The sequence below is a fragment of the Cyrtonyx montezumae genome, unplaced genomic scaffold (genome assembly GCF_038088225.1).
Source record: "Cyrtonyx montezumae isolate F1298 unplaced genomic scaffold, pur_monq_1.0 scaffold_51, whole genome shotgun sequence".
Lineage (NCBI taxonomy): Eukaryota > Metazoa > Chordata > Aves > Galliformes > Odontophoridae > Cyrtonyx > Cyrtonyx montezumae.
The window spans coordinates 1,087,901-1,211,039 of NW_027072058.1; the positions used below are offsets into that span (position 1 = coordinate 1,087,901).

A 123,139-nucleotide genomic window follows, 5' to 3' on the forward strand; every position below is an offset into this window, starting at 1 on the left:
TTGGTTTTAAAGCTGTTTGTTGTGCAATAGGTATCTCCTGCGAGAAAGTGCTCTTTGCTTCCACAGCACTGAACCCTGAGCATGTAGGACTGGAACACAGAGGAAGGATTTTAGAGCTGTGAGGAAGGGTACGAGCAGCACCTGCCCTGCCCCAAACATTCCCTTTAGGGCCTGCTTCATCTGACTTTGAGATGATGCTCATAACAGGGCTTGGATTCCTGCTCTGTTCCAGCAGCTCAGCTGCAAAGCAGCAGGTGTGAAGAGAGAACTCTTGGTGCAGCTGAGTCCTGGCTGAGCTCATCTTCTCTGCTGCACAATGAGAGGCAGCAGCTCGGGGCAGAGCCAGCAGCTCGGGGCAGAGCCAGCAGCTCGGGGCAGAGCCAGCAGCTCGGGGCAGAGCCAGCAGCACGCAGCGTTTCCACCGTTGTCAGCACAACCTCACATTTTCCATGAATGCAGTGCTGCATTTCCCAACCACCGCGTGTGTGAGCATCGCAGCCTTAACCAAATCACAGCACAGAAAACCTCCACTGAGGACAAAAGGAGGGTCCCCTCTGCTCAGGTTTGTCCCTGCAGGTGGTGGCACATGGGGGTTGCCCTCCTGCCTGGGGCACCTCCTGCCCTTGCCGGCCACCAGCTCCCCCTCCTCACCTTTCTCCACTGTTCAGGTGCTCCCTTCAGCAATTCTTAACATCATTTATTAAACCATTGTTTTGTATTCCATCCTTCAACCACGAAGCTGTGCCACTGTCCAGTGACGGTGCAGCTGCTGAGAGCTCCAACAGAATTTGGCAATGTCAGCTCGAGGTGCCAGGTCCACCACCTCCAAGAGGACACTTGTGTGTGAAATACACCGTGTCCTCTGGGACATCGCTGCCATCATTTTAGTCAAATTATTCATAGTGTTTATTCAGCAGAGGATTGTTATCAAGAGAACAGCAGTGGAGGTCCCTGTGCACAGAAAGTGGAGTTGCCCTTTGTTATGGCAACGGAAGTGTTGAGGATGACGTAAAGGAAACTCCTATCAGATCTGGGTCACATCACTACAGCTCCGTTTGTGAACTCCACACATCCGTTTGTGAGCAGAGCTCCCAGGGAATGCAGCTCAACATGTTATTACCCAGGAATTTGGGGAGGTGGGGGTGGTTTTCGTGGTTGTACTGTCTTAACCTGGAGCAGCTGTGCGGATAGATTTGGGAGCTGCACTTGTGCTGTCATATGGAGCACACGAGCAGCTGTGCTGGCCCGGACCTTGGTTTTGTGCCACACCTCTCATAGCAAAAGTGCTGCTAGAAATGAACCCACGCTCAGAGCTGTGTGTTAGTGCCTCCGTGGGCTGTTTTCTTTTGAAGTGTACTTCCACATGGAACAACTGTGCCACCTCATGGCTGTGCTCCAGCAGTCCTGGCAGTGCAGAGCCCCCTGCACATAGCAGACCTTTCCCTTTCATATTACACAGTGCGCTCAACCACACCCATCAGTTTAAAGATTTGCTGCCTGCTGGAAGTGAGCTGGCACACAGCTCAATCCAGCTGCACGCTGCTCCCTGCAACTGCTGGAGGGCAGAGCCATCCAGCCTTCCAACTGCATTTTTCTACCGTCTGAAATTCGGTTTCGGGTGCAGAACAACCAGTTCTGGGGGTTGGCAGAAGGTTTAAATTAGATCTTAAGCACATTTGGAACATTAAGACCTGCAGACTTTTAAAATCAGTATTTTATTTTACTTGAATGTGCAAATAAATATATATATAAAAAAAAAACCAAAACCCTACATTCAAAGAGCTGGCAAAGCAATTATGAGCCCAAAAGCAAAGATCCTTCAAAAAAAATGGAAGAACAAACTCTTGATCCAAGGCTGTGCTCGCAGATACACAACAGCTGAGCTGAAACCCTCAGACATCAGCAAGCTGCTCTCAGCCCTTGCTGCCCATTTATCCCAACACTCCACATCTTCTGCTGCCACTGCTTCTCTGACAGCACAGCGACGAAGGGCACACGCTGTCGTAATCTGTTCAAGATTATAAATTAAAGTTTACAAAATAAGAATGCTTAAAAAGACCTCAAGTACACTTAAAAACGGGGAGATGGAACAGGATGGCACGCGGGTGTGACACCCCCACACGCTGTGGGACACCTGGAATCAAATGCATTTTAAGCCACGAGTTGCAACCTATTGTCTAGTAAACATTTTTCTGAATCGTAAAACCTTAAAATTTGGCACAGTTATCATCTCCACTGGAAGACAGCAGAGAGGCAAACAGGACTGAGGTGCACTCTGCAGAGCTGACTGGAAGAAAAAGGGATGCTGTGCTTTGCACTGGGCTCGCTCCCCTCCCCACCTCGCTCTCCCATATCGATGTGGACAGTGTCCTCTGCCTGGTACTGCAGGAGCAGGGGAGGACCCTCCAGCTCAGTGCAGTACCCAGAACTCAGCAGAGGCTCAGGCAATGAGGACATGAGTTCTTGAGAAGCTCTCCACTGGCAGGGGTTGTGCAAGTGGCCACAAATGCCAAAGACTGGCCTCCTTCATTCCCTCCCACAGACTAATTTGCAAACAAGACAAAGAATCAGTACAGTTTTGTACTAAATGTACCCCAAAGGCCAATTTTTCTATGGTCAAGGGAGAAAATTGCAAAACCCAACACTGTGCAGTGGAAATAACCCAGTACAAACTCTACAGGCTGCAATTTAGGTCTGGCAGAAATGATAACCTAAAATCAAAGCCACAAAAAAAAACGTCTCCAGGTTGGGGGGTTATTCCCTCAAAAGCCATGAAAAGCTGGAGGGGGAGCTGAGGGAGGCTGGACCTGCCTCAAGACACAAGGTCTGTCGTACACTCCAGGACAGTGTGCTTGCCTTCAGCCCCCAAAAACAACAGCAAAGTCACAGTGGGGCTGCAGGACAGGCACGGCTGAACTTCCTTGGCTTGCCACCTCGTTTAGTCAGACAGCTGATGCAGTGTTCTGGTTACTTGTTTGTTCTGCTTCCATTTCAAAAAAGCTTGGGTAGAAGTACGGGTGGTTTGGTGGAAAAGCTCCAGTGGTTGTGGCTGGATCTAATCCTTCCCATTACAGACTCCCGTGTGTCACTGCAAATACAGCATCTGTGCTGACCTAGCAGAAACAGCAGAATATCTGGGACAAAACTTCAGATGCAGAGTACACCCAGTGCTGCAGGAGCTCCACCTACTGCTGCTATTTCAGTGGTACAACCCAGTGTAACCAGAGTCTGAGCACACACCGAGGAAAGCAGAGTCCGCAGTCCCCAGAGGCTGCCAGTCAGCATGCAAATACCAGAAATAATCAGAGCACACCTCGCAAGGGATGTTCTTCTCCACGCACACACTCCAAGCAGCTTCAGATCTGAGATGGCAGTCTGCAGCAGGTCAGCAGTTCTCAAAGCAATGAGGTGTGCTCTGCAGGCAGGGCCGTGGCCTCGGCTCGGTGCCACCCAGTACCACACACTGCAGCTCAGCTCCTGCCCCTCAGTTCACACTCGGTCGGTGAGCAGGAGTCAGACTGATCAATGTGCCATTCACCCTTGTCTCAGTTTTGACATATTCACAGCGGAGCACCAGTAACAAACACTGCATTTGTTGCCTTATTAGCACACGCAGATCACGGAGCAGCCCGCAGCAAGGCCGGCCACCAGTGCCGTGCTGGCACTTGGAGGTTACACTGAAGAGTTCTGCAGGCTCCAAGATGGCACGAATTCAGGAAGATAGGGCACGCTGAACTTTTCAAAGTAGAAGCAGCTGCCAGCATTTGCCAAGCACCAGCCAACTCCTCCTGTCCCACAAAGCCAGCAGTGGCAGATTGCCAGGAGCCTGGCCCACTCGTTCTGTGCTCTTGTGCTGGCTGGTCAGCAGTGGCCTAAGGCTAGGAAACTACTAAAAAGTGTGTGGCAATGCCAAGAGCCCTCTTCCTTAAAGCTGTTAGGTCTCTTCATGACGACTGGAGGATTACACTGCAAGGAGACAAGTCTATGCCATATGGAAAATACATTATAATCCAAAGTAAAATGCTGTTTGGATAAATACCATTAATACATACATTGCATTCCCACCACTATTCTCAGAGTAAATGTGTTTCACCAGCAAGTCCCAGGCACAGATCTCCTCATGGTGAAGCTGGACGGCGACTGTACTGAACTCTGTATCTGTTCACAGGGACTCCATGGACGTTCACTGTCTCACAAGTTGTCTTACAGGGCACCATCTCCTCATCTTCATCTCCCATTAGCCAATCTTGAACGACATCTACTGCCTCCATGGTCACATTCTCTTCTAGCCACCTGTTGTGCCACTCTTCAAACTGCTGGTGGTGCTTTAACAGCACCATTGGCTGCACCTGAAAGCAGGATGATAGAAAAATCACTGAGAGAGCCTTCACCTCTTCGTATGTCCAAGACAGGCGTGCTCTGCAACACAACACCAACAAAAGCCACCCAGTTGCCTTTAAAGATCTCCATTTCTTAACATCAGCCACTCCCCTTTGAAATCTGCAAAGACTGCTAAGCCAAACTAAAGCACAGAACATTTCCTCGTTTCACCCAACACAGAAGAATAACTTCTGGGTGTAGTCTGAAGGAACTCAGCCACAAGTCTTCTTACCAGTACCTGTCCTTTGGCTGAAATCTTCTCTCTCTGCTATCGCTAAGCTTCCAAGAGAGGAAAAGCAGACACACCTGCTTGGCTCTGCAGAGTGCTCCCCGCCTGTACATGTAATCCTCAGAGTTCATGATGAACATCATTTTGTGTGTGTTGAGTTTGAACCGACAGTCCACGTTGCAGGCGCTCTCTACCCCAATCAGTCTCTTCCAGGAGCTCTTCACTTCACTCCGCAGAGCTCTCACTTGCTTACACTGCCACTTGCGAAACTTTTTTAGGTTTCTAGAACAAAACAAAGATTATGAAGCATTTGTCACATGTTTTACCCACTCTCTTAAGCTAGCAGAGTCCACAGCACAAGTATGAAATGTTTGCTTCCACGTTTAGTTTTCAGACTCTCAACTAATAGTTACTGAGATGGAAACAAATTAGACCTCAGATTCCCTCCAGAAAGGACAGCTTAGGCAGTCCCACTCCATCATGAACACACCTCAGTGCAGTGGTCATTAATTTTTTCTTCTGCGTTCTTGTTCAGCACACTGAACTCCTCTGGACCTCAGAGATGAGTGCATTTCTGTAGTGCAGCACATCCCCCACAGTCACTGCCACACGGTCAGAGGAATTGGGACCAGCTGCCCCAGGTATGACTCAGGAGAGGGAGGGAGCTCACCTTTGCAGAAAAACTGGTTTCAGTAAGAAGCCATCATTCTGGTTGTTCGGAGCTCCTTCTACCCCAACGTACTGCTCCATGTAGTTAGCAAGGTGCTGCAAGAGAGACTAATTTCAAGTCAAGATTTCTCTCAAAACAAACACTGCAGCAAAAGACTAGTTTATTTCCAGCTGGTCTTCAAGAAGCTGCTGGAACCCCACCCAATCCCAAGATAATTTGTTGGAATTGTTTTGTTAACATACACTCCTGTCAACAACCATACCTCCCAGATAAGCTTATCCTCCTGGCATAATCTCACATCTGAGATCACGAAAACTGAAAAGCATTCTTGATATCTACTTTTTCCATGGTGCAGCAGACTCCATGATCACCTTACTATTACCTGGACCTCCACTGGATCTTCTGTTTGGGTTTCTTCTGTATCCAGAAGCTCAATGGTCATGATCACCTGTCCTTTCCGCTGTAGAAACATCACCTGTAATGAAGTGAACAGGAGAACAGGAACAGGAGAGGCATAAGCAACAATAAGGCTTTTCAGTAAGTCAGTATGCCACCTCACTGTGCTGTTTTTGACACCCCTCTCTCTGTATTGCTGTCTCCCAACACTGTGACCTTTCCAACTCATTTCTGTGGAGCTTTCCAACTCATTTCTCCCAGGTGAAGCAGTACAGTCACTTTATGAAGTTTCATGGCAGCACGTTCTCACCTTGAAGCAGTTCTCATCTGCCATGCAACGTTCAGCCTTCCACTGATAGCTGGTCTCCTTTGCTGCCCGGACACACCTAGAGGACAGGTTACCTCCAGCAGCACCTCGCTTCCTTTCATTCAAGTAGAGTTCAACAACCTTCAAGCAGATGTCATCGCTCACTAGATGGTGAAGCTTCCATTAAAAAAGGGTAGAATTCAGTTAGCAAGTCTGGGCCAGAGTTAACATCAGTGTGTTATGAAAGGACGACAAAACTCAGCATAACAACCCACAAAGTACCAAAGTTTTAACTCCAGAGACTTGATACCCTTAATTTTCCCTTTCATTATTTCACAATACAAGGAACAAAAGAGTGCAAGGAGCTAATGTGCCTAACTATAAAAAACAACAAAAAACCCTACAATTAGAAGACAAATATTGTGTAGATTTAATTTAACTTCTATATATTTGCTGAAAGTTCTATGAGTTCTTGCATTACAGGGTGCTGTGCAAAAGCTGTCTGACCTCCACAGAGCACAGTCATCAATCAAACTAATTACCTGGCGGACAATATTCTGCACCAGTTTGTCCATAGTAAAGCCAATATAGGCATGGATAGTGAACATCTCCCTTAGTGTGTCCTCATACTGTGTTGGGTCAATATTCCCATCCAGCAGACTCCTCACCATATCCAGGAACGCAGGGTAGTACTCCTCCAGTTCCACTTCACCTGGGCAGGGGAAAAGAGCAGTCACTTACTACATGCAAGAGGAAGGGTAAAGTCAGTATGTGTACAGGACAGCACTCCATGAGAACCACCACGTTCAGTACTGGGAACACTTTTACAGAGCTCCCTCTAAGGAGTGCTGACAGCCTGTTTTTCCTCAAGCTCTTCTGTGACTGCTTTGAGCGGTTAACTGTTTCATCAGAGAGCCCTTCACATTCTAAATCTAAGTAACACTTTAACACAAGACACTTCAGGAACATCTGACAGCTGTGAGCTTGTGGGATCTTATGAACTATGCATGAAAGCCCTCAAAGGACAAATTACAAACATGCTGTCCTGCCAAATCAGCTGAATCCATGAACTGCAAATAGAGCAGAGGTTTGTACCTCTACGTTCCTTGCCTGCTGGTCTCAGTTACCCAGATATAAACAATCTAGCAGTAACAACCAGAACATAAAGAATGGACTGTGTCAGGAAGTATTCTTACTTGGTTGCTTCAGTCTTAGTTCCATGGCTGGATCGTTGGTCTTTTCTTTCCGCCCCTCACAAAGGAGTTTCTCTCTCTCTTTTTCAGTCCGATATTCTAGAAGCTGCTTCTGTGCCTGGCGATAAATCTTTAGGAGCCTTGAGCACAGAGTCTGATGAAGGCGGAGGAAGAAATACCAATTGTTATTGACAAAGAATAGACTGTAAACATCATCCAGGGTGTTATGGGCCTCAGCAGCTGTAACATCACAGAAGGTTGCTTTTGTCTCCAAAGGACTGCTTGGAGGCCCAGGCACATGCTTTTTCCGCAGCTCTGGAGTATCCAGGTTCTGCCCCTGATGGTTTTCTCTGTCTTCATCCGCTGATTCTTCAGAAATACTGTGCTCAGGGGGCTGAGAGAAAAACAGCTCAGGTATGAAGTGGTGCACTATCTGCCGAATGGTTGCTTGATCCTCCTTTTGGATGGTAGGCTGACGTTTTACATAATAGCTGATAAGAGATGCTGCATCTTCCAAAATCTGCTTATCTTCATAGATAAAGATAAGATGAGGCTCATTTGTGGATGAACTTCTCCCCTCTGAATGCTGCTCCTGATGCTGTAATCAAGAGATAAATAGATAAAGATCCTTCCACTCCATGCTCAAGAGCCATTCCTGCCAGAAGAAATAAGCCAGGATTAACACTATGCTTGGGTCATTTTTGACTTAGAACTCTTCAGAGCACCTCAAGAAGATCCCAGGCACGGAGTGAACCTTCAGACGATGCTATGAACGAAGGATAAACAGAATTAATTACTTGCTAGCATACATACCTCATCATAGACACTCTCAATTTCATTCAGCAAGCTCTTGGAGCGCAAAGCTTTGGTGTCATTTTGTTTGAAGTTGACAGCCTGGTGGTCAAGGGACTTCAGGTAGGCTTTCTCGTACTGCTCACGCCAAATTTTGTTGAAGCCCTGCTGGGCCTCCCGCCACTCCTCCTCCTTTGCTTTCAATCTGCATAAATGTACAATCTACTTCAGTTTGAAAAGACATAAATAAAAGCACCTTCACTGGAGACAAACTATTCTTTACAGCAGTGTCTACAGAAAGCAGTTGTTTAAAAACGCTCGGGAGGAAGTCTAGAAACCCACAAGAGTTTCCAACACCTTAACTCTCTTATTGGAGATCATCTCACAGAACCTTTCAGCACTGCAGAGACTTTTTTAGTTTAAAAAAAATAGATGACTGAAGTACTCAGAAACATCAAAACAGACATCAGCAGTACAGAGAAGCAGGGAGGACTTAAAAGTCGTACTTCAGTCCCAAAGCTACCTAAAAAACATGGTATTTTTTTAAACACAGTCTGAGAACTCTAAATAAGGACAGAAGCATTTTTCAATAAGCTACTGAGATATTTTAGATAATTCTAATGAGCTGCCAAGATATTTGTCAGAAGTAAACAAAATCTACTTTATTTCCTATTTCTGTACTTTAAGGAAGTAAGAAATTACTCACTGGAAAAAACACAGGAAAAATAAAGCACACAAAAACAAGCTTTACAATCCTGTATTGGTTTCCTAAAGATGCCAGGTGAGTGTGGGAGAATGGGAATTACCTCTTCAGAACAACTGGAACTGCAGTAACTGGGTTTTTCTTCAGGCTTTCAATGATTTCTGGTGCTTTATCACCGTAGATGCGGTAGATGGCCCTGCGCTGGATCACTTCTGATGTTCCTCCCAAACAATCATCCAGCCGAAATTTCTCCTGATCCTCTTGAGTCAGCCGAGACAGCTTTTTCTGCACACTCTCCAGAACACGTATTGTGGCTAAATTGGTCTCCAAGACAACATCCAACTGTTAAGAGTCCACAAAGACACTTTTTAAGAATGCTGACAGCAGGAAAACGGAGACGAGCAGTGCTCAGGTCTGCTGCCCACTGGGTGGAGCTAAGAAGCTCCAGCAAGGCTTCTTACAGACATGCTTTCCAGAACTGGACTCGTGCCTAAAACAACTATTAGACTCTAAGCAATTGGGAGACACAAAACTCTAGCTCAAACTAGAGAACACTAATAAATCCTCCAGTATTTGGCCAGTGATTAGTTCATAAGAATCCTCAATGGCTAGAAGTTCTGCTTTCTGAGGAGGGAGAATGGAAGCTGAGTAGCAGGGGTACCTCAAAGCGCTCATCCTCACAGCGGTGCAACTGTTCCTCATAAGGAGTCTTCTTGGAGCTGACAAAAGTTGAGTCTTCAGACCAGGATGGAAATGAAACCCAGGTATCATTTAACACCTGCAAGAGTGCAAAGGTACAACACTGAACAATGCCTTAGGAGCCCAGAGCTGCTACAGGAGGTCTGGCACTTCTCTCTTTTATTCTTGCACAGTTCTTCCTTGATCCTTGAGTTTCTACTATCAGTTTCAGCCTAGCTAACACTTAGTTGTGACTACTCCCAGATAATTAAAGGTCTGCACAGAAATGCATTAGAGTTCAAAAGCAGCTTCGCTATCTTCTCTCAAAACAGAGATCATTACAGTAAAGGAGACAGCAGGGAACAGTGGGAGTAGATGTCTGTTCCCAGTGACAGCAGTGCCCACAACACTGGCTCACAGTGCTCTTTCAGGAGAAACTCTGCTTCTAAAGCTTAGAGTCCGCTGCTAGAGAAATCATTTCCATCCTTTTAATGCTCTTTTCTGCCTATACAAATAAATTTGTGTATGCACACACACCAAAAAGAGATTAAACTGAAAGAAATGACTTGAGATGTGTTCAGATAAATCTAGTGAGCTGAATTTGGACTCTCTTATTTCAATGAATTGGATGAATAAATGATGCAAGACTAAAGATGGATAGTCAGAGTTAGAGAGGAATCCACGTGCAGAAGCTGTACTACTATCTGCCCCATTTCAAATTGCATTAAGTACAGTGTTTATACAGGGATTTAGTGGATGATCCCAAAGTACCTCCTTGCAAATGGCTGTTCTTCCACTGCACTTTGGCTGCTGATAGGTTTTTGGGAGAGCACGGTAACTTGATCCAATGCGTTTGCAGGAAGCATAATCTATTTCCCGACTCATGCCATCCCCAGATCGGTCACTCAGTGGAGAAGCAAAAGAAAGCTCTTTCACACCAAGAAAGGACTTGAACTGTGCAAACAGCTCTGGAAATTTCCTTCAGAAAAACACAAATACACATGATCTGTGTTATTTCATTCTGACGGTCTTAGGGTGCCTAATACCTGTCATAAAAGTGGGAAATCTAAATAAACTCCTCCCCAAAATGCTCCTCAAGAGCTGTGATTTACACAGGTAAACATCTACACGTGTTAAAGATTCCAATTTTATTATTTCTCCTTGTGGATTAGCTTTGCATTGCTGGCACGCTACCTAGAAGGTATTTCTGATGTTGAATTCAAAGCTTCGGTGACAAAGTTCACAGTGCCTACCACAAATTAACAGAGCAAGGCTTAAAAAGGCCAACGCAGCAGAAATGGCAATCAGTAACTTACCCTAAAAATGGCGTAACTAGCTGGAGCAGCTCAGAGCCAGAGACCAACTCCTGGTTGAAGAGAGCAATGCAACGGAGAAAATTTTCATAGACTTCCTGACTCTTCAGCACCCTACGCACCTACAGTTTGGAAAGAAATTATCAGACCACTCGAATGCCACCTTTAATTAGTGCTCATATCTAAGGAGTCTGAACTGCTGGTATGGAGACCAACCTCTACTTGCATTGCAACATAAAAAGAGGTAATTCCCCCAAAGCCTCAGTTTCAAAAAACAATTTAGTAGCTATGTATAGTTACTATGAGGAAATACTGATGCAAAGTACAGAAGAACATATGTGTCAGAGACAAGCATTGAGGAAAAGGTTAATGATCAGTTTCCATTCTTCCAAACCCATCTATTTTCTTTTTCCTCGGTCTGTCTCCCTCTGCCACTTGAAGTCAGGCAATTGCTAAGTGCTAACACACAGATTAAATAAAAAATGAACTAAATAGTAACCACATTGGTGCTTTACAATAAGCCCACAATGTGAGAACAGGCCAAGCACTGACCTTGTCAAAGAATGAAAACTCCTGCAGCGTTCCGTATTTTCCCACTGTTGCTACTGACAGATCTTTGGTACCTCTCAGTTTCATTTTCTTCTGTTAAAAGACCAAACAGTTATACTTAATATGTGGTCATTCAAATGCTACCAAACTCCACTTCGCTGACACAGAACAGCTCTCTGCAAAGACTGATAATTGGTGTTTCCCAAAAAGTAATCCAGCATGGCTATGTCAAGTCCTCCCAGCAATCTCTGTCAAACAACTCCTGGCTAAGGAGAAGAAAACACACTCAGGAAGAATTCCAGAGAAAGGTTCCTCTGCAGAAGTGATGAATTCACCCTTTTGGGGACGAATACTCCACACCTAAGGGCTTGACACTCAGTACTCAACGTGCTACCATATACATTTCAGAATTTTAAAAACTGCTTTCCTTGTAGATTATTATTTATAAAACACTTTTGATTTTTTTTCTTTGTACCTAACCTACATACTTCAAAGTCACCGCTCATTACAACTTTACCCAAGGAATTACATAAACAAAATGAGTAATATGAGGTCACTTGCAGAAAGATACCTTTGCTGGGCCAGAAACGGGTCGCAAGAGCAGTGGTCTGGATCGTTTTTTGCTGTGTTCAAGATTCTTTTCATGCTCAGTTTTCTGGACACTGTTCACTTCACATGGTCCATTTCCTGTGAACTGAAGAAAATAAATAACCATTTCAATGCTCTCTCCTCAGTCTGTACAAATAACAAATCCTGTTTATCTGAACAGAGAGCATGCATTAAAGTGAGCTCTTTTGTGAAACTCCAAGCAATGAGGAGAAGCAAATTTCATCTACTGGCTGTACGTTTTTCTGTAATGCATTCTACATATTAACAGGCAGCATTAAATATTCTGCCCTGCTCTAAGCATACACATACCAAAGACCTTTTAGCCTCTGGAAGAAACTGTCCAAACTCAGAGAGCAGATCCTCCTGTCCTCTGAACAGATTCGCTACTTCAGTAAACACTTCCTCCTCTGACATGCCTCGAAAGGGTCGACCTTTAGTGTTAAGCTGCTCTTTCTGGAAAGATATGCACAGATGTTAAACAGATACAAACACATGACTCACAGCAGCCACAAAAATATGTAACACAAACTTCATATAAGCATCGGGCAGTTCAAGGCTCTTGCAGCGCATCCTATCACATAGGACATTACATCTCAGAGCTCAGGAGGTCCTACAGTTTTCACTCTTCCGTCATTTCACATAAATATCTACGAGGCAGCTGCTGGACAGAGCCTTGGGAACTGTTCAGCAGTGTTTCACGAGCAGCCACACTGCAAACCCACAGTCTATCTCTCATTGAAGGCCTTTTACCTGGTAAGTATGCAGAATTTCCAAAAAGGATCTGTAAATTTCCGGGTGGTCAAGGAAGCGCGTTTTGATCTTATTCACGTAACTAATAGCATTATTGAACTCTACAGAATCAGACTCCAAAGGAATTTGGGATTTATCTTCTTTGTATGGCAGCTGATGCCTAAACTCCTCGGTACAGTCACTGTGGTTGTGTGAATTCTCCTGTGAGTAATGCAACAGCAGCCCACTGCCAGGGAGAGCACTGGGAACAGGCTCTGAGGGCACCTAGTGGCATGAGACACACAAGACAGTACTGAAACACAGGTGCAAGTTCAACTACAACCTAGCATCAGTATTTTCAATGTTTAGCTAAAAAAAATTACCACATAAAGGAATAAGGAAAAAAAAAAGTTTAATTAGCTAATACATTTCCTTACCAATGCTATTAACACCATGGATTAAAAAAAAAAATCAAACCCAAAAGCCATATCTGTCTTGATAAATAATCTGACTCACTCCTGCTTTTGACTGTCCCTGCACAATCAAAACTCGAGAGGTTGTACCAAGAAATGTGTGCTGCAGTTTCTGTTAGCACTGTTCTATTTCAGAGGAACTGTCAGTTTTAAAAAACATATTAAAATGTAAGGCTCCAAGAAGCCAAATTCCCAAGCAACAGAGAGATCTAAAAGATATGTACTGCTACTAATTAGCATTAAACCACAAGTTTATTGGCAGAATTCAGTAATAGCTCTATTTCAGCCTCCACAGTCACACAATAACAACAAAATAGGAGAAACCAATGCGTATCCAGCTATAGAACAGCAGATGCTTTCCACTGCAGGATGGTAGGGATGGCAACACCTGACGTGTTCAGGCAACAGACAAAAAATAAACTTCTCAGTTTCTCACTGGAGGATCAGAAATGAGATTCTTCCAGGATTTTTTTTTAAATGTGTCACTACACATTGTACATTGAGAGTCTGTTCAGTTAAAATCTCAGTTTTCAAATCTGACTGGAGTATCTGGAGTTGCAGTGGCACTTCATGCAGGAACATTCTAGTGCAAGCTGAGCTAACAACTGGTTTGAGAATAAACGTTCAAATTCATATTGCAGCTGTTACCACATCTTAAAAACTACGTCAGATCTTTAGCAACGTGCAATAAATGCATATGTATATAGTCTAAAGTGTGCAAGAGATGTGTGTAGCCATATATTAACAGGATTTACTTGGAGTGCTATGAGCTTTATAACCTACCTGACTATTCAGTGGTGACTGTATACTTAACTTCCCATTCTTTGGTATTTCTATTCTGTATCCCAGAGGGAGGAAAGCATTGAATCCTACAATGAGGTCAGGGTGTTCATGGAACAGCTGTGAAACACGTCGGATGACTCCAGGTGTGTCAATGCTAAAATCAAGAAGAATTTGTTACTTGTACCTACATCAGAAATACAACTTAAGTGCAGAAAACTACAGAGGCAGGTCAGGCATCTGGCTTCTCAAAGACGCCATTCTCAAGAAGAAAGTCCAGGAATTTCAGACCTAGGAATGAGCCCAGGCAGAAGGAAGGACCACTACTCACTGCAGCCCCCCACTGGGATCATTCTCCAATGATAAGAATGTGCAGGTTTCCCAAAACGGGCACCATCACAAGGGCTGAGAGTTCTCAGCAATACACTTAAGATTCTTCATATGCTTTTCCAGATCTCCATTTCAGAGTGGGATGTAAAGACAGACTGTTCTTTTCCTGTGGATTTCTGCTCTGGAAAACAACGAAGTGGATGGCAACAGTGGCACGGATGCCTCCTCCCTCATCTCCAGTGCATAACTGGGCCAGCAGGGACGGCAGAACTATGGGGGGGAAGGCTGGGGAAGCCCCCAAGGCACAGACAGCCCCGGGAAGGCCCAGAGCAGCACGGGGCGGCCCGAGGTGCGGGGACCGGGCTTTACCTCTGGCTTTTGAACTCCTTCATGATCTCCAGGAAGCCGTTGTAGGTGGCGGGGTCGCTGCCGAAGCGGATCTTCACCTGGTCCAGGTAGGAGAGCGCATCCTCCACCTGCGGGTGGGATGGCGGTGAGGCCCAGGCCCGGGGGCGCGGCGGAGGCCCGCAGCAGGGACACCCCCACGGCGCAGATCCCGGGGGAACGCCGCGGTACCGGAGCGGGGGCTGAGGGCACCGGCACTGCGGGACCGGGGGGGAGGGGGGGGGCACAGGGGAGGACGGAGGTCCGGAGGGGCCGCGGTAACGGGGGAGGGGAAAGGGCCCGAAGGTGGCGGAGGAGGGCGGGAGGAACCCCGGGGAGCGGAGGGCAGAGGGGCGCCCCGCAAACCCCCCGGGGGCGGGTTCGGCGCCGGACCGGGGCGGGGCGGCCAGGGCCGCTCCCCGCCGCCCTCCGCGGGGGATGAGGGGACGGGGACGAATCCCGGCGGGCCGCGCTCCGCACTCACATGCACCGGCAGCTTCTCCTGCGCCGCGGCCCGGCCGCCGCCGCCGCCGCCGCCCCAACGCGGGGCGCTGCCCCCCCGGCCGCCGCCCCCCGCCGCCATGTTGGGCCTCGGAGCCGCCGCGCGCCCCCCGTCAGCGCGTGCGGAGCGTCTGCGTCAGCGCGCACGGCGCCGCGGCCCGGCCCGGCACGGAGCGGAACCTTCGCGCGCCGCTTCCGGCCCTGAGAGCGGGAGCGGCGGGGAGCGGCGGTGAGCGCCGGGCGGGACGGGGCCGCTCTGTGACGGGTGGGGGGATCCTCGCCGTGGCCGCCCCTCGGCTGCTGTGGGGCTGCGATGAAGGATCGGAGCGCCCGCTGTGGTACGCTTGGCTCAAGCGGCGGTTTTATTTGGTTTTGGTTATTTGCTTTTCTTACGCGCTCGTTCATGTGGTTCGTGACAGCGCTGGGCTGTGCTGAGGCGCCAGAGCTGTGGGCAGCCCCGGCCAGGGCTGGCAGGTGTACGTTGTGACGCCCAACTTCTGAAGCAGGACGGATGAGCAACGGCTCTTTGTGCTGTTTTGCGTTATGCACCTTTGCTTTCACAGCACCGAGCAAGTCTGGGACGGCTTGCTGGTACGAATCAGGCTCGACAGAGGAACCTCTCGCGGGTGATGTGACCCAGCCTCGTGGTGCCCACAGTGCTGCCTGCAGTGGGAACCAGCCTGAAACATAAGCAAAGGCAGGGAGAAATAAGTCTCCTGGTCCTAACACTGCCCTTTGTGTGCACAGCCTCGGTTGTGGTGGCTGTAGCTCCTAAAGCACTCGTTCTTTCAGCATACTTAAAGAATGGCTGTAGCTTTGTGTCTGAGGAAGAGTATACAGTCATGTGCCTCTCATCCACGTGAAGGTGCTGGGGAGCTGCTCTTCAATACGTGTGTCTTGGATAACAAACTTTGCCAGAAATCAAATTCCAGATGTGCAGATCCATGGCAGCCGAGACAGCACAGGTTCCTTTTCCAAATACTTACACACACCTCACCTCAGCTATACATTAAGAGAGCAGGATTAACAAACTGAGGGATTCTTGGTGCTTTCAGCAATTGGCAGAATGCTGGTGGCTAGGAGGCAATGGCCGAGCTGTCGAAGCTCTTTTCAGACATGAAAGAAGCTCTCTGACAGTAAGAAATGAAGAATGCTCAGCAGAGAGCCCAGGGAGGGTGTGCAGCATCTCAATAACCTCCATGTTCCAGACAAGCATTGAGCCATCCTGGGAACCTGCCACCAGCAGCTGGTAATGAGAACTGAGTGCCATCACTGTGACGCCTGCTGTGAGACACAAAGAGGGAAGTCAGTTCCTGATACCGCAGACAAAAAAGAAACAATTTGAGGTTGTTAATATGCTGTGCTCCCCCGACTGGAAACGCCTTATACTGCCTGAACCCCTTAGTCTGTGCCAAGAGCAAGATTAGGTTCCCTCAGACATATCTAGGTCAGTGTGTGCTTTTGTTGTCCTGGAGACAAAATGACCCACTTTCTCTGTTCCCATTTATTGAAGCAATTGCAAGTGGGACTGGTGCATGACTGAGCACAAAGGCAAATAGGCCTTTATTCTGCCTTTGCGTAAGCTCACGGGCAGAATGGTAGTTCTAGAGAAATACACATTCCCTCCTCCTTGCTCTATTTATTTATAATATTCCTTGGATCTTGTTCATAACAGATGGATGATTAGATGTTTCCTTGGGCCATGGCCATCCCCAGGGCTAGCCCTACCTTTGAGGAGTCCAGTGAGCATTGCATGGACGGGCCCCTAGGTGGCTGGAGAAATCCAAACAGAACGAGGTAGGGACAGATGCTGAACCAGCTGAGGCACTGCTGGCACAGCTTCCCAATTACCTCTGGATAGGAAAGCTTAGAGAAAAGCAGCCTGGCCAATACTTCTGTGTATATTAGACTTGCTCTTCAGCTCTGGTTAGGACAACAATACAGCTTGCCATGATGCACCTGATTTGTGGTTGCAGTGCCTCTGCTCTGGGCTGAGCAGCCCACATCTCTGAGCTGCAGGAGCTCGGGTTGGTGAGCTCAAGGCACTCTAACTGTGGTCTCTGCTGGCCTCAGGTGGAGTGGCTCAGGGGAAATCAGATACAGCTTGTACAAATACTTAATTGCTTGTTTGTTTACTTGTGGTTTTGATTATGCTCTCTGGGATGGCATGTTCTCTATATTTATTCTTTTTGTTCACCAAAGCTTTCCTCCTCTTTCTGAAACCAAAACAGCTCAAGGAAGCGACCTGGCCCTTCTGTAGGTGTGTTTGCTTCCTCTCCCATTCTGCAGGGCTTAAAGATCTGGGTGTGGGTTTCCATGCGGGGCTATCACCAAAGTGCTCCAAGGATGCTGAGGTGTTTTGCTGCTGTGCAGCTTCCTGAGGCCAGGAGGAGTGAACAGAAGGAGCAGGTATCAGCTTGCAGTGTGGCACATTGCCTCTGTTCCTACTGGTTGCTATGGCATTTTCAGTTCTGGTTCTTTGCCTGGGGAATTTGTATTCACTCCTTAGCTGCTAAGAAAACCCCCTTAGTACTGAGGTATTGGGCAGGAAGCAAATTTGGAGCAAGAAATGGTATTGTCTTTCTTGCCTCGTGAATATCTCTTACCTTCCTCTTAAGTCTGCTATTAATACACACAACCTCTGTTACTGTCAGCTCTGAAGGGATAATGGGTTCACAGCTGGCTCATGTGTGCACACCTGTCTGGGGTTCATCTATCTTTAAGATCTTTACATTAAAAATGCATCTTGTGTTGCTAAACATCTTACCTGTGTAGAGTTTTAGGTAGATGGCATTCCAGCTAAGCTGTGTAAGACTGTGGTTTCTAGATGATTTGCAGACTTGTGCCCATGTGAATTTTAAAATAAATTAAGACATTAGGAGGAAAGGGAAGCACATATATGCACGTGTTATCGTGTCAGAGTACAATTCCTTCAATATTCCTTGGAATATTCTCTCCCTGAAGTTATGTAAACACTCCTAGCACAAGCTGATCATGTGGTGGAGCAGTGCAGGAGGGAGTGCTAAAATTAGGATGGGGAATGGCTGTATCTGCAGGTTTCCTTGGCACTGTGCTAAGTGAAAAGCGATCACTGATGAAGTCTGTGCCAGTGTTGGATAAGGAGAGGGGGCCCTTGTGTTGGGAGTGGTGTGTGCACTGCTGGCCAGCAGGAAGCGAGCTCTCAGCGTAGTACCCATGGGATAATGCATTAGATCTCAGCAAGGTTATAGTTGTTATGGGAAGTGCTTGTGTTGCTTTGCATTCAGGCCCATGTGAATTCCAATCTCTATAGCTGATTCTGTGGTTGTATCTCTGCGACAGAATAAAGCTGTAGATAAAGTGCAGTACCTCCACTTACTCCACTTGAAATGAAGCTACAAGCTTTGCTCCTGAGCAGCAGTGTCACCACAGCGTAACAGCTTGCAGACTCCTGCAGAAAGTGCCTGATGAATTTGCAACTTCAGGACGTTTTGGCTTATTTACCTGAAAAATCTGAGCTGACGAAGACACAGACCAGGCTGGGGGGCTGCCAAGAGGAGGAACCATCTTCCCCCAGAGCAGATCTGTGTGTGTCTGCACTGAAGCTTGTGCTGCTCGACCTGCTGTGTTCTCAGCTGAGACTGCTCAGGAAATCTTGGGGAAATTTCAGATGTTTTAACAGGAGCATTGGGAAATGGTTGACTGCACTAAGATGCATCCTAGAGCATCTCTCTGTATTTGGAGAGGACAGCTATTGTTTGTCACCTGGTCTCCTATGAGGGCACAAGATGTGCTCCCTACCAAATGCTATGCACACCTGAGGTCCCTTTGTTGGCTGCCCATGGCTGTTCTGGAAGTACTTCTCTCTGTACTTTAGCATCAGCTGAACGTACCACTGCTTGTTTCATATAAGGCTCAGGCACTCAGCTGTTTGAAGGAGGTTTCTTAACACCCAGAAGCATACCTGTTCCCTTTTACAATTTGCCCTTGCCAAATGGTGTGGGAAAGAGTTGAGTCAAAGGCTTTGGCTTAAATTGTGCACAATAAATACTTTCTGCCTTGTGATTACAAATGGAGTGGGGTACCAACTCCAGAAGACATGCACATGGGAAAAGATAGAAAGCCAAATTTAATAATTCACGAAAAACAGCAAAACAGCAAATGGGATAGAAATCAGAGAGAAGAAAGAAGACTTCCCAAGAGGCTGAGTTCATCTGCTTCTCTTGAAGTCTGATTGAAGAGGCTGCTGTCTATCCCTCTGTATCCCTCTGGCATACAGAGTGATAATTAAAGAAAAATTAGTAATGTGTATTTATGTAATGGGCTCCTTTTGCCCACAATACTTGGCTGGATGACTGAAGATTAATCAAGAAGAGATTAACCAACATCCTAATCTATCATAAATCAAACAGACAGGGAGATGAAGCCTCTTATTGCAAGAAACTAACATTACAGGGAGCCTGCATGAGGGTTTAGCCTACATTGGTCTCGATCTAATCTAAGACATCAGGACTCTGAAGTCGTGTGTTTTTAGACTATTCTTCAAGCCTCTGTGATCAAAACCAGCGATGTAGTGGAGGAAAATGTCAGCTCCATTAAGGGTGCTTAAAATACACCACGCTGGAGAGGTGACAGCAGACACAGTCTGGAGGATGGGGGCAAACCAAGAGTGGAAGGTATCGATGGAGGAATATGTAATACCCCTTCTGTTCTGTCGGCATCAAAACAGTACTTGAGCCCTGGGATGTGTCTCAGCAGCACTGCGATGCATGGTGTGTACCTCACACTGCATGTACCTGTCATCAGTGCTGATGACAGCAGCCCTCGTCCCCAACAGATGCCCTGATTCAGGCAGTTGGTTACAGCTGGACCTGAAGTCCCCAGCTAGCAGTCATTTCTGGGAGGTCGAGATTGCCAGCATCGTGGAGGAGAATTGGGAACTGGGCTAATGGGAGGCAGAACAGCTTCTGCAGGAATGCAGTGCGTTGCTTTCTGGTGAGCAGGGAGTTTCTGCAATTTGCAAATCAAAACCGAACCAAATCAACCAAACAAATCTTTTCCAGGGCCATTCTGGATTTCCTCAGGCTATAAAAACGTTTAAGCCTTCAAACGTATCGGACCTGTTTTCCTGCATTCCACATCTACAGCTTACCTGTACCCTAAAGGTAAGATGAAATCATTATCTCTACTGATTCTTCCTAAAGGATTACAGTTGCAGGCTCTAAAAATCCTCCCTACATTCAGAACATAAAGGAAACAGATAAATGTCACATACTAGAAACCCTCAGTGGTATTTCTTCCATGGAGAATGTGTGAAAAATGCAAATACTGTGCATGTTGTGAAAGAGAGGGCAGACTCAAAGCTGTTCCCAAATGTTGATCTTAACACTATCAGAGTGATACGTTTCTCATTGTTGTCAGAAACCTCACCTCAGAGGTGAAGTGAGTACCAGCTGTGAGTCACAGTGGCAGTGCAGGCTCTGTTTGATGGGAACTTGTTTTCTCACCTCCTTCTGCCTCTGCCCCATGAGACACCGTCCCCCACAGCTCACTCCGATTCTGCCTGCACAGACAATGCCAGGACAGGATTTAGCTCAGCTGGGAGCAGTTCTGTGTGTCACCAAGTGAGGAGCACACTTTTGGCTTCTGTTGAAATCCAAACCCATTTTATTAGCTTTTCCTTACAGAAGAACAAGAACACAGTCCCTCTAGCTCAGCCCACTGTTGGCTTTGCCCTTTTTCACACAAGCTCTTTATGTGGAAGTTTTCTCCTGTGGTCTCTCAGGTCATTTACTGTGAAGAATAATGTATGTTTCCTGCAAAAATATTTATTATTTCTTTTCTACAAAGACTTTTAAGAGCAGTAGAGCTTTCCCTGTCTGTAGAGCTCATCTGCAGTGCTGAAAGCTGTGGGTGCTGGTTTGGCTGTCTGTCTGCAGAAGAAAAGGGAAACCTGTCAATCAACAAGAAATGCTGAGAGCAGCAGATGAAACACTTTGCTTTTTCCATTGGGCAACTAGGGCCTCTCCCAGGATTAAACCTGTTGCTAATTTTAGCTGCATCTCACTAGAGTTAGTATCAGGAGTTATCAGATGAGAACTTCTTTGAAGGCAATGACATCTGCCCTGTGGAAGTCTGAGCCCTGGCACGCAGCTCTCATACCCTGCACTGCATTGGGAGCTGGGAACATTCTGCACAGCATGGGACTCTTCAGACATGGCAGGATTTTTCAAAGCACTTTAAGCACACGCTCTTGTCTGCCTTCTCTTGTCTATTATCCTATCTAGGTCCTGAGCAAAATTTGTGCAAGGCTGAAATGGATGTCATGGGAGAGCAGAATGGTTAAGCCACGTGAAGCATTTTACTGCTTTTGTTTTTTTGTTCTTAATGTAAGACTTGCACAGACCCTCTTTTCTATTGGTATTAAATCTCACATTCCAATGCAACTTAAATTCTCAGCTGTTCTGGTAAGGAGCACTAATTAACATTTTCAGAGTTAGATTTGAGGAGGCATAAGTGAAACCCATCAAAAAATCAAGAGCCCTTTGCAGGTCCCTCATTCAGTCATTCATGTAGGGAGCCCCTTCCTTCCGTGTGCCATGGAAGAAATTAACTGACCCGCTGGGAAATGCCCAGCAATGTTCCCATTCCAGCTGCAGGAAAGCCTTAAGGAAGAAGTGTGAGCAGGTAACTAAGAGCTTCCCAGGAGCGTGGAAGCTGTGTAGAACCCTGTGCCCCTACAGCAGCAGTTAAAATCCACTCCTTCTGAAAGAAGTGTCTTTGCTAGCTGGAATGAAGGAGGCCTGGCTGAAATTGTACCAGTGCTGAGCCATGGAAATTCAAGAAAGGTTCCTTATCTCTCACTATGAAGGGCTTCACTAAATGAAAGTTGTGACCTCTCTTTGTGGCAGTTGTCTGATAGTAGTCACAGTCCAGACTGAGAGCCTTAAAGATATACAGAGCTTTAATTTTAAGGTATCTCAGAATATTTCTCCTTTCTGTTCTTAGTTAGAAGCTATGTTGTTTCTTTCTTTGATTGTTTTAAACACAGAAACTCCATATAAATAAGCTAGAACTGTGTGCAGATATATACATACCTGTCCCAAGTGAATATCCTCCTTCATCTTTTAGTCACAAAAGAAAAGACAGTCACCATGTACAGAATACTCCCCTGAAGAGTCCTTGATACTGACACTGAGAGCAATGGATACTTTACCATACTGCTTCCAATTATAACAAGCTCAAATATACTTGTAGGACATGTCAGAGTGCAACCAGAATCACTTTGTCCTTGGGTCAAGGAGACCTCAGCAAGATCGAGGAATGTGCGAAGACTGCTGAGAGTAAAAGAAACACTTCAGTTCCTCAAGTGCCTTTGGACAATTGGAGTCACTTCACAATTTTTATTTTGTTAAGGGCTTTTATAAAACAGAATTCCCCTCGAATCAGACATCTCATAAACCATTCTGCAGAGTCTCACGCGTGCTACTGATACACCAGGTTTCTGTAGACTAGTATCTGCAAAACCAGACTGTTGTCAGGTAGAAGCTGTTTTCTGCTGGAGGGAAACTCACTAAGTTAAGGCACTTCCAGAACCCAAACCCTTGATTTGTTTGACCTCTGTTACTGGCTTTGATCTGGTTGTATACAATTACTCTTTTCTCTAAACTTAACATCAGAGTTTCAATTCCAGAGTAGGGACACACATCAAAAACAAACAAAAAAAACCCAGTTACTTTTCATGAATCCTTGAATTTCTATTCTCCATTGCAAGGTGACAGCAGCAAGCCTTACTGCTGGGGACGGTGATGCTGCTCAGCTGGAAGCCCAGCACTACACCCCAAGCACTGCAGTGATCCCTGCCATTAGTGATAAAAACCACCTCAGAATGAGTGCTTAAGATGACACTTGTAAAATCAGTTATAGGAACAGCTTCAAACTAGTCTAAAAGCCAGCATTCATTAAGCAGAACATGAACAAGCTGACTGACTGCTCCCTGAGCCATGCAAGGCATTTCACGTTCTCCCTCCCTCGCAGGGCACAGATCAGTAGTTAGGCAAAAAGGGACCTACAAAGGAAACTCTGTTTCTTAAGGTGCTGTTCTCTTATGAGCCCATAAATGTACTTTCAGTCAGCTGGTGTGAAATCTATTTCTTCAGCCTTTCTAATTCACTTTGTAAGAAATGTTTTCTCCAGCATACAGTAAGTGTTCAGGCTGCCCACGAGCACACCAAAGTCACTGCTTCAAGCACAGCTTAGGCCTTTACTTACAAGTATTCCAATCCTGTTATAAAGATGCAAAGTTTTAGGTTTCAGGTCTATTAATTAGGTGCCCTGGCAATTATAAATAAATAGTAATAAATACTTATATACACTCACATACTCTTATATCCCACAGGATTACAAACAAACCAAAACCATGCTTCTTTCCCAAGTAAAGACAATCAGCTTGGAGGTCGGACACACAATTGCTAACAGAGCAGCAACACTACAAAACAGTTTAAAATAGTAACAGTGCCAATAGATGGCACTTAAGAGCATTTTCCAGCTTCAGAGGTCTTGCAAACAAAGTCTTAGTTAAGAAAGTGACCGTTCACTAAGAATCAGAAGGAATTTGGAGGAGAAAAATGTAATTTCAGAGTAGAATTTGGCCAGGACAGCTGACATCCTCACTGCTTATAGAATGTCACGTTATTTGGAGACATGGCAGATGCAGGAGCTAGGAAAAATTAGATCAGGGTCATAAAAGACCATTTAATTTCCTTGAGCATGAAATCCAATTTCCACATTGATTGTGTCTAAACAGTTTGTTGTTCTGGTAGACATCAAAAAGGTCAATGAAAACTCACAGGAACAGCTGTAGGAGCACAAAACATTATTTCCATTCATAAATAAACACAGTGAAAGATGATGCATCACAATTGCTGACAGCTGGGAACTGGCACCCACTTATCCTGGCACAAATCTATAAATCCCTGAAAATATGATCAGAATAGAGAGACAGAGACCAAGAAGCAAGGAGCAGCACAGAGAGCACAACTGAAATTCAGGGACCTGCCTGGCAGTGTCCTCACTTCCACCTCTCCTCTGAAGTCCATGAGTGGACTGGAGAACAAAGGAGGCCACAGGTGGCTTTGAGACACAGCTCTGGAGGAATTTTCTTGTCCTGTTTACCGTTTGGTTGCTTTTTTATTCAGCTTTTTTTGCTTTTCGTTTCCTTGTGCCTTCATTTAGCTCCTCTTTTGACTTCACAGGAGGATGTGGTTGATAGGAAGCCTCATGGGAGGGCCCATGCTGATTATGATGGCTTGTGTGTCCGCTAGAAACAGAGCCAAAGAAAACTGGGCAGATGAAGCCTTCCACTGGAGCAAAAGGTGAGGCGTGAGAATGAGTTGCTGTCATGAAAACCTGCCAGGCAACAGTGGAAAGAGTTAAAGACCACACACACCAGCTATGAAGGACTAACTAGTGAAGAACACCCTGCTTAGCCCAGGTAAGAGTCCCTGTTGCTATGTAACCCAAGGCTGCATCACAAGGATCTTCTACCATGCTGAATATATCATGGAGAATTTAGCCTGTAATTTTCTGAGCAGATCTTTCCTGGTATGTATGGCCAGTGCCTTCCAAAGTGGCTTAGTAAGGTTACCAAACCTAGATGCAAGAATTAGCCCTAGTATCTCATTAATGCTCTGCAGAGCAGGAAGCAGCATTTCAAAGTCAGTGTTTCAATTTAAACTGCTGAACACCCCCTTCTTAATTCTTTACCCTTTCTCTGGTTCCACAGATTTGTTAACAGCAGATCTGCTGTAAACTTACCTTGCAAACTATCATGAACATGGTGAAAAAGAAGATGAGGTTGGCTTCAGAGACAGGGAGCCAGTGAGTTTGTTGCAGAGTGAAAAGGACTGTGCCATACAGACTGGCTTTTGTAGGGCTAGAAGAGAAATAAAGAACTTGTCTCAAAGGTTTGTATATTTTGTGTCCAGTCCTGAATGTTCTTTACATTTCATTTTCAGTCTGACATAGAATGTATGGGCTAGTTACTTACAAAGACATGTGAAGAATTTCATTTGTTTCTGGCCTCCAGACCCCACGCAGCAGTTGCTCAAAGTTTGACATCAAGGCAACACCAGAACCTGTGAAACAGTGAAAGCAAACAGCTACAACTGCCACACCAGAAGAGAGCTCTGTGACTCCTCTAGATCCCCAAAGGATAAGTGCAGTGCAGAGGGAAGGTTCGTGACATTTCCCAAAATTAAAGTTATCCTAAAACAACAGAGCAGGCAAATGCTTTCTAGAGTTCTGCAGTGTTTCCTGATGCAGGAAAAAGGCATTTGCCTCTGTTATATCTACTGATGCACAAATGCTTACTGCAATTACAAAACTAAGGGAAAACTGTCTGGACTGTTTCAACACTAGAAGAACTTCCCAAAGAGACACAGGCAAGGACAGAGACAGCAGAACACAAGAGATGATAAAGAATTACTGAACTCTACACCCATGAGTGACTCCCAAGTCTTCATGTCTCCAGTGACTCAGCTGACAACCATTCTGTGAGTGTGAATAGATGTGTGTTGTAAGGAACGTGATAACTGGGGCCAGCTGAACGCATCTGCTGTCCAGCCTGGTCAGCACTGAGTGACGTGGTGACCTCAGATTCTCTCCTCCCTCCCCACAGTGGTAGGTGCATTGGAGTATGCCAGGTGTCACCTTTGACCCATCCAGTAGCCATCATAATGAACCAGCCGTGGTGGTATTGGTGATGAGCGTGGTGGACCCCGGCCGCAATTTTGCGAACTCTGACCACCTCCTTCATAGCCACAAAGATGAGCTTCACGGGCAGAAAGCTAACACACTTGTAGAAGAGGTTCATGGGGCAGAAGAATATCAGATACCTGGAACAAAACCACACGGACCTTAAGGACCCATCTGTTTATCTTGACCTGGGACTCAACAGAGAAGATAAAGAACACTGTGTAGTTAGCCTAAGTTATGTCAGAGAGAAGGAAATGCTGGTTCTGCCACATAAAAGCAGCCAAAACGTCCCCAGATCTCCAGTGTGTGCCACCCTTCTGCTGCGTGGTGTCAGTGCACCGCACGCTGCTTTTGCAGCTTGGCCACAGTTCAGCTGTGGCTGCTATGAATAGAATCGTCCTGCAGAGGGGTTGGCTCCCACTCACATTACCAACGCACTGAACAGCTGCTCAGAGAAACTGCAGACGGGATCCAGAAATACAAAAGACTCAGCCTGCTCCACAGCACCTCTGCTTTCTGCACAAATCCAAACAAGTCAATCCATGCACGTCCCACGAACAGAATACCTCCCCTCATGTGCTCCGTAGCTGAGAACACTCACCAGACTGCTGTGGCCAGGATGACACTGGAGTTGTTACTGAAGTAGTGGATGGGTGACTCTCCAAGTAGCAGATCAGCGAGGATGTAACTTCCAAAGCAGTGGAGCATGGCACAAAGCCAGGAGGCAAAAGGACTCCTGCGAGACATCTCCACGGCTCCTGTGAGTAAATTCTAAGTGAGAAGACACACTCACCAAAGACCTAGGAAAGACACTCATTTTTCAACGTGCTCCAACAGAAAATAAGTCAAAGAAAAGTGCTTGTAAAATAAAATGCCAAAACAAGCATCCTGCAAAGCCTGAACCAGTATGAGATAGAGCTGAGACACAGTAGTGCTCACAACCTGCAGGCCCCCATAAGGTTTCACAAGATTGCAGTCACTGGAAGTTTAGCTCCTGCATTTGCTGCTCCCTACTGCAATCAGAAAGAATGGTTTTTCCCTTGAAATCGGCGCTTTTTTTTTTTGCAGCCTAAAACCTAAATGCACACACTAGTACCATTCTCTCCACTGCTTCAACCTAGGTGCCTCTAGAGTTCATGATCAATCTGCTCAGCTCTTTGACTCATAAGATCACCTGTAAAAGTAGAACAGCAATTCTTAATCTTTATGTGAATGGAGGGGATTTGAGGATTCTTCACTGCTACTGTGCTGGACCTCAAATGCCCTCCAAGTTCAGAAAATACAACCAGGTATTTAAAACAGAGTTACTCTTCTGTTTTCTGGCACAACCTCCCCCAGCATGGGAGGAGTTAAAGAATACTGAAATGTTTCATCCACGTTACTGACAGCAATCAAGTGAAGTAAAACCAGGAGTAAAACCCTTCCATCCCCACCGACATCCGAACCGGCTGAAGGGGCTCCAGCAAGGCAGCTGCAGCAGCTGTGATATGAAGCTCATCTACAGGAAGCCAAAGGTTAGCTTGAGGAGGAAAGTTAATGACATTTTTCTTTGGCTCCATTAAGCCTCGCCGTGTGCCAAGGAGGAAGGGGGACGTTACCAGCCCGACCATCATGCACCGTGTGGGAGCCGGCGAGGAGCGAGGCGCAGCCTTACGCAGTCCGAGGGGATTAGAGAAAATACCTTCCCGGGGGTTGGCTGTTACCGCTCGGCCCGGGACTTAATGCTGGAAGACAGCTGTAAGGGATCAGGCCTCGAAAACCCAGCACTCCTGTTTACAGGGAGCTGAAATAGAACAGTATGCTGCTGCTTGTACAGCACAGAAATCTGACAACTGGGGGACCCCAAAGCGTGGCAAAGCGGCTGTTTTTCCTCCTCCGTTGGGCAGTTACACTGAAGCTGATAAACGCAGAGCACGGAGGGCGCACCCGCTGCGCACACAGCGGGGAAGCGGCGATCTCCTGCAGAGAAACGCATCTCCGCGGGGCGGAGCGGCAGCGAGGTGTGCTCGGCACGGGGCGCTCAGAACACACCGTGCGGCGCCGCCCGCGCCGCGCACCCCCCGCGCCCCGCCGCGTTGGGCCCGCACTGACCTGGCTCGTACTTGAGGTAGAGGACGGACACGATGAAGTAAGCCGTGTCGAAGAGCGGGAAGACGGGCACCGCGGCGAAGGCGGCGGCCAACTCGCCCAGCTGCAGAGCTCCCGGCAGCTCCATGGCGCCGCGGGACCGCTCCCCGCCGCCGCCGCCGTCCCCGCTCCCGCTCCCCGCCTCCGCACGGCCGCCCCGCCCCGAGGGCTGTCCCGGGGCGCGGTCTCGCTCCCAACGGGCGGTCCCGGACTCGGGCGGCGGTCCCGCGAAGCGCTGCGCTCTCTGCCCGTGCGGTTCCCCGCCGCGCCGGGCGCTGCGCAGCCGCTGTCGGAGCGCGGAACACCGCCCGCTGCCGGGACCGGGACCCGGACCGGGCTCCGCGCTGCGGGAGCGGGGGTGGGAGGGGCGCCTCGGAACCGCGCATGCGCCGCGACCGCGGGAAGAGCGTCCGCCTCTTCCGCTTCCGGCGCCGGGACCGCCGCCATGCTGGGGGACCTGCTGCTCTGCGGGTAGCGGGGCCGGGCCCGGGGCGTGGGGGGGCTGCTGGGGCCCGGCCGCGCCTCACGCGCTGTCTGTGTTTCTCCTCAGGACGCTGCTGGTGAACGCCGGCGCCGTGCTGAACTTCAGGCTGTGAGCGGGGGTCGGGCTGGGGAGGGTGGGAACCCCTGGGCCCGGCGCTGCGCGCGGTAACGGCCGCCGCTCTTCCCGCAGGAGGAGGAGAGACACGGAGGGTTTCGGCGAGGGAGCGAGGGAGCCCAGCACCGGTAACGGCCCGCGGGTGGGGGGGGGGCGGCCACGGGGAGCGGCGGCTGCACCGCGCCGACCTCCGTGCCCTGAAGTGACCCCTCCGTGCCACGTGTCCGTTGTTTCGTGGGAGGGATCAGACGAGCGGATGTAAATTCCCGTTATTTTGTTCCCTGACTTTTTTTTGTACATTTATTTCTCAGGTAGCACTGAAGCGTGACTTACTGCTGCACTGCGTGTTGTTCACAGCTTAGATTTCTCCTCTTGGCTTTTAGGTGACAATATCAGAGAGTTTCTGCTGAGTCTGAGGTATTTCCGAATCTTCATTGCCTTGTGGAACGTCTTCATGATGTTCTGCATGATTGTGTAAGTAGAGCTGTGCCATCCTGCCCTTTGTTTGTCTGAAGCCACACAATGTTGATTTTCTTCTTGTGAGCGTATTTCTTTTCTGATCTCTCTCCCAACTTCTCCCAGTCCACAATTAGTCTCTCATTTTGCTCATCTGCTTTGATCTTCCAAAAAATAGTGTCTGACCTCATTTCTTTTTGCTAGTGTGGGCACTTTTAGTGCATGAGAACCTCTCTGACAGTGTGCATTTTAGGCTTGGGTATGACACGATTCGATTCAGCACTTGTAAATGCAATGCAATGTAAACTTTTGGATGATTTTCATTTGGGGAGCTGTGGGAAATAATGCTGCAGAATAAAATGGGCTCAGCCATGAGAATAATGTGGAAACTGGATTGTAGCTCGGAAAGGCACACTGCAGAATGGCTCTTCTCTTTGTGCTGCTGGAGCTCATAGGATGCATGGCAGAGCAGAAGCAGTGGCAGTGCTGTGCTGCCATTCCGAGCTGTGCTGGTGCTGCCGTGGCTGTTAAGCTGTCGCTCTCTCACCCGCTCCTTTTCTCTTGCAATCCACCAGGTTATTTGGATCTTGAAAGTCATCCACAAACATGTCTGGTAACTTGGAAGAGACTTTTGGCTGCAAACGTAACTTTTCTATCAAGTAAAAGTAAAAAGTGCTTTCAAAATACAGCCCTGGGGTTGTGGTGGGTTCTGCAGTACGAGCCCCTGGACAGCACACAGCCGTCCTGCACAGCAGCTGCGTGATGCTGGGGCTGTGTGGGGCTGTGTGGGGCTGGGCAGGGAGCCTGCAGCCCCCGAGGGCTTCAAAGTAACATTGCCTGGAGCACAGCGGGGACCTGCAGCTGTGTGAAGGACACAGACGTGGTCGGTCGCTCCCAGCTCCCACGTCTCCGCCGCTCTGTTCCTCCTGGAGTCACTCCTCATTGTGAAGTTGAGCCACATATTGGTGTAACTTGGAAGAAAAAGTCATTTTTTTTCCTCACTATTTCATTTTTCTGTGGAGAAGTAGATAAGGGCGTCTCAAAAGGGGTTTTCACTTTCTCACTTTCCCACCCCCTCCAACAAATTCATTTTTAGATGAGATATTCAAAGATGAGGTTTTTTTCCCTAAGCAATACGTAAGGGACTTTGAATAGAAAATGTCTGTAATCCTGAGGGACTCTTTTGGAATCATTTTGGATTCGGTTGAATAAAAAAGTTCTATTTAAGGGTAAAAGTTCATTTGAAGCTGCGTTCATTCTGGTGTGGGAGAAATTGATTCACTATTGGTGTTTTTTGAGTCATTTTAAGCAGTCGTGTAACCGTCTCTGGCTTTTAATTTTTAATGTTGGTGCTGCTGGTCAGTGCCCGTCCCTAGCCGTGAAGACAGAAGGGTGTGTGGAGGAACGACTGCTCCAGGACGGTTTGTACTGCACGGAAGTGCTTAGGACCCTTTAAACGTAACGTGTAATTTCGTTGGTTTTATTTTAACCTTCTGTGATTTATCAGCGATCGGAGCAGCGCCCGCTGCTGCACCGCGGCACTGCGGGAGAGGGAATGGCGGCGCGGGGCGGGCGGTGCCGGATTCGCGCCGGGGGTCGGGGACGGCCCCGCAGTTCCTTTCAGGACCCGTCTCCGTTGTCACGGCCGCGCTGCCGTCCTGCGTGCCGAAAGGGATGCGGCAAACCGGAGCCGGGGCGCGGGGCGGCCGCGCGAAGGGAGGCGGGAGCGCTCCGTCCGCCAACGGACAGCGCGGGGCCTCTGCCGCCGATCCCCGCGGGATTCCACCGTCCGCCGCCGCGCTCCTTCGGCCCCGCGGGTCACCCCGCACCTCCGCGCGCGACACGGCGCCCCACGACGCACGCGCGCCACAAAGGCCACTGCGCACGCGCGCCCCACCCCACCCCCCGTCACTATGCCCGCCGCGCACGCGCTCTCCGCGCCCGCCGGTGCGTGCGGCGGGACGTCAGGGGCGCGCCGTGCGTAACGGCGTCGGGCGTGTCCCATGGTGCCCTGCGCGGGGCTGGCTCCTGCCCACAGTTGAGTTCGGCCCCGAGCGGAGCAGTCGGGCCCGGCCCGGTCGCGCCGCCGCGGTTCCTCCGCGCCCCGCTCCGAGCGCCGTCGCCCCCGCTCCGCGGGGAGCGAACATGCGACTCCGGCTCCCCGAGGAGGCCGCCGCCGGCGAGTGAGGAGCCGCCGCCCCGGCCCGGCCCGGCCCCGCCGCCCGCCCGCCCCGGCCGCAGCCGCCCCGCTTCGCCCAGGCAATGACAGCGGCTCCGGCCCCCTCCCCGCAGCAGATCAGGGACCGGCTGCTGCAGGCCATCGACCCGCAGAGCAACGTGAGTACGGCCCGCGGGGCCCGGGGCTCCCCGACCGGCGGCGCGGGGACGCCGAAGTGCGGCCGCTGCCCCGCTCCCCTCCCCGCTCCGGCCGCTGCCCGCCGAGGGAGCGCCGGGAGCCGCGCGGCCGCCGCCGCCGCCTCTTCTCCCTCCGGGACTGCGGCGCGACGCGCTCCTCCCCGGGCACCGGAAGCCTCCGCTGCGGGCGGTAGCGGGCAGCTCCCGGCGCCGCGCTCACCCCCGGTCCGGCTCTCCCTGCGGCGCCGCTCCGCCCGCTCGCTCCGGGGGAGCTCCGGGGTCTTTCCCCGCTTCCCTTCGGGCCGCGCTCCCCCGCCCCCCACCCCCAACCCCGCGCCGTCTCCCGGCACCCCCGGCGCCGTCCGGCTCTGCCCGGCCATGCGGCGCGCGGCCCCGCGGCCTCCCCACGCCAGGCCGCGGCTCGGGTGCGGCCTGCAGGGGGCTCTGGGCCGGGCTGCGGAGCCTTGCGGGGCGCCCACCTGTTCCTCGGCCCCGCCGACGCCGGGCCCGGGGCTGCCCCCACGTTCTGGGGCTCCCGGGGGGTTCCGAAGGTGGATCCGGGGCACTGGAGCGGCTCCAGCAGCGGGCAGCCTCGGTCTTCGCTTTTATCCTTCCCTGCAGAGCGCTAATGAGCTTATCTGCTCCTTCTGGGATGTAGAGTAAGCATGGGAGTCGGTGTAGACTTTACCAGTAAGTGGTCTCCGTGTGTAAGTTTATCCAAAGTGTTATTTACTCCTTTTAAGGTTTTTTGGTGTATTGAAGTAGCTCTTCACATCTGTGTTTATTACGGTGTGAGGGCTGTGGGGTCTGCAGTCTGTCAGATCTCTGCAATCTCAGATCAGCATTGCCACAGCAGCACGCAGAGGTGTGCTGGTCCCGGCCATGTGCAGTCTGTCGTGGAGCAGCCAGGGTGAGTCAGGCTGCAGCGTGGTGTGCTGCCCCAGGAGTGCACGGGATGGGCTTTGGGCTCCATCAGAGCTGTGCCCGCTTCTCTCTGAGCAGGTCTCTTCCCTAATGGATGGGTGTTGCGTTCTCAGAGTAGCTGATGAAGTTGTTGCCATTTGGAAGCATCCTGGAGCACTGTGCAAGCAATGTGAAAACTGAGAGGAAAACCACCCTGACCTGTCACTTCTGCAGTAACCCACTGTGGCTCACGTTTGTCGTGAGCTGCAGCATCGACAGTAATGAATGATAATTGGTGATGGTGGGCTTTCACATCTCAGAGTTGTTGGAGTTTGCTGTCCTTGAACTTGGTTCACAGTGAGACGTTACTTCATGAATTCTGTTTGCTCTGGGCCCTCTTCTCGTGGCCACAGATTTTTCATTTTACCTTACACTCAGCATCAGCCCAATTAAATACAGTTCTAACAGAGCTATGGTTCCTTGTAACCTCAAACCTGCTGACTCTGGTTGCCCTGCTTCTGGTGTTACTTTCTCTAACGCTGTAGGTGTGTAGAGTTCAGGTGCTAGGAACTGTGCTTTGTGATGAGCGTGCTTTCTCCATAGGTGAATGTTGGTAGTGCTGTGACACTGCTGCAGCTCAGTGGAGGTACAGGTGGAGGTGGCAGTGCTGTGCTGGGGGAGGTCTGAGCACAGGGCAGCTCTGCTGGGCCTCCAGCAGGTCACTAGCCCCATAAGCTTAGCAGCAATGTATGTTAAATTGTAATTCTACTTACTTGATACTTATCCAGGGCAATAATTAGCAGTGGAAAAATCAGTCCATTGTTCAGCAATGCCTGTAAGCAGGGGGCTGTCTTCCATTTTAACCTCTTCGAATGAGAGCAGAAGTGGTGGAGTGGAGGTTCTTCATGCAGATGTGGACCTCTTGCAACACGCAGTAAGCAATAGATAGGTTCATAGGTTCATTAGGTTGGAAAGGACCTACAAGATCATCTAGTCCAACCAATGATGAACAGCTAGGACTATCTGTTGTGCTGCTTTTATGGAGGGGAGAAAAGTGGGAGTTTTCAACAGCCTTAAAAGCAAATTGTGGCTTAAATCTGACTTGATCTCCAGCGCAGAAGCACAAGAAGCTGTTCTGCTGTCTTCCCACAGGCAGCAGCAATGCAGCTCTGAGCTGCAGTGCTTCTTGGTGCCCAGGGAAAGTTGTGGCTGCTTTCTTCTGGCTTCTGGAGTCTTTTCTTTAAAGAAGTGGTTGCATTCAAACTTAGAGCATTCATTATTGTGATTGACTTCCTTGTTTACCAAGAGAGAAGCTTTGAGGCCTGGATTTCTTTTGGACTTTTCAATGCAGTTATTGGTGTGAGTACGTGTGTGAGAGGAGGGAGAGTGCAAAGTGCCCCAAACGTGCCAGGCGTGCAGTGAGGGGGTCTGTGTTGGGTGCAGCTGAGGGAGGGATGTGGTTCTCATTGTGCTTTGCTGTGTGCTGCTTTCTTGCTATCTTCCCCGACACAAACCACTTCACTCGTGTGGATATTCACTCCAGTGGTCACATGGAGGTCTTTGCGGTGTGAGCAAATCTTGGATAAGTCTGAGGTCCTGTCAGAGGAAATCCTGACCTGTGCTGAGTGGAACGGTCATCTCTTCCCTGACTCCGTGGGACCGTGTGCTTTCAGAGGCCGTTATCTCTTCCAATTGTTCATCTCTGTTTGAAGTGCTGCCTCCCGAGCGTTGGTTGCGTTTTATGTTCACATTTGGTGCTTGAGACCACTTCCAGCAGAACGTATTTATCACTTATTTTCACACACTTAGTTCACAATTTATATGAGTAACCTCTATTTCAAAGGAGACCTGTAAGAAATAAGCTATTTTTAATAAAGTTGCGTCATCGTGGAAGCCACCTGGGATGTCTGCTGTGACATCTCCATTTATTCAGCTTTTTCCCCTCTCAAAAACATGCAGATGAACTTCTGCTTCATGACTTACACCCCACGTACCAGTGTGGGGTCCGTGGGAATGAGCCCAGCCCTGTGCTGGAGGGCTGCAGTCCAACACGTGGCCGATGGACCGGTCGCTGAGCTGCAGCACGTTGCCCGGAGCGTTGGGTGATCTTCAGTGCTGCGGTGCTTTCGTGGCTGTTTTCTGAGTTGGTTGCTTTACCAAAGCATCAGTGAGGTCTGCTTTCTAGAGCTGATGTCGAAGGGGAGGTTGTTCCAGGAGGCAGCGGCAGACACAGCTCTGATGATATCAGTGCTGCGCTGAAGGACGGCAGCGCTTCGCTTTGGAGGGTCCTGCTGACTTCTGGAGGTGCAGGGAAGCGTTGTGTGGGTGAAAGTAGACTAGGGCATGGCTTTTGCTTCAGCTTTATCTGTTTCTGTGAGGCCCTTAATGAGCTTATCAGTTTTGAGGAAGCTGTGGTGTGCAGAGAGGATGGAAGCTGCTGTGCCCCGCGCCGGTTTGGCAATTGAAGGAGATCCCAAGCTGTGCTGTGCTTCGGCAGCTGATGGCTTCAGGTACGTGGGGAGAGGTGCAGGTGGCCGTGGCATTTCCTGGCCTGGAGTCCTGGCTGCTGGGGGAGGTCTGGTGGCTGCAGCTGTACTCGGTCTCTTCTGCTTCTTAATGCTCTGTGTTGTCAGCAACTGAGTTCGTTTGGATTCACTTTAAGGGTGGTGATGCTGCTGGTTTTTTGGCCTCTGCTGCTGTGCATCTCTTTCCTAATCAGTAGTTTTCATTTTGCTTGCTGGGTGTGTTGTGGCAGTGCCTGTGATGCTCACACAGATGCTGGGTTTAGCTGCTCTGAGCTCGTGCTCTCCTGGCAGTCCCGGGAGGTTTGTTGCTGTCTGTCTGTTACTCCTCGTGAGGTTTGTGCTGGGGGTTAAATGCTCTGCACTGTGCCCCTTGCAGCAATGTGACTTAGTGTCCCCAACTTTGGGGCTGCAAAGGCAGAACCTGAGCAGAACAGAAGTAGCAGGGAGTTTGAGTTGAAGATCACCTTTCTGTTGCTGATTCCTTGACGCTGTGCTGGTTGCAGAGGTGATGGCAGTAGTCATTTGTTTTTAAGCTGTAATTTGAGTGTTGGTTTCAGCAGTGGTGACACATTAAATGATGCCCACTCCTTGTTCCTGCTACGTGTGTCCCTTCTGTGTGTGCTGGTGCAGCTGTCTGCAGAATCCAGTGCTGTGCTGAGCTGGGGAATCCGGCCGGGTTTAAAAATGACAAAATAGTTCTTCCCAATAGGTTTTGGTCTAGCTCAGCTACCTGGTGCAATGTCTGATGTGTTGTGAGGAGCAGCACTACAGGTGTGGCAGCACAGGAGGGTATTAAAGCCCCTAAATAGGGACTGAGACAAAAAAGCAGAGAGCCCTGTGCTTCCTTGTGCCTCCCCGTGCCCTGGCCTGGCTGTGGCTGCTGAGGGAGCTCACCGTGCTCACCTGTGCTGCTCGAGGAGACCCAGGAGCCTTATGGTCAGGTTTTGTTTCTCAGCCCCTTCCTTTCTCTTGTCTGTGCCCACTGGTGCTGCACCAGTTGCTGAGGGGACTTGGGGAAGGAAGTGAGAGGAGGGAAATAACTGCTGTAACATTTCTTGAGGCCATGAAGGGGTTGACTGAAGGGAAGAGCTGACCTGTTGTAGGTAAAATTGCCATCTGGAATCATCTCTTGCAGTCACCAGCAGGCAGTCCGTGCAGCTGTGATGGGTGTGCACTGAGCAGCCCATGCTGCTGCTTCCCAGTGCTGTGGCTGTGGGCAGGGGCTGCTCTGCTGGAGGTGGGAGGGCAGTGTTTGCTGCTGAGTGCTCCCGAGTCGGGGGAGCCCCAACTCGTGTTGTGTAAGATAGGAAGCCCCTCAGCTTAGCCTGTGTTTCAGAAGCCTGGGCCTAGGATAGCAACCAGATTTGCCAGCTGTTACCATTCTGCGTGCCAGGTTGGGGGTGAGCCTGCTTTAGGCCCTGCTGCATCTCTCCAGTGCTTCTGGTGCAGACTGTGGCACAGCAGCTGCCCCACATCGCCCCTGAGCAGAGCGGTGCCGGAGTGCATCCCACACAGCCCCTGCAGACCCCACCTCAGGTCCCTCCTGGAGCTCTGCTCTTGTCCAGGGCTCCTTTTCCTCTCAGGGGCCATACACGTCAGGGTTAGAAAGAGAAGGAATTACTCCTGTGTGCTGGGGAAATGTGATGCTCATTAAGAAGCGCTTATTTTAAGCTGTAGATACAGTGCACTGCATTTGGAGTGAAAAACAAATATAAATATAGTATTGAAAAATAAAAAAGCAACGCAGATGTCTGCTTCCACTGATAACACTTCACCACGACCCTGTGCAGCCCATGCTGTGCTCAGTGATAACGTCAAGTAGACCTTCCTGGCGCGGGGGCACGTGCTGTGCGCGGCCCCGCGGGCGCTCGCTCTCTGGCAGGTATTTGAGGTGAGGGTAAGTGCACCGTGCTCACTGCAGTGTCACTGCAGCTCTGTTCGGTCGGTGTTGTAACTGCCAAGTCACTCTTCTTGGGGGTGATCTGTGCTTTCAGTGTTGGGAGCACTATTGCTTTAATTCGAGGAGTGATGTGCTATGTGCAGCCGTGTGTCGGTGTCCTCTGGGCTGGCTGCAGTGCTTGCTGCTCTGCTCTGCTTGCTGGTGGCAGTTACACAGCTGCCAGCGTGCCCAGAGAGATCTCTACTGATGGAATGAGTGGAAGTAAAATGTCAGGAGTTGTGTTCTGCTGAACTGAGTGCTTTTGTGATGAAGCTGCTGCTGGGGAGGAGGAATCCCACGGCCGGCTCTGTCGGCAGTGCTCTGTGACAATCTCAGCTCAGTGTACTTTGAAAGTTGGTGCTGCAGATGGTTGTGCAGAGGTGGCAGTGTTGGCTGGGGTGACAGCCTGTGCTTCGCTGCCGCTCCTTTCCAGCGTGCTTTCAGTGCCTGACCTCCTCAGACCTCGTTCAGGGGCACAGCTCTGCTGGCAGCTCCGTGCAGATGGCACTGCACCGCAGCGTTCTGAAGGGAGCAGGCTCCAGCACAGCCAGCACTCGGTGCAGGAGAGGCTGCTGGAGCAGCTGTGGGGGAGGGCTGAGTGCTGGGGGTGCAGAGCCCCGAGGTTGGCCGAGGAGTTTCACCTGGAGTTCAGTGAGCGAGAATTCCGGGAGAAATTGATTGCACTTTTTTTTTGGCATCTCCATTAAAGCTCTCTCAAAAACACACTGACGTAAATTCTGTATTGGGAATTGCTGATGAAAGGGTAGTGAGTTATTTCTCTACAGCCTTGGGTCTTAAAACCTGCCCCATTTGTGATGGCACTGCTCTGAGGCTGTGGGCACGCTGCACTTGTGTTGGATGGATTGGTGAGCTGCACGGTGCAGGGATTGCTGTGCCTGCATCCTCCCGTGTGTCTTTGAAGGAATGGGTTGAGAAACTTCTGTGGCATTTGGAATGAAATGGTCCTTCTGCCTTTAGAAGTAGTTGGATGTAGGGGTGGAGGACGTCTTTATGGTCTTAAGAGTGACTGGGAGGTGTCGCAGCGGTGCTGGCAGGGCTGTCCCTGGTTGTGTCCAGCTGCTCTGTGCTGAGGGCTCTGGGCAGGGATTTCCTGGGATGGGTAACAGATGTTTTCTCATTTTCAACGCCTCTTAACACTGCTGTCCTCTGAACATCTCCTTGTGAACATTCTTGAGCTGCAGCACCTCGAGGTGAGCGTCGCCTTGAAGACCCACTCCGTAGTGAGGTGACTTCTGTCCCGTGCCTCTGGTTGGTTGGTGGTGATTTGAGTGTGAGTTTTGTCTTTTCAGTCGACCTGTTGCTGCTCACTCCTTACCATCCGAAGGGGCTCTCTCTGCAGACAGCATCGTGTCGTGTCTGGGGTAGGAACTGGTGGGCAGGGAGAGGTGCCTGAACACGGGCACGCTGCTGGAGGGCTGTGGAGGAAAGCAGGGTGCGGGGAGGCCGTCCCTCGTCCCGCAGTGCTTCCATCTTCCTGGCAGTGCAGAGCTGTGTGCAGGAGGACGCACGCGGTGTGAGGACCGCGGGGCACTGCTGTGCTGTGGGGGTGGAGCCAGCACAGTGTGCCACGCTCACCTGTTGGGTCCTGGATTGGTTTCCATGTGTAGATGTCACAGCAGGATCAAGATGGCAGTCAAAGAGTAGAAATCAGCTGTCTGAGGTTTTCCACAGTTCAGAACCCCACGCTGTTGTCTGAGGGTGCAGTGACTGCTTAACGTGGAGATGGGATAGCAGTAGTGTGTGGCTGAGCCACAGGAGACTGCGTGGAATAAAGCAGATTTGTTTTCCGTGACTGTCATCAGGGTTGGCTGCAAAGGATTACTGGCGACGGCTCAAAGCAGATGTTCCCCAGTAAACTTTGAGGGAATTAGCCCGGGCCACAACACGGGAACAGCATGGGGTCCCTTGAAATGCACTGTGAATGATTCTTAGTGTTTGCTGTGGGGTCCTGGGGTTGCTGTGCAGAAGCCTTTGTTTTGGGGCAGCAGAGGTGGGCTGCAGTGTGAGGAGGCAGAGGCAAATGGAAATGAAAGCACTGCACAAATTGGAGGCACAGAGTTGTGCAACTGTGCTCTTCCTCACGGTCTGGAGAGAGATTGCCACACTCCTCCTCCCACTGTGCTGTGTGATGAACAGTGCTCCTTCCTGCTGCTCAGGATGGGATGATGCCCTGATAGGATCGGTAACTTCGTACTCTCTGTTGTGACAAAAAAAAGTCTGAGTTTTATGAAGCTGCTGTACGGTGGAGGCTCTGCTGTGCAGTGCCCATGTGCTGTGTTACTGAGCTAGATGCCTCCAAGCTCCTTCGGGCTCTCGGTGTCCAAAACAAAGGTGAAGCAGTTACTGGAAATTCCCTGACCAGTTTCATCTTTCTGTAGCTGTGTGTATGTATGAGTGTATCACTTTCCCCATCTTGACCTGTTGATAACAGTCCTTTTTTGCCGTCAGTTTGTCATTTAGATGATATTTGGGGATTACCAGCAACTGCAGAACTGATTGTACCAGTTACTGATGTGCTCAGTGCCTTCTTGTGCCCATGTAGCTCTTCATGTAGATGTGCTGAGAAGGAGAACATTGTGCTTCATAAGCCTACAGAGGTTTGCTGGGAACTCCTTGAACTGAGCATCAGCTGCTGTTAACTGCTCTGGTTTTAGAAACTTGGGGTGGGGGTGGAGCTGAATGGTGCTGTGCAGTGCTTACATTGAGGTCCTGAACTGGGAGCGATCCGGAGTTGGGATCACTCAAAGCCTGAGGGTCTGGGGCTGTGCTGCTGGTGGGGCTCCAGGATCCCGTGGGATCCCACAGAGGTTTCTGCTGTGAGATCTTCCGTGGGTGCAGTCCGTGTTCAGTTGAGTCACAGTGTGGTTAAGCAATAAATGAGGTTCAGTGATTCGAGTTTTCCTTCGCTTATCATTTACCTCCGTCTACAAAGGTGAGTTAGAAATCCCAGATCCCAGTGCTGTTGATGTCGGGTGATGGAAACGTGGATCTGCGTAGTCTGATTTTCTCAGAGAGCTGATGAAGATCCCATGGGTGGTGGCACCTGGCTCTGCCTGGAGCTTTTGCACACAAACACTGCAGTGAAGCCCATCACAAAATCTGATACGTGCTTTGTTAATGGAAAATGGATTTCTGGCGTTCCTCCTCACTGCCTTCACGTGTAGGAAGTGCATCCAGCACAGTGGGGCTGTTGGCAGTCTGAGGACACCTGCTGGGCACGCAGCATTTCGCTGGGAGCTGTTCCTCGGTGTAACTGCAGGGAGCTTTGCAATGGGAGCAAAATTAAACTCGAGCAGATGTGAGCAGTGCCTCCAGGTGATCGCTGCGGTTCTCATCTCAGTCCACTTCATGCTTGTGTCTCCGTTTGTGCTGTGGGACAGTAATGAGTGCCTTGACCGAGGTCTCAGAACTTTCCTGGTTAGCTCCTTGATTTTATTTCTGATGTTTCATTTAGTTTTATGTAAGTGTGTGTTTGTTACTGCTCCTTCAGCTTCCAACTGGGTCAGCAGAGTGTCCTTGTCCCTGTTCTGTGAAGTCAGCTCCCTACAGCTACGCAGAGTGATAGCAGTTTTGTGATTAATGTTCCCAGCAATTATAAAGGGGGAGGTCTTAAATCGCATTTGATAACTCAGATCTGTGTGTGAAACATGCAGTGACTTTGTCTTCCTTGTTGCAGATCCATAACATGGTGGCAGTGCTGGAAGTGATCTCCAGCCTGGAGAAATACCCCATTACCAAAGAGGCACTTGAGGTATGTCGCCATCTGACATCGCTTGATCTCCTGTGTGAACTGAAGGACTTTCTCTGCCTGTCTGATTTCCATGAGAGCTTTCCTTGAGACGACAGATGATATTATTTTGTCCCTCTCGTGCTGCTTCTGACATCAGTGTGTGCAGTGTTTCTCTCTGGGTTCAGATGGGTGCATTGTGTGCTCAGTTCCCATTTGTATGAGGCACTCTATTAATCATTATTTGCTGCTTATTAACTCTTTGCATTCATAAAATCCTTACACAATCTCAGCACGTTCGGTGCCTGCAGTGGTTGCTGAGCCCGGGTGTGTTAGGAGCTCTGTACCAGCAGAGATAGCAGCTGCAGCCTCTCCGAAATAAAGAGCCCAAAGAGGTTCAAAAGGCCAAATTATAGGAAGGCTTTCAATCAGTACAGAAATCGCTGGCGTTATCTGCTTTTAATTACTTTTTATAACCTCTGGCTGTTTCCCCTGGACTCAGGTAGCTATAGGATGACTTGAGATGACTTCCAGTGCTGTAAGTACTCGGTGCTACGAGGTGGGCTGTTGGAGTTGTTGTTGTTGCAGTGTAATGCCAGTGCAGACAGTTATTGTGGGAGATGGGTTGTGACACTCGGAAATAATTATCGTGACGTGGTTGTGTTGGGCCTTGGATATTGGCTGAGTGCTCCCATGGTGCCACGTGGCAGACAAATCTGAGGTGAAAAAATGTCAGAGCTGAGGCTCTGAAGCACAGCAGCGTGGAAAGAGGAGAGCTGTGCTGATGGTTTACCTTGGAATTCAGCACAGACCAAAAAGCTTTGAAAACACATTTCTGTTGGGGATCACCAACGACACCGAGGTGACGTTTTTCCAGTTGGAGAAGTTGAAACCCATCTAGATTTGTCAGCTTGCATTTTGATACACGTTCCACAGCACGTTACATGCTGCTCACTGAGTCCAGTCTGTCTTCCTTTGAAGTGCTCTTCTGAAGTACTCTGACTTGAAAGCAAAGAGTTGTTCTGTGTGTTTTGGGGACGTTCCAACTCTTTGCTTCCTTCCGCTTATGGGACCAATATGGAAGCTGTCCTTTGAGAGGAGCGAAGAGGGAGGAGGCAGAGGAGGAGAACGAGACACAAACTGCATTTTGTCTGATCTGTGGAATGGAGATTTGTATTTGCCTGTTGCGCGTGGACGAGGTTCTGGATTTTCTGCTCTTGCCTCTTTCTGCAGGTCTCAGTTCCGTTGCAGTTAATGCACTTTTTCCAGCTTGGACGCTGCAGTTCCCCTCTGTTCTCCAATTCTTGTGGTTTTAAAACTTCCTTTCTGATGTTTTCACAGCCAACAGCTCTGGTGCTTTAGGCATGGAGGGAAGGGAGGGATGGCTTAAAACCAGCAGTACACTTCATGCTGTGTGGCACAGCAGTAGAACGAGAGGGGTTGACCCTTCCAGAGATCAATTTGGCTCTTAGACCTTCGGTGTTTTGTGTCGGGCGTTTCTTAGGGTCAGCGTTAAAAGCAGGAATTCACCTTAAAAATGGAGTCAGAGTTTTGTTTGGAGCGACACGTGTTTGTAAAACAGCTTTTGTTTTTTCTAGGAAACGAGGCTCGGGAGGCTGATCAATGAGGTGAGGAAGAAGACATCCAATGAGGAACTTGCCAAACGTGCCAAGAAATTGTTGCGGAATTGGCAGAAGTTGATAGAGCCCGTAACCCCGAATGAGCCGGTGCCAAGGGGGCTGCCCAACCCGCCCGGCTCGGCCAACGGGGGCGCTCACAACTGCAAGCCAGAAGCACCCCTCCCTGCCGTGGCTGGGTCGAAACCAATCAGTGAACTGAAAAGCAGGAACGAGATACAGAAACTAAATTCTCCAAAGCCAGAGAAATTGGGAAATCGGAAAAGGAAAGGTGAACACAGGGATGGGCATCAGGGCCCTCCCGCCCCGAAAGTCTCCAAAGTTAGTCATGAAATATTACAGAACTCTTCACCCCCTCCAACAAACGGGATTGGAGGTAGTCCTGAGAATTTTCCTAGTCCCGTAGATGTGAACCTACACGCGGGGCCTGAAAGCAGCAGGACAGAACTTAGTGAAAATGATAAACACAGTAAGATCCCAGTCAATGCTGTAAAACCTCACACCAGTTCTCCAGGACTCGTAAAACCGTCAAGCACTTCCTCGTTATTAAAGACTGCAGTGCTTCAGCAGCATGAGAAATCGGAAGAAAGCACGGGATCGCACCAACCCAAGAGTCCTCGCTGCTCCTCCTTTAGCCCTAGGAACGTTAGGCACGAGACTTTTGCTCGGCAGCATACCACGTATTCACCAAAGGAGTCAATGCCCAGTCCATCTCAAAGGTCCCAGTTCTTGGAGACCGCGCAGGTGCCGTCGCCGCCGCCATCCTTGATGCAACCATCCACACCTCCGATGCCAGCGAAAAGACTGGAGTGCTCTCAGCAGTCGGTGCCCGAGGTGTCCCAGCACTGGCAGGAGCAGCAGGTACCGTGTGACAGCCAGCACAGGCACTCAGCAGGGACGCTTCCGCAGCACACGTCTCCCAGTTGCAAAAGCAGCTCCCACCCGGGGGAAGCTCTCGTGTCGCACGTCGGCTTTTCCCAGGACGCTTCAAAAATGGACAGTGACGATGCTGCTTCAGGTTCAGATAGCAAAAAGAAGAAAAGGTACCGACCTAGAGACTATGCAGTCAACTTGGATGGGCACGTGACAGAAGGGGGTGTGAAACCTGTGAGGTTAAAAGAGAGAAAGCTCACTTTTGATCCCATGACAGGACAGATAAAACCTTTAACACCGAAAGATCCTTTGCAGGTAGAAATCCCTGCACTTACTGAACAGCACAGGACAGAAACGGAAAAGCAGGAGCAAAAACCCAACCTGCAAAGCCCCTTCGAACAAACGAACTGGAAAGAATTGTCCAGAAACGAAATAATTCAGTCATATTTAAACAGACAGAGTAGCTTGCTGTCTTCATCAGGAGTACAGACTCCAGGAGCTCACTACTTTATGTCTGAATATTTAAAGCAGGAGGAAAGCACTAGAAAAGAGGCTAGAAAGACTCACGTTCTAGCTCCTAACAGCAAACCTACAGACTTGCCTGGGGTCACGAGGGAGGTCACGGGCGATGACCTCCACAGGATACGTGAACATAACTGGCCAGGCGTGAACGGTTGTTATGACACACAGGGTAACTGGTATGATTGGACACAGTGCATATCTTTAGATCCGCACGGGGATGACGGGAGGTTGAACATCCTGCCTTACGTCTGCCTAGACTGAGTACAGCTGTGCTACAATGCTTTTACATTTGCAGTTAGCGAGGACGGCAGACACTATGCCACTTAAAGATGGAGAAAGCCTCCTGTCCTGGACAGGTAGGCCCCAGCGAGCAGAGGGTGGGAGGGAGCTGCCTACTCGCAGCTCCTTCCTTTAAATTCTCCTTTTGTGAAATGCTGCTACCAGTTTACTAACAATTGCAAAGGAAGGCACACGGAGGTTGACAAAACTGAGTTCAAAACTCTCTAGCGAGCCAGCTATAAAAAAGTGTTAGTCCCCAAGAAGCAGAGATGATTTCCAGCACTTTCTGAATGCCGGAATCTCAGTGCAGGCAGGTACAGAGAACATTGCGGAAGTTACCTTAACAAAATATGCATCTATTTATTTGACTTGATTTGGATTTTTATTTGGCAGTGAGATATTCAAGAGACGATGTGCAAAAACTGTAGTTTTATTTGTATCGCATCTCTGAACATGATTGTGTTTTTAAAGTCATGTGCTGCGGAGATTGGGTTTTACCCAGCAGGTGTTGCACTGGGCTGGGACACCGCCCTCAGCTCCACATTCCATGGGCATCCACCGATTTCAGTCTGGTTTCAGTTTAAATCCACTCTCTGGGAAATGCTGCAAATTCTCGATGTTCAGTGACGTTTTTTTGACCCCACCACCACCACCAGCCAAATATTTTTCCTCCTTTTCCCTTCCTGCAAACTTCTAGGAAAAAAAAAAACCAACAAAAAAAAAAAACAAAACAAAATCACCTTTTCTAGAATCTAAATGTAATGAGGGTGCTACGAGTTCGTAACTGTACTGTGAGAGGGAAAAGGAAGCCTGTTTGTATGCTGGAAATATACTTGTTACCATTCCTTTAGATATTGTTTGCCTTATGGATATCCATCATAAACGCAATTTGCAAAAACAAAGAGCCTTAGTGAATGTACAGTACATAGACTTCTGCGTCCCTGGATGCAGAAGGGAGCAACTTTGCTATTTGGTCCTTTAAGTGGACACATTGTGATATAAATGTGGAAATAAAAAAAATTTGCACAAAGCAGTTTGTGAATTATTTATACTGAAGTAATTTATGTTTTGAGGTGTGCTCAGTTGAGCCCCCCGGGCGTGGGCAGGAGGGGCTGCAGACGTCTTCCATGTGCTGGTGGTGCTCAGTGCCAGGTTGCATTTTTAACTCCGGTCGCATCCAGGGTCGAGAGACTGATGGCAGTTACTGTTAATGTACCTCGAAGTCAAGAAAATCGTGCTTCATCTTTCCTCGGTGATTTTGTAATCTAGTACTCCTAATGGCTAGAAGTGTTTCTCGAGCAGCCTCACTCAGCACGGAGTGCAAGGAGTTCCTGTTCGGTCGTTGCTTTCACGTTTGGGACTGGTGGTTCTGTGCTGTGGGACGGCAGCGGAGCGGGGGATGCAACACCAAACCCTTCTGAGGTTCAGAGGTGTTGGTTCTGCTTCTCCCTGGGCCGGGTCCCACTGCTGCAGTAGGACCAGTTCTGCCCTCGGGGCAGAGTGAAACCCTTCAGCATCTCATCGTGGTTTTAAAGGCGCATTCGTCACCAGGGATCCGTTACTGTGGTTGATGCCGTGGCAGACAGCTGCTAACACCTGGTTCTGTTACAACACAACTGCTGCTGTGCACTGTGGGACCCTCAGAAACGCCACTGGTGTGTTTGCTTCTCTTTCTGAAATCGGGGGTCCACGTGGAATGCAACCAGAAAAAAGCCATTACCAAAAATGTCTCCGAGTATATTTTCAGTTCACCTCCAGCCGTCCGCCCGCAGCTGCTGAGGTGGGGCAGCGTGTTCAGGAGGTGCAGGGACTCACTGTCTTGTGCTTCAGAAAGGCAGATCTGCTGGCAGGGGGCTGTGAAGCCGGGCACGTTGGGAAGTGTTTATTTTCTATTTTATGTTTAAAGAAAACGAACAAAAATATGTGCATCTTATTTCCCCACCCCCCAGAGCCCCTCCTCCCTCTTTCCCTGAACGGTCCTATTTAGGAACAGGGTCTGTGCCCTTGTGAGGCCTTCGGACGCGGGGCACGTTTCGGGACGTGACTGAGAGCGCTTCGTAAACGCCGCCCTGCATTTCTCGCACCTCCGCTGCGGTTGAGGCCCGGAAGGTCACGTGACGCGCCGTGAGCTCCGTCCCGGTTGGTCCGCGCTGCTCCGGGCCGAGGCTCGACAATCCCGACCTCAGCATGCTCGTATAACCAGTTCTGTGAGCTCCAAAAGTGTGGATAAGTTTACAAGGTGGTTTTTCTGTCGATTTTGTAAACGAGTTCAAATGAAGTTTACCATGTGCATATCTGCTGTGTGCTCTCGTTTGTGCATGCTCTCCGTTTCCCGGATCCTCCCGTTGCCCGCGATTTAGTCGGTAATTACCGTCTCAACCGAAGACCGCCATCTCTTTGCGGTGAACGGCCGTTCCCAAAGGTGCGCGTTTCCAGAGGTCGTTAACGGCGGAGAAACGTCTCCCAAAGGAGCGGCCGTGCCGAGCCGTGCCGTGCCGAGCCGTGCCGAGCCGAGCCGTGCCGAGCCGAGCCGTGCCGTGCCGAGCCGTGCAGTGCAGTGCCGTGCCGAGCCCCGTCCCCGCCCGCAGCGCTGCCCGCGGTGCCGTCCAAGGTCTCGAGCGGTTCCCTTTGCCGGCTCCCTCCGCTCGTGCCCGGGGCTGCTCCGCTCTCCGGAGGCGGTTATCGCTGCCCGTGGGGATCAGCGATCCTCCCGGGGCCGCTTCTATGGCTCGGGAACCCCACTTGGTGCAGCGCTTCGTACGCCGCGTTCTCTCCCCGGTTCCTTCTCCCTCCGGGGCCGGGACGTGCGCGGAGCTCCGGCTGCCGCCTGCGGGACGGGGTTTGTCGCTCCCCGCGCGGCCGTGGGGTCGGAAGGCCGCGGTCCCCGACCCTCAGCGATGGGAACCGGACCGCGGCGGCGGAAGTGACGCACGGGCGGAAGCGGCGCGCGCTCCCCCGCCTCCCGCCGGTACCCGTAGCGCCGGGGCGGTGCCGAGCTGCGCCGCGGGCCCTCCCCGGGAAGCGACGCGTTGGCGGCCGTGACGTCCCGGGGGCGGCCGTGCGGCTCGGGCAGCCATGGCGGCGGCCCCGCTGGCGGCTCCGGGAGGAGGCGGGGCGGCGGCGGCGGCGGCGGCGGGGCAGGGGGCGGGGAGCCGGGCGGGCCGCGGGGGCCGCGGGCCGGCGCTGCGTGAGGGAGCGCGGGTGTCGGCGCTGTGCCTGGCCTGGTACGGGCTGAGCGCCGGCGGGAACGTGGTCAACAAACTGCTGCTCGGCGGCTTCCCCCGGCCCGTCACCGTCTCGCTCTTCCACATCCTGGGGCTGTGCGGTCTGCTGCCGCCGCTGCTGCGCGCATGGCGGGTGCCCCCGGCCGGCCCGGCCCAGCTGCCGCCCCGCGCGTACCCGCGCTACATCCTGCCGCTCGCCTTCGGCAAATACTTCGCCTCCGTCTCCGCGCACGTTTCGCTCTGGAGGGTCCCGGTCTCGTACGCGCACACGGGTGAGGCCTCGGGCGAAAGTGGGGGGGTGCGCGGGAGCGCGGCGAGCGAGCGGACCCTGCGGGCCGAGGTCGGGACGTGCGGGGCCGGAGCGGAGCCCCTCCTGCGCTCCCCGTGGGCCGCCGCTGTTTCACGGGGGTGGCTCCGCGTCCCCACCGACGTTTTCTTTCCGTTCTCAGTAAAAGCGACGATGCCGATCTGGGTGGTTCTTCTTTCGCGGATCATTATGAAGGAAAAGCAGACGACGAAGGTGCGGACAGGTTTGCTGAGGTTTCTTCTCTCGCTGCTGTCTGTGCTGTGCTTTGCTGTCGGCTTTTGCTGCCGTGGCTGTGCTCCCCTGCAGCGTTGGCTGCTCACACTCCGCTCCTCTGGTTGCAGCGCTGTAGAAGTCGGTCTTTCTCTCTGTTGCTTTATTGCTCTCTCTGCTTTCTTCCCCGGATAAAGCATAAAGCGTAAGCTCAGTTGGAGAGCACACAGGTGTAAGCTGTTCTTCTCCGTTCCCTTTTCAGGTCTACTTATCTCTCATTCCCATAATAACCGGTGTGCTGCTGGCCACGGTCACAGAGCTTTCCTTCGACATGTGGGGCCTCATCAGCGCGCTCGCCGCCACTCTGTGCTTTTCCCTTCAGAATATCTTCTCAAAGAAGGTAACGCTTTGGCTGTTCCCGTTATTCATCACAACTTTTGTTTCTGTCGGCGTTGGATAGCGCCTAAATGTAACAGTTCATTTGGAAATGTGGAACGTATCCTGCTGTATCACACCATTGCTTCGCACCCCGTGAGTCAGTGTCCGCACCGGGCACGCCCTGAGATCTTCTGAACAAAGGGGCGAAGTCAGAGGTGTGTTCTGAGCGTGCTCCCACGGCGTTGCTGGGGTGGGTGTTGGTACCTGTTGGTGCCCGTCCCCTCTGGGCGCTCACACCACGCAGGCGCTGATTCCCACGCCGTGGGGCGGTGGGGTCCCTGCGGGGCAGTGCTGTGACGCTGTTCTTCCTCAGGTGTTGCGGGATTCCCGAATCCATCATCTTCGGCTGCTGAACATACTCGGGTGCCACGCTGTGTTCTTCATGATCCCAACGTGGGTCCTGGTCGACCTGTCGTCCTTCTTGGTCGAGAACGACTTGGTAAGCGGTGCTTCTGGGGAACTGTGAAGGTTGGAGAGAAAAAAAAAGCGTGCAAAAAGCGTTCAGTAATTCCTCATCAGAGTGGGAGGAACTGTTGTGAAATACTCGCAGACCGTTTCACAAGAGGTGTAAGCAGTGAGCGTGGCGTTCGTCACTGGGATTCGTGGTGCAGTTGGGAGGGGGTGATGTGACAGCTCAGGTGTGAGGATCCGGAGCCGGAGATGGGAGGGAGCGCACCCGGGTGTAACTGCGTGCGGGGAGGGGCCTCCCCAGGGCTCACAGCCGCGTGTTGGGCTGCCTCCGTGAAGAAGCTGGGAGCTCTTCCTACCAAAGGCAGGAGAGCAGTGACCCGTGGTTTATTTCTGTTGTGTTGTCTCAGGTTTCCCACGAGTAACAAAGTTCTTTCTTTGTTGTTACGGCAGAGCACCATGTCTCATTGGCCCTGGACTTTGATGCTGCTTATAATCAGTGGGTTCTGTAATTTTGCCCAGAACGTCATTGCCTTCAGTATTCTTAACCTGATCAGCCCATTGAGTTACTCTGTCGCAAATGCCACCAAAAGAATAATGGTTATCACTGTGTCCCTCATCATGCTCCGCAACCCGGTCACGAGCACCAACGTCCTTGGAATGATGACAGCTATCTTAGGGGTCTTCTTATACAACAAGGTGAGGCGTTCATCTGGCCCTTTGCTTATTCAGGGAACCCACGTGAGCCACTGCAGCAGTTTTGAGCTCTGTGTGGGAGTGCGTCGCTCAGTACTCCGGAGCCCGAGTGGGCCACATGTTCAGGGTCCAACCTATGTAGATGCACAGATCTTGTTGAGGAATGGCAGTTAGGAAGAGTCTCATTAAGATGTCATGAGCAAATGCAGCTTGACGATTTGGCGTATGGAAGGAAGTGATTTTTATTAGGAGTCGCTCACGTGAGATTCGAACAAACGCGTGTATGTGTGTTAGGTGACACCCTAGGGAAATGTTCTTGCTTTCTTTCTCTCCTAGACAAAATACGATGCAAACCAAGAAGCCAAGAAGCAGCTGCTTCCAGTCACAACTGGAGACCTCGTGAGCTTGGAGCGGCACCGGAGCACTCCTGAGAAGTCTCAGAACGGACTGACGGCGTTTGCACAGCACGGGGACTGTCAGCACGGCCGAGCCAGCGTCCTCACAGACCACTTCCAGTACGGCCGCCAGAGCTACCCGGCTGCATACAGCTTCAATCGTTTTGATATATAGTGACACACAGGTATAGACTGTGGTATCGAAGTGTCCCCAGCGTTATCAGAAACTTTTAGTACATCCATGAATGTAAAGCCATTTTATCGTAAGGTTTTGCGGAAGGGAGGATGCATGTGTAGTGGAAGTGGTTCAGACCTTCAGCTTCTGCCAAGCAGATCTTTAAACGTGGAGCAGCTAGATTGGACACTGGAACGGAATGCACAGCGTAGCTCCTGTACAGGGACCCCGGTGAAGAAGTGCAGGTACAGCATTTCAGGGCACAGCAGCTGCTGTCACTGCTCCCTTCGGGGGCTGTCAATTGGTTACTCCTTTGGCAGCTAAACACTGGCCAGTACTTGGTTTCCACACTGATACAGTCACCTTTAATTTGTTCTCTAGTGTGTTTTAATAATACTCAGATGAAATGGTCAGGAAAAAAAATGGTGTCATTAGGCACACACCTGGTGATGAGAATCTGTCCGCTCAGGAGGATTGTGTCAGCTGTGGATAAGGAGTCTGGAGCTCATCTTGAGCAAATACAAAACTTCATGTGGGTATTAATTACTCCTTTGCCTTCAGTTTTTGATGACAAAACAGAAGTATTTCTGAAAGAACAGATAGAGAGATCGATCCCCTCAAGAAACGCATTTCAAGCATAGAGAAAGTTTCCTCTAAAATGTGGTTGTCTCAGTCACCGTAGGTAACAGAGAAACAGTCTGAGATCATCATTGCTTTCTGAACAATGCAGCCCTGACCCTCAGGCACTGCAGGAAGCACCTCCACTAATAAAGCATTTCTAGTAATACCTTTTTTAACTTGCTTTACACCTCTTACAAATCTGTCTTTGGTTCAGAAATTGAAAGGTTTAAGGTGTTTTCTTGTAAATTTTATGCACAAGTTTTGCTCCCTTATATGATTCGTATTATATTAATGCATGAACGTGGTTAATAATTCTTAATTGTTTCTCAAGTCTCATCTTTTTAGCCCCTAATTGTGTTTTTAAGTTTCTTAATTACTGCTTGAGCTGCTGTGTGCATTTTGTCTGACTTCTCATTTCAGCTGGAAGAAGTTACGCTTTGTATCCTTCTCTGTTCCTGCAACTCCCCTAGCTCCAATAGGAAATCAAGAAAAGAAAGTGTTTAAATCAGCAGTAAATATATAATTTATGGCTCATAAAAACTGATTCAGTTAGTATAAAGGAAGACACCGAGTTCAAGACAAGTCCATTTCTGTGCATCAGTTCCTGAGTTTTTGCATGAAAGAAATGAAACCAGCTGAGTTCTGGTTTCACTGGATCAGATTATTATTATTACGGTTACTTGAGGAGAAAATGAAAGGGTTTTAGGGGCCTTCTTTCCTTAACAGAAGAGCTGAGAAGAGCTGTTGTACAGTGAGATTTTGATAGCATACGTATTGTGTTTTTACTAGAGATTATTAGATGCCAGTGACAAAACTTGAGGTGTGGTGCTGTACACAACACTCCTTCCATTTATTTATTGCTTTAAAAATGACCATTTCCGTGATGTGAAATGATGATTTGGCTCCTTTCTGGATAATAAAGAATTTATTTTTGAGGGCAAAGTCAACCTGATCTTATTCTTTTGGCTGACTGCAGTTAGTTGTGCAGATTGCTTTCCAAGGTACAGTCCAAAAGAGGAAATGGTTCTCCTGAAACTTCAGAGATGGTTTCAATATGCTGCTAATGTCTGTGAGCAGAACTCCTGGACTCGGCAAGAGCTGATTCTGCTCCTCCTGGCTTGGAACTCAGGCTTTTATTTTATAAGATGTGAATAAATGATTTCCTAACCCTGATTAACAGATGAGGTTATGAGGAAAAGCACGATTTCAAAGGAAACTGCTTTGCCTATTCCAGTATTAATTCACGTATAACGATTTGTTTGTACATGATAAACTGCAAAGTGTGTATTTTTAAGGTTCACTTCCCAATATTTAAGTGCTGTCAGACAAGTATGAAAAGAATCATGTGGGCTCTGGATTTGTGTTACATTCTGGCTCTGCACGCGTTCATCTGAGGACAAAACATTCAGGCTGAGATTTTCAAGGGGGACTGAGTTGTTCAACTGCTTTCAGAGGGAGAAACTGTCAGCATCCTGCAGATGCTTAGGTGTGTTTTTGTGCCTGAGTTTCCCTACTTTGGAGGCACTGAGGTCGCACCAATGGGTAGCAGTGGGGGGCCAGGGATGTACAGATGTGCTGTGAGTCCATCTGTAAATGTTCTGGTATGTCTGCTGCTATAACAGGATCGTACAGCTTGAACTGCAAGTTGGAATAAAATTCCACGTACTGTATTCACAGATCAGAGATTTCATTAAATGCATTTTGAAGACTTGCTGTCTGAAGACCATAACCAGATCTGTTCTGCAGCTCTCCTGATAGAAAGCTTTCATGCATGCTCACTGTGGCAGGTTTTAGCTCAGCTTTTTCTGTCGAGTATGGCAGCAGGTGGGCGCTTCCTGCTGAAAAGAGTGCAAACTCCAAGTTCTTTGTGCGTGCCCAAACTGTGTGTCCAAAACAAAACTGCTGTGATTGCAGAGTAGGGAGGGACTGAGCCAAAACGAGGGGTGCCACAGTGGGCCAGCATGTGAACGGTGGGGCTTCCCTGGATCCTGCCCCGTGGTGGCTCTGCTCTTCTAGTTCAGGTCTGTGGTCAACAGGGATAATTTTGCATTGGACAGGAGATCATTAAAATGAGTGAGGGACTCATTTACAAGAGGTGGTTTTGCGGAGTAGCTAAATCCAAGTCTTTGAGCAATATTGCCCAGTTCTGACAAAGGAAGTTTCTGGTACTGTTGTAATATATATTTTAATCTTGGACTGCTGCAAGATTCTGTGGGCAAGGTGAAACATTTGTTTTAACATGGTTTGTAAATTAATGACATATTTAACTATGTACATAGGTCTGTAGAAAGTATGGAAACTGGAATAAAAAGGGCATATGGAGACAATCGTGTATAATGACCCAGTTCTTACAGCAAAGGGGATTGCTTTGGTTTTCTTACTTAGGGAAAACTTTGGTTTATGTTGGTCACAATGACCACCTGTGGGAGCTTGCTGATTGCATGTTAGTGCCAGGTAGTGATTAGAGCACCTTTATCACCTGGGAAAAAGCTCGGGTTTGTTTTTAAACTACCTAAATGTTAAAGAAAATCCAGGCAATGTATGGGCTTTGTAGGAGCACCGTGATTAGTAAAAATATCTGCTGTAATTTGGGGTCAATTCAGAATAATTCTGAAGCTCGAGGCTTTTCTGATGTGTGTTCAAAGCCACGTTTTTCTGATGTAGCATTTTACAGCAGAGGAGAGTTCTGCTATTTGTGAAAGTTCTGTGAAAGAGAGTTTTGCTGTTTGTGAAACGCTGCAATATAAATACAGGGTAAGCTTTGTTTTTCGGAGGCTTCCATTTCTGAACTGTGCTAGAAGCTGTCCAAAATAACTATCAGGTAACTTTGTAGTAATGGCATGAGATGGTGAAACAAATCAATGGATCCTGAGATCATAGGTGTATGATACAACCATGTTACACAGACACACGAGTGCAGACACGCAGGTGGCACTCTCCCTATGTCTTTGTTCTTGTTTTGTGTTGGTGCTCCATACTTCGATGTGAATATGGGTGCTTCTACCAAGAAAAATACCCCAAATCCTTACGCTATGACATGTGGCACTTTAGCAGATGCAGAGTTTTGTATTGCTTTCCTGTTCTCACTTCAACTGCTGTTCTGTGAAGCTCTGGTACCTGCTTGGACTGCCAGTGCTGCTGCCCCCCACCTGTGGATATTGCAGCTGAAGCTGAGACCCCGTGTGGGACCGTGGCTTTCAGAGACTGCGACTCTTTATCACCTACAGTAAATGAGATGCTGAAATGCTTCTGCCAGGTAACAGTAGGTCTGGGGCAGCTGGTGGATGAAGCAGTGCTGCAGGCTGAGGAACACAGCAGCACGGGGTGGGTGTTGGGCACCGGCAAAGGTCGGCAGCGCAGATCCCCATGGCCGCCCGTGCTCCATCTGCACTTCTGTCAGTGGTCTCCCAGAGCCTTCCAGCAGCTGAATGCTCCCTGCGAGGCTGCAAAGCCGATCCCGTCCATAACCGTCAGCGGGTATTACGGATGCCGTGTGATGGAGCATCGGGCGTAAAAAGAAAGCTGAGGTAAAGACGAACCAATCTGATTTTAACTGCATAAGGAAATGAAGTCACTGAGAAAGGTGCTCAAGTATTTAAAAGCCCCTTCACAGTGCAATTAACTGTTGGGTTTTAAGTGCGATTGGCCCTCACGGCTCAGACCGCCCCGGATCCTCACGGTTTCCCGCCCGCGGCGGCGCTCCGTCACGTTCCCGCCTCGTCACGTTCTCGGAGTGGGGGGGGGCGCGAGCGACAGAGCGCGCGCTGAGCCGCGGCCGTCTCCATAGAGACGCAGCCGTAAAGCGCGCGCGGCTGCGCGTGTGTCCGGGCGTCTCGCGGCACTTCCGGCCGCTGCGGCCTAGCGGCGGCGGCGCCCCGTTGTCCCGCGGCCATGGAGATGCCGCTGCCGCCCGACGGTGAGCGCGGCCCGGGGGAGGCGGGGAGAGCGGGCGGAGGGGCGGCGAGGCGGCGGGGCCGGCGCGGTCTGACGGCGCTGCTTCCTCACAGACCAGGAGCTGCGGAATGTCATCGACAAACTGGCGCAGTTCGTGGCGCGGAACGGGCCCGAGTTCGAGAAGATGACGATGGAGAAGCAGAAGGAGAACCCCAAATTCTCCTTCCTCTTCGGGGGAGATTTCTACGGCTACTACAAGTACAAGCTGGCCCTGGAGCAGCAGCAGTGTGAGTGGGGCCAAGGGGGTTCTGTTCTGCGGCCCTCCCCGCCCCGCCGTGCCCCTCCGGGGCCGCGTCCGGCCCTCCGCTGATCTCTGGGCCGCTGGGGGTTGGCCGAGCCCGGCCCGCGGCTCTGCCCTCCCCCAATCTTTCCCGCCTCTTTCTCGCGTGGGTTCTGGGCTGGACTGGGCTGGCTGTGAGCTCCTGTAGCACCCCCGGGTCCAGGCTGCAGTTCCCAGCAGTGCTTCTCTCACGCAGGGAGCTGTGGGTTCTTGCCGACCCCAGCACTATCTGCCCTTCTCTGCTCGATTTTCATGGAATCATAGGATATTCTGAGTTGGAAGGGTTCTATAATGATCATTGGGTCCATCTTCTAGCTCCGCGTGGCACCACCCAAAAATCAGACCCCATGTCTTAGAGCTTTGTCCAGATACTTGAATGTGGCAAGCTTGGTGCCATCAGCACTTCCCTGGGGAGGCTGTTCTGACCACCCTCTGGTGAGGAATGTCTTCCTGATATCCAGTGTAATCCTCACCTGTTGCAGCTTCATGCTGAACCCTCAGGTTCTGTCACAGCTCAGTTGGGAGAGGAGATTGGTGCCTGCTCCTCCACTCCCACTTGTGATGAAGCCGCAGGCCCCGATGAGGTCTCCCCTCAGTCTCCTCCAGGCAGAACAATCCAGGGGTCTTCAGTCACTCCTGATGCATCTTTCCTTCTTACCCTTTACCATCTTTCTAGCTTTCCTTCAGGTGCTTGCTAATATTTGTGTTCTTGTACCATGGTTCCCTAAAACTGTGTGCAGTGCAGTGTGGAGGGGAACAGTCTCTTCTGTTGACCAGCTGGAAATGCTGTGCTTGATACATTCCAGGGTATGGTTGGCTGTCCTGCTGCCTGGGCTCACTGTTTACTCATGTTCAACTTGCTATTAACCAGGACCCTCAGATCTCTTTCAGTGGGGCTGCTCTCTGGTATCATTTCATTTTGTATTAAATCACTGCATCAAGAGGGAAGGTCTGGTCTGGAACCACTGTGACTTTTGTATATGGATACTTTAAGAGCTCGCTTTGTCTCATAGTGTTGTGCAAGCAAAGTCAAGATATTGAGGCTACCCCGCAGATCCAGCCGCTGCCACAGCCATCCCTCCCACCTGCTGCCCCCATCCCCACTCCGCAGGGCACTCCTTCTGTGGAGGAGCTCATCCAGCAGAGTCAGTGGAACCTGCAGCAGCAGGAGCAGCAGCTGCTTGCTATGAGACAGGTTGGTGTAAAATAAGCACTCACATGGCTCATCCTTGGCTGTAAGAAACTGGAGTGAAAGGAGAGGAAGGCTCGCCTCTGACTGGTGGTGGTGAGGTGGCACGTTGGTGAGCGTGGGACGTTATTGTACTTATTTTTGTTCTGTTGTTGTTGCCTTCATCTGCTTAGAACAGATTTCTCTAAAAGAGCATTGGATGTGGTATAATTTTATGAATTTCATTTTTTCAGGAACAAGTGACATCAGCAGTAGCCCTTGCAATAGAGCAACAAATGCAGAAAGTTTTGGAGGAAACCCAGTTAGATATGAATGAATTTGACAACTTGTTGCAGCCAATAATTGACACGTGCACCAAAGATGCAATCTCAGTAAGTGATCCGAATCTTACTTGGTGATGTTATGGGTTAAGTAGGATTGGAATTCTCTGACTGGTACATTTCCTTTCTGGCAGTTATTTCAGAGTTCAAGGAAGTCCTTATGATGCAAATGCAGTAGATGAACATAAACTATTTTCAATTTTCTGTTCTAAGGCTGGCAAGAACTGGATGTTCAGTAATGCAAAGTCTCCTGCACACTGTGAGCTGATGGCTGGGCACCTGAGAAACCGTATAACGGCGGAAGGAGCTCACTTTGAGCTTCGGTTACATCTCATCTACCTAATCAATGATGTGCTGCATCACTGGTAAGGATGAAGTTGTGTTCCAGTGTTAAGTTCTGATTCATTTGGTGAAATCTCTCTGCTCGTTGTGCTCTTAGTGTGACTCGTCACCCTTAACGTGCTGGTAGCTGACACCGAGATCTGGTGTTTCGATAATGAATTTCAGCTTTTCCCTACTTGGCAATTTTTATCTCAGATAAAGCTGTGCTGTAAAAATGACAAGGAGGGACCTCTGTATTTCTATGAATCCACTATTTTTAGTACAGCAGGAGTGGGGAGGAATTGAATTATAGAGCTCTTCTTGCTGTAGTGAAAGGCAGTAACTCTTATCTTCCCTTTCTCTTTTTTGAAGCCAACGGAAGCAAGCACGAGATCTTCTGGCTGCTTTACAGAAGGTGGTTGTTCCTATATATTGCACCAGTTTTTTAGCAGTGGAGGAAGATAAGCAACAGAAAATTGCCAGAGTGAGTATCTGGTGTTGGTTCAACTTCACACTTTGCTTTGCTAGGTTAATGCTCAGCAAATTCACAAATGTCCTTTGAGTTTAAGCCTTAATTTGAAGAAGAACCTAGAAGACCTTGGGATTTATTTAAAAGTTGCTATAAGGATAAGTGCATCTGAGTCTTCAGTGGCTCCAAATACAATTTAAAAATCATAAATTTGCCAGAAACATAAGAAAAAACTTGAGGCTTTTTTTTAAAATCTATTAACCAGTTCTGAACATCTCTCACTCTTGAATCTGTGCAGCTTCTTCAACTGTGGGAGAAAAATGGGTACTTTGATGAGTCAATTATTCAGCAACTGCAGAGCCCAGCTCTTGGACTTGGCCAGTACCAGGTTAGCAACAGAAGAAAAGTAACACTTCTTATTTATGTGCACGTTTTGAAAACAAACTGCAACTGCTTTAGGTGCAGCACTGACTTTATTCCTGATTTCTCATCTTACCAGGCAAATTTGATCACTGAATATGCGACAGTAGTACAGCCTGTGCAGGTAGCCTTCCAGCAGCAGATACAGAACCTGAAGACTCAACACGAAGAGTTTGTAAACAGCTTAACACAGCAGCAGCAGCAGCAACAGATACAAATGCCACCACTGGAGAACGAGGTGAAATCAACACCCCCTCCTCAAGCGCCCACAGCTGCGCCAGCCTCAGCTCCACCATCTGCTCCAGTCACACAAGCAGGTACTGTCCTGTTGTGGGGACCTGTGCAGAACTCTGGGTAGATTTCTGCAGTGTGTCCCATATCCAGCAAAGTTCAGATGGAGTCTGTTGTAAGTGGGCTGGTGTTTTCGTAACTGCATGTGACCTTAGGTGCCTCCAACTGTCTCCAATTTGTTTCAGATGATGGTAAATCTCAGCTGCCTCTAGCTGGTTCCTCAGAGTATGACACAGCAGGGTCTGGGGTGCAGGATCCTGCCTCTGGTGGACCGCGTGGCCCTGGATCTCACGATCAGATTCCTTCAAATAAACCCCCGTGGTTTGACCAGCCTCATCCTGTTGCACCATGGGGTCAACAGCAGGTATCAAACACTGTTCTGAAACAGTAGGTAAAGGGAGGTGGAAATTCAGGAAGACAGAAGACTATCTTGGTACTGGAAACGTGTTGAAAATGTGGGAATGTGATAAATCCAGAACTTTCTCATTTTGGGCAGTTAAAGGCAAGGTAGGGACTGTGTTTCATTGTGTCAACTGCAGCATGTTTCCTGTGAACAAGCAGAACAAGAAATAGTCCCCTTAGTTCAGCACTGTCTGGTTCAGTGTCAGTTTGGCCTTTTCTTGTCATTTCCCTGAAGCTGTGGTGGTTCAGAACTCACCTGTGCTTATTGCCCACAGGCATTACTTAAAAGGTAGACTGTTCTTATTGCATTCTTTCTTCTGTAGCATAATGGCCAGTCTCCTTCCTTACTTTTACCACTAGGGACCACCTCACTGTCCTCCGTGGAATAACAACCATGAAGGAATGTGGAACGAACAGAGAGATCAAGGCTGGAACAGTCAGCGAGAGACGCCTTGGAACAACCAGCCCGATCCTTCTTGGAACAACCAGTTTGAAGCACCGTGGAACAACCAGCACGAACAGCCTCCATGGGGTGGGGGTCAGAGGGAACCTCCATTTCGAATGCAGCGGCCACCTCACTTCAGAGGCCCATTTCCTCCACATCAGCAACATCCCCAATTCAACCAGCCCCCGCATCCGCATAATTTCAACCGCTTTCCACCTCGCTTCATGCAGGATGATTTTCCACCTCGCCATCCCTTTGAAAGGCCTCCTTATCCTCATCGGTTTGATTACCCCCAGGGGGATTTTCCTCAAGGTAAAGTGTGTACCAGGCCAGGTTTTCTTACATTGCAGTACTGATTGCCGTTACAAACTTTAGTGTTTTTGGGGTTACTGCTTACTCTTGATGAATAGCTCAGGTTTTCCTGAGGAACACTGAGTTTGTGGGTTTGGGAAGCTGCTAAGTGACTTTGGAAATACCTGCAGGGTAGGATGCTTCCTAACTTTTTGAGTCATCCTTTCCTCCCTAATGGATATGGATAACCAGAATCCAGACTGAAGTCAGCAGCAGTTTGGGCACTCTTTTTGTAACCATTTATTTCATTCTTAAAGTAGTCCAGAAGTGAAAAACAGCATTTGCCTGCAAATTTGGTTTCCTGCACGTCAGGCTGTAGGTCAGGGTCCTCCACTGCTAGAGGAACTTAGAGGAATGCAGGCTGGAAGCATTTGGTCTTGTGCACCATCGTGCTTCTCTTCCTCTTCACTTTTACTGAAAAGCTCTCTGATTATCTGCCTCAATGCTGCGTGGCTCAGTAGTTGCTGGTGAAATGATCCTTGCCTCCAGTTCTCTTCCCCTCCCTCCTTGTTTGTTTTTTTTCTCTTTGCTGGACCGTGGGAACATATGAGAATGAAGGTAGTGCACTGTGTGCCTGGCTTTTGTGGCTTGGATTTGACTGTAGGCCCCCTCGAAGTCTGGAATAGTTCTTCCTTGATTTAGTTGTTTAGTTTGTATTTCATATTGAGAAGTTATGGTTATTCTGGAATAATTATTGTCAGCATAGTGTCCAGGGATCCCTGTGGTTCTGTGCGACAAGTCATGCTAGAAATGGCAACGTAATTGGTTTTGGTTTTTTTGCTTTTTCAAGCTTAAATGGCAATGTAGGATTTGCTGTATAAGCTTAAAAGATTCTTAGTTCCACAAGTGCAAAAGAGGCTGAAGCCCAGGGAGCTGCATAGTTGGGACTGTGGTTGTTCTTTTGTTGTCTTTCTGAAGAGCTGTGGGAACAGCCTTTCTTGTGTGAGGAAGGAGGATTAAAGCTTTTATGTTCATAAAAAAAATGCAGGTTTGGATTGCATTGGTGTCCCAGAGCATTTGTTGAATCATGAAAAGTTGTTGGAGGAGGGGATCTACCACAACAGATGGCTAAAATTAGGGAAGGGTTGAAGCAGTGACAACACATCGTGTTCTCTTTCTGATAAAGATGAGTCAGATAGCACAGGCTGCAGAGGGCTGTAGTAATGGTGGCTGTAGTGACCTTTCCTGGAAGAACTCCTGCTCCTCTGCAGAGGGTGTTGATTTTCAGTCTCCCATTTTTCTCCATGCCATGAGTTCAGCAGCGTATCCTGGTGCTCATGACAGTGGTTTGTCTGGCAGTGATCAGATGGATGTCTCTTGTTTCTCTATTTTAACAGGATATTATCTCTACCTCTTCTTGAAACACCTCTTTAAACAAAGTATTTTCTTGTCACCTACTCATGTGAGTTAATTCCTGCCATATTTCTTTCTTTACATATATTGATTTGGCATAGACTGTACGTATTGCAGATCTGTTTAGGGTGTTAAGCCACAGTACTTAGGCTTCAGAAATAGATCCCATCAGTATCTGCCTTACTGCATCTGAAACCTTTTGTTCTCGAGCATCTCGTATTTTTGACAGTCTGTCACAGTTAAGGGTGGCTTACAGTTAATATCCAGTTGTCCTGAGGGTGTTTGCTATCACCAGAGAGGGAGATGCACTGCAAGACTTTGGTGGACGTGGGCCTGTAGCCAGCTTCTAGTTCTTCTGTTGTTTTTCTTGATGTGTATGCCTCCAGGGGCCGAGGTTGTTTTTAGGATAAATGCACTGTACGCCTCTTGGATTGCTTTCCTTTCTCTACAGCCAAGTAAAATGTTCTAACCCTTCCACTCTGCAGAAATTGGACCTCCTCATCATCACCCTGGGCACAGATTGCCTCATCCTGGGATCAGCGAGCATCCTCCCTGGGGAGGGCCACAGCACCCTGACTTTGGGCCTCCCCCACATGGGTTTAATGGGCAGCCTCCTCACATGCGGGGCCGACAGGGCCCTCCTCACATGAACCACGATGATCCCAGTCTGGTGCCAAACGTTCCCTACTTCGATCTTCCCGCTGGTCTGATGGCTCCACTTGTAAAAGTAAGTGCTTGAGATGGGCCCAGGCTCCATCAGCATCCCATAGTCGCTGTTACAGGCTGCTTAACACGGACATTTCACATCTCTCCATCCAGCAGATGGGGAAGGTAGTAGAAATGGTGGAAATTCCAAGTGTCGTGTCCTGGTGGAAGCTAGTTAAGCTCATACACGTGAAAGACTGATGTGCTGTTGAGAATCTTACCTGCAGTGGTTTCCATGTAGGCAGAGGGCACCTGAGGTTCTGGTGGGGCTGCTGTGCACTAGTTTTGGTATTTGGAGTTCTTTCTTACGTAGATGTTTTGTGACACTAATGTTGTATATGCAGACAAAGAATGGTAGAGCCCAGGATGTGTATCTGTATCAGCATCGTGGGGGATACGTGCATTTATGCACGCTGTGTTTGAGATGAGCACACAGGACTATTCCATCTGAACTCGCTGTTACTCTCAGCATGCACCAGTTTTTACCGTGTTTCCAATCCAGGCACTGTTATCACGGAGATGGATAGATAACACCTGCATTTTATCTGCCTGCTGGTCCAGTTAATGCCCCAAAAGGTGCAGTGCTGGTTTATCTCGTAGGAACCAAAATGATGGTGATAGCACAAGAAAGCATTGGGTCATCTGCAGAATCCTTATTACTGGAGCATTTTTTATCCAATTGTGAGGTCCCTACAAGGTTAAGTCTATATTTATCTCTTCAGATTGGCCACCCCATGACACATGACAAGAATGTAATTTGTTTTGTTTCCGGCAGCTTGAAGATCATGAGTATAAACCTTTAGATCCTAAAGATATACGTCTTCCACCCCCAATGCCCCCCAGTGAGAGACTACTGGCTGCGGTTGAGGCATTTTATAGTCCACCATCTCATGACAGGCCTAGAAACAGGTAAGAGTAGGTGTAGCCAACAATGTGGTAAGGAAAATGCCCTAAGGAGCTGTGTCTCAAACCAAGAAGTGGCTCTCTCTTCCTCACCCGTGTCTTGGTTCTTCTCATGCTAAGAATGAGTGCTCTTGTTGTGTTTTAAACGGTTTATCTTACACTGAGATGTGCAAGGCCTCTGCCCAGGCTCTTTGTTCCCTCCCACATTGAGCAGAAGTCCTCTCTTGATCATGACTGACTTTTACAGATGTCTGTTCTACGTGTGGTTGATTTATTGCAGTGAAGGCTGGGAGCAGAATGGACTGTATGAATTCTTCAGAGCTAAAATGAGAGCAAGGCGGAGGAAAGGTCAGGAGAAGAGAAACAGGTGAGAGACCTCTGCTGTTGGTTTGGAAGGTGCTAGGACTGCTGTGCATGGGAAGACAGTGCAGTAATACCTTTCCAGAATGAGCCGAGTTTTCACTTGCTGGAAAACAGCATTTTTTTCACAGCAGTTTTGTTGGGCTTGTTTGCAGAAATGCAGTGTGTGTGATTTCAGTTTGATCCAAAGCACCTCTGCGTTTCTCAAGCACCTCCAGGGAGTTTCAGTGTCCCTGCTCTCTCTGCAGCGGGCCGTCTCGCTCTCGCAGTCGCTCTAAGAGCCGAGGCCGCTCCTCCTCCCGATCCAACTCCCGATCCTCGAAGTCATCTGGCTCCTACTCCAGGTCCCGATCTCGCTCCTGCTCTCGCTCCCGGTCCTACTCGCGCTCTCAGTCCAGGTAGAGTCTGTGAGGTGGGGATGTGTGGAGCCCCGGACGTTGCTCTCTGCACCTTATTTCACGTGCTGTCCTCCCCAGGAGCCGGAGCAGGTCCCGCTCCTCTCACAGCCGCTCGCGCTCACGCTCCAGATCCAAGTCCTACTCCCCGGGCAGGCGGCGCCGCTCCCGGTCCCGGAGCCCCACCCCTCCGTAAGCTTGCTCTTGTTTCTCTTTACCACCATAACCTTACAGCATCATCCCAGAACGGATGGGGTGGCACTGGGTGCCAGTGTTTAACAGAACGCAGATGACTGCGTTGGCTCAGAGCAGTTACTGCTTGCTCTCAGTTTCTTCTTTTGATTTCCTTAGCTCTTCTGCTGGCTTGGGTTCCAGTTCTGGACCTCCCGTACCGGAGTCAAGGCTTGGAGAAGAAAATAAAGGCCATCAAATGCTTGTGAAAATGGGTAAGGTGCTGTTCTTGAGTCTGACGTAAGCCAGCAAACAAAGTCAGGAACACAGCTCTTGGATACTATTAATCTTTGCGTGTTTGTAAGTATGGTCCCTTTCAGCACTTGGTATTCTGAGGTCAGAATAAGGATATTCAGAGATACAGTACAGAGAACATTGATGGTGATTGCCATTCTGAGAGGGTATGGATGAGAGGGATGTGAGCTTAGCATGAAATAGCATTTGACTCCCTGAAGTGTTCGTCTCCCTCTGGTGCAGGTCAGCATCAGGATTAGGGTTTATGGTTCTACTGCTGTAAGGATTACAGTGTTGTGTACTTTCTGCAGGGTGGAGTGGGTCTGGTGGACTGGGAGCCAAGGAACAAGGAATTCAGGACCCGATTAAAGGAGGAGATATTCGAGACAAATGGGATCAATATAAAGGAGTGGGAGTGGCATTAGATGACCCCTATGAAAACTACAGAAGAAATAAAAGTTACTCATTTATCGCACGCATGAAGGCTAGGGATGAATGTAAGTACACGTTACTGAGCAGTGTAAGAACTGCTCGTGTTTGTAATTTTGTCTTATTTAAGATTTACTGTGGAATGTAAACTCAAAATCAAGTTAACTCTTAATTCTTTCTAGCGTAACAGACAAGAGAAACAGCAGGTAAGTAAGCACACGGAGTAACCTCGTGTCTTCCACTCTTCGGGATTGTGCTGTATTCTGATTTCATTTCTGCAACGTGAATTACTTCTCCTGTTTGGTGTGAGCCACATCCTGCCTGTAACAGCAGTAGTGTCTCTTAAAATTCAGTCCTTTGAACACCACCAGCACCAAATTTCGGTCACAGAGGTGGTGGAGGGGGCCGTGCTGTACGTGGGTGGCTGCTGGGGCAGGAAGGGAGCTGTGGTTGGAGGCAAGTTGGCCCACGCTCACTGCTCAGCTCTGCCCAACTCCTGCAGTGAGTGCTGTGCTCTGTCAGCCCCAGAGTGGTACTCAGTTCAGTGCAGAAACAAAGGAATGCTTCTGTGGAGATGAAAACATTGACCCAAACTGTGGAGTTCTGCAGAGTCTGTTGTGTGAACTGTACGTAGCAGTGATGAAAAGAATTGGCATGGCCCATGGAAAGGCACTTCTGCTGCAGATCTGCATAAAGAAATGAACTCAAATAAAGGCAGAAAGGAAAAAAATTGTTATTAATAGAGCCCTCGTTCCATGAAGCATTCTGCAGCCACGTAAGCTGTGTGAAATGTGTAAGTGCTCTTTTCCCTATTGTTTCAGTGAAGCGTGAAACGCAAGACCCTCCACCACCTGAATAAGACTCTCTGAAGAAAGATGTCTTGCATCTTCTACAAAACATTAAACTTGTATAAATGTGGATGAGAGTCTGGAGGAAGTGACAAATGAGTTACTTTTAAAATATGGTGAAAAATGGAAAGCTATGACATGTAATTCAACAGTTGTGATTGAGCAGTGGTTAAAAAGGCCAACTGTGGCTCTGACATGTCTAGCACACTTAAGGATTTCCATTTTATTTTGCAAAATTGTCTAGTTAGCAAGCCCTTGGTAGCAGAGTTAACCCCCAGCTGAGCTCCCCGGGTCCAGGATTGTGACTCACTCATTCCTGTGGAATACAGACGTTTTCTGATACTGTTCTGTGTCTCTAGTTCCATAATATATGTTTATTTCTCTCAAAAGGTTAATTCTATTTGAAGTGGAGGGGTGCTGCCTTGGGATCAAGTCAGACTGATGCTGAGCAGTGTATCCTAATGTCTAAATGGGGAGTGAAGCATCTAGTTCCAGTACAGGTGACCTATGAGCACTGTGCGAGCTTGTTAGAACCTACCACACAACCCAACACCCCTACACACCAGCTGCTGCAGTCACAACTCTGTGCAGAACACGAGGGTTAAATGTTCTAGCTTTTCAAGTGCTCTAAGGGATGTTCACTGCTTTGTAATGGAAGACATTCTTTAAGCTTTTTATATTTTTGTATATACCCTTTAATAAAAGCTAATTAGTTCAATAGAAGGGAATCAGTTTTCTCTGTTCTGCAAGTTTCTAACAGTGAGACGTTCTTGGAAACTTCCTTAAACCTGAACGAGAATAAAGTTTTGTAACTGTTCCCAGAGAGCACCAGCTGCAGATTTAGGCCCTCACACTGCACTTCCACTGCAGAGGTCTGCGTGGCTGTGACAGCTTCCAGAGCCCTTTGTTTGTATAGCAGAAACCCTCGAGAACATCCAGTGACTGTGGTGAAATATCACTTTGTTCTAGATCGACTGTAGTTGTGAAACTGTAACTGTCTGTGACTCAGCGTATGCCACCTGTATGTTACCAACTTGTGAATTTTGTTTTGCCTTCCAATAAACACTTTTTTATTAAAAAACACCACGTTGGTTCATACTTCAGTGACTGGAGTTCAGCAGTAAGCTTCCCTTGCACTGAGCTTACCCTAACTTTGCCTGTGTTTGGTTTTGTAGTAATCTGATAAGACTGCTTAAATAAAGCACTAAGAGCAGGATGGTATTTTCCTGCTGTCATCGTCTGTGCAGCTCTATACAGACTTTCACTGCTAACATGAATTAAGGTCAGATGATCTATGTGATAAACAGAGACTGCAACAACGCCCACTGCTTTTAGATCAGAGTCACTTCGGTTTTCTCCCCTGCTAAGCAGTGCCTGACTCAGCTCTGACCCATCCCTGCACCACATCCACCAGTAAGAACACAACAAAAACAGGCAGGAAAGCAACGATGCACTGCAAAACACAGAGCACACAGACAAAAGGTTGTGAACTGTGCAGTCTGAAGGGGGTTCTTGTTCTGAGCTGATGCTGGGGAAGGTGCACTGTCCGGTCACGACGGCAGCAGGATCCCTTCAGCTTTCTGCATTTCTTCAAACACTTCTTCAAATTTTAAAGGTGGGGATCTGTGCTTCCTGATGTACTGCAGAAAGTTAATACACAGTTTATTTGTGTAGAGAAATGCTTCATGGCACACAGAACACCTTCACAGTGCTATACTCGTGCTTCGCTAGCAACGGAAACTGACGCTGCAGTTTTAACATCACAGAGATTCTTCCCCAGATGGGAGGAGAAAACTTTTAAAAGACTACTGCCTCCAGTAAGACACCCTACAATCACAGGGACAGGGATAGGGTCTTCTACAGTTAATCTATTCATTAGCAAAGCAATTAAAACAGTGCACTGTAAATACTGGTTTTGTTTGGCAAGGAGATGCTTCCTCTCCCTAGGCTCTTTCTGCTCCACCATCCGTACCTCTTTTGCCTCTTCCAGTGTATGGTAGTGGAACTTCTCATTCTCTAAAGACTCCACGAGGGAGAAGTGAAGGTGCCGAACGTTCTCCACAAATTGCTGGGTCAACATCAAGTGCTGCTTCAACATGGCATTTAAAGCCAGAACTGAGGGACTGTATGCTGTCAAGGCTGCAAAGAGTGAAGAGCATGTGTTTAGTAACATCACAGCCATGGGAGGTGCTGATGCTGAGCCGGGCAGTGACCATGCACAGAATGCAGTAAAGCAGTATTAATGTCCTTCAGTACCTTCAAGTGTGTCCGTGCCGACGACGTGAGGGGCAATGGGCACCGGATCGACGTAGCTGCTCCCAACAGGAGGGCCACGCAGTGCAGAGCTGTGTGCTGTGCAGAGGACAAGAATTACTGCACTCAGAGGGTGACTCAGTGCCAGAATTCAGTTTCAGCCTTAGGGACATCGGCTGCCTTAGAACAGCTGCACTCCCAACAGGGAACTCAATCAGCCAAGCTAACGCTGACGTCAGCCTGTGCCCAATTCCCTTTACTTACCATCAAGGTCACCCCACTTGTCCTTGTGGAAGCTGTACTTTCTAACCTCGGCCACAGCAGAAATAAAGCTGCTCATACTTGAAGGAAGCCACTGTTTCAAAGCCCTGATTTCTCCTTGCGTACAGCAAGAAGCACCTTCACTAGTTTTTCCTTTCAAGAGGAGGAGGAAACAAGCTGCCCCTCACAAATAAAGGTCACAGCTTCCTTTAATCAATGGGGCCAAAGTGCTTTCTCAGATACAGTGCCAAGAAGCATCTACAGCAGTTGATTACTTCAGTAACTGAAATACACTGTTACGTGGGGAACTGCAAGCTGTCACCAGCAGCAGCTCATCCATCCAGAGTTCTGCTTTTCAGCACAACACTGAAGTTCCTATGCTGTTGTCCGGTCTCAACAATTTCTACACTACCAAAGTACTGTAATTCAGAACACTGTTCTTGGCACAGTCAGTGTGTAAAACAACCAAATCTCAAGGCTGAGGAGGGCAGTGTCCTGATTTAAACATGAACTTACTCTTTGACCAGCAATAGGTGAACGGAGGATCCACTGTCTGAACTGCACTTTCTTTTACAGCCACTGTGTGAAGCCCTTTGTGCCTGTCTCTGCCAAGTAAAGGTGATGATGCTGAAGAAGATGGGCCTTTTCCAGAATACGTGCCACTCTCAGAATGCTCCTCCAACATTTCTGATACAGCTTCCTTGTCTGTTGCAGACAGAGACTGTTCAAAGTCTTCAGAATATTCTGTATTGAAGCTGCTGTCATCGTGGTCAGGATAATCCTGTCTGTGTCCAGAAAAATCTGCAGAAACTTCACCTAAATGCTCAGAGATTTCAGCTGCACTCATGTTCTCAGTGTCCCCTTCAGAAGTATCAGCTGCACCAATTTCTGCACTCCTTTTAGGAAAAGTTTGCTCCTTCTCCATTAGCAGTGTCTCTTTTTTTGGATTTTTGTTCGATTCTTGACTACTTTGAACATCTGTCCCCTGCAAAATAAAAGAGCTCTATCTTAGAAGCATCAACGACACGTAACATAAATATGTCTCCATTATTCTTCATCTAATCTTTGCAACTAGTGATCCATGCCCATCTCAGAGACATTATTAGCAGAATAAATGAAGGCACAATGGAAAGATGTATGAAATCCCTGCTTACCTGCAGCTTTAATTCTGCTGCCTCGCTGATCTCTGAGGCCAAATCATCAAGGCTCAGGATGTTCTGTCTGAAGTCTGCAATCAAATGACAAACTGTCACAAGAATTCACAGCAAAGTTTCAGTGTACTTTCCATGAAGTGACAAAGGGGGGAAAAAAAGTGTATACAAAGAAGTAATAGTACTCAATCAGTTTTTACATCTTTGATTTAGCAACAGCTATTCCTACAGTTTCTGTAGGTGGACTTGTTTACAGCTCGAGAGACTCGATGCCCTTTCATGACTCTTTGTGCTTGTTTTCACTCAAACCCAGCAGTACATTCTCCCACTTTATATATAAATACAATTCTAAATGTTGGAGTTGTTTCGATGTTGCAAAGCATCATTAATCTGAACTCATGAAATCAAAACCCAAGAAAAATACAGCCATGTAACAAAGAAACAGATATATCTAGTTTCCTTTCTAAAACCAAAGCTTATGTAAAAACAGTCTACTGAATGGTTTCAAAGGAAGCATTTGCCCACATTTATTGGTATAATCTGTGCCAGGTCTATCAAGACAATGCTTAGAAATGCTTACCATTGGAGCTCATGCTAGTTGACTCTTCCACATCATCTGCTTTTGAAAATAAATCGTCTAATGATTTTATTTCGCTTCCACGTGACACTTGGCTTTCCTTGATGTTGCCTCTTCTGGACAAAGTAATTTTTACAGTATTGTCTTTCACGGAAGAAGACAGTGCCTGAGATCTCACACCACGTTGTGCTGACAGGTTTCTGCTGCCTGGGGGAGGCCTTGGTAAATTACTTCCACCCAAAGCATTTTTCTCTGAGTCTCTGCTGTGCACAGAAGGTGCTTCAGATATCTCTGTCAGTGAAATTTCCTTATGAAGTGGAGGAGGTGTTCCTAGGGAAACTGGAGTCCGACTCTTTCAAAGAACACAAAAAAAGAGATTTATGCACTGTTTATATACATAAACCACTAAAGAGAAAAACAGATTATAATGGGTGAACCCCAGTAACGTTATAGTGGGAAGTGAAGCTAATGCAAGGCATACAAGTTAAAAGCAGTTTCTGGTGTCAGTACGTAGATTTAAAATACTTTCATCAAAGTGTGAACAGAAATATGTAATGCAGTGAAGTCAACACTTACCTTTCCACCCCACCTGGAACCACCTGGAACACACTTCTGGATCTCTTTTCCACTGGAAAACTCCAAAGAGTTCCTCACGAATTCCCCCATTCGCTTCTCATCGCTCTCCAAAGCGATCCGCTGTGTAACGGCCGTGTTCCTTACGAGGCTGGGGGTGCTCTCCCCTCCCCCAGGGCAGCCCTGCCTGGCGGCCACGCTCCTGCTGGCAGCAGCAGGACCCTCCAAGCATCCCTTGCCTCCCGCTCGGCGCTCCACAGCGCAGTCAGAGGAGGAGTCCTCATCCAAAGGCTCCCGGCCCAGCCCGGCGCTGCGCGCTGCCCGCTGCAGGATTCTGCTTTGCAGCTGCACCGCTCTCCTCAGCGCTGAACTGCACCGCGCGTGAGAAGCGCTGCGCGGAGCGACGGCGGCTCCGCCCTCCTCCGCACCGCGCCGGTGCCCGCGCCCTTCGCCGCTCCCCGGGACCCAGCTCCGGCCCAGCGGAGCTCCGCCCGCCGCAGCCATCGCGGGACGGACCAGGCCACGGAACCGCCGCTCCGCTTCCGGGAGACAGCGACTCCCCAACATCCCGCCCGCTCATTGGCTCCGTGAAGAGCCCCACGCCCCACGGCGGCCCCTAGCGGTCGGAGCGTCGACTACACGTCCCAGCATGCACCGCGCGGCGCAGCCTGCTCCTCACGTGGGGGCATTGAGCCAATCGGATCATTAGTTATAAACGGCAGGGAACGCGCAGCCAATCAGAGCCTAGTATACAATGGGAATAGGCACGAGGCGCGAAGTCGTTGCTGTGCGGGAGCGATGGCGGCCGCGCCCGGAGCGCTCTGTGTTGCGGTTGGGGCCGCTCCTCGGGGCCGTGCTGGGGACCGCTCGGGCCGCGGTGTATTTCTGGGAGCGGTTTCTGGACGGAGGTTGTGGGAAAGCGAGGAAGGGAGAGGGTATGGTGAGGTAGTTGTTAGTAAGGGCTGTGAGTGGGGGGGGAGAGCGGGAAGATGCGTGCCCATGCAATCTGCATTTTTCTGCAATGAAATTAAGGATAGAAAGCATATGATCTCTTTATAGGGCCAGATATTTGTGGATCTGAGACAAAGAAAGTCCACATTATTTTAAATTACAAGAATAAACCTCACCCAATCAAGAAACCAATCAGATGTAAAGCAAACAGATTTCAAAGGTGGACTTTAACATCACCAGTCGGAAGAACATTAAGAAAAAACACTACTGCAAGCATATATTGTGACTGTGATGCAAGGCAGTTCCTACAAGCTGTGCTTCAGGCTTTTAAAATATTCTCTTTGCTTTCTTTAAAACCCAGGTTGATGGATATACACATCTGTATACTTTGATTATAAGTCCAGATCAGACTTACAAAGTAAAAATTGATAACAAAGTGGCTGCTTTGGGCAACTTAAGAGGATGATTTGGATTTCTTGCCACCCAGGAAAATTAATAACCCAGCAGTGAAGAAACCCAGTGATTGGGATGATCGGGTCCAAATTGATGATGCAAATGACACCAAACCTGAGGCAAGTTGGTCGTTTGAGTCTGAAGTTATTTTACATTATTGGATTATTTCATTCCTGCTGAATTCAGTTGATAGGTTGAGCTATGCACTAGTTTGGGTTTCTTTAGTCTTTCTGTGTCTTTAAAGGATTGGGATGAACCCGAGTATGTTATGGATGCCAGTGATGAGAAATCTGAAGAGTGGGATCACGCTGTGCACAGAGAATGGATTTATCCCATGGTCAAGAATCCTCTACGCAAAGTATAAATAATCCCATAGCTCTAGCTGTCTGTAGCACTTCAACTCTTCTTTGTCCAGCTGTGGGGTAAATAACTCCCAAGGATGGTACTTCACAACAAAATAGTATAAATGATAGTATATCTTGAGTAGTTCTATATAGATGGGATACGAATAATACAAAAGAAAAGATGGCTCACCTTCAGGATGTCAAGGCTCGCAAGGGATCTCCAAGAAGAGATCCTTCCCTGGTGGTGGTCAGCCCTTAAATGGGGTTTTGGGAGAGGTGGAGCCAGGCTCCACCCCTTCCACTCACACAGGTATATCACCTTCACCTGTGGCCCCATGGCTGACTCGGTGCTCAGCTCAGGTGACCAATCAGTGGTTCAGGCCGTGATTCAGCAGTTCCCATACACCAACTTCTGAATCTGTGGTTTGTCCTAGGGAGTGTGGAAACCAAGGCAGATTGATAACCCAAACTACAGAGGTGTTTGGCCTCATCCACAGACTGACAATCCACATTACTCACCAGACTACAGCATCTGCAGCTATGAAAAGCTTGGTGTCATCAGGCTGCATGTCTGGCAGGTGAGGTGCTTTTACTGCACGTAGTGGGGAACAAAGGACTTTGTTTTCACTGGGCATGTGGCAGGTGTTATCCTTTCAGTGCAGGTGTTATCTGTTTACCTGTGCTGCCCGGTCTACAGAGCCTGCTTTGGTGATCTCTAGAGGTCTCTTCCAGCCACTGTGATTCTGTTTTTTGGGATCTCTGGAGATGATCTGTGTTTTTTAACTTGCTTCTATTTAATGTGTCTATAAAATGACAGGGTATCTATGATGCGTTGGTCCATAATCCTCTACAGGTAAGCGAGGGGTCCAAACTAATTAGTGTAGTGAAGTATAATTTGCTCCACCTGATTCGGGGCTTCGAGCAGCTCAGGGACTCCTGAGTCGCTACGATTAACGGGATGAACTCTGCCCTCTGGAGGCCGCCCTCGGAAATTGCTCTTCCTCAGCTTTCCTGCCAGTGAGCAATGAGACTTCCAAGGGCAGTGAAGAATCTGAGGTTAAAACAAGTTGCTTTGGTTCTTGAGAATAGCTTTCCAAAAATAGAAATTTCTTCATCAAATTCTGTAAAAGCCCGTGGAGTCCCCATCGTGTTCACTGTGTATTGAATTTGATACAAACACATTGAGAGTAAAGAAAATAAAGAGGCATCCTGTTTGTTTTTCCTCCCTCAAAGGTGAGAGCTGGCACAATTTTTGACAATTACTTGATAACATGATGAGGACTGTGCAGAAGACTTTGGAGATGAAACATGGGGAGAAACAAAGGTAATGCATGACATTGTCATCAGTTCTTTACTGCCACGTGAAGAGTTCTGAGCAATGTTCTATTGGTGCACAAAAACAAAATCTTTACATTAGGATCCTGAAAAGGACGTGAACATCAGGCAGGCTGAAGAGCAGCAGAGAGGGTCACAGAAGAATACTTTGAGCAATGGTTCAAGAAATTTCACGAGGAAGAAAGATCTCAAAGAGATAAAACAATGAAGAGCCCTGTCGAGAAAGATGAGTTTTAACTGTGGGAAGGATGCTCACATCCCTCTGGGGACTGATGTCTTGCAGACAGTTTGTTGAAGTCTGCACTGACAGAGCTGTATTAACAGGACATTTTTAATACTGATTTTAAATTTTGTGAACTGTTTCCATTACTCTTCAGAAAAATACCACAATATAACTATTAAATTTGCTACTAAAAAGGGTAACTTTTATTATATTTTAGCTGTGTTAAGATGCATCAAAACACAATAGCTATTGAAACTTTTACACTTTTTCATGATTTAATATGGAATGTAAAGTCATGCTGCCTTTTGAGGAGATGTCTGACATGCTGAAGCCCTTATTTTGCTGTGTGAAGCATTTTCAGCCTACTTTGAACTAAGCAGATGTGCAGTTACTACAGAGGCTTGGCAGAGCTTACTTTTTATGTGCAGTTTTTTCCCTTCCACTCTTCTGTGTAATGCTGCGCATTCAGTTCAAACTGAAGCCAGACTTTGAGCCCGTCACTTCTCATTTACCTCTCACACTACTGCCTGAGCTAAGTTCTGTGCAGGAAGGAGGGGATGGGAGGAGTGGTGCAAGCCTTGCCTCTGCTGCTATGCTGTGGTGAGACTGAGGCCAAATTCCTTCACTGATCCGAGTCCTCTGTCCTTGAAGACAACTTCAATGGCCCTTTGTGGTGAAGGACTTTGACAGCTGCTGGCAAACAGTAAGGTGTCACCCTTTACCCCCTTTTTTTTTTTCCTCTCTAAACAAATTCCTCTCATTTTAGTTTTTATGTGCCCGTGCTGACCCTGCCCGGTTCAGGCGTGTCCGCTATCCACGCGGTGCAGGCCGGGAGGTGATAGCGTGGTGATATTTCATGTTTGATCGGAGCTCTGAGGCAGTATGAATGCGGCGAGTGAAGTCTGTTCGGACGAAGTCAAAACCGATCCCGGCTGCAGCTGCTACCGCTCGGCGCCGTGTCAGGGCTTCGCCCCGGTTACCTGGAACGCGTTTCTCCGCCTCCCGCCCATCTCCGCCCACACTGCGGGGAGGACACGCGTGGGGCGGCCGGAGCGGAGCTGCGCCCGGGAGAGCTCCGCGGGGCGGGGTCGGTGCCGTCGCCCCACGTGCCCGCGCTCCGAGGCGGTTCCCGGCCGTGCCCGGCGCAGCCCCCGCCCCCTGACCCGGCCCGGCGCGGCCGCACTGCCTCCCGCCGCTCGCCCCGCCCTCCCCCGCCTCGGCCGCTGCCCGAATCAGCGGGAGGAAGATGGCGGCGCTCATCCCGCTCAGCCAGCAGGTAACCGGCCCGGCCCGCCCGGCGGAGGGAGCGGAGGGGCTCCGGGGCCGGCGGCCGAGGGGCGGCTCGGGGAAACGGGGAGGGGGCCCGGCCCGGCGCGGGCCCTCCTGCGGCGGGAGCTGCATCCGAGGCCGCGTCGGCGCTGGGGCGCAGGCCGCCGATGGCCCACGGCGGGGAGAGCGGGGGGGACGCGGGGCGGGAGCGGCTCCCGGCGGCGGGAAAGGCCCCGCGCCCTCCGCTGCTGCGGGGCCGGGGCTGCCCGGTACGGAGCGGGGCGGCTGCTGCTCTCGGGGCTCAGTTCCCCCCGTAGGATTCAGACCTGAGCGGTGCGATCGCCGTTTGTTCCATACGTGGAGGTGCTCGGTTTATTTACTTTCTCTAAACGAAAACAGGAATCCCCTGAACGAGAATCGGTGCCTCGAAACAAAATCTAGCGCCTTCATCGTGGCTAGGCCGGGCAGGAGTTCGTAACAACTGCTGCTGATATTTCACATTCTAAAGATACATCTATTCCTTTTTAGTCGTAAACTGCCGTGGGAGCATAGAACACCCAGAGCTGGAGGGGACCCCGAGGGTCCCTGAGCCCGACTCCTGACTCCGTGTGTTTCCTTTGTGACACTCTGCAGATTGTCTCCTAGTGAGGCTGCCTTATGTTTGGGTAACGCTGACTTGCTGTGTCCCTTATGAAGAGAGAGCACTGCTTTGCGGGTAGCAGGAGGGCTCCTGATTAACATCTCCTAATTAAATGAACGTTCAGAAAAATCTGACACATCCTTGAGTGTACAAACTGCTGACAGAAGTTTTCATGGGAAGCAACGTGTTGCAAAACATGTATGTAAAATAATCTCTAGACTTGGAAGAGTTTTGTTGTTGTACACTGGTAAAATTACACCAAGTGTTTCTTCTACTAGAAAGTGCAAATTCTGATGGTGTCAGTGGTATTGTGTCTTGTGTGATGTTGTGCTACATTGTCCTGAGGGGAAAAAAGAGCCCTTGTGAATATATTCTGTGAATACATCTGCTATTCTGGCCTTATTTCACAATTAATAAATTGGAAGCATTGTAGTTTTCCAGAGAAATACTTCTTTCTGTATTGAACTGTCAGGAGAACCCTAGTGGTGGGGAGGGCAGCGAGTGATTTTGCTGGAAATGAATAAACCTCCTCTGTTAATGGCCTCAATTCTGTGATTGCTGCAAGGATACTCGCCCTGCCAGGAACACTATTGAGAGGAGCAGGAGTTACACATCCGTGATGCTGAAGTCTCAGAATGTTGGTAGCAACGAATTAGGAGCCATGAGCAACATGTGTAGCACAGACATGTGAAAGCATTTAGCTATATTTGTTTTAATACATGAATTTAATTACAGTGTTCTTCCTGTTCTGTGACGTTCTGCTGTTAGGAAAGAAAACTCAGCTGTGTAGCCTGCAGCTTGCACTGTGCTTAACAAGTCTCAGCTGTCCTTGGTTAAGATGGCTATGCACAAAAAGCTTGTGAGCAAGCTTATAAATCACTTCTTGGTTAAGTAACAATGGAAACCAGTTTTGATTTACCTTTGATAACTTTATTGTCTTGAATATTTGGTCAGCTTATCTCTAGGCTTTGCACTCTGCTGGGCGTGTCTGGCACAGCCTTTGGGAGTTCTGGAGTTGTGTTAGAGATGTCGGAAGGGCGCTGGTTGTTTTGTCAGTCTGACTTCTGAGACAGCTCAGGATCCTCGGGGGTAGAGTCAGGGCAGAGGTCATCTTTCTGGGGCAGCAGTTGTCATCTTTTGGCTTTCATCTTTGTGGGACTCTTGATTTTCCCCTTTCAAAGTACCTATTGTTATCCACAGTGTGAGGTGATGAGAGCAGCCAGGAGGAGGTTGTGAAGCAGGAGGGCACGAAGCAAAAATGGTTCATCTGATGCAGTGTCCTCTGTGGCCCGGATGTGACCTCAGGAAAGAGGGCTGCTGGTTTAGTATTAGTTTACTAATACTGCTAAACTAATTAGTTTGGTAATTGTTCTGATGGCAGTAGCTTACTGCTCCCTTTTTCCCATATCTGTATTAAGGGACATGAAGCCTTATTTGTGTGCGTGTACTGCATAGTGTGTATACCAGCTCTGCTGTAAAAGGGTTGGGATTTAAACTCAAATTTGCATGGGAAATCAGTTTAGAGGTGAAACAAGAAGGCATGAGAGTTCTGAAGGGACTGTATGGGAGATGGTGTAAGGTGTTGGCAATGACATTGCTGGGAATGGGAGTAGGCACAAAAGCAGTGTTACCGTACTTAGTGTGTGTAACACGTTGTGTCTGTTAACCACTCATCCACTGCCATCTCATTCGAGTGTTTATTTCTGATTGCCAACATTGACACGTGTTGTGTAGGTTCTTTATCAGAAGATATCATCAAATTACAGACTGATCTGGAATGATAACACGGTGTGATGGGTGGATATGCAGCTGTGCTATTTTTATCACTTGAGCCCATTTTGTCTGGTCGCTTCATCACAAAGATGCACTCATTTGGGTAAATTGATCAGAAAGGCAGAATTTTGCAGAGGTGAAGCAAGTAAAGAGTGGAGTGATGAAGTGTTTCCAGCAGCACTTGAGTCAGAGATTCACACTGCTGTGGTGGAAACCTCTCAGCATTAAGCACATCAGCCTGGATTCCTGCCTCCTCTGTCTGGTAAGTCAGCTGTATGTCATGGTGACAGTATCAAACGAGGATGGGAAGAGTGGCTGCTGATAGGATGAGATCATTCCACGCTGCTGCTGAGTGGTTTGCTCTATCTGGTATGAATCTGGTCTCTGCATTCTCTAGGATGCTTGCCAGATGGGTTGGAGGAGCTTGGAGCTGGCTCTGGCCAGCAGCTCTGGGCTCTGAGAAGTGGGAGGTGTCCGCTCGGGTGTAGTTGGCTGAAGCATACTACATTTTATTCAGAGTTGGACAGGCTATTTCCTATTTCCTCATCTTTGAATGATGTGTTTCCTGCTCTGGACAGGAGCACAGTGCTTATCCACACTGTTCGTTCAGCTAGCAAAAGGATGAGTCAGGTTTATGAGTGATGCTCACAGCTTTTTTCTGAAGCTCTTGTCCTACCTCTGGAGGAGCAAGGGCACCTGGGGGTGTGGAGAACACAATGTTTAAGTGGGCAACATTTCAGGTGTTTAAGAAGGTTCTGAAAATGGTGCTAGCCTGGTATAATAATTGATGTTCAAAGAGCTCAGTGTTGGCTTGTAATAAATAAGAGTTAATTATTTTGGATAGCTCCTTAAATTAAGATTTGCCCTGTTTATTTTAAACATACAGGAAGATTCCCTGTGTAATATGCTCTTCGTGGGTCTTTGTTTTCTTTTGTCCTGTTTCTCCCTCCCTTCTCAGTGGTGTGGGCAGAGCATCCAGAAGCCTGCTTGGATGGTGGGGAGGAAGGTGGCAGATGGGAGGTGACAGTGGATGAAAGAATCCTTTGTGGGGTGTCTGACTAATGTCCTGCAGGTGGAGAGCGACTGAGCTGAGCGTGCTGGGGGATGTTTCGACATCCCTGTGCCTGTCACTGACCCCGATTAGGGGCTGGTAGCAACGCAGTTCTCATTTCTTTGAAACCTCAGCGAGAGGAGTCTGCCTCTGCAGCAAGAGCACAGGCCCCTTTGTGTTTGCTAGCTTTGATTGCAGTTCATTATTTTCTTCTGTTTTTCAGTTTTCTGCTGGGATTCCATTGTACGAAACTTACTACAAACAGGTAGGTTTTTAACGAGATGGGAGTACCATTTCCTTCTACTCCTTCCCGTGTTGAACTTCTATAAGCTGTCTCTGCTGGGTGCTATCTTAACGCTTCTGTAACTCCTTATGAATTAGACGTTTCATTTCTTGTCTCTGCTTTCATGGCATCCTTCAGTTGAATGCAAGCTTGTGTCTTCCAGGTAGATCCAGCATACATGGGGAGAGTTGGGGCAAATGAAGCTGCGCTGTTCCTTAAGAAGTCTGGCCTGTCTGATATCGTCCTTGGGAAGGTAAGTTGGAAGAAAGAGACAATTTTTGCAGTAATTATCTGTGCACTTGTTTCACTGCAGATAAGGCTGTGCAGAAGGGGTTAGTGAGAGTGAGTGAGATGGAATGCAGATCGGATCCTTTGAGCACCAGGTTAACCACAGACTGATTACAGCTTGGGGGTCTCGTTCTGGGCTTCGTAGGGATCTGGGAGGAAAACTTGCTTCTAGTGTAATGTTTTTGTTGATAACTTGAGAATTAAATAGAACTGTATTTCACAACTTGGCAGTTGCAATGAACGGTTTGAAAAGACATCTAGTATTAATTGTTGAGCTGAGTTAGATTTTATTTTAGAGTTTCAATGGCTTTTATTTTGTATCTCCCCAGATATGGGATTTGGCTGATCCAGAAGGTAAAGGGTACTTGGATAAACAGGTAAATAAAAAGAACCTGTTAACCTCTTACGTTACCTTCCACGGTGGAGCCTTGGCTCCAGGAAGCCCTGATATCTGCAGTAGTTACCCCTACCTTTTTTTTTTTCCCTCTAAATTTTCTTTTACAAGATGATTTTTTTATTTGGTTCTGTCACATGCAGGCATATTACCCAGTGGGGCTGCTGGAGAAGTTCTTGTCTTCTGCTCCACTTGTATTCTAAATGAAGAGTGTGTGATAGCTAGACACACAGTCATTGAGGGTAATAAATACAAACTATAATTTTAGGATCTATTCTAGAAATCTATCTTGCACCGAAGAAGATAATTGGCATTATTTAAATGACTTGCAATAAGAAATGCTCTAGATACGTGTAGATATGGAATGTTGTAGGCTTGTTTTCTGAATGTCATCAATTCTTAAGAAAAATGTTAAAAATAGTTATGAGGCAGTCCTTAGAAACTGGCTTTGAAGTTTTTTGCTCCTTGTTCTGTGTTACTGTCTTTTCTGAACCCTGTGACAGCAGTGAGCTGGTTGTGCAGCACGTTGTGGGGCTGTGCATCTGTTGTTTCTGTGCTTTACTCGGGGTCACGTGTACGCTGTTGGTAAAAACCCTGAGTGGATTATTGGAGTGGGTGAGTTGTGCTTGCTTCTTTTACCAGGAAGCACTGTTGTTCGTTCGTAGGGTTTCTACGTCGCGCTGCGCCTCGTCGCGTGCGCCCAGAACGGCCACGAGGTTACCCTGAGCAGTCTGAACTTGACTGTGCCACCTCCGAAATTCGTGAGTAACGTACACCTGAATGTTTGCATATATTGCATGAGAAGTAAGGCTTCAGCTGAAATAGGCAGTGGTCTGTGTTATACATGTTACGGTTCTGAGGCTTCGGGTTGCCATCAGGCTGTTCGCAGTCACGTCTGCTGCAGCCCTGTCTTCCTGAGTAATGTGTTTCAGCCCCATCCTGGGCTGCAAAATCAGTGCGAGTTTAACTGTGCTCAGCTTGTTCAGTGCATTTAAGCTGATGTGGCTAAAACCTGTGTTTACGGGGGAGATGATTTTTGAGCTATGTCAACAGCGATGTACAGTAATGGCCGTGACTGCAGCTTTGTCTGTGTGTGTCTAAGTAAAAATAAACCTTTCATTTTAGCATGACACTGGCAGTCCCTTGCTGATCACACCGCCTTCAACAGACACTCACTGGGCTGTTAGGGTAAGTGTGAAAGACAAAACATTCCATCCATTCTTTAAATGTTTTCCTCGTCTCTAGTATTCCCAGGGAGGGAATTTTGTATCAAATATATTTCCCATTTCAAAAGTCCTTCCTTACTGATGGCAGACGTGTGCATAGTAAAGAACATTGGACTGTAGCCTTATAGTTGAATTAAGTATTAAACAAGACTGTGACAATCTCGGGTGTGATGTTTTTAAGACACATTGAATTTTAATCTTCCCCCTGGATTTCCTCCAGAATCCTAATAGTAGGCACTTTGATGCTTGGATAAGGAACCCCACTGAGTACAGTGATGCATTTCAGCAAATTCATCCTGAAGAATTAATTTAAAGCTTTGGTTCATACAGTATTTAGTGATAAAACACTGTATGTCATTGGAATAAAGTAGCTTCTGATACACCCATTGCAAAGTTTGTATTTGCTTGCTTTTCTGTTGCAAACGTTTTCTGAAATGACTTCTTATGTGCTCTTTTACTTATGTGTTGTACCATGAAGTGGGAAGCTGATCTTTTGGAACAAATACTTTTTAGTTTGTTTAAAATCTTTTCAGGAGTGTTGTAATCAGAATTTGTTGTCCTTTCAGAGCACTCCAGAAATGTATTTTACACATTGCATGCAACCATCTCTTGGGTATCACAACCTTAGCCTTGAAGCTGAGCTCCTAAAGCAGGGTGGCACTTGCAGGAAAGCTTGGAAATTTAACATGAATGCTTTACTGACCAGTCTTAATTTCTTGCAAGATCTCATTTTCAACACTCACGCAGGCACACTTTTTTACTTATTCAGGCTATTTCTTACCAACTAGGTGGAAGAAAAAGCAAAGTTTGATGGTATTTTTGAAAGCCTTTTGCCAGTAAATGGTTTACTTTCAGGAGACAAAGTAAAACCAGTTCTGATGAATTCAAAGCTACCTCTTGATATCCTAGGAAGGGTAAGTATGCTGTTTAGATTTAGCTGCTCTCTATTTAGCTACTCTTACTTGGAGTGTTTAATATTAAAGTGTAATTTATCAGCATAAATGGGGTTTTTGCTGGATTTTACATCAAGTGCATGCTATAAAGTAAGAATGTTAAGTAGAGTCTGAAGTCATCCACTTAAGAATAATAATAGTAATTTGGGCCCTAGAGTAGATTGGTTCTTGTTCTTTTTAAGAGGTAGAAATTCTGTCTGTGTTTGTATTAAAGACAAACAAATGAAAAACAACAAAGAAAAAAAACCAAATCACTTTCTCCTAGACCATAATAGCTTTTATAACATTGTATTCCACTATTTTGTCACTTTTCCAAATGCAGGTTGTTAGCCATACTATTAAATCTCTCTTGTTTGTATAAGAGAACACTTAAAACATCCTAGTTTATTGTAGCTGTGAAATTGCCAAGTATTTTTTTCACATGTATTTATAAATACTTCTGACTTTAGTGCGTCCATTTTATGTTTGCAAAAGCAACAAACCTTGAAGTATTTTTCAGCTTCACTTTAAAGCATGCTCCTTAGTGTTCTCTCTGCATGTTGACGTGATTGAGAATGTATATGTCCTATGGAAGAGCTGTGTCTGCATTATTATATACGTTAATGTCTTCAGGAGGAACTCTGTGTATCATCTATAAGAGTGTTTTGTTTTAATTCTGTACTTAAATATTGTGAAACAGTCTTGAAAGTCTTCATGTTTCTTTAGTGACAGAAATGCAGGAAGCTTGCTTGTGTTCCAGAGGAATTTGTGGATGGGACAGTGGCTGAATGGGCAAAGGTCATAAATCAAGTGTCTTAAATTTATGTGGACACACAGTGAAAAAGCCAGGGGCAGAGGGCAGGTGGTTGAGCTGCAGTCTAGCAATCTGTGCACTCTATTAATATAAATGGTTCAACAGTATCCACTGATGGCCAGGTGTTAAAATACTCAACATTTTGCATCTGTCATTGCCTGTACTTGATGTAATTGTGAAATAAAGTTGACAGATGCTTAAATTCTCTTCAGAACGTTCTGAGGGGTGGACGTGTTTTCTGACTGAAATGGAAAACTAAATATTTCAGAGAGAAACACAAATTAGAAATATATTGACTTTTCTAAAGTGTTTTAACTTTCTTATGAAGCAAACTGGGATGATATGTTAGCATACACCATCTGGAGAATCACAAAAACATCTCTGGATGTTTTTAGTTAGTTTGATGAATCCTTAATTGCAACACAGGAAGATGAAAAACGTACATCTTATGTGCTGGATGTATTAGAGCCAGTGTTTCCACAAAACACTCGATTCACATTGCCAGAAAACTCAAAACCAGTCTGTTTCACAAGAAAATGTTCAGCTAGATCTAATATAATTCACCAAAATCTGTCAGAAGCTGCTAGAGGGCATGCTTAATATGGTGACAACTAATATCAAAGGCATAGAGTGTAACTTGTTTTTGTCCCAAATGCTGTAGGTCTGGGATCTCAGTGATATTGATAAAGATGGTCATTTGGACAAAGATGAATTCGCTGTGGTAGGTTGCTTTACGTTTTCAATTCGCAGTGCATCTGCTAGAGCAAATTGCTTGGCTGTTTCTCTGCAGCTTTCTCTGCTGCATTCTGTTTTAGATTTAAATCATTCACATGCAGTGATGGTCTTTCACAAAACCTTACGAACTCTTGTCTGTGTCACCAAGATGAATGTTTTTAGAATAACATTCAGAATCATGTTCTCTGGCTTGTCTCTCTAATCTTACGGTGTTTGTTTTACTAATACGTAAACTGCTGATACTGGAAAATCTCATTCCTTTCTCTTCTAAATTGTTAACATGTTATATCTGACTTCTTTGCCTTTGCAGGCAATGCATTTGGTTTATAGAGCTCTCGAGAAAGAGCCTGTTCCTTCACTGTTACCCCCTTCTCTCATACCACCTTCTAAAAGAAAGAAGACACCTGTCTTTCCTGGTGCAGTTCCTGTTCTCTCTGCGAGTCCTCCACCAAAGGACAGCCTACGTTCTACTCCATCTCATGGTAGTGTAGAAAGTCTGAACAGCACAGGGAGTTTGTCTCCCAAGCACAGCATCAAACAAGCACAGGTGTGATTTTTTTTTTTCTCTTCCATATCAGTAAACTGGAGGGGGAGGGGGAATTGCTTCCTCATGTAAACGTTCTTCTTAAAATACATTTCTTTTTGAATGGAAAAAATGAACAGAGAATGGAAAAAGAGCATGTGAATTGTAGTTGCATGAACATGAGGTGTAGCAAATCCTAGTGGAGAATTTTCACTTTCCATAGAAAAGTGTTATTACTTAAAAAAAAAAAAAAAAAAGAAGAAGTAATCTGCCTTCAAAATTCCAATGTGGAGGAGGTTGGATCTGTATTTTCAAAGAATGAGCATTTTTCAGCTGATGAATATAATAGCTATTCATTAGCTTTTATTAATTCAGGTAGGTATTCAACTAGAACATTCTTGGGAAAAAGGAAATAATTGTTTACAAATCAGCTTAGATTTTGCCAGATGCGTTCAGCGTGTCCAGTGCTGAGGAATGCTGTGTGTTCTGTGCTTGGTGCCTTTTGACTCTTTCAGTATTTTTACTGAAATGCAAAACTTTCTTTTACAGCACTCTGTGAATTGGGTTGTACCAATGTCTGAGAAAATGCGATACGATGACATTTTCTTAAAAACAGACACAGATATGGATGGTTTTGTGAGTGGCCAAGAAGTAAAGGACATTTTTATGCATTCAGGTCTGTCTCAGAATCTCCTAGCACATATATGGTAAGAATTCCCTAGTAGCTATATTTTTGCAACTCACTGATCTGAGAAGGCAGTTTATCCGTCCAAAATTTGTAATCTTAACACTAAAAGAAATATAATAATAATAAAAAAAAGCCATCAGCCTCATTTGCTTGTCCTGCTGCACAATTATGACATACGGGTACATGAAAAACCAAGAGAGAAATAAGTTCTCACTTGGCTGTCCTGGGAGCGGGGTGTAGATCAGACTGAGTTGTGATTGTTTTTTGCAGTTCTGGTGCTCTAAAGCTTTTTTTCTCAGAGTAGTGCTCATCTATTCAGTCCAGTATGTCTAATAAAAACTGCTCTGTTCATGGAGCTTTTTCACTGGAATGAGGCTCTGATGAGACTGAATCAAAAGAAAATTGTGTCTGTGTTTGTATTTCAGACTTTTTGGTAAAGAAGAGTAGTTCCCTTATTTATAAGTATGATCTATTTTTTACCAGGGCTTTGGCAGATACAAGACAGATAGGAAAGCTAAGCAAAGATCAGTTTGCACTAGCAATGTATCTCATTCAACAGAAGGTCAGTAAAGGGATCGACCCTCCACAAGTGTTGTCCTCAGATATGATCCCTCCCACGGAGAGGAATACGCCCATACAGGTAAGGAGTGGATTATTTGCAGATACACAGAGCTGATGTGCCTTGATACAAGTGATCTTTGAGTATTGATTTCATAATGTTTATGTTTTTCAATATGATGGTAAAGAATTGCTTTGCTCATCTCAGCAGTGTTTCCTTGTGCTGTCAAAAATTTGTCTATTTTGAAACGCATAAGACAGTAATGCAGAAGTACATTTCATTAATAACTGAGAGAAGCTGAGATGGAGAAATACTCCTTTGTGACAAAGAAGTGTTTTGTTAAAACTTCTTTAGGAAGTTGTGAAAGACTGCTTTAGTAGTCTGTCCCTGGCTGTGGCCAGGACCAAATTCCTCCCATGAGAATGTGAAATTCTCTTAATGGGAATCTGGAGGGTAACAGGCTTCTGTTTTTCTGTTCCTTTTCTTAATAGTGTGTCACTGTTTCTGAAACTTGCATTAACGAACGCTTTGCCATGTCAATACAATTACCCTTTCTGTAAAATAAGTAGCATTTTCTTTTACTTTTCTACTTTTCCTAACCAGCTTTTGAGTCTCTAAATGTATTTCTGTTGTTGCTATTGCTCTAGTCCTTTTAAGGTTTTTCCTGTATCCTCTTTCTGTAGACTCTGTCAGGTTACTTGACTCCTGTAGGAACTGAAATCTCAGCACTAACAGAAATGCGTCGTGTGAGTAATTGCAACGTTGCAAAATTGTTCATGTGCTGGACTTAGAAGTTTTTTCTGTACCTTCTCATCTCTTTGCACTTGTCTTTGACTTTGGCAGTTCATTTTAACTTGGTTCATAATCAAATTGTGTAACATCTTATTACGATCCTGAACAGCATAAGTACAAGTCACTGTACTAATCCGTACCTGAGTGGCTGTAGAGTTACCCATTGCTGCAGCTCTCAATAAATCAGGGGTAATTTCAGAAACTTTCAATTTGGGCAGGGTTCAAGAACATTTAAATATCATTAATTTCCCTGGAAAGTTCCCTGGAAGCTTTGCTGTAGACTGTTGCAGAGGTGCAGTTTTAGTTTCTGAATATAAACTTTACCATTGCCTGCAGTTTATTTGTTGACACTGTGCATGTTCTTTAACTGCTGTGTACTTCAGCTGTCCTATCTGTTACATGCACAGTGGGAAAATTCTCCTGTCTCAAAGGAAGAATTGTATGGCACTCAGTGGTTGTTGTGTAATATTTTTGACTTCTCATATCAAGAGGATTGTGTCCCACCTTTGTCTTCAGCCTTTGTAGAGGAAGATCTGCCACAGCTGTGTTTTAATAGGCTGTTTTGTTCTTAACAGGATAGTTCAAGTTCTGTTGGATCAGGAGAATTTACAGGGGTGAAAGAACTGGATGACATTAGTCAAGAAATTGCACAGCTGCAGAGGTAACACTTGTAGGCCATTAACTGTTAACCTTGAAGTAAGAAAACCAATTAAGTTTATAGCACTGATATGTCAGATACAGTTATTTTCTTATAATCAGCTACTTACTGCTTGTCATTGAAGTCGGTAATGGTAGTTGGTTCAAGGATGTGTGTTGTATTTTTTACTAATCATGAAAACATTTGCTTTTTTATCTTTCAGAGAAAAATACTCTCTAGAGCAAGACATTAGGGAAAAGGAAGACTCAATTAGACAGAAAACGAATGAAGTTCAGGTAAAAACTCCTCTGCTTATAATCATTGATTTTTGTAATCTTAAAATGATATAGTGAAAATAATGCTGTCTTTTGTTCAATCTTTCCTTATGTTGTTTCTGGACACATCTCCTCCTTGTATTGAGTTTTCTCTAACTTACACAAAGGTCTATAGTTTCTTTTTCTCCATCATAAATGTTTATTCTGATGCTTGTTAATATAAATAGATCATGATACACAAATGTTTTGAAATGTCTTCTAGTTAGTGTTTGACACTGTAATTTAGGAAATCATTGCTCAAAGAGTATTGTTTTTCAGAGTAAAGATAACTCGGTCACATGTGTTCTGCATCACAGTTCTTTGTGTCTTGTGGGCACTGATTTGTGCAATGTTATCTACAAGTTCCTGCTGAAAGAAAGTGCAGGCAGGAAAAGGTGACACAGGAAATCTTGTGGAGTGTGCCAGCCTGTTTCTGTGCTTGATCATTCCCGTAAGGTGTGAGCTAAATGTGAGTTACAAACTGTGTGACTTTCCTCAGGAACTGCAAAACGATTTAGATAGGGAGACAAGTAACTTGCAAGAACTTGAGGCTCAGAAACAAGATGCCCAGGACCGCCTGGATGAAATGGACCAACAAAAAGCCAAACTGAAGGATATGCTGAATGATGTAAGGCAGAAATGCCAGGAGGAAACACAGGTGGTGAGTGTATGTTTATCCTAGAGATCCTCAAGTATATTGTGTCTTTTGTTGAAGGAAGTTGTATTCATTTCATAAACAAACTTTTTCTGTCTGTCATTTTTCAACCATAAATAGCAATTTCCACATAAATACAGAGATCCGAAAAGGATTTTGCTAACTTACACAACTTTCATAATGGTTATGAATATGGCATTCCACCAGGTGATCTACAGGAGTCCCTGCCTTCAAAAATTGTTATTGTTCTTTGAATACATGAAATATTCAGCCCATTAGGAGAGTTAAAAGCATTATTCCTGACCCACCAGACAGTCTGTGGACAACAGTGTGTATTTTTATCACTGTGAACCTCTTGTCAGTATTTTGAGTTAAAGGTAGGTTTTCAGGGGGACACAGTTATCAGAAACTTGGTGTACAGTGCCATGCAAGGAAGCATATAAGGAGTCTTATGCAGCTGTATAAATTTAACTCTACCAGAGTTTAAAACAACAACAACAAAAAAATCAGCTTTGTAATACTCGATAAATATTCAGTGGAAAAGGAACCAAGTTCTGAAAACTCCAGGGTAACCACTGAAACAACCTTCAATAACTTTTACAATTAGCGTAGTATTTATGTCATTTAAGATACTAATAGTTCTTGGTTTTATTGAATCTCCTGCATGCTTATGCCAGAAATTCTGGGTAATGTAATAAGCATGCAGTTCTTTGGCTTATGGCTTTTATCTTCTGTAGCACTTGATAGGTTGCTTTACAGCTTTCTATTTTTCCTATTTTTTATAAATTCACAACATAATGAATTAAGGTACATTTACTTCAGATTTCTCTCTGATTTTTATAATGTTTTGTTTCAGATTTCGTCACTGAAAATGCAGATTCAATCTCAGGAATCTGATTTAAAATCACAGGAAGATGATCTTAATAGAGCAAAAGCAGAGCTGAATCGCCTCCAGCAAGAGGAGACACAGTTAGAGCAGAGTATCCAGGCTGGAAAAGTGCAGCTTGAAACAATAATCAAGTCTTTAAAATCAACACAGGAAGAAATAAACCAGGTATTCACTTTTTAACGTGCTAAAGTTGAACATCAACGAGAAGGATGACTTTACAGAAGAGAATAGCAGTGCATGAAACGAGCCTTTCTGATTGTTGCTCTGTAGGTTAATTCCCAGTCTGAGTCAGAAGTAGTTTTAACTCCTGAGGGGGTTTTCAGCAGGAGTGGGGAAGCAGCTGTCTTGCAGCTGTGTTTAACCGTGGATGAAAAGATTGTGTCCTCTTACTGAATCTCTGAAGTAACCAATTCAGTAATAGCTGCACCCTTCAGTTTTGTGTGAATGACACTGTTATTGAAAGATTAACATGCTAAATAATTTTTTACTACTTAGGCAAGAAGTAAACTTTCTCAGCTTCAAGAGAGCCATCAAGAAGTCAATAAGAGTATAGAAGAATATAATGAAGCTCTCAATGGAGTTAATGGTGGTAGCCTGACAAATCTAGCAGACATAAGTGAAGGCCTTGGGCAGACAGAAAGAAGCAATTATGGAGCGATGGTAAGGAAAAGTTCATGGTGTTATTTAAGAGTATTTTGCAATATTTAGATTTGTTATTTACCCCTAATTTGAAATAAAAAAATAAAAAAGAATGAGAGAAATTTGCTTTCCAAAATGCATTAATATTTCTCTTCTAAGACAGTTCCAGCACTATTTAAATCATTTATTGTGTTTCCTTTAAGTCAATACTTTCTTGTCTTAATTTTTAGGATGATCCATTTAAGAATAAAGCCTTGATGTTCACCAATAACACACAGGAGTTGCATACAGACCCATTCCAGTCAGAAGATCCTTTTAAATCTGATCCATTTAAGGGAGCAGACCCTTTCAAAGGCAGTAAGTGACCAATGGCTTACATGAGACCTTGAAGACCGACTGTTGAGTAAATGATATTTTCTAACTTTTATCTTCTTGCTAAATAGTGGATAAAACAAATGATTTTTCTGTCCTGCATAGGTGACCCATTCCAGCATGATCCTTTTGCAGAGCAGCCACCTGCTCCAGCAGGTAATAGCCCTTACAACAACAGGACAGATGGAATAGACAATTTGTAGCCAAACAAAAATGGATATCAGGGTTTCTCTGCTTTTGGTTTGCATGTGGGAACTCGGCATTTGGTTCAGACAGGATCAGTACGTTACATAGAGTGTGAACTTTTCATCTAATGAAGTCTGTAACCTTGTCAGATATTCACTGAATGTATGTCCTTGTTGCAACTTAATACCCAGTACAGAGAGCATCTGGAAGTTGGTTGGAGTTGCCATGGTGGTTTTTTGTTTGTTTTTGTTGGTGGTGGTTTTGTTTGTTTATTAGTAAGAAAAAAAAATCAGTGAGTATGAGGTCAAATAAAAAACAGTTCATTGTTGACACACCTTGTTGTTTTGACTACTTCTACTAGGTGCTACATTCTGTTCACCTTTTAATACTCCTTCTAGATCCTTTTGGAGGTGATCCATTTAAGGAAAGTGATCCGTTTCGTAGTTCTGCCCCTGAGGATTTCTTCAAGAAACCAGTGAAGAGTGACCCATTTACATCAGATCCATTCACAAAGCCCTCCACTTTGCCCTCCAAGGTCAGTGATTTATACTTCAATTTTTAAATGCCATAGTTTTATTTTCTGAACACTTCTGTGTGTAATTTCTTATTTTGCCATAGGATCAAACATACATTATATTTGTGTTACGCTTTTCACTTGAATGTGTTTTGGTTTTGTTCAATTCTGTCAGTAGTCAAGTACTGCACATTTCACCTGTTCATTTGATTTTATCTATTATATGTCCACTAAGCAGAGTGGTCTGAAACTGGAAATAATTTGTCCTAAAGCACATCCTAAAGATACTGTTGTGCATAGAAAGAGAAGTGCACAGTACAGCACAACAGTGATTATGTATCTGTTCTTATTTAGCCTGATCCTTTTGAAAGCAGTGATCCTTTCACATCTTCCAGTGTCTCTTCAAAAGGTCCAGGTAAGAGGAAAACTATAGTTTGCTCTTTTTTTTTTCCTTTTCTTTTTTTTCCAACTGCTCTTTGCACTGTGTTGCAAATTTTGCAAGGGAAAAACAAAAAACAAGTGTCGTTTAATCACCTACCTGGTTTTCTACTCCTAAAATTAAAAAATTTTAATTATATTTTAATTCCTGTTCCAGATCCATTTGGAACATTGGATCCATTTGGAAGTGGTGCTTTCAGTAGTGGTGAAGGATTTGCAGACTTCAGTCAAATGTCAAAGGTAAAGATCACGAGGAAAGCAAATGTGCTCATAAAAAAATTACATGTTTTTGAAGGGTGTGATGTAATTGCAGTATTTAAGCTGGCAGCCTATTTCTGCTGTTTTTATTCTGACCAGTCTCAACAATTACTTAGCAAAATACCTTCCATCCATCTCATATATGGAAAAGCCTTAATCAGTGTCATAGGTTCAAGAGGGGGAAATCAATCTCCACACACATTCTCAAATACCAGAGGGACAAAAGAAGTAACATCTATTTTTCACCTGTAATCAAAGGGAATTGCTGCAGATAATGGAAGGCAGGCACAGCAATGTGTTGTTATGTTTGCTTGACTGCATCTCTCACGGCATTCTAACTTGTTCTGAAGCTTCTCCATGAGTATAGGGGAGCAGAGAAGGGTGGAAAATGTTCAGCACTGACATTTCACAGCTTTTAACAAGATTGCTATTTTTTGGTTTATTGTTATAAACTGAGTATATAATGTGTTCCAAGTAGTTGTAGGTCCTTACCTCCTAATCTGGATAGCTGTCACGGTCTGCCATTAGTTTTGTGAGCCTGACTTTGGAATTTGCAGTTAAGTTTGTAGGTTTTCTTTGTTCTGTTTTTGTGGGGTTGATATTTCTCCAGTAGGTGGCAGCAGTCCCAACAGATACGGTGTGTGTGGTTTGCGTTGGAAGTGTTGGTGACTGTTAGCTTTAGCTTTGCCTGCAAAGCCTTCTTTTTTTATTCCAGGATAAATTTTCCTGCGTAGCATAGTTTGTTGTGCCATTTGTCATCAGTAAGAGAGTCTCTTACAGAAAACAGCTGAATATATGAAGTATGTGAAAACAATGCATTAAAAAAAAATTCCAAGATTTTACAAAAAAAGACAAATAGATGTAACTTAAGTAAAGCTTGGGAGAAAACCTGTCTGTTCTACATTCTATTATATGTTCACAGTTACTGCTTTGTTTCACAATTCTGTTTGACCACAGAGTGAAGGCTGTGCTCTAGTGTGAGTGTTCAGTGCCAAATAATAAAAGGGAGTTTTACTTCCTTTTATGTTCTTTAGCTTTTTGCTATGAGTAAAAGTTTGAGAATTGTTTTAGTGATGAAGAGCACAGCTACCTTTAATTTGTGCTCTTAAACTAGCACCTCTAGCAGTGTCAGCAGCACGAGATGCTAACATTAAAAGAGGACAGATTTACAGAATTGAAGTTGATGCTTTTCTTTGAGTTAACTTATGGGCTTTGTGAAACAATGGATATTCTGCAATGTGCTTACACTGTTTTTCTTTTATTCCTGTTGCAGTCAGTAGCTTCAGACCCCTTCACCTCCTCTTTTGGAGGAATGGGATTTTCAGATGACCCTTTCAAAAGCAAATCAGACACACCAGCATTACCACCAAAGAAAAATGTTCCTCCACGGCCCAAGCCACCCAGTGGTAAGGAGGTTTTATTTTTAATAACCAGTTCCCCTGATTTATTACTGTATATCCTTGGAAATAAGGACAAGTTGTTAGTTTTCTGCCCTAATATTTTACATTTCAACTGTGGAAGAAGGTATGAGATTATCAGCAAATTGGCAGAACTTGTCAATAAACCAGAGTGAAACTGAGTGGAAATTCAGTTTTCCTCCATAGTGCTGATTTTTTGAAGAGCTGAAACATTCAGATACCAGTGAAACTGTTCCAAGAACTGAAGCTGCTTTAGAGCTGTTAGTTTCAGGTCTACTTTTAACAGCAGCAGAATAGTTCAGTTAATATTAGCAGTGAACGTTTGGTTGGCTTACCCAAAAAAAGGAGATCTGGGTTCTGTATATGAATAGGCACATAATTTTGCAGTAAACATGGGTCAACATTTAGAATTTGAAAGATGAGTTTATCTTTTACTTGTCTGGTAGTAATTCTCCTTTCAACTGTTGCGTTTTGGAGAAGAGTGTGCACCCGGTGCCCATCCTGTTTACAACAAATATTGTTGATCTGACTGGTTTTGCAAACCAGTTGTGCTAGAACTAGATCCTTGGATAACATTAAAAGAGCTTTCTGTCACAAGGATGTTCCATAGATTAATCCAGGGTTTGCAAAGCACTCTTTCATGGAACAGATATAAGCAGGCCATTGCAACAGTATTAGAGGATGAACAGAAGGAGTATTAAAGCTGAAGGTAATCTTACTTGCCATGAAAGAGTCAAACAAATACTAAATACACACCTATGTTATTTCTTTAATGTGGTTTCTTTGTGGTACTTCTTCAAAACACGAGCACTCCTAGCAAATGCACTTTGCAGAAATGGGCAGTACATTTCACAGGGCTGACTTGCCTGCATGTTTTTTATTGTTGTATTTATCTGTCTTCTCATTCCCTCTTTTGTGCATACTGAAGAATTTTGGACACATAGCTTTAATAATTGGTTTTGAATGTAGATGTGTGCACTCAGCCTTTAATCAGGCTTTTCAGAAATCTTGTTTTAATGTGTAATTCTCCCCCTTGTTGTGAGACACAAGCTTTGTAAGGTTCCGCTGTTCTACCCAAAGCAAATGTTGTTATGATAAAATAGACAAGGAGGAAACAAAGCAGGTGGTTTTTTTTAAAGCAAATGAGCCTCATGTGCTTATGCAGTTATACTCCTCCCTTCCTTCCACACTAAAGAAATCTTCAGTGGTTACTTAAAAGCATGAGAAATTTTATAGTAATATACTGCGATTTGAGCAAGAGATAGAAGCATACAGTATGTGTTAGAAATGGGAAGGCTGCTCAGAAAACAACAGAAAAGAAACTTCCGTTGTTTCTTACCTTTCTCGTTCGTCTGTTTAATTAAAAAGAAAAAAGAAAAAAGTATGTGATAAAGATCATGCTGAGGGGTGAATAAATGGCAGTTATTAGCAGCCAGATCTGTCGGTTGCCTTTCTGTACCTAGTTCATCCTTGCTTTTGTAAAACTTGCTTTTGAAAATGAATTGTGAGGCTTGCTTGTCTTTTGTTAGTCAGGTGCAGTATAGGTCTGACAGAAAGCTTGGCTTGTTCTCACGCTCTTAAATCAAGTATAAAGTACAAGTTGATGTTTTTGCAGAGCATTAGAAGTTACTTGATTTCCCAAAGTGGTAAATAACTTTCTAAGTTCATTAGGGCTTATGTGTCGTGCAGGCATGCTCTGATCTGCCCATGGAGCTATGCAGGGTGTTCTGGATTACCAGAATGTGGCCAAGGTGTGCCATAGTTTCCCTTCTTGCCCACATGTCCGTGTTTCATCCAGATAAGTGAAGAGTTGTGCCTTGGTTGTTATTTCTTCATGAAAACTGAGCAGGCTTCTGGAGCCAAGCACAGGGCAGGGAGATGCTTCAGGCACAGCCTCCTGGTGAAGGTCACATCAGGGGGTCCTCACTTGTACCTGCACAAACGTGTGAAAGGAAAGTGTAGTTCAGATGAGCTGCTCTCAAAGAGGGGCTGCTCCGGGGATGCTTTCTGTACTGTGCTTCAGAGAACTTCTCAGGGCAGCTTTGTCAGCAGCAGAGTTTCAGTGGGTAATCGTGGCACCATATAAAGTCCAAGCTGTAAACTGAAAGATTGGTTGTTTTTCCTCTTTTACTGTTTTCTGTAGTTGGTGTTTTTTTTCAAAGCTTGGGCATTGACAAGCAGCAGTGGTCTGGTGGCTGTTGGCAGATAGTTCTGTTCACAGCTGTCTGTGGTTGTTATCTAGAAAGGATAGGCAAGCACTTGCTGTGTGGCATGGCTGAGACACCCTTGAGATCCATATCTTTCCCTTCTCAAAAACTAAGGTTAGGAGAGGGGATAACAATCATGAGAGTATTTCCTTAAAGCAGTATCTTAGGCTGAATCTCAGGCTTACAGTTATGTTCTTCATAAATCACTTTCCTTCTTTTTCACCCCTTTATGAACCAAAGTCTTCCAAATATCTCAGATGTTTCTCAGTCTTAAATTGATGTTTGTTTGATCCCGCGTTTGTTTTTCTGATTAAATGTTCTTTTCTTTTGTGCTTTTTCAATGTAAGTACAGTCTTTTAAGGAGAGTTGGAGGTTAATAAATCAGTGAATAAAAACGAAGACAAGGAGATAAGGAGGAGAACTACGAGCCTGGGTACAGGTGTACATCACAGCTCCAACACAGCTTTGTTACATACAGAGCTTTGAAAAATCAGTGTCTCTGTCCCTTACCTGGTTTAAGATTCTTTTTCGGCTGAGGGAGATCAGCTGAGATAAAGCTGTTCTGCTGCTCTGACCAGACTGTTCTAATAAAAGTCACCCAGGGAATATGTGCATGCTCTTTTTCTTCAGGAATGCATTTGCAATCCATGAAGTTCCTAATGGACATTAGGTTTAGTACAGCCCCGTTGGGAGCAGGCTGAAGTAATTTGATGTTCACCAGGTGGTACTGGACAAACCAAAGGGTTTTTTTTTTCCTGAGAAAAATGGAAGTTTTCCAGCATTTATTGATGTTGAGTTTTAATAATGCTTAAAAAGCACAAAAAAATGTATCCAGATTTAAGCAGGACTGTGCTCTGCATGGTGGGCTATGTAGATTTAAGAAGCTTTCCATTTATTGATCTGCACCGCTCAACGTCTGCTCACGTTGTTTTTCTTATACTGGTTTTCAGCTCTTGTAGAACTGTTGTGTAATTAAGGTTAAGTATTCAGAAAGAGATGATACACTGAAACCTGGCAGTTGAAATGGTCTTTGGAGGTTCTCACAGATTAACAATTATGTTTTCTGCCGTGAGCTGCAGATTGAAATCAGTCAGAGTTCACCGCTAACTAGTTTCTAGGTAAAAGTTGTTGATTACAAAAAGAGAGAAACAGATTTTTTTTTTCTTTTTTCTTTTTTTTAAAGTACAGGAAGCTGCTGTGTGGGTGTCAGTGATTGGGTTATAAGTAAAATTCAATGCTCTAGTGCTTTGATCGTGGGACCCAGTGCATTTGCCCCACCCTTACCCACTTCCTTTAAATGCAGCACCATGCATTCCACATTGCGGTTATAGCAGTGCTGTTAACCAGTGATATTAGTGGAAGAACCTTCACCACTAACCAGTGTGTAACCTTCAACCTCGTCTAAATTTTTATTGCTTGCTTATAGTGGTTTTGACCTTTTTAACCTTGAAAGAATATAAAGTCCTAAACACGCAGGAGGAAAGTGTGCTTTGCCATTTCAGTCTGTTTTCTTCTTGAAATTATTTGATAAAAAGTTTGGGTTTTTTAATCATTCTAGTTTTTTTCAGTTTGTATATTTTTCAATTTTTTTCATATATATTAAATATTAGTGACTAATGGAGGTGGTTGACGTTGTATTGATAATATAGTACTTTGTTGATTATGTACTTTAAAGAATTACATTTATCTTGGAAGACCAATGTATAAATAGCAGAAAAACATCATCATTGGGAACTCAAAGGACTAAGTATTGCATTCATTCCATGTAAAAAAGGGATGTGTGGGTTTGCTTTCCTAATATTTGAAATTCAGATATTAAAATAAATTATGCTGGGAAGCTGTTATTCCAGACTGCACACAGTCATTCATCAAAGAACCTGGGCTTTGTTTTTTGATCCATTTATTCGTTGTAGCTCTGAGGTATTATGGAAAATGAATTTATAGGTTGGCATTTCAGAGGTTATAGTGGTTAACACCTCTGCCTTTGAGTTAAGGGCTTCGATTCCATTCTCACATGGGTTTTATGACAAGTAGTGCTTTCAAAATGTCAAAATATGGCAGAAAATGTTGAGAGGACGGAAAAGAGGCCAAACCAGCCTTGCTTAAATTAGTGAGTATGGTTCTCATCCTTCAGAGATGCCCCACTTGTGCAGAGTCCCAAGTAAAAAGAAGTTTGACCTTTCAGGTCTAGTTAAGGCCCTTTAAGAACTACTGAGTACTCTGAAAACTGATAGCTGTGATGCATGCAGCAATCCATCATCTACAGAAACAAGTCCCTAGTTTGGAGTGAGGATGCTTCATCCTTTACTCACAAGTGTAGTTGCCATAGAAGGTTGTTAGCCCAGAAGGAGCCAGGAATGGAAGCAAATGTACTGCTCATAGGCCTTGGAAGGTAAATTTAATGTTTATCTGCCCACAGAGTAATGGTGACCAGGAAGATATACTCAAGAAAATAGCCTGAAGGCAACTTGAGTTCAGAGCTTTAGTGAGTGGGCTCTGTAGTGAGCAGATACCCAGATGGGAGATGTGCATGTCTTCAGAGTTGCCTGGACTACAGTTATGGGAACTTCCATATGGGTTTATACCATGGGACTTCTTTTGCAGCCCTGAACCATGCTGGGTGCCCTGCAGTGCTGTGTGCATCTCAGAGCTGTGAGCACGGGGTGGAGAGGCAGTGCTGCAGCAGTGTTTGTGCAGCCCTGTGCCTCGCTGCCTTCCTTTGTATTTGATGCTTCCTCCTCCTTTATGTCAGTGATAAATATAGTTATTTCATGTGTCACTTCTCTAAACTTCAAGCATTTTATGGTTTAACTGGTTTTACAGTTTTAGCCTTATTTATCATCTGTGCTGCAGTACGAGGGCACTGTCAGTTCACATGTACATGGACTTCTTATTAACAGTTATCACTGAGGAAAGAAAAGAGCTGAGATCTTTGCTGCTTTCTGGGTAGCACATTTCTGTGTTTGTGTGCCTGTGCTGTGTCCTCAGTGGCTCAGCTAGACAAAGTGCATCTGCTCGGTTTGTTCAGTGTCTCAGTCAAAAAGCACTTGCAAAACAAAGCCTGAATGCTCTGTGTGCATCTACTGGCTGTGTTTCTTGAAAGAAAATCTTGTCTTGTGAGCAGATGGTGCAGAGCACATCACATATTTGTGGGCACTTTCTGACCTGCATCATGTGCTACATTCCCACTACATGTATTTGCATAGAAGTTTTCTCTACGTATTAATGCATTAAGTATAAGGAGAAAGAAGCCATGGTAGGTACAGTAGATTTAATCAGGAGTTAGAAACAAAAGAAAGAAGTCTGTTAGGCACTGAGTTTAACTAAAAGGAAAGAAATCCCTTGCATTTTGATTTTGTTTAGTTGTATGGACATACTGAAGACATACGGACCACCTTTTGGTCTGAAGGGGAGCACAGGGCTCTGTAATTCATTGCACGATCACAGGAGTGTTCTGTTTGTGGCACTGCACATCTGTTTCCGTAGAGCTGCTTCTGTCCCCAAGGTTACTCACGAGCAGCACGGTGCCCATACACCTTTATTTTTTCCTCATCTGCAGCTGACTGTGAAAAATTCAGCCTCAAAGTTTGTGAGTCAGAGGGGAGCTTTTGTTTTCGTGCCTTCTAGAAGACCTGACAGTTGCACTAGAATGAAAGCATCCCTTGTTGTTTAGGACAAATGACTCATGGGTGGAGCACCTGCCCCGGCCACAAACTAAAAATTCCATTCACGCTTTGATTCTGTTTGTGTGGATCTCTCACAGTACTGAAGATATTTCAGTACTGATTGCTGAAGCAGTGTATTCAGGATCTGCTTCAGAACAGATTGCTAATCCGAACATGTAGTGATTTTTCTTCAAACCTCTCTCTCCAGCAGGTTGTGGTTGTAAGGACATTTCTGCTAAGCTAAGAGGTGCAGGGTTGCTGCCTAGCAAGGGGGGAGAGTGTTGCAAATACTAAGCAAAAACACTTCGGGGGGGTTTTGCATAGGGAAAAATCTTACTTCTGTTACTAAAAATATGTATTGTGAATTTGTGTGAACAGAAATTTGAGTTTGAAATACAGTGGAGAAGTAGCCCTTGTTGAGGACAAAGACTCTGAGTATTGTGTAGCAAATTGGTTTTAATTCCATTTTCAGAATAATTTGAAAGCCAGTAATGATGTTTTTCTGTAACTTCTCAAAGCTCACAGTTCATGAAAGGTTTATTCTGCATCGGTGGAAGAGCTGGCTAGCTTAGCAGCGTGCTGAGAAGTGTGCTGAGTAAGATGGGAATGTAGGTAGGTTTGGTGGAGTGCCAAGGAGAGATGTGGGGGTGGCACCTCATGGTCTCCGAACTGCTGCAGAGTAACACCTCCTGCAGCCCTGACAGATGGGTGAGGAGCCTGGCATCGCTCGTGTGATGTACTGGCACGTGTGGGCTTTGCTCAGTGTCACTACGAATCCCACAGAGTGGGACTCCAACTTGTCAGAGCGGGTTTGTCACGTTGGGAAGCACACAGCAGCTGTGCCCCATGGCTGGCAGCGTGCACGGGGCAGACTGTGACATGTGGGAAAGCTGCTGCTCCTTGCAGTGCAGTAAGGTACTCCTCCAGGCAGAACGGTACCATCCTCAAAACATGGGATATAGTGAGAACTGAATTCAGTTGCTTCACTGTCAGTATCTTGTAATTCAATAAGCGAAGTTCTCTAATTGCATTCTGCTGGCGAGAAATTGTTTGGCTTGAGCTATAGCTCTCAGCCCTAAATTTTGCTCTAGGGTATGAAATTAGATAAACCCTTTGCATGGGTGGAGTTCACTACAAGTTAACAGCATTTGCTGTGGTAAACCATTTTGTTCATCATCTCTTTTTGCTGAAGTGAGTCCTCGGTGTGGTTTGGGTGCACCACTTGGGTAACTGCTGAAACTGCTGTGGTTTCAGAATAGGACCTGTTTTGCTTTTTTCTGAGCTTTTTTTCCCCTGAAACTATTAGCAGAAAAAATCAAATAAGAAAGGGTTACAACTGTTTGCCTGTGCCTCAAAAATGTTAAACGGTATTTAATAAAATGCAGTGTATTAATTGCTGTTAGTTTCCACCTGCAGCGTGCTCTGCAGTATCACAGTTTTACCAAAGTCCTGTTCAGTTGGTGGTGATGTTTTAATGCGATGTTGGTACTTTTGCTTTACATATAGAAATACACACATGGAAATACAGAAACCTTGTTAAAGTGTGTCCTCACTGCACTGGGGGATTCGCATCTGGGTCAGCCCACAACCACGTGCTGTAGGAAGGAGACCTCCTGTGTCATTATTACTAACCTACAATGAGTTAGTAAATTAGAACATCTAGGTGAGCCAGGCTTCTGCTAGGCCTCACAGCCGTGTTTGCTGAGCTCTGCAGGATCAAACAAGCTACAAACAACAGAGGGAGGGAAAGGAGGGCTCACTGGGGGCTTGTAAGTGCTAAGATTGGTTTATTCAGCGTGGGCACTGCCCTTACATCTCTCTGCAAGAAACGGTCTTGTTTTGTAGAGGTTGCCCTGTTCAAGTTCTGCCTTAGAATCACAAAATTAAAACCCTCTTTTATTTTTCAACATTCAGAAGCTGAAGGAGCTGACACTGAGGACGTGGAATGAATTTTTTCTGTATTATTAACAGGCACACACGTATTTGCAGTGACATTTCCTCTGCAGCAAAGTTTGGTGATCTGTTCTGAAGATGAAGCACGAGAAACCCCGATGTTCTGTGCTTGTTCCGAAACCACTAGGGGCTTTGTGCAAAAACATCAAACAGGCCACCTAGAAAAAAATAGGTTTGCTGAGCAAATAACGTTGCAAAACCTATGTTGGTATTCACAGTCACCAATTCCACAGAGGGGTTTCAGCAGCAGCTTTAACCCATGGGAGCAGCGGCCTCAAATGCGCCGGTTTCTGCTTCGTCCATCAGATCTGGTGTGGGGCAGCGTATGGTGAAGGACAGTGGGAAGATGCAGCCCCCCCAGCCCTGGTTCTGTTCAGTGTGTGCAGCTGGTGCTGTTTCTGTGCACCTACCATTGGCTGAGAGTACTTTCTGAAGAGACACCAGGCTGTGTCTCGGACGCGGCAGGTCCTCACTGCGGAATCTGCACTTTCAGCTCAGTTTCTCTGCTTCCCTCCCGTGTGTATCCTGATGGGAATAAACTGTAGGATTCCCACTGAATTACAGGCCAGAGGATTGGAAGCTTCAGGCATGATTTTTTAGTGTGAATAGGGTATGTAATTCGGATGATGCTAAATAAGGTGTGTGATTCAGGTTGTTTTGAGAGGAGTAGCCATCATTCCTTTTCAGGCTGTTTCCAGGTTTTGCCTTGTCGTTCCTCGAGTACGTTATCATCAGCACTGACAGCTTTCTGACCTCTATTGGTTGTGTCACTAAAAATAGAGATCTTTTCAAAGGGAATTTAACCATTGAGGTTCTAATTAGAGCAACTAAAATACACAGCTGTTGTGTTTGAGCACACACACACGTTCCTGTTACGGGGGTGGGATGTATGAACAAGAAGTCACCTACAAAAACTGGGTTGCACAGCAGCACCCTGAACAGTGATGTCTTTATCTCACTCTTTTCCGTTGTACGCAGTTGTAGAAGTATGAACAGTTCCAAGAAAAAAAAAACCAAGACAAAACATCACATACATTGTGTATGGTCACAGATAAGTACCTGTGTAGTTCTACTTAACACTGAAGTCATGAATTGTGTTGTGTTCTTTTATATAATCCCAAACAAACGGAGATGTCTCTATTCCTGGAAAATGAACTGAAGCTGTGCTTGTTACATTTCTCTGATGGGATGTCTTGGTGTTGGGTTTTATCATTTAAAATCTTAATGGTATTAATATTGCAGCCTTTGTAAGAAAGGTAAATCCATTTAAATAAAACTGCTGTTTGAGATGATTTGCACTGAGAAATGAGTACTGTTGTATTTGATTAAGATTTAAACCACCCCAGGAGGAGTGAACGATGCTAAAGTGCATCACAGCAGTTTCCTATTTAAGGGATTTGCGTTGTCCATGGTAAGTAACTTCTCTTTTTCTCCTTTTTTTTTTTCCTGACCTTTCCAGGTAAAAGTACTCCTGTAAGCCACCTTGGGTCTTCAGATTTTCCCAAGCCCCATGATCCCTTCCAGCCATTTGGGGCTGACAGCAGTGACCCGTTTCAGAGTAAAAAGGGGTTTGGGGACCCATTTAGTGGAAAAGATCCATTTGCTCCCTCCTCTTCAAGTAAAACTGCTAAAGACTCTTCCTTGGGGTTTGCAGACTTCAGCTCTGTAAGTTAAGTTCATTGTCTCTGAGCAAACCACTTTCTGCTCTGCTTGCAGCAATCTATTGGGTTTTTGTTTTAACTGCAGACCTACTGTTCACTGGCTTCTGTCTCTTAGTACCTTCATGCTGTCCTCGTTGTTTTTGTATTAATACTTCTGTAATAAAAAGGCGTTATTTCAATAAAAAAGAAGTTTTGAGTTTCATACTAAATTCTGAAGGATTTACTTGCATTTAAATTAGTACAGTGTGCCTTTACTCACAAATTCTTTGTAGCAGAATCTGTGTATTGTTTTTGTTGCATGGAGGCTATTTTGTAAATTGATTTTGGGAAGCCAATGATGTACAGATTCAGAAATAATTGTTGAAGACGTTTATATAGCAATCTCACCATATCCTGAGGAGTGAATCCTTAGAGGGAAAGATTTCGTAAAGTATTTGTATTTGTTGTGGAAAAACTCTGACAATCCTGTCACAATGTGTGCTGTATACAATGGAATGTGATCGTAAGGATATATATATATATATACAAGACAGAGACTGCAAATTCAGCTGTTGAATTTTGTTCCCGTGACTGATATTGTAGAAAAGCCCTTGTTAGACAAAGAAAAAAGGGTTGTTATGTAGAACCAACACAGGAGCTCCATGTTGCACTCCAAAAGGCAGTGTCTGAAGGTTTGGAAGTGGAGCCAAGAACCCGGTCATTAAAAAAAGCCTGGGTTTCTGGGAGCCTGCTTTTGGTCTCTGTGCTGGCAGTTATGTTGCTGAATTGGAAATCACTGTAAATATAGCAGTAGTGTGGTTCTTACTGCTTCCACAAGTAGGTAGAAATCTGTTCCATCCACAGCATCAGCTTTCTTCCTTCTTTCATGTGTTTTTGCTCTGTCATGTTGCCATGCAGTGAAATTGCCAATTTAATCTGTTCCTGATGGGCACAGTTTGGTTTTCAGCAAGTGGAGATCTTTAAGCTGAACCTTTCAGGTTGCTGAATTTTTTACTGTTTTCCCCTGATTATTAGATAATAGTGAATGTGTATCACTTTCCTATTTGATATTGTTAGTCGAGGTCATCTGTGCATACGTTTAGCTGGCCTCAGTGCTTTAATTTATCTATGATACTGAAGATGTCCAAGTTGAAGATATTCTGTATGTTTACCACAGTTAGTATTAGCCTGTTGAATTTCATGCACAGTTAAGTTCTGTGATTGTATACAAAATGGTGACATTCTTAATAAAAATAAGACGCAAAACTTGCTTTATCTGAAATTTCTTGACCACCACCTAGCTCCATCCTTGAAAGAGAGACAAGGAATGAGACGGAATGACTTTCCCAGCCATTGTCTTACTTACAGACTGCATTTCTTTAGTGTAAGCCACGCTTTTAACTTATGGAGTGTACTGAGTGATGAACTGCAGTGGGTGATCCCCATCCCAATGGGCACTTAATGCTCTGTGCCATCGACCTTCCAGGAGATGGGATTAACTAAACGATGAGGAAAAGTAGAAGTGAGATCAGGAGGAGGAGTAGCCCCTCACTGTTAGGTGGCACTTCATCCAGTCAGAAAATTAAGTAATTCTGAGAGTGGCTGTACTGCTGTGAGAAAACAAGAAGTTATCTGAACTGGACAGTTTCCCTGTTGCTTTCAGAGTTTATTTTCTGTTTGCCTAGCACATGATTATGATGCTCCACTTGATGCTAGGTACCTTGCAGTGAGGAGGAGCCTTGCTCTTGTCTTCAACTGCTCTTTGGGAACCAGCCATCCTCCTTACAAAGGATTTTAACACACAGTTTGAGTCTGTGGAATCTGAGAGCAGTGTTGTGTTGGTTTGAATGACAGAATAACCCAACTTTTCATTGGGATTTATTACTTTGCAAAGAAATAATTTGTTGGCCAAGCCACGTGCCCGAGTTTGAGGATGTTCTCATTGCATTCTTGACTTTTCACTGGCACTAAGTAGGACTCCTTGGAACAAACCACAATCTTTTGGTAGGTCGTGTTTCAGGTGGTTCTAGGTTCCAGCTTCAATTTACAGATCAACAAGAAAAACCAATTCACGAGCCTGACAAAAGCATTTAGATTTCCAAATAACAAAAGCATTTAGAAGCAAACTAATTTTTTTCTCTTAACACGCTCTGGTAACGTAGCAAACATACAGCTGTAGCTTTTCTTTGTATTGGTTTTGCCACAGTGCTGTTTTCCTCATTCATGCCTTGGGTCTGACTGTACTTTTGTGAAACATAATAATAATATTGGGGAGCTTTCATGAAAGGATGGATGTGTTATGTCTTTTTGGACTTCTTGAAACCTGGACTTAATGCCAGGAAAAAAAAAAGTCACCTACAGTGATATGTCACTGGGTTACATTACCTCTTTGTAGGCCACGTGCACAAGAATCAGAGGCCAGGAGGAACTGTGTAAACCATCCCAGTACCTCGTGGCCCCCGAGCACTGTAATTCACACTGACTCAGTGATAAGGCATACCCAGGCTTTACTCAGCCCTTCTTACCCACAGAAAGATAAGTTGTGCATTGTAAATAAGTGAGAAACTGTGCTGTCATAACCATGGAAGACGGATCCAAAGATGCAAGCTGTGCAGTACAGCTGCTTTCTGCATTAAAAAAAGACACCCCCAGAGAGTTGGAGCAAAGTTTATCATATTTCTGAAGACGAGGGAAAGGGTAACTGTTACTCTCAGTTATTCCAGCTGTAGGGTACTCCTTTTGAGTCCATGGGACATGTGGGGAAGTCCTTCTCACATTGGAGTCTCCCTTCACTGTATGTTGAAAGAAGTCTACTTAAGATCTTAGTGAGCTCCGAAATCTTTCCCTGAACATCCTTAAATGAGTGATGGTGGAAGGATATCTTCTCTTGAAAAGTGAAATATGGTGGGACTACCATAGGAAGTCAGTAGCACTGAGTGCAGAGGTCCTCGTGTACTTTCCGATGGCACAGTTTTCAAATAGTCCTCCTTTTTTTTTTATTTTTTGCATCGAATCATCTTGATTTTGCAAATAAAGTGAGGGACTGAGCATCCAAAAGCAGCCAGATACTGCATAATTCAGCTAGAGCAGATGAGAATTGGACTTACATACAAATAGATGCATTTATTTCAAAATGCAAATCGTAGACACAGTGCAGAATGGAGGAGGTGAAAGTGGTGCCCTCGTGGCGTGTGCGTGCAGCAGTGGGTGCAGAGATGTGGGTCTGCTCCTTCAAGCTGCTCTGTACATCAGTGCAGTGTTCCCTGTCTGTGTGGAAGGGGCAGCCCTGCAGTGATGTGATGCTGTGTTCACTGTTATGGTGCTGTGGACCATTGGGTGATTTTTGCAGTATATTTTCAGCTGAAATGAAACCACGTTTCGGTGGAGTTCTCTCCCTGCCCATTCCTGAAAGAAATAAGTTTTCCTGGTCCTTCAGAAAAAGGCATTGAAAAGCAAGCTTTAAAGTGGAATGTAATGCAAAAATTCACATGCATCTCTGCCAACACTTCTGCAGCTTCGCCCTCTTCAGCAAACGTTCAAATTCAACAGAAATAAATGATATTGTAGATTATTTTGGGTTTAAATTATAAAGTTATCTCAAGTATCCCTATGATACTTAATGCAAAAAGTGGAAGCAAAACAAACTTCTGCATATTTCAGCAGTGAGCACCACGCGTCATTTTGGAGCAGTTTTGTTGTGGTGTACTTCAAAGTGTCTGGGGAAGCTCAAACATTGGATGTTCAGATGCCTTCTGTTTCCTCAGTGCTTTCTGCTGAAGTGAATTGGGTTCTGTTACATTATTTCTTACTGGAAGAACTGCATGCGTTTTAGGAACAGTTACAGAAGCTCTTTTTGTAACTCCTGATTAGGTGATGAAACTTCCCCCGAATCCAGAGTCATGATTAAAGCCCCTCACCCCAGCAGGAAATGCTACCATTAAGCAATGGAGTTGCACAAGAATAAATAACTCTTGGTTTTACCCTTTAACAATCTAATATTCTTAGGAATGGCTGTAGGTTGCTACGCACCCAAAGTGCCCCTGGTGTGCTGGGAGGTTTGGGGGCAGGACGCACAGCCCAGGTCCGTTCTGTAGGGGGAGGAGGAGGATGTTGAGGAGATGAAGGGATGCAGTGAGGAAAGCAGCGAGGGGATTTTTGTCTTGGTCTGGAAGTTGGCTGTCCCTGTGACAGCTTGCTGTGCTTGATTCACGTATTTAATGAGTCTGAGTCGTTGTATTTTTTACATAATTTCCTTTGTCTTTTCCGATAAATGTATTAACTCGTTTTCCATTTTCATTTTTTAGTTTGGAAATGAAGAGCAGCAGCTGGCTTGGGCAAAACGTGAGAGTGAAAAAGCAGAGCAAGAAAGACTGGCTCGGCTGCGGAGACAAGAGCAAGAAGACCTTGAGTTGGCTATTGCGCTCAGTAAGGCCGACATGCCGAGCTCGTAGGGCTGCTCAGCTCCTCCCTGGCTGAGGGAGACCTTGAAATGCAGCTTTTCAGAGATCCCAAACTCCTGTACTCTTGTAAAAATAATTCTCATCACCTTCAACTCTATCCGGGACTGCCTGGTTCAATCCAGCTGGGCTCTGCGTGGCTTTTCAAGTGAATAATATGCAGGAAATACTGTATTATATGTTCTAGGTTAAATTACTGCTTGTAAGGAACTTAACAGCATCTTAAGATACTGAAAACAGAGTTTCTTTGTCTTGAAGACAGCGTTGCATATAGTAAACTGCACCTTGTGGATCTGGCTTGTTACCTGACTTCGCTGGTTTTGGAGGCTGCAGTACAAATTTCAAAGAAAACATTATAAAAAGATATTTATAGAATTAGCTTTCACTCACTACATTTATTTAATTATTCATGGTAGGCTGATGGGTGTTACCTACGTCAAAGTCCTCAGCACAGAATTCGTTATTAGGTGGTCCCTTTTTATCCTGGAAATGCAGCTTTGAGGAGAGAATCTGGCAGTTTATGTGTGATGAATACCACCATAGATGGTATCAAGTACTCCAAATTTGAGGACTCTCTGATTTAGGAGGTTTTCTTATTGAAACACTTGTTTGCATTGGATTTTAATTGTAGGTGATGTTGTGAAAGATGGAGTTTAAGTTGTAGTAAGTTGGAGAGGTGATGGGTTGGCAGTGAAGTGACCAGGTGAAATCTTGCTTTATCTCATATTCAGATGTGATGACAGGATTGTGGTAAAAGCTTGAGTGCTTCTTTCATATAGAATCAAACATCTGAACGCTTGGCAAGCTTGAGCTGTGTTCTCCCCTACAAGTCACTGTAGGTTGGCTCCATTTGCCAGAGCATAGATTGTATTATTTCTGTTATCCCATTGACGTGTGATTCTCTACCTCCGTTCCTTTAATTCCACCTATCTTATTTATGGGGTTGCAGATGGAGTATTGCTCAGCTGTGATGAGGCCAATACACTTTCGTGCACAACTCGTAGAAGTAGTGGTGGTCAGGATTGCTTTAAAACATGGCTGTGGTGCTCAGTGCTTCCACCTGGTAAGGATAACACTGTGTTTTAGATGTCCGACTTAAATAAGTCCTTATGAGAAACCATTTGCTTACTGGAATTGCCTTTTCTGATAGCCACAGGAATTCAGCTTCAGCTGTCTTTACTTTGGACTTCCATGTCTGGCAGTGTGGGAGCAGGTGCTCAGTGTCCTCCTTTCCTTCTGATGCAGCCGTTGCCGTCACCTTTTTGCTTCCTGGGCAGAGTGCTGTTCCTGTGCCCTCATGAATGCAGTTACATTTTTCTGCCCTCGCTTCCTTATAACACAGTGACAGTGCCTGTTTACTGAACAAAAGCACTCTTCCCCATCCTAACTGCCTTATTCTGGATGCTTTCTTTCCTGGAGGTAATCAAGTTGGATGATTTTAATCTTAGTAGCTCTGCTGGTTATCTCAGGCCTTTGTGTGAAGGGGTGGATGTGTGTGTGTGTGTGCATCCACACCAGTTCACATCCATTCCTTCACATCTGCAGCTGCACATCCAACTGAAAGCCCATCTCAGAGCTGGGAGCTGCAGTGCTCTGTGTGTGCCCTGTGCTGCCAGTACTGCAGACTGCTCCCCTTTCATCTGTGGTGTCCAGACAACCATATGAGGACTTGAGCACCTTCTCTGAGTCAGCCTTTGTGAGCACAGTGGGATTTCTAATCTTACAGAATCTGATTTGAGATCCCTTCTCATTTTTCTCTGTAGTACATCAGATTAAATGATCAAACGTATTAAAACATCAACGCATTCTCTGCTGGTTTACAGGACTTAAAGTCTCTGAAAGCATTCTTGGTCTGTCTGTAGCTAACATGAGATCAAACTCGCTGGGAAAGAGTAATTTTCATAATTGAGTGGCTGCAGTGTAGGAATCTCAGTGAAGTTAAGCAAATCGTATTCATGAGTAAGAGTCTCCTTTTCATTTTCTTTTGGGCATGAGTCTTTGTAGTGTCTCTTCTGCTATAATAAAACCCTGCTTGTATGTAGTGCCATTTCAGAAAGGAAAACCACTTTTGGATGCTCCTCGGATGATGTCACCCCAGTGGGACAGGGTAGATTGATTCACTGTGTGTACCACAGCAGGGCTTCGTGCTGCTGTGTCAGGGCTCACACAATTTATAGTGCTTCTCAGGCAAGGATCGGTGTTTTCAAGCTGCTGAGCAGGAAGGCAGAAATGTGACTTAATCTAGCATTCCTCATAGTGCTAGAACTAATTGCTCATTTTCCTGTTTCCTTATGGACTCTTTGCTTCAACAGCAACAGAAGATGAAGTAAATTAGCAAGGACGGAGCGTGTCTCCTCTGCAGTGTGTAAGATCTGGTTACCTTTGCTTTACTGAAATGCTTTTTACACAAGATCTGAGACACTGAAGTAGAGGAAAACGTAGCTGTGATCTCTCCCTGCTGTGTATTTAATACAGTTTTCCACATAGAAAAGATGATGTCCCACGTTCTCCCCTTACACCTGTAACTTAGTGTTTTGTATAACTGCGCTTGATTTTCTAAGACAAAAACTTCTGTGGCAAGACATTGATCATCTTCTTCCTCCAGAACGGTGAAATTTAAAGCACAAATAGAGCTTTTGCTATTTGGGCAGATGCATTGTGTACAATGCAAGATAGATGAAGTCTGAGTATACACAGTGCATATACGGTGTACATTCTGGGATCCATATTATTTGTGTGTGTATATATAATGTATAATATAATAACTGTGTGTATATATACATGCCCACATACTATGCCTAGTATACAGTTACTCGTGCTGTACAGAAAATGTGTATATACAGCAGATATGTAGAATATGCAGATACATTCTATACATTAACATTTGTGTGTATGTGTTATCTATAGAGAGATGGACACAGAAATAAGGTGTGATGATGGCCCTTGGAATTTCAAAGTTCTGGTGAAAGAAAAAGAAAAAAAAAAAAAAAAGGAGGACTGACTGCTCTGAGTAAATTTGTTTTGAGATTACTTTCATTGGCACAAAAAGCTGTGTTCACTCCTTGTGCCAAAAGCGAGAGAGACCTGGCAGAAAGTCGGCATCGTCTGCGCTGGGTGTGCTTTCATCCTTCTGAGTGTTTCAGCTCTGCTTCTCAGTTGCTTTGCAGTGTAGGCTTCATTTCTGATTTTCTTGTGTGTGAGGGCCACGTGTTGTCTACTTTAGCTCAGGCTGAGGCCACGATTTTTCTCTCTGTTTGCTTGTATTTCCTTCTTGTTTTCCCCTTCCCCCCCTTCCCCCCATTTAAAACAAACAGTTATTTTTCAGGAGCTGTTCCTCCCCCCACAGACGGTTCATACATAAGTGCTGAGGTGAGCAGAGCCTCCGCCTCGCCTCGTTGCAGCTGCACACGTTGCACATAATGTCACCTGGACTTCAGTTCTCTTTTTCCTCCATTTCCACCTGAGCTGCTCCTCCAGGAGGAATGCCAACGCGTCGGCTTTGAGGAGGGGATGGAGGTGATCCTGCTTTCTTCTTGGACAAATTCTTGGACTGTGGTACACTGAGCAGAAGCGAGAGGTTAGTGGGCATTGGTAGAGGCACACGCGTGTCTGACACAGAGCACCGTGAGCTGCACACAGCACTGAGGCACAGCAGCTGCTGCAGGAGGGACAGCTCTTCACTCCGAAGCCACTGCGTGTGGGACAGCACGGAGCTGCTGTGTGTCCCTCTGCAGAGCAGCACTCGGGTTTGCTGTGAGCGGTTTCCTAAGGTGTCTTGTTGTAAAACGCCTCGGTCATTCTGCAGGAGCAGTGATGCTCGTAGTTGTACCTCTGTCATACTGCTGTATGGAGTAGTTCTGCATTGGCCAGTTTTCCCTCGTGAGTTTTCCCTCTGCCCCACGAGGAGCGTGGCTTCTCACTGCTGTCTCACGTCGTGCTCTGGGGGTGTAGGAAGTCCTGAGCTGTGTCTGACTGTGTCACCTTTTCGTTTCAGTTCCTCTTTGAAATCCGTTGTCAGAAGTTCTGTAGGAATTATTTCGTCATCTTTTGCTGAGAGATAATGCACTTTTCTTGGATTCTTCTTATAATCCTTTTGGGGTTACTATTTCTTCTTTAGTGTTTCTCCATTGAGAAGAGTATTTATTCTGTAGAACCACGGCCCAAGGAATTTTGGTCCGAGTAGAATCGTTGCTTTCCCGGTGTGTGGGGCTTTGATTTCTGCCGCCTTCTGCGTTTGATTCCTCCCTCTCAGGAATTCCACTTCTGTTTAATTCAGGTGTTGAGTATGAGCTGTGTTGAAGTGATTTGTCTGTGCTAATAACCATCTAGATGTGACCTCCTGCGCCCGGGGAGCAGTGAAGCTGTTGTGTGTCAACCATCGCATCTCACTGTAGACTTCGAAGCAAACATCTTTTCTTAGGAAGGAATTGTGCTTGCAGTGTGGTGGGGTTACAGAAGATTTATTTTTAGAGTAAGTGCGTTAACTGTTACTCACTGACACACTTGTTTTATCCGTCGATACACTGCTCTTTTTACTTGAAAGTTTTATAAATAAAGGAAATAAAGGCTAATTTGTTACAGAATGGGATTTTTGTTCTTGCAACTTCTGCCTCCCCCCTTAAGTTCCCAAGGAGAGCTCCTGGGGCGCGGGGTTCCTTCTGGCAGAGCACTCTGCTCTTTCTGGTGCCCCTTTCTCTGCGGTGTTCTTTAGTCTGACCTGAAAAGGGTGGAAACAAAGTGGAAGCTGCGACGTTGACCTGAATTTGACTGATATCTCCAAAAATGTACATTGCTGTCGTTATATTTATCTTCTGACGGTCGTAACACATTGAAAGAAAGGTATTTTAATTTTAACCCACTCGTGCTTATTGTTAATATAATAAGAGAAATGTTATGGTTTAATATAATAAACGAGAAGTTACTTTTTGGAGCTCTGAGCCTTTGGCAATCTTTCTTTCTCGTCCACGATAGCACAGATGTCGGCTGATGGATCTCATGTGTCACATGGAACGTGCTCTGTGCTGCTCTTCCTCTTTCCCTCCCCGCTGTGTCCCGGATGCGTTCGGTCGGAGATGAGCAGTGTTTTCTGCAAAGTGAGTGTGTCTTCATTCTGTAAAGCAGTGCCTATGACTCTTTTTTGTGTCTGCATAAAATATTACAAGATCAAATAATCGTGGCCGAAAGAAGGACCTCAAAAGATGAAATCAAACGTTTTCGCCCCAACACACTCAGGACGGATCCGTCTCCTCTGCACTGCAGCGCAGGGCGCTATCGCACGGAGAAAAACCTCACTGAAAAATGGGGAATTGGGCATTTGGGATCCAACAGCGCAGAGCTTTACGGGGCCTCTGGGAGTCCCTACACCAAACCCATTCCCTTTAGGGCTTTATGCTGGCGGTGCTTGGCTCGTGGATCCCCCCCTCTCCTGTGGGTCTGTGGTGAGGACGTGGCTGGTGGCCGTGAGCTGGCACAGCCCTGGGCAGGTGGGACCCACACAGACACAGCTGAGCACGGCTGCTTCGGCCCTCACCGGGATCAGGAGGTTCACACATGGCCCCTGGACATCTCCAACGTGAGCAGCACGGATAGCTCTCCCTGCACATTACATAGGGTTTGGGTTGAATTTACCTCTTTGTGTTTCCCCCAACACTGCTCATTGCCATGGCGACGGCTACATGGACTTCGTTGCGTTTGTTTTATTTAAATATAGCAAAAGAAATTGCTAACGCTTGGGATTCTGGCTTAGAAAATTAAATTTAAGCAAAGCTTAACAGCCGCTCTCTGTTATAGGTGCACAAAATAGCTTTGGAAACCACAGAGTTTCTACCACAGAAAACCACAGAACCACACAATCCTATAATTTGAAGAATGGACAAACTTTTTTTGGCACTTCTTGTGGACGGGGGACTGTGGGTGAGCAGTGTTTGTAGGCAGCCTCCAAACGGCCGCGAGCAGAGATGGCCGAGATCCCCCACTCCTGTGTGGGGCATCCACTGCCCCACTTACAGCTCCCATCAGAGATGATAGAGATCCCAAAGGGATACAGATCCCAAAGATCCCAGAGGGATACAGATCCCAAAGCCATCACTGAGCTTTGCTGGGAGCCCACAGGAAAGCAGACGGGTTCAGTCCCTGCTCCTGTTTTGGGGTTTCACCCCCCGGTTTTGGGAGCGGGCCGGGCTGAGCTCAGCACTGCTCAGCACAGCCTCAGTGCTGCGGTGCTCTGCGCAGAGCAGAGTGGGCTCAGCACAGTGTGGGTGCTGTGCAGAGGTGTGGAGCTCAGGGCCCCACACTGCGCTGTGGGGTGGACGGAGCTCGGAGGGTGCGGGCTGTGCTTCTGCTCAGAAGCATTTGCTACGACTTTCACTTGGAACACTGCAGGATTTGTTCGTTTCTGTGCTCCACTTGCTCTATCTAATCTACCGATCTATCTTGCAAGTAGATTGAGCCCATCTCTGTGGTATCTTATAAGAGTATGTGTGAAAATGCTGTTTACAACGGACTCTTTGTTTCCTCCTACCGGGTTTGACGGTGCCTTTTTTGCTCCCATCATCCCATCCTGGGGTGCTGCCGCTGGGGAGGGCTCCTCCCACCCCTCCACGGTCCCCGTGTGCTCCAGAGCTGCTCGGGGCGATGGGTCCTCACCTTCATCAAACTTCCTCCAACAATTAGGGTGATGCAGTCACGAAGGCACGCTGCGGAGCGTTGGTGCTCTGCTGCTGCCCAGTGGGTGCACGGTGGGCCGGTGGAGCCACGCGCTGGATGTACTAATTTAAAGCAATTAAAAGAAGAGTTGGCAGTTACTCATAATAGAATATGAGAGGGATGAGATCAGCATCTCTTTTTTCTGCTATGAGATTATCTTGAGATTCACAAAGCTGCAGCTTCCTGTGATGACCACACTGAAGTTCTCAGACGTTCCCTCCCTCCAGCAATTTAAAGAGTTGGTCATGAACCCTTACTGGGGATCTGTGCCCCCCATCCCTCCTCATCTTCAGTGTCTGTGTTGGTGTACCTCAGTATGTCTTCCATTTATCTCTCTCTATGTGGGGGTGGCTTTGCCCCGTGTTCAGATGCATTGCACTGCATCTGACAGCACTGAGGGCATGACCTGCTCGTTCATACGTGGCGTCCCCACCTCTGGTTGTGATGTGAGATAACGGGGCCTTATCTGGAGCCCCTGAGAGCGAGGGGAGCAGGGGCAGTGCGGGCTGCCAACCTCAGGGCCCACGGACACCGGGAGCACAGAGACAGCGAGGGCTGCAGAGCTCACTGCAGGGGAGTGGGACCAGCAGAGCTTTAAGGGTCCTTCCAACTCAAAGTGCTCCGTGGTTCTGTTGCACTGAGTGCTGCAGAGGAGCAGCACGCGTTGGCTCGAGGGCTGGAAATGCTTTGTGCTCACAGCTGGGCTCCCTTCAAGTCGTAGCTGTCCCTCCCCCGTGTCCAAGTGGCCAAAGGCACGCGGCCCGACGTCCTGCTCCTGCAGAGGTTGGGGATGACACCCGGTGAGGAGCTCTGGTGCTCCCAGGCTGTGCCCCAGTGCTGGAGGGCGGTGCTGGGATGAGATGAGGGCGGCTGGGTGCTGCTGCTCCCAGTGCTTCTCACTGCATCACCACCTGCGCGGTGCAGGGTGGCACTGACACCTGCCAGGACCCCGACGTTCCCTGCAGAGCTCAGCGAGGGCAGAGAGCGATGGGGAGCAGAGGGGTGAGGGTTCCCTTTGGAAATCACATCCTGAAGGTCCTAAGCACCAAAAGCTGTGCTGAAATCTGAACATCTTCAGCAATGGGGGAAAGAGAAGGAAATACCTCGAACTGTCGCAACGACGCATCTGCTAATTTTAGATTCTCTCGGTCGTCCTCGCTTTCTGGAATTAGATTGTGCAACTTTTATTTTTCTCTAGCAAATAAATGAGTTTTGTTTTTAATGAAGAAATGTTAAATCTCCCTTATATTTCACTTTGAAAGAGCTATAAAAGTGAAATGTGGAACTCATTCTTCCATGTCGATGATTAGAAGCCCGAAGTACATCTGTTCCACATGAACAACTGCGGGCTCTGCTGTCACAGAAGCACCGCTATTTTTGTACTTTACATGTATTCCTGGTGATCCCATTCCTGTGTTCTGCACTGCGAAGGCAGAGGAAGGACTCAGTCTGGGCTGGAATCAAGCTGCAAGGGCTGCAGTGACGAGGGGAAGCGCTCTGATAGGGAACTGAGCCACTGTATTTAATAACAGTGAGTTTGGTGTGGCAGTATCAGGGCTCACAGCTGAGCTGCTGCTGGAAAACCAGAGCATCCTCATTAGAGCTGCAGAGTAATTGCATAAATAGAGCACTTGGAGTTATGATCTCATTTACAGCTGTGGAGGAGCACTGGGGCTCCATCTGAGTGCTGCAGGCGGGGCTGTGGCACCGTCCATTTGGGTTCAAAGTGGTTTTCAGAGCCCGGATCGCTATTTCACTTCTCCTCCCAAACAGTGAATACCTTTCTTAGCCGCTGAGAGCGAGGTACGGCTCAAAATTATGAGGTGAATTTTGGCTTTTGGGAATGAGTTATGAAGGTATTTGAACCTGTGCTGTGAATTTATGTGTAAATTCCACCACTGTTCAATTGGAATTCTGCACTGAGCTTTGGAGAGCGGCGGTAATTTATGTACGAGGATGCCTTAAAATAAGCCTCCGTAATTACAAAAATGCAGTGTTTAAATTTATAGTAAAAACCCACACAGTGCTGGCGAGGCCGTAACTGCATCTGGAAAACATTAAGGATGCTATTAAAGCAGTCCAGCACAAACTAGAAATGGGGCTGAAGTTACAGCGCTGCTCACTTAACCATTTTTAGGGACCGTGCTTTGGATCCGAGAGGAGCAGCATCTGAGGCAGCCTGTCCCGCACGGCCCTGCAGCTCTGCTGTCCTCCCACAGCGGGGGCTCCAGGTGCTGCCTGGTGGTTATGGGGAGCGGGACGGGAGGCCCCGAAGGACTGCGACCCAGAGCAGCAATTAAAAACGTGATTTATTAAAAAGATGAAATGTTTTCAAACATTGAAAAACTGCGTCTTTATAAAAACAGAAATAGGCAAAATACCCATTTGTCTTCTATTTACATATACAATATTTCTCACCGTATAAAATTATTTACAATATATAAAAAACCATTACAGTAAAATAGGTTATTTTCTTACAAGACATCAAGCCCTGTACTTCTAGTGTAGATCATGGCAAACAATATTATTGCACCTGTGAAACGAACAGTCTAACAATAGGAGTGTTCTCTCAGCCATGCCTCCAGCCAAGATCTAAAATAACATCGAGCTACAGTAACGTTCCCTTCATCTCTCCTAGGGTCAACTTCAGGCAGTTTCCATACGAACATTGTCTCGTTAAGCTTAGGGCAGTTAGAACCGGAACAGAAAAAAAAAAAAGATATTTACAGCTTCTTCTATACAATCTGTACGGAGTCTCACGGAGTTCCCCCTTCCCAGAAGCTGCATAAATACCCCCCCGTCCTCCCCCGACGGCGCGGGCAGCTCCGCGCGGTCCCGCTCCGTGCAGGGGATGCCCGGCTGCTCTGCTCGCGTCCCATCGTGTCGGCGCCTCCCCACGTAGTACCAGCTACAGGTTGTGAGCAGTCCCGAGGGCCCCGGGCTACATGTGCCGCTTCATGTGCAGGGCCAGGTGGTCCGACCTGGAGAACGCTCTGTCGCAGAGGTGGCACTGGAAGGGCCGGTGCCCGGTGTGCTTGCGGTAGTGGCGGGTGAGCTCGTCGGAGCGGGCGAACTTCCAGCCGCAGCCCTCCCAGTTGCAGTGGTACGGCTTCTCACCTGTCGGGGAAGCACAGGGTGAGTCGGTGCCGCACTCCCAGCGCACGCTATGAGCCCCTCTCCACCGACGGCCAGCGCAGAGCCGCAGCACTGCCGCGCCGATTCCCTCACCGTCCCTGAACCTCCCGAGAGAGGGCACTGAAAGTCGCCCTCGGAGCCGCCCCGACCCCCACGCCGACCCCCACGCCGACCTCCACGCCGACCCCCACGCCGACCCCCACGCCGACCCCCACGCCGGCCCTCCCGTCCAGCTGGGATGCGGACAGCGCAGGGCTAAAGCTCGCGCGGCTGCAGAGGGCACCTGGCCGAGCTTACCTGTGTGTGTCCGCAGGTGGGCCTTCAGGTGGGAGCTCTTGGTGTAGGTCTTCCCGCAGCCCGCGTACGTGCACGTGTGCGTGGCCGTCCTCTTGCGGGGCCAGGAGCGCCGGCCCCTTTTCGGCTTGGAGTCCAGCAGCTCCAGCGGGGAGGAAGGAGGGGTGAGCATGCCCCGGGGAGCGGAGGGCTGGAGGGGCAGGCCGTCCTCGAAAAGGCCGAACTGGGAGCTGTTCTGGTACTGCAGGTGGGTCTGCGCGTGGTGGAAGCCGGAGGCCGGGTGGTAGCTCTGCTGGAAGGACACGGACGAGGGGCACATCATCTGCGCGTGGCAGTCGTTCACCATGAGGTCGTCGGGGCTCAGCGGGGGGGTCTCAGCACCGGGGATCTGCGGAGAGCTGGCCACCCGCGGCTGCTCGTAGGCCATCATGCACGTCGCGCTGCCCTCCTGCTTGATCTTCGGGCAAGCCTGGGGCACCAGACCCAGGACCGGCCCATAATTGTCCATGTCGGGCTCGGGCTTGATGCTGTCCGCGAACTGGGGAGCCCCGAAGCTGGGCGTCACGAAGAAGCGCCCGTGCACGCTGCCGGCCGGGCAGTAGTTGGAGTCCATCTCGGGGCGGATCATCTCGGGCGCGATGCCGGCGCCGTAGGGCGGGGGGCTGCCCTGCTCCAGGGCACTGTAGCATCCCGGGGACGGGTTTGTCGGGTAGAAGCCGCCGCTCTCCCCTTGCGCGGGGGTATAGTCCCCGCCGGCAGCCCCTTGGCCGTAGCCGTCGCTGCCCATGGAAAGGATAAAATCCAGCACGTTGTTGAGGTCTTCATCCTCTTTGCGCGGGGAGAGGTCGCCCCAGGTGCCGCCGGGGGCTTTGGCCTCCTGCTCGCACTTCCACCTCTGGGGGAAGAAAGAAAAGGGAGAAGGTTAGCGGTGCCGCCGGGAGCGGGGGCAGCGGGGCGGGCAGAGCCGCGGGGGCTCGGCCGGGCCGGGCCGGGGCCGCACTCACTTCGTGGAGCGCTTTCTCGCGGCAGGGGCTGGCGAAGGTGGCGAACGAGGGCAGGATGGGATCGCTCAGCTCCATGGTGCGGCCGGGCGGGACGCGCCGCGCAGAGCCGCCCTCCCACCTTATAACGCGGGCGCGGGCGCCCTCAGGCCAATTGCAGGGAGCGGAGGAAACGCGTCCCGGACGGGGCGGGCGGGAGGCAGCGGCTCGGGCGCAGCCTAAATTTAGCCCCGGTATAAAAGGACGCGGCGGCGGCGGCGGCCCCAGCCCGAGCGGGGCGGAGCGGAGCGGAGCGGGGTCCAACGGCGGCCCCCGACCATCCCCCCCCCTCCCCCCGCCACCAAGAGTGGGGAGCGGAGCCGGGACCCCCCTCTCCCCAATACCTCCTCCCCCCAACCTCGGACCGGGTCGCCCCGGGCTGCTGGGACGGGGGGGGACTCGGGCTCCCCGGGGGTGCCGGCGGTGGGAAGGTGCCCACCCTGGGGAGCGCTGATGGGTCCGTGTCTGTGCACACTGCGAAGGGGGCGATGGGAGGGACCCCCGTCCCCGTGGGGTCAGACCCCCGTGGCGTGGGGTCCCACGTCCCGCAGTGAGGGACATAAACACAGAGTTTTTGAGGTGAAGGTGTGTTTCGCAGGCGCTGCTCTGCCCTCCGCCCCACGTGCCCACGGCGGGGCCGATGCTCGTGCCGCTCCTGGGCCGTTTCCCTGCGAGGGGAGAGCTGTGAGCGCTGCAAAGATCGCCCAAACCAACGCTTCCCGATGAGAGGAATAACGCGAGGAGCTCCCGGGATCTCCTTTGGCCAAATTATGGTCCTGGGCTGAATATCTCCGAGGGGAACGCTGTTCTCCCTTGCCACGGCCTCTGGCTCGAGTGCCCGCTCTTAAGGAACAGTTCTCCAATAATTTTTGATAGTGTGCCCCAGAGTGCTGCTTTTGAGAATCACAGCTGCTTGGCAGCCACCCAGGAGCGAGAGAGCAAAAGTGGCAGTTCTGAAATGAGGGAAAACGATCGTTTATTGCGGACGGAGCGATGCTTTGAAAGACGGCTTCAGAGAAAGAGCCGCGCTCCCCTGCACCTCCTCCGCTGTTCCTTTGCCGTCACTTCTGAAAGGATCTCTGCATGAAGGACGAGGAGAATGCAGAGCAGCCCTCACTCCTGTGCTGAGTGCCCCGAGAGGGGAACGAGGGGGGGGTCTGGGTCCCAAGGAGCACTCTGAGCGTGTTCGCTGCCGCCCATCCCAGGTTCAGCACGGTTGCTATGGGGAATAGATGATCCCTTCAATAGCTGCACATGTTTTAAAGTAACGAATATCTCTTGTTAAACTTTCTATAGTTTTTAGGCTGAAAGTTTGCAGGATGGCCGGGAGGAGCAGCCAAACTGCTGCGACTGGAGCAGAATCAATACACTGAATGCATGGTAACGAAGTACACAAAGATGTGTGACTCATCGCTGTGTAATGTCACACTTGTGTAATCTTTCAATGTAAACTCTTTTCCTCTAATAAAATGTTAGTAAGTGCACAATACGTATATATGGTGCTGTGAGTCAGCCAAGAAAATATACTCTGATGAATTCAGAATGAATGTGAACGTTCCCTCGATAACACACCCTGGATGTCTGTGTCAGTTTATGTGATTTCAGCAACAGCTATAGCAAAATATTTTGTTTCTAGGATATACAAGTGTGTGTGCGTTTCACGAGCAGCGCTTCCAGGAGGCACCGGGAGGACGTTTGTTGGTAGCAGCGCTCTGTCCCCCAGCCGCGTCACTTTTCTTTTCACAAAAGGAGCGTTTAATGGGCAGGGAGGATGAAAGCTGAATCCGTGAAGTAATGGCTTCGCCGCCTTCGGTTTCTTTCTGTGTTCCAATGAAGCTACGAGGCAGCAGCGAGAGCTGCACTGGGCCTGGTGAGAGGCGCGTGGGGATCCGTGCCCGCCGTGAGTCACCGCTCCCCGTGACCTTCCTCCGCTCCGCGATCTCTGCGCCGACGTTCTCCGGCGTTATTGATTTATTCGTTCATCGCTCACTTAAAATGTCTGACGCTGAGACCCTGGCACTGATCTCCCTCATGACAGCGTAGGGAAGGAGCGGTGCCACTGCTGCAGGGATGCAAGGAATGTGAGATTAGAAGTGTTTCTCAACCTGCCGTGGGGAGAGGAGAGCTCAGTGATGTGCGGTTTGTCTTCCAGCCAAAGCAAACACGGGCTCTATCATTTCTGTACGACCAAGTTGATCTTTCAAGGTGTTGCTGCTGGTCTCTGTTGTTGCTTTTACATCAAGGGAAGCTTTTGAAGGGATTGTGCTCACGAAATAAAGGACTGAGAGCCGGGCTGTGTGATGAAGCTCACCCCTGGTGGAGCTGCTGCTGGAGCGGTTGCAGAGATGCCCACATGTCACCTGCAGCTCTGAGCCATTGCAGAGCTCAAACGAACAAACAAACTAAGCTTCCTTCTCAGGGGTCGCCCTCGGGGCGCCCTGCTGCCCCTCAGCCACCATCACAGCAGCGGGGTAAGGGCTGAGGGTCGGAGCTGTGAGCGCTGCAGGCGATGCTGTGACCGAGCATTGCGGTGTAGGTGACACAGACACCGCATCTCTGTCCCAAACTGCCGTCCTTCCGTTGACTTCAGGCTCTGAATTAATGTTTTCAAGAGTCGGATATCAAAGAAGAAGTCGGTAAAATGATGTGAACTACCACATAAAGGGACTGTACAGGTGTTTTTAAGATAGGCATCTCTCAATCCGGGGAGAGTGATTTCATCCCATAGGCCTTTTTTGTGATTAAAGTAACATCACGAATTAATTTGATGAAGGAGCAGTTTTTGCCAGGGCTTCCATGAGTGGAGTTTGTTCCCATACGTGGACCTAAAGGTGAAGGTGGCCCTTCGTGTCCCCGGCAGCTGCTGGGCTCACCACGCCTTTGATACGACGCATTCCCCTCTTTGTGTGTCTGTGATTTTCTTCTCAGCTCTGTGCGTGTTCTCCAAACCTTTCTCTGAAGGCTGAGGCATCTGACAATCTCCAGCAGGGTGAAACGAGGTGTATATATACACGTGTGTGTGCATAAGACGTAAGAACAATTCTACATGGTACAGAAATGTACGTACATGCACGGTGTCAGCCAACGTTTACCTCTGCTGGCATTGCTCGTTCCTGGGAGCTGCTCTGTACGGCCACGTGTGTTCATTTCTGCATGGACAGTGAAGCAGTTACAACTCTTTGACAATAGTGTGTCCTTCCAGTTCTGCAGCACTTCCTTGATCTTTGCCATCTGCGACTTTATCAGTAACAATTTCTGTTTTCTTCCAGGTCATTGTTAACAATGTTGAATTGTAAGTGGTCCTGAGAAAGATAAGGAACTAATAAACCTGCCTGATTAAAAATTAAATTAGCTTTCAAGATGTGCCAGCTTGCATGTGGACCAGCGTGCGTGTGCACACCATGTTGATTTGTCATGTTCTTGTTCCTTACTGTGAAAATCACATTGCACAAGGCACATTTGCTCGTTACATCAACGCTGCTGCCTTATTTAAAGCACTGCTAAAAGCCATTGTCATTGACTAAAGCAGCTCTGTTTATGATTCCTGTGATGCAACAAGTCCCTCCACTATTTTGCCCGCGTTTCTATAGTGCACAGGAGCCCATGTGGGCCGTTCTGTTTACCCTGTTAAAATATATTGACATAATATTAACATTCTTCAAGTCACCTGGGGCTTCCCCACTGCTCTGAAATTGATTGATAATAAACATTAACCATCTGGATATGTCCTTAGTTGGTTCTTTTGAAACACTTACTTATAAGTTACCCAGACCTGGCAGCTTAATCTTGTTTGAGTTGAGTAGCAGTTGTTTTAACATCCTCCTTAGTTACTGGAATGGAAAGTATTTCAACATCATTATTGTCTGATCTGAGTACAGCATCTGGCTTCTTCTCAAAGGGAGAACAGAAAGATTTTGTAGCGCTTGCTTCCGCTTTTTCAGCGTTCCTATTGACAGGTCTCTCGTTTCCATTCGCTCTGATGGCAATCTTCATTCATTTGAGTGAAACCTCATTAACTCATTTGGAAGGTTAACAAACGTCGGCCGTCGCTGATACTTTCAACCTCTGCAGACTTCCACAGACGCAAAGGAAGATTAAGATTTAAGCTTTAAGCTTAAAGTCCATCTCAATAAATACCTACTGTAAAAGCTTTCTCAGAAATATACGAGGAAACACTGTCCCTGTGATTAAAGTAAGTAGATGCTTTAATGAGTCATGCAAAACTCAGATGTTCTGTGAATTTAATTGTGGCTGAGTATGCATTTTAACTCAAGTTTGCCATGTGAAGGATGATAGCATTTAGCTATAAATTATTTTTTGCCATTTTTAGTTTGGGGGCTCTTCAGACCCATGGATTTTACCCCAGTTTTTTAATTACCAGCTTTGATTAGGTATGTAGTTGTGCTTCTGCCAGCACTTCTGACGTGTGCGCTGAGTGCACATATGTTGGATTGCAGATGTCCCTTTCAGCTGTCAATTAAAAACACATTTGATGAATCTCTCTTGTTTTACACAGAACTGTGACACGATACCAGAGTTTCAAAACTGTATCGTCGTGTTTATCAGTGAAACTGCCTAAATTATTGGGCACAAATTGTGAGCCACAGTTTTCAATTGTTGCCGAGCAGTTTTTATTGCAGAATCGGTGGTGAGGAGGTGGACCAGTGGGGCTGTGGTAGAGGCCAGAAAACACCTGATGTGCTTTCCTCCGGGTGAGCTGCATCAGCACAGTGGCTCTAATGCAGCCCACGGGGAGCACTTGGGTTTCTTCTCCGTGAGCCTTGAGACAGAGTGTGAGAGAATGAGAGATCCCGCTTCGTCCTGGAGAAGAGTGAGTACTGTGCTGTGAGATTTCAGACTTGTGTCACTCCTGGTCTTTGGTTTAGGAAAGAACTGATACTGCTTACTGGAGATGACAGGAGAAAAAGTCAAATGATATATTCTCTCGTGTCCACTTGGGGCAATCAGTAATGTTGTAAGACATGCAAACTTAACTGGGTTTAGAAGTAAGAACTCTGTTTGGGGTTTAATTAATGCAGGAAAGAATTCTGCTCGAGGGAACTTCAAAGAAGTAATCAGATGCACTTTTCTTTTTAATTTGTGAGATCTGTTGCAGTCTGAGTCAGCGTGTCAGATGCAGATGGCTTTCTTAGCACTGTTTTTGTCACTTTGAAGTTCACAGTTTTTAACTGGGGGAGGGGGAGGGACAACTGGACAAAGACGATGCAAGCAGAGAATTACTCTGAAGTAAGGAAGGCTCTTTTTTTTCTTCTTTAATCTCCCCTCATTGACATTGCAGAGCATTTTTATAGGTGGTGGTTTTATCTGATAAGTAGAGGATAAGTCACCAAATACTCAAAGTAGGAGTTCCTATAGGGTGTAGGGTGGAAAGCCTTGTTTAACGTGATGGGCGCGTGGGGTTTAGTTCTCATTTATAAGATGCCTTCTTTGTACTGCACCTGTATTAATTATTAGTCATATGTCCTGCAGTTGTGTAATGGGAAATACTGGAGCAAGCATTTCGTTAACTGTGACACTGTTAATTGGTATTGCTTGGTGCCTGGAATTACTTTCCCTGTTTGAATACATGGAAGTATGAATCACAGTGTAGTGAATTGGCCAGGGAGAGGAAGACGGGCATCTCTGCATGGCAGGCTGAATGGATAGAGTGGCTGATCTCATGTGTCTTCCTGGGCTGCGAAGTCCTTCTCACACTTACATCACTGTAGTATTCAGAATGGTATGTATATGTACGTATTTTTTTTCCCATGATCACAATTAGTTGTATCATTATGATTAAGCTTTGAAATTTTAGTCAGTTATTTTGGGGCAGACTGTTTCCTGGAGGCTCACGTCTGCTGTGGCTTTTTTTTGTTGTTGTTTATTTGAGCTGTTTATTTAATAAAGCCAACCTTTTCAGGTATTTAAATTCCTGGTTGCTTCTGAACTCAAGATCAATGCTTTGTACGGTGTAGAAGTGCTTTCTCCCCAGAAACAGTAGTTATGCTCACTTCTTTGTGTGCGCTGGAAAATGCTGTCCCCGTAGCTCAGCTGATGTGCCCCCAGGGAATGTCCCACTTGGACAATAATCTTCATGGTGCAATTAAATACCAAACTTCAGCTCTGACCACGGCCAAAATTATTAATACTTGGTGCTATAGCAGATACATATGCACAGCAATTATAGTTCAAGCAGCGTGCTGTTGAAATCCCCTGAACGGTTACAGCTATTCTTGAGCAATAAGATTCTTATTGAGAGGCGGCCTCGTACAATGCAACTCTGTCGAACGAGTTGTGAAATTTTCTTTTCATTTGCCACATAAAGTGCCAAATAAATGTTTGCAATAAAAATACGAGCCTGGGAAGAATGCGTTTTGCCAATCGCAGCATAACGTGAGCTACAAAGAAGCGTTCAGAATGGCGCTCAGTACGGACGTCGGTGTTTGGTTACAGCGGGGGAAAAAGGGGCACGAATTCACCCGACAACGGCGGGATCTCAGCCCGAGTTTGCACGGAAAGTGATGGTCCTTGGAGGAGAAGGGCTGGGGCTGTGAGCTGAGCGCGGCCTTGGCACTGCGGAGCGCGGCCTGGTGCTGGTGCCGCGTCCGGCTCTGCTGGGCCCGGGGCGGGTGACCACTCGGGGGCCCTCTCTCCTGTTGCTCAAGGGCGGTGTGATTCACCCTCTTCCCTTTTTCTGAGTTTCGCATCGCGGAGAGCAGTTATTTTTCAGCACAACTTTTACTTCGGCCTAAAGTTAGTTACCGAAACGCTGCGGCTCAGCCCGGGCAGAACGGCACGCCGAAGGGCGGCCGGGCCCCTCCTCAGGCGCTGCTCTGCTCCTCACGCTCGCAGCCACCTGCTCTGCCGCCATGGCGATGTCTCATCCGCATGGAATCGGCGCGCAGCAGCCCGGCCAAGAGGCAGCGGCGTGTGCGAGTGAGCGAGAGGGGATCCTGCACGGCCTTTATATACCGGGGTTATTTTTAACCACAGCCTCCATGCTTATTACAGTGTTTCCTCTCTCAGACGCTCAGGAAGCCCACTTGGCTCTGTTTCCTGCTAACATGCGGCCCTGGCTCACAAAATCTCTGAGAACAACAGGCCTGAGACTGCTCGGCTCCATTAAAAAAGCTGGCAGCTTGTCAAGCCCTGACAGAAAACCTTTGAAAGCGTCTGGATTTCCTCCAGCTAACGTATGAGGCTCCTACATCGGTGACAAATTAGACTGAAACAGCACAAAACGCTCCTATGTAAATAAGCCCTTTTTCTCCGCGCTCACCCTTTTAATAGCCCGAACATTATTTATAGTTATTTCTCTGGATGGAAAAATATTTTCACGTTTTTCCAAAGATGGGCTCCCGTGAAATGTTTTCCTTGTTTGTTTGGTGGGTTGTGTGTGTGGGTTTGTTGTTGTTGGTTTTTTTTTTTTTGAGGGTTTTTATTTTTTTTTCTTTTTCCTTCGAGATTTTTGTGATGGTTTTCTTAAGCTCCGGGAGCGACCTTTCCTTCCTGGAAGCACAGCATGGTGTTGTGAGCTCCTCTCTGCTGC

At 47.1% G+C, this 123,139-nt stretch overlaps 10 protein-coding genes across 17 annotated transcripts; 6 read left to right on the forward strand and 4 right to left on the reverse strand.

The window, feature by feature from the left end:
- Positions 1-3,507: 3,507 nt before the first annotated feature.
- On the reverse strand, positions 3,508-15,098 carry SIN3B (SIN3 transcription regulator family member B). The gene is made up of 19 exons (XM_065748861.1): positions 15,000-15,098; positions 14,501-14,607; positions 13,805-13,958; positions 12,570-12,833; positions 12,129-12,272; positions 11,782-11,904; positions 11,214-11,303; positions 10,665-10,783; positions 10,120-10,327; positions 9,332-9,448; positions 8,774-9,012; positions 7,989-8,172; positions 7,179-7,773; positions 6,525-6,694; positions 5,986-6,159; positions 5,662-5,754; positions 5,280-5,374; positions 4,687-4,891; positions 3,508-4,349 (listed from the first exon to the last, which is right to left on the reverse strand). The coding sequence occupies exons 1-19, from the start codon at positions 15,096-15,098 to the stop codon at positions 4,119-4,121; spliced, it is 3,411 nt and encodes a 1,136-aa protein (XP_065604933.1). The 3' UTR covers positions 3,508-4,118.
- An 8,757-nt stretch (positions 15,099-23,855) lies between these two features.
- On the reverse strand, positions 23,856-28,008 carry TMEM38A (transmembrane protein 38A). Its single transcript, XM_065748644.1, has 6 exons — positions 27,842-28,008; positions 26,352-26,508; positions 25,706-25,890; positions 25,044-25,131; positions 24,812-24,929; positions 23,856-24,403 (listed from the first exon to the last, which is right to left on the reverse strand). The coding sequence occupies exons 1-6, from the start codon at positions 27,963-27,965 to the stop codon at positions 24,185-24,187; spliced, it is 891 nt and encodes a 296-aa protein (XP_065604716.1). The 5' UTR covers positions 27,966-28,008; the 3' UTR covers positions 23,856-24,184.
- Positions 28,009-28,271: 263 nt separating this feature from the next.
- On the forward strand, positions 28,272-29,652 carry SMIM7 (small integral membrane protein 7). Its single transcript, XM_065748652.1, has 5 exons — positions 28,272-28,348; positions 28,428-28,469; positions 28,551-28,603; positions 28,859-28,949; positions 29,507-29,652. The coding sequence occupies exons 1-5, from the start codon at positions 28,323-28,325 to the stop codon at positions 29,520-29,522; spliced, it is 228 nt and encodes a 75-aa protein (XP_065604724.1). The 5' UTR covers positions 28,272-28,322; the 3' UTR covers positions 29,523-29,652.
- Positions 29,653-31,144: 1,492 nt separating this feature from the next.
- MED26 (mediator complex subunit 26) lies at positions 31,145-43,789 on the forward strand. 2 transcript variants are annotated; one of them, XM_065748642.1, is made up of 3 exons: positions 31,145-31,268; positions 40,351-40,425; positions 42,000-43,789. In XM_065748642.1, exons 1-3 carry the CDS (start codon positions 31,194-31,196, stop codon positions 43,692-43,694), a joined length of 1,845 nt encoding a protein of 614 aa, XP_065604714.1. In that variant the 5' UTR covers positions 31,145-31,193; the 3' UTR covers positions 43,695-43,789. The 2 variants fall into 2 exon arrangements, with proteins under 2 accessions (XP_065604714.1, XP_065604715.1); XM_065748643.1 differs by lacking the exon at positions 31,145-31,268 and adding an exon at positions 31,840-31,976.
- On the reverse strand, positions 34,978-69,405 carry CUNH19orf44 (chromosome unknown C19orf44 homolog). The gene is made up of 8 exons (XM_065748678.1): positions 68,905-69,405; positions 68,332-68,680; positions 67,755-67,828; positions 67,117-67,585; positions 66,343-66,438; positions 66,059-66,225; positions 65,630-65,726; positions 34,978-34,995 (listed from the first exon to the last, which is right to left on the reverse strand). Exons 1-7 carry the CDS (start codon positions 69,403-69,405, stop codon positions 65,637-65,639), a joined length of 1,746 nt encoding a protein of 581 aa, XP_065604750.1. The 3' UTR covers positions 34,978-34,995; positions 65,630-65,636.
- Positions 46,788-50,158, forward strand: SLC35E1 (solute carrier family 35 member E1). The gene is made up of 6 exons (XM_065748698.1): positions 46,788-47,208; positions 47,386-47,456; positions 47,716-47,853; positions 48,205-48,330; positions 48,753-48,998; positions 49,332-50,158. Exons 1-6 carry the CDS (start codon positions 46,788-46,790, stop codon positions 49,563-49,565), a joined length of 1,236 nt encoding a protein of 411 aa, XP_065604770.1. The 3' UTR covers positions 49,566-50,158.
- On the forward strand, positions 54,045-64,912 carry CHERP (calcium homeostasis endoplasmic reticulum protein). 2 transcript variants are annotated; one of them, XM_065748833.1, is made up of 18 exons: positions 54,045-54,102; positions 54,194-54,367; positions 55,434-55,615; positions 55,843-55,980; positions 56,143-56,294; positions 56,623-56,734; positions 57,018-57,107; positions 57,219-57,456; positions 57,616-57,794; positions 58,193-58,589; positions 60,467-60,708; positions 61,462-61,595; positions 61,870-61,956; positions 62,198-62,347; positions 62,426-62,536; positions 62,696-62,790; positions 63,121-63,306; positions 64,477-64,912. In XM_065748833.1, exons 1-18 carry the CDS (start codon positions 54,078-54,080, stop codon positions 64,479-64,481), a joined length of 2,697 nt encoding a protein of 898 aa, XP_065604905.1. In that variant the 5' UTR covers positions 54,045-54,077; the 3' UTR covers positions 64,482-64,912. The 2 variants fall into 2 exon arrangements, with proteins under 2 accessions (XP_065604905.1, XP_065604906.1); XM_065748834.1 differs by lacking the exon at positions 64,477-64,912 and adding an exon at positions 63,421-63,607.
- Positions 69,406-69,655: 250 nt separating the features above from the next.
- Positions 69,656-72,221, forward strand: LOC136056475 (calreticulin-like). The gene is given in 10 exon segments (XM_065748679.1): positions 69,656-69,841; positions 69,939-70,055; positions 70,214-70,309; positions 70,311-70,424; positions 70,550-70,663; positions 71,084-71,227; positions 71,883-71,920; positions 71,922-71,973; positions 72,067-72,112; positions 72,115-72,221. Coding segments are annotated over 10 exon segments (1,014 nt in total).
- Positions 72,222-73,427: 1,206 nt separating this feature from the next.
- Positions 73,428-105,618, forward strand: EPS15L1 (epidermal growth factor receptor pathway substrate 15 like 1). Of its 6 annotated transcripts, XM_065748840.1 has the most exons (25): positions 73,428-73,483; positions 77,164-77,205; positions 77,387-77,476; positions 77,841-77,888; positions 78,571-78,666; positions 79,031-79,093; positions 79,920-80,045; positions 81,539-81,598; positions 81,923-82,159; positions 82,685-82,842; positions 83,307-83,463; positions 84,066-84,128; positions 84,750-84,835; positions 85,035-85,107; positions 85,625-85,786; positions 86,637-86,834; positions 87,165-87,329; positions 87,539-87,665; positions 87,786-87,836; positions 88,265-88,401; positions 88,735-88,795; positions 88,976-89,058; positions 90,350-90,482; positions 99,779-99,984; positions 104,264-105,618. In XM_065748840.1, the coding sequence occupies exons 1-25, from the start codon at positions 73,454-73,456 to the stop codon at positions 104,408-104,410; spliced, it is 2,799 nt and encodes a 932-aa protein (XP_065604912.1). In that variant the 5' UTR covers positions 73,428-73,453; the 3' UTR covers positions 104,411-105,618. The 6 variants fall into 6 exon arrangements, with proteins under 6 accessions (XP_065604912.1, XP_065604913.1, XP_065604914.1 ...); XM_065748841.1 differs by lacking the exon at positions 87,786-87,836; XM_065748842.1 differs by lacking the exon at positions 84,066-84,128.
- An 8,391-nt stretch (positions 105,619-114,009) lies between these two features.
- Positions 114,010-115,659, reverse strand: KLF2 (KLF transcription factor 2). The gene is made up of 3 exons (XM_065748700.1): positions 115,555-115,659; positions 114,554-115,445; positions 114,010-114,238 (listed from the first exon to the last, which is right to left on the reverse strand). Exons 1-3 carry the CDS (start codon positions 115,627-115,629, stop codon positions 114,063-114,065), a joined length of 1,143 nt encoding a protein of 380 aa, XP_065604772.1. The 5' UTR covers positions 115,630-115,659; the 3' UTR covers positions 114,010-114,062.
- Positions 115,660-123,139: the final 7,480 nt, after the last annotated feature.

What these genes read in the sequence shown, in the direction of transcription:
- TMEM38A (XM_065748644.1), bottom strand. Translation starts at nt 27,965, where the DNA reads ATGGAGCTGCCGGGAGCTCTGCAGCTGGGCGAGTTGGCCGCCGCCTTC. An exon ending in CTACCTCAAGTACGAGCCAG is followed by an intron (nt 26,509 to 27,841) that starts GTCAGTGCGGGC and finishes ATTTACTCACAG; the next exon opens with GAGCCGTGGAGATGTCTCGC. An exon ending in ATCCTGGCCACAGCAGTCTG is followed by an intron (nt 25,891 to 26,351) that starts GTGAGTGTTCTC and finishes GTTTTGTTCCAG; the next exon opens with GTATCTGATATTCTTCTGCC.
- CUNH19orf44 (XM_065748678.1), bottom strand. Translation starts at nt 69,405, where the DNA reads ATGGCTGCGGCGGGCGGAGCTCCGCTGGGCCGGAGCTGGGTCCCGGGG. An exon ending in CACCTATTGCTGGTCAAAGA is followed by an intron (nt 66,439 to 67,116) that starts GTAAGTTCATGT and finishes TCCTCTGCACAG; the next exon opens with CACACAGCTCTGCACTGCGT. An exon ending in CGGCACGGACACACTTGAAG is followed by an intron (nt 66,226 to 66,342) that starts GTACTGAAGGAC and finishes CACTCTTTGCAG; the next exon opens with CCTTGACAGCATACAGTCCC.
- MED26 (XM_065748642.1), top strand. Translation starts at nt 31,194, where the DNA reads ATGACAGCGGCTCCGGCCCCCTCCCCGCAGCAGATCAGGGACCGGCTG. An exon ending in CCATCGACCCGCAGAGCAAC is followed by an intron (nt 31,269 to 40,350) that starts GTGAGTACGGCC and finishes TCCTTGTTGCAG; the next exon opens with ATCCATAACATGGTGGCAGT. An exon ending in TTACCAAAGAGGCACTTGAG is followed by an intron (nt 40,426 to 41,999) that starts GTATGTCGCCAT and finishes TGTTTTTTCTAG; the next exon opens with GAAACGAGGCTCGGGAGGCT.
- KLF2 (XM_065748700.1), bottom strand. Translation starts at nt 115,629, where the DNA reads ATGGAGCTGAGCGATCCCATCCTGCCCTCGTTCGCCACCTTCGCCAGC. An exon ending in GCGAGAAAGCGCTCCACGAA is followed by an intron (nt 115,446 to 115,554) that starts GTGAGTGCGGCC and finishes TTCTTCCCCCAG; the next exon opens with AGGTGGAAGTGCGAGCAGGA. An exon ending in CCACCTGCGGACACACACAG is followed by an intron (nt 114,239 to 114,553) that starts GTAAGCTCGGCC and finishes CTTCCCCGACAG; the next exon opens with GTGAGAAGCCGTACCACTGC.
- EPS15L1 (XM_065748840.1), top strand. Translation starts at nt 73,454, where the DNA reads ATGGCGGCGCTCATCCCGCTCAGCCAGCAG. An exon ending in ACAAAGATGAATTCGCTGTG is followed by an intron (nt 81,599 to 81,922) that starts GTAGGTTGCTTT and finishes TTGCCTTTGCAG; the next exon opens with GCAATGCATTTGGTTTATAG. An exon ending in AATCTCCTAGCACATATATG is followed by an intron (nt 82,843 to 83,306) that starts GTAAGAATTCCC and finishes ATTTTTTACCAG; the next exon opens with GGCTTTGGCAGATACAAGAC.
- SIN3B (XM_065748861.1), bottom strand. Translation starts at nt 15,098, where the DNA reads ATGGCGGCGGGGGGCGGCGGCCGGGGGGGCAGCGCCCCGCGTTGGGGC. An exon ending in CAGAGGCTAAAAGGTCTTTG is followed by an intron (nt 11,905 to 12,128) that starts GTATGTGTATGC and finishes TATTTTCTTCAG; the next exon opens with TTCACAGGAAATGGACCATG. An exon ending in AGTTTTCATTCTTTGACAAG is followed by an intron (nt 10,784 to 11,213) that starts GTCAGTGCTTGG and finishes TCCAAACTGTAG; the next exon opens with GTGCGTAGGGTGCTGAAGAG.
- SLC35E1 (XM_065748698.1), top strand. Translation starts at nt 46,788, where the DNA reads ATGGCGGCGGCCCCGCTGGCGGCTCCGGGAGGAGGCGGGGCGGCGGCG. An exon ending in AGAATATCTTCTCAAAGAAG is followed by an intron (nt 47,854 to 48,204) that starts GTAACGCTTTGG and finishes GTTCTTCCTCAG; the next exon opens with GTGTTGCGGGATTCCCGAAT. An exon ending in TCTTGGTCGAGAACGACTTG is followed by an intron (nt 48,331 to 48,752) that starts GTAAGCGGTGCT and finishes TTGTTACGGCAG; the next exon opens with AGCACCATGTCTCATTGGCC.
- SMIM7 (XM_065748652.1), top strand. Translation starts at nt 28,323, where the DNA reads ATGCTGGGGGACCTGCTGCTCTGCGG. An exon ending in GCCGTGCTGAACTTCAGGCT is followed by an intron (nt 28,470 to 28,550) that starts GTGAGCGGGGGT and finishes CTCTTCCCGCAG; the next exon opens with GAGGAGGAGAGACACGGAGG. An exon ending in AGCGAGGGAGCCCAGCACCG is followed by an intron (nt 28,604 to 28,858) that starts GTAACGGCCCGC and finishes CTTGGCTTTTAG; the next exon opens with GTGACAATATCAGAGAGTTT.
- CHERP (XM_065748833.1), top strand. Translation starts at nt 54,078, where the DNA reads ATGGAGATGCCGCTGCCGCCCGACG. An exon ending in TTGGACTTGGCCAGTACCAG is followed by an intron (nt 57,108 to 57,218) that starts GTTAGCAACAGA and finishes TCATCTTACCAG; the next exon opens with GCAAATTTGATCACTGAATA. An exon ending in TCCCGGAGCCCCACCCCTCC is followed by an intron (nt 62,537 to 62,695) that starts GTAAGCTTGCTC and finishes TGATTTCCTTAG; the next exon opens with CTCTTCTGCTGGCTTGGGTT.